At 40.0% G+C, this 104,383-nt stretch overlaps 5 protein-coding genes across 5 annotated transcripts; 3 read left to right on the plus strand and 2 right to left on the minus strand.

Annotated features, from left to right (window-relative positions):
* The first annotated feature begins 1,710 nt into the window (after nucleotides 1-1,710).
* Nucleotides 1,711-62,612, plus strand: LOC135475057 (cyclic nucleotide-gated cation channel beta-3-like). The gene is made up of 19 exons (XM_064754798.1): nucleotides 1,711-1,825; nucleotides 25,762-25,972; nucleotides 29,295-29,452; nucleotides 32,174-32,374; nucleotides 36,374-36,582; nucleotides 36,887-36,937; nucleotides 37,646-37,732; nucleotides 38,916-38,980; nucleotides 41,050-41,172; nucleotides 43,745-43,886; nucleotides 46,473-46,632; nucleotides 50,042-50,139; nucleotides 51,188-51,271; nucleotides 51,940-52,058; nucleotides 52,904-53,050; nucleotides 54,065-54,179; nucleotides 55,734-55,889; nucleotides 58,231-58,462; nucleotides 60,060-62,612. The coding sequence occupies exons 1-19, from the start codon at nucleotides 1,711-1,713 to the stop codon at nucleotides 60,569-60,571; spliced, it is 2,985 nt and encodes a 994-aa protein (XP_064610868.1). The 3' UTR covers nucleotides 60,572-62,612.
* Nucleotides 62,613-67,380: 4,768 nt separating this feature from the next.
* LOC135475001 (glutathione S-transferase A-like) lies at nucleotides 67,381-81,041 on the plus strand. The gene is made up of 6 exons (XM_064754725.1): nucleotides 67,381-67,658; nucleotides 68,505-68,570; nucleotides 77,355-77,435; nucleotides 77,984-78,061; nucleotides 78,832-78,900; nucleotides 79,488-81,041. Exons 1-6 carry the CDS (start codon nucleotides 67,494-67,496, stop codon nucleotides 79,704-79,706), a joined length of 678 nt encoding a protein of 225 aa, XP_064610795.1. The 5' UTR covers nucleotides 67,381-67,493; the 3' UTR covers nucleotides 79,707-81,041.
* LOC135474919 (uncharacterized) lies at nucleotides 71,957-73,755 on the plus strand. Its single transcript, XM_064754609.1, has 3 exons — nucleotides 71,957-72,137; nucleotides 72,345-72,457; nucleotides 73,597-73,755. Exons 1-3 carry the CDS (start codon nucleotides 71,957-71,959, stop codon nucleotides 73,753-73,755), a joined length of 453 nt encoding a protein of 150 aa, XP_064610679.1.
* LOC135475940 (transcription factor Adf-1-like) lies at nucleotides 73,953-75,145 on the minus strand. The gene is made up of 2 exons (XM_064755907.1): nucleotides 74,811-75,145; nucleotides 73,953-74,593 (listed from the first exon to the last, which is right to left on the minus strand). Exons 1-2 carry the CDS (start codon nucleotides 74,970-74,972, stop codon nucleotides 74,399-74,401), a joined length of 357 nt encoding a protein of 118 aa, XP_064611977.1. The 5' UTR covers nucleotides 74,973-75,145; the 3' UTR covers nucleotides 73,953-74,398.
* Nucleotides 81,042-88,303: 7,262 nt separating the features above from the next.
* Nucleotides 88,304-98,078, minus strand: LOC135475423 (exosome complex exonuclease RRP42-like). The gene is made up of 8 exons (XM_064755311.1): nucleotides 98,018-98,078; nucleotides 97,726-97,820; nucleotides 96,792-96,957; nucleotides 95,431-95,501; nucleotides 94,594-94,714; nucleotides 91,626-91,684; nucleotides 89,054-89,150; nucleotides 88,304-88,736 (listed from the first exon to the last, which is right to left on the minus strand). The coding sequence occupies exons 2-8, from the start codon at nucleotides 97,782-97,784 to the stop codon at nucleotides 88,587-88,589; spliced, it is 723 nt and encodes a 240-aa protein (XP_064611381.1). The 5' UTR covers nucleotides 97,785-97,820; nucleotides 98,018-98,078; the 3' UTR covers nucleotides 88,304-88,586.
* Nucleotides 98,079-104,383: the final 6,305 nt, after the last annotated feature.

Consider the following 104,383-nt stretch of genomic DNA (forward strand, 5'->3'; position numbering starts at 1 on the left):
TTACTGTCAAGTGTACATATTGAGGAAAATACTCAGTATACATGTATCTAGTTGGCCTGGCCATCAGGTTTGTATTGAAGTATTGAATTTTTAATGTAGCGGTAATAACACATACAGGGGCATGTTAGCAGGCATGCACTGGGTTGACAAGTGTTCATATTCCTCTTAGTGGATGGCATAACTGTGGTAACACCTGGGACGGCATTGTGCATGAAGTGTGTATACTCTCCAGGGATATGTGATGGCATAATAGACACAGCTAGCACTCTGTTAGCACCCAATGTCTGACAGTTTTCCAGAGCTCATGAACTGTTTGTTACTGCAAACCAACTCCACATCTCGTGGTTTACTGCAAAGGCAGACAAATTACATGCTGGATAACCTGGACATGGGCTAGCAACCATCAGAGTTTATTGATCCACATCTTCATGCTGACCAAGTTTCAGTTCAGATGCAGTAAAAGTCCTCTTTCTCAGATGGCAGAAGCCTATAACCCTGACTGCCAAAATCGCTACAGCTGTGAGTTCATTCTCCATGCACTAACTGGGACATACATGCATTTGAAGGAATACAAGCAGACACCAGTGAAATGATCAATGGGGGAACACAACACATCAGCAAGGGAGATCGTGAAAACGGTTAACGACATCCTGTGGATTTTAAGGCTTTAAACTGTACTGGATTAGAATGAGACAAGCGTCATTTAAGCTGTTATTGATCTTAGTGACATGCTAGCGTGATATTTAATGTTGAAAATCTGCAAGAAACCGCTATGGATAATCTGTTGGCTGACTGCTGTACGATGCGACCATAGCTTGTGTGAAGAAGATGCCCTCATTTCAGCAGGATTGCATTATGTATGCAGCCAATGCCGGAAAAGATTGCTGACAATCCCTTCAGGGAAGAAGTGATGAGATCTTTATCAGTGTGGTATTAAGGAAATTACTTGTATTCAAAATTTCTGTCAAGGAGATGGCTTACTGTGTGTTCCATTGATTTGTGAACGGTAAGTGTGGAGCAGCTTTAGTGAATCAGAACTGGTGACAGAGTGCATGAATGCTGTTGTCAACCATTGTCCTCCTAGGAACAAGTGAAAACTCGTCAAATTTTTTGTCAAGTCTGGTGCACATTGAAGATGGCTTACATATGATGAGCGGTCGGTTTGGACGCTCCAGACTCTTACAGCTTCGCATGTCTGTGATGGTCTGTCAGCCCGTCATGTTATCATACATGTCTTGTCTGATGTGCGCCAATATAAGGCAGGAAAAAAGGTGTGATTTTGTTGGAGGAGGAAATTACTAGCGCGAGTTAATAGCCATAATACTGTGAACTGAAGTGACAGACAACTGATTGGTGTCCCTGCATTTTGGCTTCGCCAGTCAACAAGGTCATCCCGAACTACATGTAGCAGAATAAATTGCTGTACTTAACGAGAGCTTTGCACTGGATCTTGTGTCTACAGGAACTGCGCAGGCCAGTTATTGTGTCAGAGCAGCCATTGTGGGACCTGAGACAGCCATTTTAAACCAGAAAACCAAGCAGATATTGGCAGTTGATCTCATGTTGTTATTCAAGATATGAAGTCTTGTATTACTCTGTAGAATGTTCATGTGTAGTTGGGATTGGTTGTCTCCCCTTACGTGACGGGTGTATGAGCAGCCTGGGTAGGGTAAGGCGATGGTGTATGGGTGCTCGCGCTCTCCCGCGACCATGATTGAGGACCTGTCAGTAGATCTTGACTTCTCGAATGAAGAGGATGATGAGGAATATATACAGCTGCAGGAGATACATCGGGACGAGTCCACCTGTCCACTTCTGCAGCATGGTAAGCTAAGTCTCCTGTCTGATTAACCCATGTACCTGTAATCTCTTCAGCTTACACCTCAATCTCACCTCTGAAACCACTGGCATATTACTCACTTCTTACATATCTGATCCTTTTGTCTCGCATGTGCAGCTGGACTTAAGAAGCCCCTGGTCTCTGACATAGATGTATCTGACCTGTTATGTATGACAATTTTTTCTTGTGACATGTCTCCATGATCTCTTAATACACCTAGGGCTTGTGAAATCTGTATAACGTCAGAAACCTTAATTTGTCTCCAGATGACAATTTGACACTTATGACAGTTAAGTGTACACGTATGTATCTAAGCAGACATGTCTCTCACCTCTGACATTTCTGACCTCTGACCTCTCTGACCTAACATGTCCTACCTCGGACACAACGGACACACGTCAGACGTCAGATATTTCTGACATGCATACAGTATCACACTAGGTTCCTTGTTTCTCGTCACTCCTGGCACAACTGGGGCAGAACTTCACGCAGGAATGCTGTGATATCAGAGGAAGATGTTCAGATCATATATATGTATGTACGGCCAAGATGGGTGCATCATATGCTTATAACATAGATTCCAACTGTCATGTGTAGGCTTGAATTCAAACATAAACTGATTTTAAAAAATGACTTGTTCTTTGACACTCACATTGTTAAATCGCTGAATGTTTACACATTATATATACCAATTGGCACACAAAGTAAAGATCATTCTTTGGCTGTTTGTGTCATTTTGGTATGTTTGGTAAGTTAAAAACAAAACCATAGCCCACTTTATAGAAGATTTCAGATCGGTACATAAGATTGTCAGGAAGCTAATCCATTTAAGTGTTCCATTATGAGTGTTTCACTTATAACAAAACTGGGACATGGTTAGCCTTAAAGCTTTATGAAAAGGAAATTTATGACGCTGGTAGTTGAGCTTTTGGCAAAAACTACATGTACAGATTATCAACTGCAGCCATCAGAGAATGCATTTGCAATTTTGCATTTTCAGATAGCAGCTGTGCTGCAAGGTAGAGTTGAATACCAGTTTTATGTCTTTACATGAAGTCTTTTGAATTGGACATATTGCACAGTGTATGTTAAGTTTTCTGTCACATTATTGACACCAGTACTCATGCAAAAGTTTGCAGACATTTTTGACATTTTTTCTGTGCATGTTCACCTCTGACTTGTGACATGTCTTTGACCAGAGTGACATCTCCGACCATTTGGACAGGCTCTCAGCCGACCTCTGACATCATAAATTTGCCATTTATGCCTTTTAGCCATATGGTTTCAGTTGATATCTTTCATCAGTGATCTCTTTAAACTATATATAAGACTGTGAAGATTGTTTGCATCTGTCTATGGGATTCACATGATTGCATGAAATTGAAGACACAATGGGCACAGCATTGATGAAGGATTTATATATGATAACCAACGATTGCGTTTCATGTGTGCGCCCAAACCCACGTGCGTCTGCTCCAGCTGCCTCACAAACGCTGGTGATATGTTCAGCTTCATCAAGGTTTGCCCAGATTCCCCACCACTTACAGTTGTACAAGCACATGTACCATAAGATAAGTGCTGGATTTTTTTGATGATAACATGCAGTTTTTCAGTTGTTGGTATTGTGGTAACTAGGCGTCAGTCTAGGTGTAACTGGACGCTTAAATAGGCCATGTGACATCTGTTTAGCTTTGCCTATTTCTTATGGAAGGCTTCTGGAATACAGAGCAATCAGTAATAACTTGGAAAATGTATGCTGACCACTTTGTTCACCTAGTGGTAAGAGCATCTGACTCGAAGTCAGGAGACCCTGGGATCAAACCTGGGTTGTGCCGTAAAAAATGGCACTTGTTACAGCTTCACTTTGCAGTCAGCACTGAGAGGTTAGAACAAGGAAACACCACTGGTTGGCTATATGTCAGTATAATGTGACTGTTTGGGGAGATACATAAAGCATTCATGTAATACTCCAGTGGCAGCACGACGGTGGCATGGACTCGCCCTGCCACAAGAAGACACAGTATGTACAAAAACATTGAACAACTCATCATCATCATATGACTGAAAAATTGTTAGGTACACTGTAAAAACCTAAGCATGCATAGATGACATGTATGTCAAAAAAGAGAATGGACACATTTATCTCTTTTGTCATTAAAATATTATCAGTTGCAGAACTGAATCAGCTTTTGGCAAGAATTTCTGTAATATCATGCTATTATTATGGTTACTCAGCAGCAGGATTATTTCAGTGTCTGTCACTGTCATGAGTTTGCTCCACGGAAGTCAAACGTCAACTTTCAAGCTAAAGGTACTGGACAAGGGCTAGTAATAAGCAGCTCTATTTTGCCACCCACTGCAGAAAATGTTTATAAAGGGTGATAATTTTTCAGCTGTTTGGATATTTTTGATTTTACCGTATGAGTTGTCTCCCTTTAGTCTGCACACATTATTGAGCTTATGCTATCAAGCCGACCTAAAATAAAAAATTTTCCCACCTTGCCGATGGACCTAAAGTGTGGAATCTTGTCTCAACAACTTACCTAATGTGTGGAATCTTGTCTCAACAACTTACCTAAAGTGTGGAATCTTGTCTCAACAACTTACCTAAAGTGTGGAATCTTGTCTCAACAACTTACCTAAAGTGTGGAATCTTGTCTCAACAACTTACCTAAAGTGTGGAATCTTGTCTCAACAACTTACCTAAAGTGTGGAATCTTGTCTCAACAACTTACCTAAAGTGTGGAATCTTGTCTCAACAACTTACCTAAAGTGTGGAATCTTGTCTCAACAACTTACCTAAAGTGTGGAATCTTGTCTCAACAACTTACCTAAAGTGTGGAATCTTGTCTCAACAACTTACCTAAAGTGTGGAATCTTGTCTCAACAACTTACCTAAAGTGTGGAATCTTGTCTCAACAACTTACCTAAAGTGTGGAATCTTGTCTCAACAACTTACCTAAAGTGTGGAATTTCATCACATTGTTTTGCAAACTCTTCTAAAGTGTGAATTTGGTGAGGTGGCATGCAAAGCTATTTAAAATGTAGATGTTTTGGGGCTTTAGAAGTATAATTTTATCAGTCGATACAAAATAATGTTCTCAGAATATGCTTGAAAAAACACCCTGCAAACATGTGAAAAGGTTGAAGAATTACATTAAGTTACTTGTAAACATGTGATTTGTGGATGTGAAGAAGTTGTTTGCAAACATTTCTACATGGTGGATCAGTTGATTCCAGCATATCTATAAAACTGTTTTTGCAAACTTATATTGTCAAAAGACATATAGATATAGTCAAGAGACAAGTAAGCGTTCAAAAATTCTAAATGTTCACATGCAAGTTCCTTACAGTCTTCTTAGTTATGGATATGGATATGTGGCTTGCAAACTTCTAAATTGTGGATATGGATATGTGGCTTGCAAACTTCTAAATTATGGATATGGATATGTGGCTTGCAAACTTCTAAATTGTGGATATGGATATGTGGCTTGCAAACTTCTAAATTGTGGATATGGATATGTGGCTTGCAAACTTCTAAATTGTGGATATGGATATGTGATTGCAAACTTCTAAATTGTGGATATGGATATGTGGCTTGCAAACTTCTAAATTGTGGATATGGATATGTGGCTTGCAAACCTATTTAAAATGTATTTTAAATGTTTAAACAAGGTGGAAAATTTCATGCAAAGTATGTAAATAAATGTTTATTGGTTTAACCATACTAATATTTCTACACATATATTTAATATCTTTATTCATTTAAGGTACCTTAGTCAGTTTACAATGAAACTATTCTCTCCCATGGCCTTCACAGAGAAAACAATATATAGGAAACGTGTACTTCAAAATACACAACATATATAAAACAAGATAAAGCATCATGTAGTTTGAAAAGTGAAGGTATATACAAAAGCAACAACACAACCAATAGTGTAGGCCCTGCAACCTTCCCAACCAGCAGGAGAAGCAGGGTAGTGGGAGGCGGCCCATTATCGAACCCTTCCTACCCTCCTGCTGGCTGGTACCCCCTACACACATGTACAGAAAACAAACCAAGTGAGTAGGAGATGGCCTCTTTCCCATCCCCTGTTTGCTTTGAACAATCCACTTGTGTGCAAGAGAATAATACATATAATTATAAAAATAAAAAAAGAAAAAAAAACATGTATGTATACATTTTAGGTTGTAGCAAATCACATTTTGATTCTGAACGAGTGAAGTTAAGAGAGATGGGATGTAATCTAGATGGTTGATACAGTGAATGCATACATGCATACATGTACATTTCAGTTGCAGTTCGCAGATAACTGTAATGTTAGAAGAGTTAGAAGAGCTCTCTTCCTTCATAGAATCCCTAACAATTTAGAAACCTGTTTACACACATTATTGATTTCAGCGTTCCAGGAAAGATGCTCATTAATATAAATACCAAGCAGTTTAGTATTACTGACTCATTCAAGTTTACTTCCATCAAGCATAACAGAGAAAGGGATGTGTTTGATTAACTGCAGCCGTTGCCTGGAGCCCAGTATCATGTTTTTAGATTTTTTGGGATTAATGAATATGTCACACCAGTCTTTAATGCAGTCCATACTACTGTTTATATGGCGCTGAATATCAGACACATTGCTTAAGGAGCAGTATATTGTTGTGTCATCAGCAAAGATGTTAATAGAGTTGGAGCCTTGCGGAACATAGGCCTTAATATCCATGGCATCAAATATTTCTCCTCCAACAACAATCTTTTTTTGTATGTTAGATAGGTAGGACTTGAAGAAAGTAAGAGCAGTTGAGTGAAATTTGTATACTTTAAGATTTTTTAAAGTAATATATCATGATTAACAGTATCAAATGCCTGCTTGAAGTCTACAAGTATGGTTCCAATAACGTCCCCATTTTCTATTGCCCTATGCCAGTGCTCAACCATTTCCAGCAATGCTGTTTCACAAGAGTGTGAGGAGCAAAAACCAGATTGGGTTTCATGCAATAATTTAAAATTTGAGAAATTTAAACTGTTATGAATATGTCATTCAATGATTTTTGAAACAGTGGACAGATATTGGATGATAGTTGTGAACTGTATCCTTTGAACCCCCTTTGTGAAGGGTTAATAACTGTAGCAATTTTCCACATGTCTGGAAAAGAACTGGTCATAAGACATTTGTTTATTAATATGGTCAAAGATTTTGCAATAATGGGGGCAGCTGATGAAAGAAATTTAGCATTGATATTGTCTAGACCACTGGCTTTATTTTTTATCATGGTTTAAAAGGTATTGTAAAACAGAAACATATGAGATATTCGGTATGGAAAAGAAGTTATCATGAGGAACTTTTTCTTCAATTTATTCCCTGAGTTTTTCAAGACTTTGAACAAAAGTATCCTTGTTTATATTATTAATTTCCATCAAATTATGGGCGACATTTGAGAGAAATGTATTGAAGATATGCCTAATTTTAGCTGGATCATTTATTACATTGCCATCCTCATCAGTGATAGCATCAGGCTGGAGACCCTTTTGCATAGGATTACATTTTCTCAACATCTCCCAGATTCTGTTTGGAGAAGATGCATTTTCTTTGAACAATTGTATTGTTCATTTCATATTCCAGTGTTTGTGATTTTCCTTGTGTCCCTTTTGATGTCTTTGTGTCGTTGATGCATAGAATTTAGAATATCTTCTTTAACCCAGGATGGTTTTGAAAGGTATTGGACTCATCTTGATTTCAAGGGGGTATGTTTATTTAGAACTCTTGGAGTAAATTTGACCGTTCATTCACAGCCCGCTTAGGAATTTATTAGGTGATCTATAGTTCCCAGTGCACATCCACTAAGTCCTTGTGGAAAAGATTGTAGTTGAAATCTTTACATGCCCTATACTGAATTGTGACATGTTTATCCTTCATACTGTAGTTAATCTTTGATTTGAGAGTGACACAGACTGGGAAATGATCACTTATGGCTAGGACAAGGACTTGAACGGATACAACTTTCTCAGTGGAGGTCACATATGGATGAGAGTTGATGTGATTCGCGTGGGAGACTTAACAAGTTGAGTCAGATTTAAAGAATCTGTCATGATAGTCCACATTGCATTAGGAGTGATTTAAGTCCACATTAAAAGTACCTAGGATAATTACCAGTAGCTTTTTTATGATATATGTTTTCTAAGTTTGTTTCAGATTCTTTTATCCATCCTGAAAGAGAGTTTGGGAGTCTGTATACATAGCAGGATAAGAATGGCATCGCCTTGGCTGGCTTGATTTCATGCCATAGTACTTCTTAATTACTGTTTTCAAGATCATATTGACGGTTGTAAGGCAGGCAGTCTGATACATATACTGCTATTCCACCACCCCCTTTATTGCTTATTTCAGCATCCAAAATATTTTCTTTAAGAAAAGTCTCAGTGAATGCTATTATTTCTCTTTTTGGTTTAAATAGCAAAACTTTAAATGGATTGAGTTTAGGTATAATGTGGCAAACGTTTAGGGGAGCTAGACGAATTCCTTAAGTTGATAGATTTCAGGAAGGGCCAGGAATTGGAGAACAAACAGGGGACATGTTGATGGGCTTAAGGGGAACATTGTGCTGACATGGGCTTTGTGGGAGAAGAAATGTCTGATCTGAGGTATAGCTGTCCTCAATAAATTATAAAAGGTTAAGATTATGGAAAAAATTTACATTCATGTAACTTGACCTAAAGTGTAAATGTGACAGACATGATGAGATATACCTGTAAGACTTGAGGAAAGCACTACTGCATTATTAAAGCCTTGGGTAGAACATGAGAATAACATATCAACATTTGAAGACATATAGATACAGTTTTCATAATTAGGAGAATTGTCCGTCTCCAAAGGCCTTAAACAGTTTGATTTGGACATTTCACATTTACTTGTCTTATTGTTGTTCTGTATTTCATCACAGTTATCACAAGGTACAACATTTACAATAGAGTTAGTTACCACTGTTTTAGATTCCTTAGCACATATACATATAAGTAATGGAGAGAGGGTTACGGATGTAGAACCACAACCCATCACTTGGTACCTGACAAACCTCTTTGTTTACATATACAAACACAGTAAACCACAACCCATCACTAGGTACCTGACAAACCTCTTTGTTTACATATACAAACACAGTAAACCACAACCCATCACTAGGTACCTGACAAACCTCTTTGTTTACATATACAAACACAGTAAACCACAACCCATCACTAGGCACCTGACAAACCTCTTTGTTTACATATACAAACACAGTAAACCACAACCCATCACTAGGCACCTGACAAACCTCTTTGTTTACATATACAAACACAGTAAACCACAACCCATCACTAGGTACCTGACAAACCTCTTTGTTTACATATACAAACACAGTAAACCACAACCCATCACTAGGTACCTGACAAACCTCTTTGTTTACATATACAAACACAGTAAACCACAACCCATCACTAGGTACCTGACAAACCTCTTTGTTTACATATACAAACACAGTAAACCACAACCCATCACTAGGTACCTGACAAACCTCTTTGTTTACATATACAAACACAGTAAACCACAACCCATCACTAGGTACCTGACAAACCTCTTTGTTTACATATACAAACACAGTAAACCACAACCCATCACTAGGTACCTGACAAACCTCTTTGTTTACATATACAAACACAGTAAACCACAACCCATCACTAGGCACCTGACAAACCTCTTTGTTTACATATACAAACACAGTAAACCACAACCCATCACTAGGCACCTGACAAACCTCTTTGTTTACATATACAAACACAGTAAACCACAACCCATCACTAGGCACCTGACAAACCTCTTTGTTTACATATACAAACACAGTAAACCACAACCCATCACTAGGCACCTGACAAACCTCTTTGTTTACATATACAAACACAGTAAACCACAACCCATCACTAGGCACCTGACAAACCTCTTTGTTTACATATACAAACACAGTAAACCACAACCCATCACTACGTACCTGACAAACCTCCGGACTTATATGCGTAACCACAGGAAACCACAACCCTTCTCGAAATACCGGACAAACCTCCTTGGGCACATATACAACCACAGTAAACCACAACCCTTCTCTAGATACCTGACAAACCTCTTTGTTTACATTAACAAACACAGTAAACCACAACCCTTCTCTAGGTACCTGACAAACCTCCTTGCTTACATATACAACCACAGCAAACCACAACCCTTCTCTAAATACCGGACAAATCTCCTTGCTTACATATAAACCCACAGCAAACCACAACCCTTCTCTAGATACCTGACCAACCTCTTTGCTTACATATACAACCACAATTGAACCAGCAACAGTTGGCCAGGCAACCCAGAGGCAGACTGGCAGCAACAAGAACAAGGCCTGAGCCAAATGAGTCCCTGGATTTGTATAATTGAGCCATCCAGACATTAACTATATTGTATTTCATTGTACTAGTGCAATTGTTTGAATTTTAACTTCAAGCGCATAGTTTGTACATCACCTGACATGAAAGAAGGTTGTAATACAATGATTGACCACATTGGGGAAGTGTAATCATTGATGATCTGTCCAGTGGCTTAAAAGTTACCTCCCCTTGTCCATTATTACTCTGGCCTATGCCAGGTCGAGAAGCCCAGATTACACACTGTTATGATACTCCCTTATATTTTGACAATATCATGATTTGATGTACTGTTCAGGGTGTTAGAATGTAAAGTTAACATCTACATTGTAAATGTGGATCAGAGGTGGTACTGTGTGATATGTTCAGGGTGTTGGAATGTAAAGTTAACATCTACATTGTAAATGTGGATCAGAGGTGACATACTGTGTGATATGTTCAGGGTGTTGGAATGTAAAGTTAACATCTACATTGTAAATGTGGATCAGAGGTGACATACTGTGTGATATGTTCAGGGTGTTGGAATGTAAAGTTAACATCTACATTGTAAATGTGGATCAGAGGTGACATACTGTGTGATATGTTCAGGGTGTTGGAATGTAAAGTTAACATCTACATTGTAAATGTGGATCAGAGGTGACATACTGTGTGATATGTTCAGGGTGTTGGAATGTAAAGTTAACATCTACATTGTAAATGTGGATCAGAGGTGACATACTGTGTGATATGTTCAGGGAGCTCAAGTGTAAAGGTGCATAATGGGACTTTCTGTGTTTTCTGTCAGGGACCATATTTGATTATCAGATATAATATAGTATAATGTTAGATTAGTTTTCAAATCACCTCTGTAGCCATTATTTTGAAACATTCTAAGAGAACTATGAGGGTGTAGAGAAATAGTTTTATGAAGCTTGCATCATTAATGAAACAACCAAATCATTTTTAGCTTCAATTTCGTATTAAGTATATGCATAAATATCCACTGATAAGAGTCAAATTGTTTTGTGGTTGAAAAGGTTGAAAATTTACAGAGATGTTTAAGATTTTGCATGATTTTCCTTCCATTTTTTGTAAAATTTGTAGTGTGTGGGCAGTTAATTCATGAAAATTGATCATCATTGATCTATGATCACCCTAGTGTCCTGTTGGGATGAGAGACTTTGCTGACAGAGAAATGAGCTCTGTGTTTTTGTATTTCCAGGAATTGTAAGTGATCAGGATGTGAATCCATTTAACTTGCAAGAACTCAGCAAGTGGTAGATGTGTGCATGAATTGGTTGAATGCCTTTATTTTCATGTTCCCTTTCCAGGGTAGAGTGTTGTGTAAATGATGTCCCCAAAGGAGTATGTTAGTCTGCAGTTATGTGAAACATTCTACTGTGATCCTAAACATTCATCCTGAGAAAAGACATATTTTTTGTTTATCATTTTACAATTCAATGTCTAACTCATTTAACACATTGAGAAACATAAATAATTTATGCTCTGGGGTTTCTTTGCATGGTTCTTCTTCAATTTCTGAAAATCAATTAGCTGTTGCATTGAAGATGAGGTACTTGCATGATCAAAACTGAAGTCAGTTCGTCTGGTACTTACTGTAGTCTGAGGGAAGTCAGTTCATGTGGTACATACTGTAGTCCGAGGGAAGTCAGTTCATCTGATACGTACTGTAGTCTAAGGGAAGTCAGTTCATCTGATATGTACTGTAGTCTTCTCTCGTACTGTAGTCTGAGAGAAGTCAGTTCATCTGATACGTACCGTAGTCTGAGAGAAGTCAGTTCATCTGATATGTACTGTAGTCTAAGGGTAGTCAATTCATCTGATACGTACCGTAGCCTGAGATAAGTCAGTTCATCTGATACGTACTGTAGTCTAAGGGAAGTCAGTTCATCTGATACGTACCGTAGTCTGAGAGAAGTCAGTTCATCTGATACGTACCGTAGTCTGAGAGAAGTCAGTTCATCTGATACGTACTGTAGTCTGAGAGAAGTCAGTTCATCTGATACGTACCATAGTCTGAGAGAAGTCAGTTCATCTGATACGTACCGTAGTCTGAGAGAAGTCAGTTCATCTGATACGTACTGTAGTCTGAGAGAAGTCAGTTCATCTGATACGTACTGTAGTCTGAGAGAAGTCAGTTCATCTGATACGTACTGTAGTCTGAGAGAAGTCAGTTCATCTGATACATACCGTAGTCTGAGAGAAGTCAGTTCATCTGATACGTACTGTAGTCTGAGAGAAGTCAGTTCATCTGATATGTACTGTAGTCTGAGAGAAGTCAGTTCATCTGATACGTACTGTGTACATGCATATAAACATGGAGCTTAAGTGTTTCTCCTGATCAATTACATGTAATTGTTCTATATGATTGGCAAGGTTGTCTGACTGAGGAGCCTGTCCTGTTTTTCAGGTCTAAGCTCACATATAATTGTTGATTCCTCTCTTTGCAATGACTATCTATGGACAAACTAGTAACACACACTGTACATTAGTCCCCTAACCTTGCCTGGGAAGACCACACTTTTGCTCATCTGCCAGCCAATCACACTGGTAACACACACTGTACATTAGTCCCCTAACCTTGCCTGGGAATACCACACTTTTGCCCACCTGCCAGCCAATCACACTGGTAACACACACTGTACATTAGTCCCCTAACCTTGCCTGGGAATACCACAGTTTTGCCCACCTGCCAGCCAGTCACACTGGTAACACACACTGTACATTAGTCCCCTAACCTTGCCTGGGAATACCACAGTTTTGCTCATCTGCCAGCCAATCACACTGGTAACACACACTGTACAGTAGTCCCCTAACCTTGCCTGGGAATACCACACTTTTGCCCACCTGCCAACCAATCACACTGGTAACACACACTGTACATTAGTCCCCTAACCTTGCCTGGGAAGACCACAGTTTTGCCCACCTGCCAGCCAATCACACTGGTAACACACACTGTACATTAGTCCCCTAACCTTGCCTGGGAAGACCACACTTTTGCCCACCTGCCAGCCAATCACACTGGTAACACACACTGTACATTAGTCCCCTAACCTTGCCTGGGAATACCACACTTTTGCCCATCTGCCAGCCAATCACACTGGTAACACACACTGTACATTAGTCCCCTAACCTTGCCTGGGAATACCACACTTGTGCCCATCTGCCAGCCAATCACACTGGTAACACACACTGTACATTAGTCCCCTAACCTTGCCTGGGAATACCACACTTTTGCCCACCTGCCAACCAATCACACTGGTAACACACACTGTACATTAGTCCCCTAACCTTGCCTGGGAAGACCACACTTTTGTCCATCTGCCAGCCAATCACACTGGTAACACACACTGTACATTAGTCCCCTAACCTTGCCTGGGAATACCACACTTTTGCCCACCTGCCAGCCAATCACACTGGTAACGCACACTGTACATTAGTCCCCTAACCTTGCCTGGGAAGACCACACTTTTGCCCATCTGCCAGCCAATCACACTGGTAACACACACTGTACATTAGTCCCCTAACCTTGCCTGGGAAGACCACACTTTTGCCCACCTGCCAGCCAATCACACTGGTAACACACACTGTACATTAGTCCCCTAACCTTGCCTGGGAAGACCACACTTCTGCCCATCTGCTAGCCAATCACACTGGTAACACACACTGTACATTAGTCCCCTAACCTTGCCTGGGAATACCACAGTTTTGCCCATCTGCCAGCCAATCACACTGGTAACACACACTGTACATTAGTCCCCTAACCTTGCCTGGGAATACCACACTTGTGCCCACCTGCCAGCCAATCACACTGGTAACACACACTGTACGTTTGTCCCCTAACCTTGCCTGGGAATACCACACTTTTGCCCATCTGCCAGCCAATCACACTGGTAACACACACTGTACATTAGTCCCCTAACCTTGCCTGGGAATACCACACTTTTGCCCATCTGCCAGCCAATCACACTGGTAACACACACTGTACATTAGTCCCCTAACCTTGCCTGGGAATACCACACTTTTGCCCATCTGCCAGCCAATCACACTGGTAACACACACTGTACATTAGTCCCCTAACCTTGCCTGGGAATACCACACTTTTGCCCACCTGCCAGCCAATCACACTGGTAACACACACTGTACATTAGTCCCCTAACCTTGCCTGGGAATACCACACTTTTGCCCATCTGCCAGCCAATGACACTGGTAACACACACTGTACATTAGTCCCCTAACCTTGCCTGGGAATACCACACTTTTGCCCACCTGCCAACCAATCACACTGGTAACACACACTGTACATTAGTCCCCTAACCTTGCCTGGGAATACCACACTTTTGCCCACCTGCCAGCCAATCACACTGGTAACACACACTGTACATTAATCCCCTAACCTTGCCTGGGAATACCACACTTTTGCCCATCTGCCAGCCAATCACACTGGTAACACACACTGTACATTAGTCTCCTAACCTTGCCTGGGAATACCACAGTTTTGCCCACCTGCCAGCCAATCACACTGGTAACACACACTGTACATTAGTCCCCTAACCTTGCCTGGGAATACTACAGTTTTGCCCATCTGCCAGCTAATCACACTGGTAACACACACTGTACATTAGTCCCCTAACCTTGCCTGGGAAGACCACACTTTTGCCCATCTGCCAGCCAATCACACTGGTAACACACACTGTACATTAGTCCCCTAACCTTGCCTGGGAATACCACACTTGTGCCCACCTGCCAGCCAATCACACTGGTAACACACACTGTACGTTTGTCCCCTAACCTTGCCTGGGAAGACCACACTTCTGCCCGTCTGCTACCAATCACATTAGTTTCCCACACTTCTTGATCCCATTGAATTGAAGTATTGACAACCCACATAGACCTCAGCATAACAAGTTACAGATCAACTTGGAATTTTGGACCCTTGATGATCAAGTTCAAGTTTCAGACCCTTATGTCCGTTATGGACAAAATGCTGGCATATGTTATCCACTTTTTTTCAAAGCTCTTCATCATATTGAATTGACACATGCCCTCACCGTAAAAGTTACAGATCAGGTTTGAGTTACGGACCCCAAATGCATGCATTATGGACAAAATTATGCCCAGTTTCATCCAGGTTTGGACTTTCAATATTTCCTGAACTTTTTTCAAATGGTTCATTGTGTTGAACTGAAGCTTGGTATATGTACATGTACATTACATGGCCACCCTCACCGTAGCACGTTACGCATCAAATTTGAGTTTCCCAACCCTACATCCAGTTTGGACAAAAATTATGGCTGTTTTGGGTGTGAACAGCTTTTCAATTTTCTTTTTTTTTTCTTCAAAATGGTTCATTGTATTGGATAGAAACTTCAGTACACAGCTACACCATGGCATATAAAGATACACATTTCAGTTGTGGGCTGTTTTGTCCAGTTTCCACAAAATTATCGTTGTTTTTCTTCTGCTATGAACTTCAGAATAGGTATTATTTTGAGGGCTCAAACTTGTAGGAGACAAATTGTTCCAGAAAGCTTGTTCACTACTGAGTCAGTACTGGTCAACTGAGGGTCGAATCCGCGTTGCCTTGGTGCTGGAAAAGGTACCTCATTGGCCAATCACAGTCAGCATCACAAACATTAATTTGTCTTTGTCATTTTACATCGGCAACTCCCAGCCGCCAGTTCCCATGAAGACACATATACCAAATGGTGTCTCACTAAAATTTCATGTTGAAAGTGCCTCCATTAATGCTGTCTGTTGAGAAGATTGGATTGTAAATATGAGAGTTAAGAGTTCGAACTCTTTTATATGTAAAGGTAAAAAAAGTCCTACTGTTCCAAATGACCTGCCAGAAATGTTAGGCCACTACATATACCTTTAGTTGCATTTACAATAACATGGGCAATTGAAAAAAGTTTTACAAAAAATTATTTGGAGTAAATGAATGATGGAAAAAATTGATGAGCTGAGCATTTGTGAACATAATAGAGCTGCAAGTTCCTGAAGGAAAGGTGTATCATTTGTACCTCCAGAACAGACAGATAAGTGGTAAATTAATGTCAGCAAGCTAAAAGTTGACTGACATTTTTGACAATACTTTTGCTACTGTAGGACTTTAAGACTGCGACAACAAAAGAATGCGATATCAAACTACCCTATTGACCAGCATTATTGTATCTCATGTTCAGCTCATGTATTTGTGTTATATATCCTGGTGTATAGATCAAGGTAACGGTTAATTAGTTGGCTAAATCCATGTTATATTAATTGGTTATGTACAATTACAGGTGACCTTATTATTTAACTCTAGTTTCATGTTAACTGTTCATAAACCATTGATTGGAAAAGTTTTCATGAGAAAAGAATGATGACAGTGACATTTGTGTTTTGTCTGTAGAAACTGTTTCTGAAGTTAATGAGAAAAAAAAATAACCTGCCTAACACTGAGATTGTGCAGCCTTTAATAAACTGAGTGTGTGGGTAGAGGCATTGAATGGGGTTGTGGGAGCAGGTGGGTTGTGCTTCAGTAGGGTGACAGATAGACATAAAGATGGATTGTAACACACTAAAGTCAAAGCAGACTGTCATCAGGCATGGCCGGACTGGGGTTACCCTGTGCACCAGTTTATAATACAGACCATCAGACTACATGTATATACAGACATTGTAATTCCGGCTCTTTAAGTGGCCAGTTATCGTCTGTGTGGCGCGGGATTATAGGCCTCAGGGTGGAGGTTACCTGAAACTGATAGCTGTTCGTACCTGTAGATCAATAACTTGTTAACCTGTATTCTCTTCTTCCTCACTGTGTGACGATCAATTATTCCGCTGTGTTAGCTAACACAGAGAATTAATCGAGACAAATTGTAGTCTGTGTACGCAGGTAACCAAGCAAATTGATTTCGGCCTTTGTGTTTGGCTGTAGAAGGTTCCGGAAGTTAGCAATTTCTACCCTTGCATTTTTCTCTCAGACGATATTGTAATTAGTAACCAAGCATTTCTTTGTTGATTTTGCCTTTAGCTTTTCATACCAAACATTTGATGTTAAGCTGTTGATTAATATTTGAGTTCCACAAATTTCAAGAATCTGTCTTGTTATTCAACAAGTTAAGGTACGTGTAGTTATTAACTGACATTAACACTCATTTATAAACAACAAAGATAATTTGTTATCCAAATTAGAGTTGTCCAGTAAATAGTATCCATCATAGCTATCGTAATTGCCTACTTTTAGTTTTCAGTTGCATGCATTTAGTGTATTACAAAAAATAGTGATTGATTGATGTTTAATGCCGTACCGATGCTCAGGAATTTTTCACCTGTGTGATGGTGGTTAGTTTTATGTGTGGAGGAATCCTCCGCACACATGAGGTTACTCTCAGCCTTTCACACATTTTCATATTTGTGACATGTACAGATTTGTATGCCACATTGGTGGAAGTCATGTACTCTTTAACAAATGACCCTACATCTGTATCAGTGTCGACATAGGACAGATTAGTGTTACTACTTCCCCCAGCTACAAACAGTGAGAGCTTGCAATCAAATCTACAAATTCATTGAAAAAGCCTGGATTGAATCGGTCCCAGTGGTTCACTAGGGAGTCACACACCTTTAATACTGAGCTACCATACATACCAATCCCAGTAGTTGAAACGAAATGGAGGTGGTGTTTATACACGTAAATGTTACGATGTATATTGTAAAAATGCTGTTGTTGAATGCTGTTGGAAGACACATTGTTTCATTAAACCCCTTTTTCAGCAAAAGGGAGTGGTTTTAGCGCAAAACAGCATGATAACTGAGAGAAAACTAAGGCATAATGCCAGTCTTTGGTTGGAATTGTTTCTTTTTCCCTCCCGACTTCCCGACCTAACTTTTCCCTTGCTATCAGAACCATGCTGGCTTTAGATGATGTAACCTCTCCATTAGGGGGTTGATTAAATCAGTTATCAGGGTCAGTATTTTATTAGGCTGACCCATTATGGTGCTGCTATGGTTAAAATGCTTTGAAGTACTGTGCATTCAGTGAAAACCAGTTACATGTAGCAGTAAGATTGATGTGTATATGTCACTGAGGACTAACAGTGTAGCTTCCTCAGTGCTAGCTGGGTATGGATTGATTGATTTTTGTTCAGTCAGTTCGGTTATTTTCTGTCGGCGTCATGGAGTGCTGAAAATCCCACTAGTTCTCTGTGATAAGCGACGGTTTTACAGAGCTCTCTCTCTAAGCAGGGTCGATTTTCCTGGTTTTGTGTGATTCCTCTTTTATCTTGTTTGATGGTTGAGGATGGAAAAAGCTTGCAAATTTACATAAGGGTCAGAGTGGGATATAGTGTAGGGCTGTGTCAGGTGGAGAGATGGACCAAAACATCGCCAATAATTGAGTGGAATTTACTTTTAGTTAAATTTAACTACCACAGTTAGGGCAAAAGTTTGTTTCTAGTAATTTCACGTTAAATTGAGCATGAAACCATCAGCACCTGGCTGTATGACGACAGTGGCCATTGTCAGCCCAGTTGCTCTTGAACTTATACCAATACACAGTGCAGAAATACCTAAATGTACCATTCTAACTACAACTGTGTAAATGTACTGGGATAATCGAAGAGGCAGATTTAAATGTTTTCTTCCCTAAACAAATTTGGTGTTTGGTGTTGATGCTACATGAGCTTTTTTACCTAATGTTAATTACTGCACATGTATACGCCCTGAAGCTTAGGATTTTTCAAGTGACACATTTTGTTTGATTCTGATGGATTCATCTACCCCATTGGGCCACCTGAGTTTTTATTGTTTTTTTTTTGGCAAAATGTGATTAATTTCATATCAGAAAAACTCAAATACTGATATCAAAAGTGTCATTAGAAGACATTTATGTGTACTTATGAAAATGCATTTCAAACTTTAGGGTTTAGTAAACCTAAAATGGTACAGATTCTGAGCCTTAAATAACTTTTAAAAGCTAATCATGGGTGTTTCATATTGGCTTAATATGTAATTGTAGGTCACAGATCTGTGAAGAATTATGCTGTCACAGATATACTTAGTTAAAGAAAATTTAAAAAAAAAAAATGTTGAGCTTGCCAACATTTTGATTCATTATAAATACTTCTTTTTATACACAGTTAAAGTGGCAAAGAATCATAAGTGTTATGATGAAAGAAATGTGTCTTTTGGTGGGAATTGATCACCTGATATCTCAGCATCCAACTGACCTTTGACCCTGCCGTGACCGTGCATCTGGGTAGGCAGGTTGAAAGTACATGTAATGGATCTAAGTTGATGTTTTCCTGCTAAGAAACAGGTAGTGTGGCTCATTTTTTTTTTGCAATAAAAATCCAGTTAAATCCAATATTTTTTCCATTTGTTTTTAAAATGAGCGTCATGTTTTCTGTGGTCCGAAATTACATGTAAAATCTCAATTCATAATTTTATTAGTCTTGCATTCACTGTTTTTGTTTGGACATGGAAGGCATTCTCTGTTTCATAATAAAAAGTAAAAAAAAAAAAAATTAGACGGGTGTGTTAAATTCAAATCAAATCCTAGAGTCTAATTACTAGTACCAGTTGTGGAGCAGACTATTCCCACCTTTGGTTGAAAAGAAGTTTATGTCTCCTGTGATGAGAGTGAGGAGCATGAGATAGGAGTTTGCACGAAGGATGGCGCTGAGAACATCTGCCATGTTGCTAATTATTCCTTAGAGATCGAGCTAGGCCAGATTCGGATTTGCAAAGATTCCCATTGTGACCCTGGTTAAGCACAAATCAATCTATTGATCTGTCACTCAGTTGTCCACTTTAAATGTAATCAGGTGATAATTGATTGGTCCCTTAACTTTCTGTTCAGACATGAATTTGTTCAGGTTATTAATTTGGCATCTCCCTCTACGTAGGAGGTTCAGGAAAGGGCTGTCTGTAAACATCCAGCTACGCCTTTCTGTATACATGTACATGTATGTAAATCATGATTCTTAATAAGTATGCTTATACAGGCTACATCCACACGCCCCCTCACAAGCTTCACATTAAACCCCACTCACTCACCCACTCACATGCTTTACATTACACATCATGCACTCTCTCACTCACATGCTTTACATTATACCCCAAGCACTCACCCATTCACATGCTTTACATTAAACCCCAAGCACTCACCCTCTCACATGCTTTACATTAAACCCCAAGCACTCACTCACTCACATGCTTTACTTTAAACATCAAGCACTCACTCACATGCTTTACATTAAACCCCAAGCACTCTCTGTCACATACTTTACATTAAACCCCAAGCACTCTCTCACTCACATGTTTTACATTAAACCTCAAGCACTCGTTCACTCACATGCATTACATGTAGTACTGGCACTACTCATTTGAAACCTGAGCCCATTTTCATCACACATCAAAGATTCCAACACAGCTACATGTACAATAAAAATGTTTTGCTCTGGAAAGTTTAAATTTTTTACATGTACACTTATTCTTTACTGCCAAACAATGTACCAACTACAGTTTGAGTTGTTTCTTGCCCTGAGTTTGGCTTTTAAAGCACTTGAAATTTGTGATTTAATTCTTGAGTTTACTGGAAAACAAAATACCAACCACTTCCAATTTAAGTCTTGAGTTGCTTGATATATAAGCTTTGGGCACATATTGGGTGTGTCTTAAGACTTAAGCCAAAGATTCAAAATCTTTAACTAAATGACTTAATTTGTCTAAGATTTATAATTGGATCAAGTTTCCTTTTTGCATTTCTTTTGGTTGCCAGAGTTTTTGGGTGATAGTAATAATGGGGAGATCCAGAACAAGGGTAAAGTCACACATGCCGAGTACAAAGATCAACAAACAGATAAACTTGCATAAGACCAAAGCTTCAATCAGCTGCTTTTGTACATGGGCCCAACCTCTACTGTATGTAATACCAAGCAGCTGTTTTATTTTATTGAGAGACTATCAAGATTGGCATATAAATATAGCATATAGTGAAGAATGTATGATTCCTAGGTGCTTATATACATGTAGAGAATGTGTGTGAACTGACAGGCTATAGTTGTGATAGCAATCAGATCCAGAGCAAAATCAAGAGCCATTACCTAGAGCACATCATAAATTTCCACTAAAAGCAAATCATTCTTGTCAAAGCAATGACAAGAAGCAATATTGCTTGGAATCTCTTGACTCATCTGTCATATTCTGTGAATTGTTGTTATTGTAAAGTAATTCATTCATCAATTCTCGACTAAACAGTTGTCTGATGATTTCCCTTGTTTACAGAATGGCTGATTCAATAGAAAATAGCATACTGATCAAGGATTAAGCTAGCTGCCAAGGTAACATGGCATTCTGCACAGAGTGAAGTATTGTATCCGGAATATTGTGGACATGGTAATAATGCTGAGCACATCAAATGCCTTCACCTGTTAAAGTATTCAAGAGTGCCTGTTGAGAAGATGTTCTACACAACAAGGGGTGGTAAAACTACCTAGAGAAATGCTCGGATAGCCGACATTATTGATAGCCTGAAATGTGTAGTATGGAAAGAAAAGATATACCTTTGTAACACGAACAGTATTACATATTTACCAGTATATGTAGGTTTGATAGCTCAGGTTTACAATACGGAAGCATGTTTAACATGCACAACAGAGTCAAGGACAATCAAGGTTATTGTGTATTAATACATTTAAATGTATATTTATACACACTGTAACGCCTCAACCTTTTGGCATGTTTGCATGGTGTCTATTCAATATTCTGAAGGCATTCTTCTGTAGAGACTGATAAAATTATACTCCAACCTATGTTGTTTTGCCTTCAAAATCTAATTATAAATATGCATAAATTGACTGAAAGTTGCCCTTCCATTTGCGAAAAGGTAGTGGAATTAGGGTATATACAACGGCCTGTAAGGCGATAATCTGAGAAATAGGCCTGTTGTGTACAGATCAGTTAGAAACTGTAAACAATATGGACTGACAGTAAAATAGGCAGTCAAGTGCTGTGAACTTTAAACTGACAGGTTTTTGGTGAACATTGAGGTCTATTGAACTAGCGGTGTTAGAGAATATCAAAGAATGATACATGTGTGGTTAGGGGAACTTGAGTTAATCGTTCTTGTCATCACTGTGGTATTACACTGCCAGGAGGTGATGAATGTTAGGAACTAATTGTCTCAGTATTTAAAGATGTTAGGGAGAAAATGAAATTTTATCATCTGTCCATCTAGCAATGGTTAGCTAGAGAACCAATGGTACATCGTTAAGTTGCCCAGCTCCCGTGCTCATTCCTTTGTGCCACCCATTTAAAACACCTTTTTGTTGTAAATTAATTTAATATGAAGGACAAATATGAATTTCCGATAAATCACTTTCTGGTTGAGATTGCATGAAGTATGCACAGAGGTTATTTGCACAGTTATGGTAAATGGCACACATGGCCATGGATCCGTAGTCTGCAGAATTTGTGATGCGCATGAAGACTTTTTGGTTTAACTACGGTAATATAGACTGATGCGATTAGGCAAAAGTTAACGGGGAGAAATGACCATCAAAGAGTGAAAAGTAGATCTAACGGAGGTGCACTAATCCTGATAAAGGAGTGCAAATCTGTGCATGCAAAACTCCTGGGTGCCTTTAACCCAGCCAATGCAGTCTCAGCAACATGTCCGATAACGGGTGAAATTTGATTGAGCCAATGCTGAGAGCTGTGTGGCTGTGGCGTCTGGGGAGCTCTGAGCTGCGCACGTTCAATGAGTTGAGCCGTCCGCTCTTCTCTGGCCCAGCCACTTTATAGAAATTAGTTTGATAAATGAGTTAAGCCAGTTGGTTTAACGCGCGGCCTCAGATAGCCGGACTCAGGCTGGTAAGAGTACGTCACCTGGAAGGGATCAGACTGGGGAAAAGCTCGCGGGATGTCAAACTCAGATGTGAGGTGCTTGAATTGCAGCCCTACGTGCTTCATTTTATGTCTGACCAAAAAGCTGGGAAAAAAGTCCACTTTCTTCTGAGGATAGGCATCGGGAGCTTTACGATGCTAGGAGCAAAGTATAATTCCAAAAGCTTATCGGACTTGATTGTTGTTTATAACGTAGGTAAGACATGTATTGACCTTTTAAGTATTCCTTTAAGATAGAGAAAGCCTTCAGCAGATGAATAAGTTTGGTTATGTTAATTACGGTCACAGTGTTCCATGAAATCAGCGAGACAATTTGCATATTAATGACTGTATTCATGCACTCTGTTCAAAAGATGGCTAATTTTATGTAGAGCCGCTTGATTTTAACTGGTTTATTTTAGGACCTGGAAAGCAAATTGAAAGTGCTAAGAAATTGTAGACTATAAGCTAGCAGGCGTTAATCATATTAATGCCGTATAATAGTTACTGGGTATGAAATTCATTGGAAATAATTTAAACTAGATTTATCTTAAGATTTGATGTGATGTTTGGTGCTTCATGATCAAAACTTACATTAATAAGTTATTTAATCTTACACGACTATTCAGCTTTTACATTTCTCTTTTACTTAAGCATTTCCAGATATGGTCTATTCCATTTCTTTGAATAACCTACCGTAATTCTTCAACCTTTTTAACCACCACTTCAACCAATATTCTGAGAGAGAGTTGGGGTGTAGAGAAATAACCTATTCAGTTTTATGATGCATCTGACAATCTCACTCAATTTTCTTGTGGCTAAGTTTGTGGTGGCAATGATTGTTCTCCAGAGTAAACTTTTATTTACCTATTGCATCAGAAGACTTACGACACATGTTTTAACACGTGAAGTATATAATGATGATGTTATCTTGTAGTGGTTGTTGGTTTTATGTATGTATAGGTGGATGTCTCCTTTTTATCACTGAATATTTGTACTCAGAGGTGTGAAGCCGGGGACAAAGATGAAAGTTAAAATATTCATAAAATACCTTGGCTTAATCGTCATTTTACCAATATTTCACTTCAGTGTTATTGTTTTTCAGTATTGAGTAGAATTATTAATGCATTTGAGAGGTAATACATTCTTGTCATTTAGGAAACATGATTACAACATATGATTTATAACTTTTTAAGACCATGTATTTGTAACGTGCAAATTACATTACATGGCTAAGTCCTACATTATCTGCAAATTTGTAACTCTTTGTCACCATAAACTGAGTTCTGTGGTTATAAGTTGGAATGTGATGATAGTAACATTTTGTCTCATTTTAAAAAGGCAAGCATATACATGTAAATGAGTATGGCTTTATTAAAGGAGAAGAAAATTAAAATATCAATCAAATACTATTGAAAAGAGCATGCATTTTCTTGCAGGTGCATGCCACAAAACAAATTCTAATATGTACCTCAAGTTGATAAATTATAAATAAAGTCAGCACCAAAATCTGCTATGGGCCACTCCATTTTGCCTAAGAACTAGTCCTGAAGTCTTCTGTGTTAGGGGGAGAATTGCTGTCAGAAACCGCCAAAGTGAAGTTCGTACATTTCCAATAGAACTCTTCTTCCCAGAAGGCAGTGAACAGTACAGTTTGTTCTCCACTTGACGATCGGGAAACTGGAATGTTGGACATAGGTTCCAAGTTTAGATGAACAAGCCGGCAGTTTTATCGACTCTCATTGGCTGAGAGGCAACACACCCCCAGCATAAATTACAGGGTGTTAAAGATGGAGGACGTCATGGACGCAGCGATTTATGCAAGCTTTGTCATTTTCAGAGTTTGTGTGAATGGCGAGGAAAAATCGCAAAATTATACAGCAGGCACTACCAGATAGATAAAAATGTTCTGTTTTCAGGCCATAGTGTTCATGTTTTTAAGTTTTCTTCTCCTTTAAAAGTAGCAAGCAGTGAAATAAACCAGTTTTAAGAGGGTTTTTTTTTGTTCTTTGCTTATCAAAACTACAGTGTATATGTAAATGATGTATGTAGAACTTGGCACACACTGTTAAAGTTTGTCTATCAACCCGATTAACAATTGTCAGGGAAATGATTTTTTTCTACTTTTTTTCTTCTTTATTAGAATAATGTTTTAATGGATCAATTTGTCCGGAAACACACTAAGAAAGACATGTATATTTTAATATTTTTAAATAGATATTTCATGTTGATAAAATTGTTATGACTTGTGATATAATGTAATATCTGATATTCTATATATAGATGATCAGCAGCTATTTATATTTAATATCTGTAATTAGAATGACTGAATGAATGCTTGGGGATTGATGTCGTACTCTTTTGGGAAGGTCTGGCGGCAATCTGGGGATGGTCATGGTCTCCTCCTGCACCCTACTGGTACATTTTTACAATTATTGTCATATTTATACAGTCACACTTTTGAGAAATATCAGTATGCATTAGAGTATCCCTAGGCTACTACAATTCTGCCATGCAGTGCAGATTGAGTTACTAATGAACAATTTTGGATGTGCATGGTGTACTGTGCACATGTTTATCACTGTTGTCTTCCTGATTTTGGCTTCAGGCACACGCAGGCAAAGCTGGGCATCCATTACTAGTCGTGACTCGCTGTTCTCCGGGAGTAGGTGGAGACTCCGACCTATCCCCAATCCCAGCATCTCGGACACGATCTCTGACCCACGCACGCCGTTGCACAGCCCAAACTTCCGCACAGGAAGCTGGAATGATTCGTTTTTTCCAGAAGGAAACTCTCACCAGGATGACAATCTATCCATGTAAGTTCTTTCTTTCTTTACTAATTGCCACTTTAATAGACTTGCTGTAAGTTTTCTCAAATTGTGGCTGAAAGAAATTTGCATCTCCATCAGGTTATTAAGGCCGGGTTTACATGTACATCAACCTTGAAAATTGGAGCAACTGGATTTTTGGGAACTGCAAGAATCTCTGAGCATCTGAAAGGAAATGGGAACACCCGATAAGGCATTACTTTTAGTCTGTCTGTGCAGACTTTCAATCACAGACAACTGCTGTCTCAGAAGTTGTTCCAAAATGAACTTTCTTCAAATTGAAGCATCTAGTTGTATCCAGATGTGTCAATCTATGCATGCTTGCACCCAGTTAAGCACAGCTTCCACACTTGCACTTCATGCATCACATGCAATAAGTCACATGGCAGTCATGTTGCTACCCCAGAACCAACAGTCGCAGCTAGTCGTAGTCGAGCTTTACATGCACACTGAAACAGGGACTTGTCAGACATTGCTAGATGCTCACAATGGCAAAGTAATTTGAAATGTTTCAACACAAGTGTAATGTGTAGGTTATCTGTCAAGCTGGATCCTTTTTGGTCCTCTACCAGTGTACCGGTGGGGGAACTATAATAAGATCATATATACCTGGTCTGATCTGTTAGTCTTTAAGTCTGTCACGAAACCATGAGTTTTCAACCATCATAGCGGTTTATCATCTTGTATTAGAACTTGTTCCATGCGAGGCTTCGCAGTGGTAAGTCGCAGATGACTTTCAGATGATGAAAATAATGATCGTTTTTCTTCTGTCTTGGATTTTGACAGTTGTGATAATTTGGGGATGGTCATTGATAAACTCTCACATTTTTACAACAAAACTGTTGATTTTCCATTGAAACGTGTGTTCATGCATGGATGAGTTCAGGATTTGATGATTTTTTCCTACAAAATAAAAGCAGGATATACTTGGAAATTACAGAAAGTTTGCTAAATGTTTGTATATAATTTGGCCATTTCTAGATTGAAGACTGTGTAGTTTGTTTATAGATGAGGATGATATTTATTTGCGTATTTGTATTGATTATCTCTATATAGTGTGAGGTTTGCTGATGTATAACTGTTAGGGTGAGGCTTATTTGTGTCATGCTGATGATCAGTGTATAGTGCGAGGTTTGCTGACGTAGAACTTTTAGGGTGAGGCTTACTTGTGTTATACTGATGATCTCTATATAGTGTGAGGTTTGCTGACATATAACTGTTATTGTGAGGCTTACTTGTGTTACACTGATGATCACTGTATAGTTTGAGGTTTGCTGACGTGTTAAGGTGAGACTTACTTGTGTTATACTCATGATCACTGTATACTGTAAGGTTTGCTGACATGTAACCATTAGGGTGAGGCTTACTTGTGTTATACTGATGATCACTGTATAATGTGAGGTTTGCTGACGTATAGCCATTAGGATAGGACTTGTGTTATACTGATTATCTCTGTATAGTGTGAGGTTTGCTGACGTGTTAAGGTGAGGCTTACTTGTGTTATACTGATGATCACTATATAGTGTGAGGTTTGCTGACGTGTTAAGGTGAGGCTTACTTGTGTTATACTGATGATCACTGTATAGTGTGAGGTTTGCTGACGTGTTAAGGTGAGGCTTACTTGTGTTATACTGATGATCACTGTATAGTGTGAGGTTTGCTGACGTGTTAAGGTGAGGCTTACTTGTGTTATACTGATGATCACTGTATAGTGTGAGGTTTGCTGACGTGTGTTAAGGTGAGGCTTACTTGTGTTATACTGATGATCACTGTATAGTGTGAGGTTTGCTGACGTGTTAAGGTGAGGCTTACTTGTGTTATACTGATGATCACTGTATAGTGTGAGGTTTGCTGACGTGTTAAGGTGAGGCTTACTTGTGTTATACTGATGATCACTGTATAGTGTGAGGTTTGCTGACATGTGTTAGGGTGAGGCTTACTTGTGTTATACTGATGATCACTGTATACTGTAAGGTTTGCTGACGTGTGACCATTGGGGTGAGGCTTACTTGTGTTCTACTGATGATCACTGTATAATGTGAGGTTTGCTGACATATAACTGTTAGGATGGGACTTACTTGTGTTATACTGATGATCACTGTATAGTGTGAGGTTTGCTGACATGTGTTAGGGTGAGGCTTACTTGTGTTATACTGATGATCACTGTATACTGTAAGGTTTGCTTGTGTATTTGTGCTGCCATATAACCGTTTGATACATTGAGTATTGCCTATGTATACATATTTATACTGACAGTGGCCTTTCGAAGCTTTTAGTTGAAGATTTCCATGCAGGCCTAGATCTATGTTAATGGCTTTTGGGGTGATATTTAGGTGAATTGCAATGTATCATTAAAATGATAGTGAAACAAAATATGCCATATTTCATCCGTTTTTTTTTTTATTTTTTTATATTATTGTACAAAAGGATTTTAGCATGGTACATTGCTCTTTACATATTGGTAATGAAGGAAATAATAAAATTCCCCAAGAGGTATAACTTACCAGACAATTAAAGTCCCTGTATAAATAACCTGAAGAATTGCCTCTGTGATCTATTCAGTTTAATAAAGAGCTATTCAAGTTAAAAAATGTAATTTGCATTTTAAAATAAGGTTTAATAAAGAGGATCAAGATAATTGGTAGTGCTTTCCTAAATTATAACAGTGTAATTTACATGAATCATTGGTATGAATGCATGAATTCTTATTTTTGCTCTTTTTGCAGGATCATATGGTAACAAAACTTTTTCCGCTTTTTGTATGATGATTATGTCAACGATGTCAAGAACATTTATCGCATGTTCTAGTGATGTCATGGTTAAAGCCGCAACTAGCGTACTTCCAACGATGCCATTTCAGCAAAATTGCATACGTGACTTGAAATCCTAACTCTGCCTTGTTCAGAATTACATCTGGATGTTTACACATCACTGATACAAGTAAACTGTATTTACAAAAACTAACACAGCGAATGAAAATGGACCATAGCTCCTTAATGCACATCCAGTTCTAGCTTTTCCGTGGCAAAAAAGCTTCATATAACAGGTGTTTATCTTGATTTGCCTTAATTAGCCTTATAAAAGGTATCCATCTGTGACTTTCCTGGCAGTCTTTTTTAGAGAACGGCCGCAATTTAATTACCTTGTTTGTGTGTTCCATGTTCTTCTTGGTCAATCAGGCAGCACCTGCCTGGTATTCTGTTTTTTTTTTCTGTGATGAATTGTTGCTGAAACTTAATACAGCCATCGATCATGAAAACAATTAAATGGTTCACTTGTTCATTGTTTTTTTTTTTTTTTTTTTATCCAGTGTCAGCACATCGAACAGCCTATCAAATGTCAGCAGTAACCTGAGTGAAAGGTTTCGTGAGCTGTATCGCGCGTTCTCTAGCCGTACTCAGCGCTTCAAGGAGAAGACAACCCAACCGCCCACTCCCTCTTCCACTTCCAGCTATGACACTAAATCAGGTGGGTCCACAATTTGTGGGTATACTTCTGTTGTCTTTTATGATGATATATGCTGAGAGATAATGGATCTAACTATAAAAGAAGGAATCTCTGTATATATACATGTATTTCTGTCTGTTGTGTATTTCCTGCACAGCTGTTTATCTGGGATGCAGTTCTCACCTGCTGAGCCGGTATATATTGCTTACCCAAAGAAGTACTGTATATTGAGCAAAAACTGCGTGCACAAATTAGGCAAAAATGTCACAAATCTTTTAATTCAAAGGGCATAGGTTTTGACAAGCTGGCATTGTGTACAAATACAGTTATATTTAACTGTTGGATGAATACCACATTTGTATGACGTAGTTCCAGGCATGCTACATGTATTTACACCATGTGATAGATAGGATTTTTTAAACAGGTAGTAGTTAAACAGAACCAGTAGTTAAAATCTAGATTCATTATTTAAATAGGCTTCAGTTGAAATTATTAAATATCTGAATGGAATTTATTAAAACTTATTAACTGTTTTTAAGTTATTGAAAAGTTATATTTGAAATAAGAGCAAAATGAACAGCTGTGCTTTGTGGCAGAGGTTTATGGTCCGTGCAGCTTGATGGTGTAATATTTGCATTTGTGCAATTTGTGCTGTTCTGTAACCTCATCTTGTTGTTGCCTTACTGATTACCATGGTGAACGTTCCATATGCTTGTGGTTACTTGTTTCTGCATGGGTGATTTGCTGTCATTGATATCAGCATATAAACAACAGTAAAACTTCTGCCTAAGATGTAATGGTGATGGACTTACTAAGTATTGATTCAAAGCAGATTCATCATCAATAGCAGCATTCAGGTATTGATGCATTGAAATTACAGCATGGTTTATGTATTATGGGCTATATTGCAGCCTTTAAATACTTGCATGTGCAGGTACCGTACTGCTAGGCTCAGGGTATTTTTTCTTGATCAGGCAGTCAACATCCCATTTTGAGTTTTGAATCAATGAAACCAGAGACCTGCACATTAGCAATTAGGCTTGCTTTCAAATATGTTACGTAATGTTATTTGAGTGCCATTAAACAGTCTGAAAATGGGAAGAGTTTCCCATGCAAAATAATTGTGACCTACGCTTTGCTAGACTATTGTTTGAGCACAGCGATGAAGTGTTACTCATTCATTGTAAAATAATAAGGCTTATTTCAGCTTCGATTAGAGCCCTTATTGCACCGCAGAAGGTATGCCATTCATTTTGTCTTGCTACTCATATGGCACAAAAGCTTTAGCTTGCTCTCAGTTTACCCTAATATATCTTGACCAGTTTTTACCTTCCCAGGTTCACCTTCCGTCAGAACATGCAGTTTACTGTGGACTAACACACATACATGCCTGATTAAAGGCACTTGCCTAATTCAGTTAAAGATGTCAATTCCATGACATTAATGTCTGATCTTGCTTCAGGACAGCACCTTTCCCACCATGCTGTTTTCATATGATCCTTTAGCGACATCATGATCACAGTTAAGCTAATTAGCCTAGTTTGGTTCATAATTTCACCGCTGTGTTCAACAGTTTAATGTACAAAAAGATAAATTATTCTTGTCAAATAAACTTGCAAAAAACTTTTACCATTTTGCAAATCAGCATTTATTCCTTAATAATGTCTTGTGCAAAAATACATATGAAAATTACATTGATTATAGTCATTTTTCTTTGCATGCTTTGAAGTGAGTCAGATTCCAGTAAATTTAGCAGTTTTTCTTAGGTGAACAGTGTGACTTAGAAAGAGTATTGGGGTTTTGTACATACAGTTCAGCTTTTCTCAGGATCTGTGCAAACATATGTACTTTTATACAGGACTGAAGGGTCGATGTTAATTTCCCCTACTTTTTCGCAAATTGAATAATCATGAGAATGTACAAATGAGGTTGAGAAACTTTTGAGAAGCTCTGAGGAGCAGTAATGGTTAGCTACTTTGTTCCACATGATCTGAGAAAGTTGATTATCATTTAGCTGCCCTGCACTCCTGCGATAGTAATTCTGGGTCAATGTGCTCTTGCTGATTTGGAGAGAATATTTATAGAGTTTTGATTTTGGTGAGAGTGGCAATATTTGTTTTATCAGATCTGCCATTGTAAACCAATATCTCATCCAGAAATGTGCTCCAGACAAATTACAAGCTCTTTATGCAGTTGGGGCCGATTCCGATAATTGACGTAAATCGACCGGTAGAATTACTCCATTGGGAAGGCTATTGAAACCACTGATGAAGGAATTATTCAAGGCACGCAATCTGTGGTCTGCGAGAAAATATTTTTACATGAAGATTATGGATATTTTTTTCCTTCAGATTTCTTGAAAATGATCAAAGCAGCAAAAAATGTGTTAATTGTTTGGGAAGTGTCTCTGAGGAATTTAAAGTTTTCTTAGAGTCAAGTAGGATAGAGAGGTTGATCCTGTGGCTGCTGGTGACCGTTGTGTCCAGAAGTTTACTCATTGTTGAATGCTGGTGATAGATCAGAGACTCCATTAGCTCAGAAAACTCCCATTGAGGTTTCACATTACCATTCTTAACCTTATTTTAGGTCTCATGGGAGTGGGATAATGGTTTTGGAAACCTTGAACCAACAGTATGGCCTTACTCTGTCTTATGATCAAGAGCAATTAGGAAGCATATTACGGTGCTGTTATTAGCTCTAGCAAATCATACTGAACATGCGTATTTCTAATTGGATGTGCAGCCATTTCTGCAATGGATGATGATGATGATGGACCCCAGCAGAGACGTCGCCTGGACTCGCTGATTCCCTCGGCCTCGCACAGCGATGACATGTCCGGCTCCGAGAAAAATGCTGACCTTTGGGTGGAGGTCGGTGGCTGTAAGATGAGACTGCCCTCCTGTTGCCGTAGGTTACGATTCCCAACCACGCTGGACCCTCAAGGTCAGTCTGTGACTTATAATGTTATCACTGAAGAATAAATATTTTTTCTCGAGGATTATGTATTTGCAGGTTTCAGATTGATGTATTTCATAAAAGATATATACAAACGTGAAAATTAAACAAAAAAAGTGATTGATAGTTATACACAACAAAAATAAAATGGTGTACTTTAGACCATAGTCTTCATGTATGTAAACTACAGTGCTCACTTCTTCTTCTGCATGTATGTGTACCTTCAGTTTCTTCAGCAACATACTTGTATGTTTATCTCTTTGAATGGTGAATTACAGGTTGGCCAGTTTGTGTGATAAATCCATGATCTATGTAGTCTGTGACACACCCATTGTCCTGGAATTACCAAGACCTTTATCACTACAGGCCAATTTCTGTGACACACCCAGTGTGCTGGTATTACCAAGACCTTTATCTCTAGCAGCCAATTTCTGTGACACACCCATTGTCCTGGAATTTCCAAGATGTCTATCTCTTCCAGCCACTTTCTGTGACACACCCATTGTCCTGGAATTACCAAGACCTTATCTCTACCAGCCAATTTCTGTGACACACCCATTGTACAGTTCATACAGTACCTCTACCAGCAAATTTGTGTGATTTACTCATTGTCCAGGTATTTCTAAGATATACCTTTACTGGCAAATTTGTGTGGTGTACCCATTTTCGGACACTTACAAGACATACCTCTACCAGCAAATTTGTGTGGTATACCCATTGTCCAGGTATTTCCAATACATATTTGTATCAGCAAATTTGCATGTCATATACAGTGTACTTTTTGCCAAGGTATTCATCTTACATATATCTTTGAACGAGCTTCTTTGTCATATCTGTTTTGGTATTGACCATCTTGTTTGCCTTTATTATACCCACCTCAGCAAAGTGAGTTTGTGGTAGGGGACTGGAATCACCCTGTTTGTAGACATGATTTTGTCCATGTATCTCCTCCCAAACTACTTTGCCAATTTCAGTGAAACTTACCATACATTTTTCCTCTCATCTGAACTTGTGCATCCTAAAGTTTAATGGCACTTGGGCTATTATTTTCATAATTACCTCATTTAGAAATTTGCATAATACTGCTTTCCATGTGTCCAGATTTTGTCCATGTATCACCTCCCAATCTACTGCTCCGATTTTCATGAAACTTACCATACACCTTGCCTGTCATTTGAACTTGTGCAGCCTGGCAGCCCAGGACTTTGTGTAATGGTGTTTTTCCATGTATTTAGATTTTGCAACTCTTTTGAAAGTACTGAACCTATTTCCATAAAGCACATATCTTCCCTATCATCTAAACTTGTGCATGCTTAATTTAATTAAGTAATTGATACACTTAACGAATGGCCCATGAAACAGTCTATATGAAGCCTAACTAAGCAGTTTGATGTTCTGCCATTTCTTTTAAGGTTTGCTTGTTTTTTTTTTATTTTTGGAAATGTTGGCGGATGGAAGGTGGGTATTTTGGTCATCCGAATTCTAGTTTCCCCCTTTGTAATAATGTTGACTGAAAATACACAGACCTGAAATGACCCATAAAACAGCTTTAGTTACACATCCAAACTTTCGTGCATGAAGATGGGCCTTACCTTGCAGAACCAACTGGTTGGAGCTTTGTACTGCTCAGTTGATACAGCCTGGTACATGTTGATTAACAACCAGTCAGTTTTTTGCAGTAATACATTTACTGTAGTATTTACGTACCATTTGGTTACAGTTCATTGTTGGATGATTCCAGCCTACTGCAGTAAGTAACTGATTTATTGATACCAGCTGGTAACAGCTTGGTTACATTCAGTTACGGCTTTGTTTTGAACTTGTCGGTATGATATGGTAGTGAACGTCCAGTTATACCCCAGTGTGTTACAACCTGAGGAACTGTCATTGAGGGTGTGCTTGATCCCTCCTTGCAGCATCACTTAGCTCAGTTGGTATAAACCAACCTGTTACCATGTGGTGTGGGTTGGGCAGAGTTTGCCTGTGTAAATAGTGCTACTTCAGACTGAATTATTAAACTTCTTGCCAGTCTGTATATGGGAACATCTGCCAGCAGCCTGTGGATGGTAGTGTGTTTCCCCTGGGCTCTGCATGGTTTCCTCCCACCAAAATGCTGACCCGCTGTTGTATAAATGAAATATTCTTGATTATGATATTAACACCAAGCAGATCAATAAATTAATGAATTATTAAAATCATGTCATGCACACCAAGAAAATGACAGGAAGATTCGGAAAGATCGGTTTGGAAAAAACACCATTAAATTTGATTGCTAGTTTTTCAAGACATTTTGCTTGATGTGATGCTCATGTCAACATGTTGTTATGTAAATACTAGTGATAACAATAATATCTGCTGTTATTTGTTTAATGTCACCCAGTCAAATTTTCAGTTAGACTATTTTTCCTTTAGGTCTTGAAAACAGTATGTAGAGCCGTATTACATGTATATTACCTATAGTATCATGTGTCACAAATATATGACTTTCCTCATGTTTGAACTGGCATAAATTAACACATTTACATTGAAGAGAATATAAATATTAACCATATGTGGTTTTATCAAGATGGCTGATTAAGTGAGACCATATATATGCATACAAAAATATGACATAAATGGCCAAAGAAAGATTGACTCTGTATAAGGACAAATGTGAGTGCTGCAGGGAGGCAGATTTGATATCTAGTCATGCAGTTTTTGCCTCAATATATGACGGATGAAATAATGGGGCAAGTGATCTGTGATCAACGAAAAGCCATATAAAATTTAAAGTGAAGAGTTTAGTTAGCACGCAATTTAAGACATGATATACTTTGTATATACATGGGCTCAATCTGGAAATAAATTATGATTTTAGGAAAGTGATTCACAGATTATTTTGTTTTCTTTTTTTTTTAACCCTTCTTGGATTTGAAAACACAGATACATGTAGGTGTAAAACTGGACATGATCTGGTTCAGTAAGCTGGTATATTTTTATATGTTAGAATCAAAATGGAAACCTTGAGTTAAGGTTTTGACAATTATTGGTAATTGAAACATCTGGCATCTGCTAGCATGATATTTTAATGTGATACTATGAATACTGCCAACCTTATCCTGCACACATACCGGTATATAATGTCAGTGCTAATCAAGGTTGTAAAAGAATTGGATGCTTGCATTGTCTTTGAATGTTAGTCTGACTTACATGTATAGCAGATCCAAAATATATATGTAGAAGCGTGAAGCTAATAGCGGTCACGACCAGTGCTAGTTGGGGTTGTCCATATGCAGATCTGTCATGTATAAGATAGATGGGTGTTCATAACAGTGGTGATTAGTGTTGGGAGTCTGTGATGAATGCTGTCTTGGTCATTCATCAGTAGCCTTCATACAGCTGATCTGTATCTTTGGCACCGCACTGGCACCACAGCTAAGCGATCGGTTTACCAGTTTCTCATAATTGTTGAAATGTACATGTAGATGTGCAGTGTGTGGTTAACACTAGCTGGAGGCCCTTGTTTTCTGTTGGGTTAAATGAGTATGTGCAATTAATGAAGCCCCTTGTGTTAAATAAATCTGTGTGCATTGCGGTGCCCGTTGTGTTACATGAATGTGGGGTATATGTATTGGGCTTTGACTTCGTACTTAAGAATGTTTCAGTCACAGCGACAAGGAAACAGGTGTGTGTTCTTATATTGTGTCTTCTTGTGGCAGGGTGAGTCCTTGCTGCACTGAAGTATTATGCCAAAAGACACCAAACATGACACCCCACTCAGTCACATTACATGTATACTGATGCTGGGCCAACCAGACCCGCCTTTGATCCCAGGCCTCCTGACTTCAAGGCGGACAATCTAACCATTAGACCACTAGAGTGGTCAAGGTCTTGTGGTACATTACAATGTAAAATAATGTGTGCCATATGGCTGCACCCCTGTATTTCATTGATACAACTGTGTCTGGGATATCAAATGTACAGTTTATTTATTTCCGATTGTTTCAGAAACATTGTACGTGTTGTGGTTGTCGATTGTCACTCTGGCATTTTTATACAATGTCTGGTGCATCCCGTTACGTGGCGTCTTTCCCTACCAGACCGATGACAACGTCTACCATTGGCTGACAGTCGACTACATCTGTGACTTCATCTACCTGATTGATATCCTCATCTTCAAAGTTAGAATCCGCTTTACCAACAATGGAATCCTGGAGGTGAGATCACTCTACATTGTACCTTGTAGTACAAACCGTATAAAAAATTCTTTTTAAAATGAATAGAATTGTAAGAATAGAGCAAGACAAGTACTGGTAACATATACATATCATGTCCAAAATTCTAAGGTCTTATACAGTGTCAGTAGTTAAAACTTTCAGCTTAACGTGAATTGGCCATGGTGTACAATGTATAAATCATGGAAAAAAAACTGTGAATGACACCATATACTGATAATATGAATGTTTAAATAACAGAATTATTATCCGTCTACAATTCACCCATTTGTCTTCCCTTCTTCAGACTGACAGAAAATTAACACGAAAACATTACATGGGCAAGTTCATGTTCAGGGTGAGTTAAATTACTTTGTTTCTTCATGTGAGCATTTTTGTAATGTTAGTCTTAGTTATTCCGATAGACTTACACTCTATCTGCATGATTTTATGTGCAAGAATATGGTTATGATTTGAGATTACATCCAGACTCTTTGAAGATTATATACTGAAAAAGATGACAGCAGTATGATGGGCGTACACATGCCCTGGGGGTAGTAGTCACTGAGGGGTCTATATCATTCTCTCTGTACACCACAAGACTGAGCCCCCTACTGAGATTGCTATGGTCAAGTCCGTTCCTCTGCAAGCTTTTTTTTTTGGCTTAATTTCCTCCCACGTAGGCAGAAACAGTAGCCTGCTTATATAATGGCCAGTTACTTCCAGCTGGCTGTTTACATTAAGGCCACAACACTTAAAGTCATTGTTTTGTGGCTGGAATAAGTGATCTTTCGGAAGAGAATATAAAAGAAAACTTAAAAATGATCTAACTGTGGGAAATGTGGACTGGCCCAGCAATACTTTTGTTGAAAACATAGTTACATGATCTGAAGACTTGGAAACCACAAGAAAATAATAAAATAACAAGATTGGGAATTATTTTTATTTCTTGTTTAGATTGTTTAGTATTAGCTCACCTGTGAAATACAAAATAAAATTGATGTTGCTTAAGCTGGCCCCTGAATAATTCAGACAACTTATAAACCTTAATGGCTTTCTTTTACAGATGGATGTATTGAGCTTGTTGCCATTGGACTTCTTCTACTTCTGGGTGGGCTTTAACCCCTGGCTGCGGCTTCCTCGCTTTTTGAAAGTAAGTAGTTGTAGTCATATTCTTATGAACGTATCGGTAGGATGGTAGCATAGGTAGGATGGGAGAATAGGCCGGATGGTAGCATAGGCAGGATGGTAGCATAGGCAAGAGGGTGGAATAGGCAGGATGCGAGAATAGGCAGGATGGGAGAGTAGGCAGGATGGGAGAATAGGCCGGATGGTAGCATAGGCAGGATGGTAGCATAGGCAGGATGGTAGCATAGGCAAGATGGTGGAATAGGCAGGATGGGAGAATAGGCAGGATGGGAGAGTAGGCAGGATGGGAGAGTAGGCAAGATGGGAGAATAGGCAGGATGGTAGCATAGGCAGGATGGTAGCATAGGCAAGATGGTGGAATAGGCAGGATGGGAGAATAGGCAGGATGGGAGAGTAGGCAGGATGGGAGAATAGGCCGGATGGTAGCATAGGCCGGATGGTAGCATAAGCAGGATGGCAGCATAGGCAAGATGGTGGAATAGGCAGGATGGGAGAATAGGCAGGATGGGAGAGTAGGCAGGATGGGAGAGTAGGCAAGATGGGAGAATAGGCAGGATGGTAGCATAGGCAGGATGGTAGCATAGGCAAGAGGGTGGAATAGGCAGGATGCGAGAATAGGCAGGATGGGAGAGCAGGCAGGATGGGAGAATAGGCAGGATGGGAGAGTAGGCAGGATGGGAGAGTAGGCAGGATGGGAGAATGTAAGTCATGTGTGGAAAAGTTTGTCAGTTGAATTAACTTGCCAAAGGTTGATCTCTTACGTCAGAGCCTTACAGGCACTCAAGTTTCCACCCTTACAATTCTGAGTGCGATTGTACAAGTCAGACATTCTTGAGCATGGCATTAAACAACAGTCAAATCAGATTTTGGCTAACTTGTGATAAGTAATTTGCACGGAAATTATAGACCAATTAAATACTGATCAAATTTATTGGGGGGGACCAAAATAATCCAGGAAGCAATTAATCTTTGTTCCTGTTATAAAGAACAAATCAAACAGGAGAAAACTTTCATCAAAGTCCTTATGTCTGTCACTGGCAAGAAAATAATCATCTGCTTTTATTTGCTATAATAAAAGCTCAGATATAAATATCTTCACATCAGTGCCAATACTAATGAGTCATTATTTATATCTTTGAATGTACCTCGATGCACATTTTGGCTCATTTGGTGGTTTTACATTTTAGCTTCAGACCTTTTTGGAATTTTTCGACCGATGTGATCAGAAAGCCAAGTCTGGGCATGTCATCAGGTAAGCACAAACCGCGTGAGCATATTCAAACTACCTTGGTGATCCATGCTGTTGGTTTGCTGGATTAAATAATACATGTACATGTAGGTGATCATTCTTTGTCTAAAAGTGACATTAAACATGTCATGAGTAAGGACCTTGAAAGCCCTTTAAAAATAGTTTGTGGATGCAGTGTTGGTGGTGGTGTGTAGGTTTAACAATAACAGTACTCCTCTAACTCATATAAATTTCAGTATTCCTTGGGGTCAGCATTCCATTTTCTGTAAATTCCCACAAAAATCGATAGACTTTCTACATTAGCCACTTGATCAGGTTACACGGACATATCCCATATGTTAAGTGTACCTTTGATATTACTGTTAGAATGTTAGTTTGAGAGTAGAAGGTCACCTAATCTATCTTAATGTTGCACCCTAAGTGACCCCTGTGTCCACGTGCCGTGCCCTGCCATTATGGTTTGAAGGTGGCTCTTAACAGGCAACAATCTCTCAGACAGCCCAATCAATACGCAGCTTTTAATATTCGCCTGTCGTTTTCCTCAGTGTACAAGGTTAACATCTCTGGCTGTTTATCTACATGTGAATTTATCTACATGCTGTGTGGCAGTATTATTGCTAAAGATTTATCAGGAATGGAAACAACCCTGGAGGAATTTGAGTGGCTGGGATTTGGGTGTTTTAAGTATGTCATTACTTGGAATTTAGAAGAATATGTAGGGTTGCTTTGTGGGGCAATTCAATGGGGCCCTTTTACAATGCATCTTCCGATGTGACATACATGTAGTGAAGACACAAAAAAAAGGAAAGAAACGCAGTGAAATAATTAAAACATTCATTCATACATTCATCATGGTACATGACGGGCTCCTATGACACAAAAGGAAATAACTTTCTTTTTGTTCTTTTGACTTCTCTTCAACTGGGTTGAATCTTAAGTTTGATCATATGAATGGGAATTTCCTTGGTTGGTAGTTTGATCAATTCAGCATGTCAAACAAACCATAAAAGCTCCTGTCGATACTTACCACTGGTCATGATGAAGTCGACTGCCAGACATATTCATAAATTGGTTGATTGAACTTGTTTGGTCTGTAGTGTTTCTTGTTTAATAGAAGGAGGCATTCAGTGTCTGACTTGACAATGGCATAGACTGGCTGTTCCTGATTTCCAGTATAAACTCATTCCACTTTGAATTTTGAGATTGCGTTGACTTTGGGTTGTTGTTCACTAGCAGCTAGACTAAAGTGTTGATGTGGGCCTGTAGTGGTTTCTACACCTGGCACTTGTCTGGTTTTTATACACTGTCACTTCATGTCCTGAAATTCTTCAACCCTTTTGCATGTTTCCAAGGTGTTTATTGAAGCGTATTCTGAAGGCAGTATTGGGTGTAGACTGACAAAATTATACTTTTTGTGAAACCCTAAAATTGATTAATCCAACCATTGTAGTTTTGTCTCAAAAATAAAATTTAAAAATGCACAAATTGCACTGAAACTTGCTCCTTCATATGCAAAAAGGTTGAGGAAATATGGGTCTATTACCCTCACACCATTTAAAGAGAAATAACTTCATGTATTGCAGTAATACATGTACATGTACATAAATATGTTAAGCTGATTCTCGACGTGGTGTTTTGGGGCGTTATTTTAGATAATTTAAATTTGGCTAGGTTAATCTTTTTGATAAACTGTTAATTTCACACCAAACAAGATACAAAGTTCCCATGAGTTCTTGAAATCCTTGAAAGTATATGAATATTTTCAAAAACTGTCATTGAAAATAAGTTTTACTTTTGGAGAAGTCCGTGGAAGAGATTGGTTTGTAAATGTTAAAAATCATACTGCATTGATTATATCTGAAATACAGTGATAATCAGCCTACAGAAATAATATCCATCAACCTCCACATAAAGGTTTGTACTTTTATCTGAATTGTCCTTGAATGTACTGTAAAACAAAGGATATTATATGTTTGAAAAATATTATCAGATTTGTGACTTGCAGATATATCAGATTGATTGCAGTATTTGGTGTTGAAGTCTGACAGTTGTTTAATTGCCTTCCATTGCAGAGTGGTAAAAACAATGACATACATGCTCTACCTGATTCACATAGAAACTTGTGGCTATTATGCTGTGTCCAAGTATCAGGGCATCGCCTCCAACCGCTGGGTATACAACGGAGAGGGAATTGCGTAAGTTAAAAAACATCATATGGTATCATGTGATTGCATGGTGACACTACCAAGTCAATAATTTAGATGTGGTCTGTACAGTTTGCCATGTAATGCCTATCTGTCATCATGTGATGGTGTTATGCATTTAGTTATACTGAAGAATTGCTGTGTAACAGATGGTTGCTGTGGATGGGTGAGGGGAATGGGGACGGGCCAGCAGAGGACATTGGGACCCAGGGATTCAGGACTGATTCAGTTTCTGATTAACACTGATGGTGGAAATACATTATACTCATGTTTTATCAGCATGCTTCCTTCGTGCTCTGCTCAGTTCATTAAATCATAAATATTAAGCTTTATTAAATAGTGTATTTCAAATAAAGTTTGGTATGTAAAACTTTCAGAAAGTAAAATGATACCAACTCAAGTTTCTCTAACAAGAAATTAATCAAACTTTAAGAGAAGGTCTTAATTGGCTCTACATGGTAGATGAATCAATCAAACTTCACAAGGTCTTAATTGGCCCTGCATGGTAGGTGAATCAATCAAACTTCACAAGAAGGTCTTAATTGGCCCTGCATGGCAGATGAATCAGTCAAACTTTACAAGAAGGTCTTAATTGGCTCTGCATGGTAGATGAATCAGTCAAACTTCGCAAGGTCTTCATTGGCTCTACATAGTAGATGATTCAGTCAAACTTTACAAGAAGGTCTTAATTGGTTCTGCATGGTAGATGAATCAATCAAACTTCACAAAAAGGTCTTAATTTGCTCTGCATTGTAGATGAATCAATGAAACTTCACAAGAAGGTCTTAATTGCCTCTGCATAGTAGATGAATTAGTCAAACCTCACAAGGTCTTAATTTGCTCTGCATGGTAGATGAATCAATCAAACTTCACAAGAAGGTCTTAATTGGCTCTACATTGTAGATGAATCAATCAAACTTCACAAGAAGGTCTTAATTGGCTCTACATGGTAGATGAATCAATCAAACTTCACAAGAAGGTCTTAATTGGCTCTGCATGGGAGGTGAATCAATCAAACTTCACAAGAAGGTCTTAATTGGCTCTACATGGTAGATGAATCAATTAAACTTCACAAGAAGGTCTTAATTGGCTCTACATAGTAGATGAATCAATCAAACTTCACAAGAAGGTCTTAATTGGCTCTACATGGTAGATGAATCAATCAAACTTCACAAGAAGGTCTTAATTGGCTCTGCATGGGAGGTGAATCAATCAAACTTCACAAGAAGGTCTTAATTGGCTCTACATGGTAGATGAATCAATCAAACTTCACAAGAAGGTCTTAATTGGCTCTGCATGGTATATGAATCAATCAAACTTCACAAGAAGGTCTTAATTGGCTCTACATAGTAGATGAATCAATCAAACTTCACAAGAAGATCTTAATTGGCTCTACATGGTAGATGAATCAATCAAACTTCACAAGAAGGTCTTAATTGGCTCTACATGGTGGATGAATCAATCAAACTTCACAAGAAGGTCTTAACTGGCTCTGCATGGTAGATGAATCAGTCAAACTTCACAAGGTCTTAATTGGCTCTGCATAGTAGATGAATCAATCAAACTTCACAAGAAGGTCTTAATTGGCTCTACATGGTAGATGAATCAATCAAACTTCACAAGAAGGTCTTAATTGGCACTACATGGTAGATGAATCAATCAAACTTCATAAGAAGGTCTTAATTGGCTCTGCATGGTAGGTGAATCAATCAAACTTCACAAGCTCTTAATTGGCTCTGCATAGTAGATGAATCAATCAAACTTCACAAGAAGGTCTTAATTGGCTCTACATGGTAGATTAATCAATCAAACTTCACAAGAAGGTCTTAATTGACTCTACATGGTAGATGAATCAATCAAACTTCACAGGAAGATCTTAATTGGCTCTACATGGTAGATGAATCAATCAAACTTCACAAGAAGGTCTTAATTGGCTCTACATGGTAGGTGAATCAATCAAACTTCACAAGGTCTTAATTGGCTCTGCATAGTAGATGAATCAATTAAACTTCACAAGAAGATCTTAATTGGCTCTACATAGTAGATGAATCAATCAAACTTCACAAGAAGGTCTTAATTGGCTCTACATGGTAGATGAATCAATCAAACTTCACAAGAAGGTCTTAATTGGCTCTACATGGTAGATGAATCAATCAAACTTCACAAGAAGGTCTTAATTGACTCTACATTGTAGATGAATCAATCAAACTTCACAAGAAGGTCTTAATTGGCTCTACATTGTAGGTGAATCAGTCAAAATGTGTCACTTGAAAACGATAAACTTTACATGGAATACACAGTAAATAGTTAAAATGTTTTGTTGTCCATGTATCTGTCATTCTGTTACCACAAAATCATAGTGAAAATGAATCTACTTTTAACATTTTGTGACCTTGATGTCTGCTGCTTATTCAGTTATATGTGAAGTAGGAACTACTTGTGTTGTGTGACAATATCTTACAAAGTTATGCCTCTGTATTCAAACGAGGCTTAAGTACCAAAATTAGCCTTCTTTAGATGTATAATGTTTTATTGGCAGTGCTGCGTGATTGTGACATTTCAGGTACATCCGCTGTTTTTACCTGGCTACGAAGACGGCCACCTCTATTGGGAACAACCCTAAACCCACTAATATTCTGGAATACGGCTTCATGACACTCTACTGGCTCTCGGGTGTCTTTGTCTTTGCTCTGTTGATTGGTCAGGTAAGGTCTGGTGAACATGGCAGTCTTTCTTAACTCATATGACAATGGTCAGGTTTTTTATTCTTGTTGCTGCCTCGGTGGACTATCAGCACTGAGAGTTTAGAGGAAGAAAACAGGATAAGTTGGCCCCGAGTGTCAGTATAATGTGACTAGGTGGGATGAGTGTCAGTGTAATGTTACTGGGTGGGATGGCACGTCTGGTGTCTTGTCATAATACTTGAGTGGCATCAACATCAATTTTCAAAAACACTTCCACACTAGGCACGGCATTACATTGTTACTTGTCATGACCAGCTTTGTATAGTTGCGATATTGGACACACCTCCACCATACTATATGTCAACTCAGAGGTGAGTGCCACCTGCTCCGTTAGCATCCTAGCAGTAGGATGATAGCAGTAGGAATCCATTGTGGGTCATGGTAAATGACCTGAAATTTCACCCTAAAATTGCAGTTTAGAAACAAATGCATGTAATAAAATATTGCTTTTGGTGCTAAAACTTACATTTTTCTAGAAGGATATCACCCAGTGCCTTGCATGTAAACCTTAAAACACGTTTTCAAGATCAGTTCAGCTCTCAGTTATCCATGCAGTTTGGGCAAAATTTAGGTCATTTCATGGTTTCACATTGATATGATATTCTCAAAAGCTGGAGACTGATCATTAAAGTGTAGAGTATATCCACAATCTCCCTATATAATCTGTCACCAAAGAAAAGGGCATACACTAATTCCTCAGTTTTGTCACGTATAAATGAGTAACTTTCAGTGTGAGTTATGCACTCTTTTAATTAGATTTTGGAGAAAAAAATACATTGATTGTGTCAGCCAGTTTCAGGGCTTCACAAAAAGCAGTTTTTCAGTCTACACAGAATAATGCTCTCAAAATATGCTTGAATAGACATCTTACAAATGTGCGAAAAGGTTGAAGAATTACAGTGTTCTTAAAATTCTTTTTAAGTGCCTACATTTATATCAAATAATCTTACTGATTATAATTTCTGACAGTGAAGTAAGTGTCAGTCCTGTGAATTCACTCCCAGTTAGATTGCTTGACAGTTTTCAACATACATGATGACGATCGAGTCTTGCTTCCAGAATAGACATGTAGCTGACATGTAGCTGACACGGTGTTTCAGGCAATTGCTACAGAAGTACATATAGTCAATCAGTCATCCATCCAGTCGTAAATTTAAAAAAATCTGTAAAATCCAGATATTTATGGGGTAGGAGATATGAATAGGGGGCTATAGACTATGCCAAAATTATGTGAGTTTTCTTATCTTTATGAAAAACTATGAAAATAGAGGCCTCTTTCAGGCCTTGAACACTTCTATGAGCCAGCCTTTTAAAAGCAGACTAGAAAGCTACCTGTAAGATTTTATCCAATAAGTACCATATACTATAACCATTATGTGGACGCCACTTTCTTCGGTCGTCAATTTCATGTCCACGTTGAATTTGATATATTTTTAGGTACATTAATTATTTACTCTTGGTATTCACCTGTGGGGAGATATTTCCATTTGGTCTGTCTCGTATTGACTTCCTAATCCAGTATAGCTAGCTTAAGTGACTTCTGATTCCTCCCAAAATTTTCACTGTTAAAAGTATGCGGTTGCACCTGAGGGGACTGTTACATTGTATGGTATGTCACCAAGGATATGTGTTATATCAGGCAGGGGACCTCCTGCTACTGTTACCTGTGAAGTCCTGTCAGCTTATTGATTCATGCTGTATAGTGAAAATAGAAACAAACAATAGGAATGGTTATTGCTCTGGCATTGGCCATTGCCGTCACCATCACCACCACTGGCCATAGGAGATATATGGTGGATGTTGATAAAATGAAATTCAGTTGAAAAGTACTGTAAATGGCCTAGAATTTTAACTATGACTAACATTGCATGTTTTGCCAGATTCTAAGAACTCTAGTGATGTTCGACTGGTGTTTTAGGTTTGTTTGGAATTTAGGATGATACGATAATAAAAAAATGCAAGTTTCAACACAGTATGACATTTATTGAATTGGTCTGTAACTACATTTGGGGCAAAAATTGAGGTCATTTCCAGTAAAACTAAAAACTGCTTTCTAATAATTAATGTGATGAGTGGTTCCAGTCTTTGAAACTGTGAAAGATTTTACTAAGTAAAGAAAATTACACTTGTATCAAATTTTTTGTCCCTCATAAACCAGACCAATGTCATATGAGTTAAAAATAGGTAAAATACCACTGCATTGAGGTTGAAGTTTTCACTTGCGTCAATACTCTCTTAGTGGAATCAGCCAATGACCTGGGCAACTTTACTGGACAAGGTGTGTGTCAATTGAATGAGGATTTTGCTGGTCTTACTTTAAGTCATCAGAGATAAATCCTATCATATTACATTACAGATTTTTTTTATGTCAGGATCGTGTTTAGATTTGATCAACAATAAATTCATTGCCTCTGGTGAAAGGCTTTTGTTCATGTTTATTGTTAAATTCTACTTGCATAGTGTCAACAAAACCAGGTACAGATTGTGTAGAAATAAGAAATCAAGATGACTACATCAGTAATGCTTGTGAAATGCTTGTTTTTCTAGATCCGCGACATATTTGAAGCTGCAGGCCATATCAAGTCTAACTTCCGTAAAAAGATGGACATCACCATGTGGTACATGAAATCGATTAATCTGCCCGAGTCTATCCAGGACCGTGTCCGGCTCTGGTTTAACTATAACTGGGAACAGCAAAAAACACTGGGTAAGCTTAAAGTGTCAGAGAGAGAAATCTTTGACTTGGACATGATGGGAGCCATGGAAACAGGGCTTAAGGCATTAGTAATTAATGAATATTGCCATAAGATCCCCAGTGACTGCTGTTTTTTTGTTGGTCTGTGATAGAAGCCTGTCATACAAGTTTAATGGGCCTACATACACTACAATCTACCACCATCTTGAATTTGCCTCACACTTCCTTAAGTTAAGTCTAGACTCTACATGTGCTTAGTTCTCCCTCAAAAAACCTTGTGTAAGTGAAAAATTATAAAATAAAGAAGCAAATTCTTGTACATACTGTATTTCACCTAAGTTTGTCTTTTTTGAAGTGGCACATTTTGCTTGATTCTGAATAGATTCTTCCCTTTGTGTAGGGCTGCTATGTGTTTTTTTGTGTAGTTTGATTTTTTGCTTATCAGAAATACTTAGGTGTTGCCATAAACAATATTACTGTATGTCCTTTATGTGCTTCTGAAAGAACATTTTTGCATACCACACACTATGGGAAACACTGTAACAAAAAACAAAACAAAAACAACAAAACATTTCCTTTATTCCACCTAAAGTTTGTGAAACTGTGAAAAAAAGAAACCTTATATAATCAAACTGCCCAAAAACTATTAAGTGACCCTATAAGGTGGATCGATCATTCAGAATCGAGAAAAATATATCACTTCAGAAAAAAAATATGAAACTTTAGGTGAAAGAACAGCATTACTGTATTCATCAAGTTTGTCCATGGGACTCAGGAATTAAATTGTTTGCAGCAGGTGCTTTAATTAGTTGGGTGGAGACATTCAGTCATTTTCTAAAATCTGTGTTAAAGAAAAAAAAATGATGTAAGGCTCATCACATGAACAGCTGAAAGGTATGTGCAAAAATATGTTCATGTATTTTGTTAAATTTTGTAAACTGCATTCAGATGTTTAAATTTTATGGTGGGCTTTTTGAACATAAATATGTAGATGTTGTTTTGTTACTCAGAGTTTTCAACTTTTATGGCCTTTCTGTTGGTGCTAATATTCATTTTTATGCAGTCATTTCCTTGAAATTGTCTGATTGCTTCAACCTTGCACCTTGCAAATCCCTTGCATACCCATGGATCACACTTTGCAGTGTTTTAAGTAAATGTATCATTTGTTCATCAGGTATTTTTGCATTTGTTACATTTCATGAACTGTAACTACAAGCTGTTGCGGGGCAAGAAAGCACACAAACAGTTGTTATGACAAGGTCTTTGTACATGGAAATTTGGTTTTGCTGATCTTCTGATTTTATAGCGGCCTCTATCGATTTTGTCATTTCATCTGTCATTGTCTTGGAAAAAATAATTTAATTATCCTGTGTGTAATCAAACCTCTCTAACCTGTAATTTGGTGCGTGTAATGCTGTGTGTGGGCCATATTATGTTCCAAGGATGCAATTATGTAGAATGAAGCAAATGTCAAATTTTAAATGGATGGACAGGTAAAAAAACTGCCCTAGTTCTGGCATACATTCCACCTGATTCTAGACATTCATGTTTTTATTTGTTGCAAGGAATTATTGCTGTGCTTTGGATTTGAGATGTGACTCAAAAAAGTTGGGTCAGTCTGATGTTTAATGCATTGCAAAGTTGTTTGCATCTGAGAGTTTTGTCCCTTAGTTGTTTAAATATTGCATAGGTTTCTTGGTATCTGGGTCACTAAAATTTGCCTTACTGTTTATGTAGTAATTTCACTCAGGACACTCTCCAAAAAGCTTAAAATTATACTGTCTAATAATTGTTGACCAAAATGACACATTCATTAATGTTTTTCAGTGCAATATATCCAAAAATAATTGTATCACGCTAATCATTGTCTCAAGGTAAATGAGCCAGGATCAAGATACTATCATTCTGTCACTGTTACAACTTGATTAGATAATAATACCTCACAGATTTAAAAAATAAAAACAGTATTCTGTAATGAGCTTTTATATGCCCCCGCCAGTAGACGACTTGTTTTATGTTGTAGTGAGTTTGTTAGTCTGTCCGTATTAGTGCTGTAACTCCAACAGTTTTCAACATAGAGTTTTAAATTTTGGTGTTTACATAGATACACAGAAGATGATGTGTCACAGCTTACATTTGTTCGTTTTCACAGTTGTCATGGTAACCGGGTAGCTGTTTTCCTTATATATACTATATAAATAGAAATGATTTCATGTCCAGGCTACAACTTCAACTGTGTTCCGCATAAAGTTTTCAGTTGTGGTGGACAGATTTGTCCACTTGTGCAGTTGCCATGGTAACCACATACCTATCATCAACACCCATGAAGATTCACACTTCACGGTTAGACTCACCACAATGCTGCTGGTATTATTTTATACATTTTAAGCAGATGCATGTGTTGGGGAGTATGTTGTGTTCACCTGAACTCTTGTTGTCATGTTAGTGATAGGGAATACAATCAAACACCCAATGACATGAATGAATGCTCTCTTCTCATTTGAAAATAATGTCTCTTTGCTGTTTACCTTTAGTTAAATGTAGTGGTACATCTTTTTGTTAATTCTGATTTAATTGCTACATTGATACCTATTTTTTATTATTGATTGGTTGACATTTATTCACGGTACTCATGAATTATTCACTCATATGCAGATATGCGAAGTCAAGTTCATCAGTGGAGGAAACCTTAAATTAGTCACTCACCCTCACCCCGAGAAAATGAACCACCTTTGCCAGGTTCATGAAAAACCTCATGTCAAAGCTTGAGCTACAAACAACATTTGGCTGCATGTGCCAGTGAAGACTTTTTTTCTTATTTGATCAGTATTTTATGTCGTACTCAAGAGACAGACAGAGACCCCCATTGGTTAGAGGCTTCTGGATCAATGCGCTCAGCTAGCGCGCTAACCGAGCCACAGAGGCCCCAGATTTTTTCTGTCACAAATTGTAAACAATTGATTGGAAATGCATCTTACATCCTATAAGAATACTTCTCTCAGAATACTTGTATATTTTCAAAACTCTCAGAGAACATTTCATAGAAAGTGAAAAGTAGAACTCAGCATGAGACAAATGCCAAAACATTTTAGAACAGGTATTCTGTAGACCAATTAAACCATTTGAAATTTTGTTTGTTCAACAGAGCACTTAACATACAGCACTTTTTGAGGTGATAGTTAGGTGTACATGTAGTAGACACAATTGTAAAACAATTGGAGAAATTTTTTGTTGAAAAAAAATTTTTAGATGACATGACAAAATGTTCCATAACTGGGCCCCACATATACACATGTTCGAAAAATTAAATAAATTTGAAAATATTGCCCAAATACATGTGTAACAGATGTGCAGCATGGTAATGCATCAATTGTCTTTCTGATTGCTTTGGACATTAGGCTTTATGTTCTTTTGTTTCCAGATGAGAAATCCCTTCTGGAATCTTTACCATTAAAGCTACAGACGGATCTGGCCATCAACGTTCATTATGCAACTTTGAGCAAAGTCCAGCTTTTTCAGGTAAATTTCAAGTGTAAAGCAAAAAAGAGTTGAAAGTTTGCTGTAATGTGACAGTTGGAGTGACCATAGTAGTGTTGTAAAGAATACCTAATAATATGTCTTGTGATCATCGTATTTTTTTCTGGACTGCATGCATCCCCTAGATCTCAGCCAAGCTAAAGTTTGGCCTTTTATATTTTTTATGCCCCTGTTGGTCCATCAGAAATTTGGCGCAAACTTTTTGGATCAGTGAGAAGCCCTAAACTTTGGCAAGAAAACTGGCTTCGAATTGTTGTTTTTAACTTACCAGCATCTGGCCATTTGTCAGTTTGTCCATCCAGTGTTTAGTTTGTACGTGATATCTTGGCTCACATGTTTTGGATGGGTGAAAATTTGGTCTGTAAACACCTTGGCATAAAACTTTGTTTGGAATTGATTTTTGCTGGCCTGTCCATGCCCAACAATTAATCCATTCAAGCCTCGGTTGGTATAACTTCCTCTTGTAATATCTTCCACCCAAAAAACCAACATCTGCCCCACTGCATTTTCTTCTCACCATAATTCTGACTGCCGTTGTATAAGTGAAATGATTGTGTACGGCGTAAAACACCAATCAAATAAATTAAATCAAAAACCAACAACTGTATAAAACTAAAAGTGTTAAGGACATAAGCACACTTTAGAAAGCTGGATTGTTATTCAACCCTTATCTTGTTTGTTATTTAGCCTACATGTATATGTTATGTCCTTGTCTTTATTGTTATTTAACCCATATCTTGATTGTTTATTTACCTTATACCTTGATATGTTACTTAAGCCATGTCTTGATTGTCAATTAACCCATATCTTGATTGTTTATTTAACTTATACCTTGATATGTTACTTAAGCCATGTCTTGATTGTTTATTTAACTCATACCTTGATCTGTTATTTAAGCCATGTCTTAATATTTAGGCTGTATCTTGATTGTTTATTTAACTTATACTTTGATCATTATTTAAGCCATGCCTTGATTGTTATTTAAGCAATATCTCAATTGTTTACATTTAACCTCCTCTGTTTTGGACAGGACTGTGACAAGAATCTGCTCTATGATCTTGTACTGAAGCTAAAACCAGTCTTGTGTTTACCTGGAGATTACATCTGTAAAAAGGTATGTTAATCTACATGTAAAATATATGGTGATTAAACAGTAATCGTAGAATGCTGAGATGCCCTCACTGACTCATTCAGTTGCTTAAAATCTTGTTCTTGATGAAGCGGATTGGAAGACCCATAATCAGTGAAGTTTCTGGCTCAAATCCAACTCTCGCCCCAGATTCAAGTCCGGAGGTTTGCCAAGCAGAGGGTTAACCATTGTGGTTTTACCCCGATTTCCTCCAGCAATAAATCTGAGAGCTTTTGTAAGAGTGAAAAATTCTTTATTATGACATTAACCACCAATCAGATAAATACATAAATCAGTCACAGACCTAGAGTCTTTATACTGATCATCAGAAGACTTTATAATGCCTTTTTATATTTTGTTATGTATTATGTTGTGTTCGGACGGCCTATAATGTTCATGTCAGCACATGTTTGTAGACATCATGTACTGTCAAAATGCACTTTCAAAGGTAAGCACATAAAGGCCTTTAACTGAATAAACTGATACTTTTAATATCAACACTTAAGTTTTGCTGATAAGATAAGAAACTCTTCAGTGGCCATATAAGGTGCAAGAATCAATCAGAATCAAGTAAAACGTGTCGTATGAACAATGCTTTTTGACAGGAGTTTAATTGCGTGGGGTAATGTAGTGTTTGTTTCATTTTTCTGCAGGGGGAGGTTGGAAAGGAAATGTACATTGTAAGTAAAGGTCAAGTTGAAGTGGTTGCTGGCAAGTATGGGGAAATTGTCCTGGCCACACTGTATGAGGGTTCAGTGTTTGGGGAAATAAGGTGAGTTGTGGGTGTCACATACCAGGTCATTGGTGTGTACAATGTTCTGTGTAAAAAGTATGGGGAAATTGTCCTGGCCACACTGTATGAGGGTTCAGGGTTTGGGGAAATAAGGTGAGTTGTGGATGTCACATACCAGGTCATTGGTGTGTACAATGTTCTGTGTAAAAAGTATGGTGAAATTGTCCTGGCCACACTGTATGAGGGTTTGGTGTTTGGGGAAATAAGGTGAGTTGTGGATGTCACATACCAGGCCATTGGTGTGTACAATGTTCTGTGTAAAAGTATGGGGAAATTGTCCGGGCCACACTGTATGAGGGTTCTGTGTTTGGGGAAATAAGGTGAGTTGTGGATGTCACATACCAGGTCATTGGTGTGTACAATGTTCTGTGTAAAAAGTATGGGGAAATTGTCCTGGCCACACTGTATGAGGGTTCAGCGTTTGGGGAAATAAGGTGAGTTGTGGATGTCACATACCAGGTCTTTGGTGTGTACAATATTTTGTCCTGGCCACACTGTATGAGGGTTCAGTGATTGTTGGAAATAAGGTGAGTTGTGGATGTCACATACCAGGTCTTTGGTGTGTACAATATTCTGTCCTGGCCACACTGTATGAGGGTTCAGTGATAGTTTTTAAATAAAGTGAGTTGTGGATGTGATAAACCAGATTATGAACATACTGTATAAAGAAAAGTATGGGGAATAAAATTCTTTAGTGTGCACTCAAGCTTGATAAAGGGTAAATACCTATATTTACCTATATTTATGCCTACTTGTGTAGGCATATCTTACCATTTGGACACACATCCACATAAACTTCTCTGTTTTCACCTTTGACTTTTCAGCTTACTGGCGTTGTCAGGAGGGAACCGGCGAACAGCGGACGTGCGGTGTAAAGGCTTCACCAACCTGTTCATCCTGAACAAGGTGGACTTTGAGGGTGCCATGAGGGACTACCCTGATGCCCAGAAGCTGCTCAAGAAAAGAGCCAAGTAAGTGAGGTGGAAAGGGGGAGGGACAAGCTTATCTAGGTTTCATAAATTCATATTTTGAGCTGAAAAACACTGGGATATTCTGGGTTACAAAAAGGAATTAGCCAGGCATAGAATTTGTCACATTTCCAGCTGCAATGGGAAAGGAAAAGTATAATTGGGTTTGTTCCCAGTTTGTATCAAAAGGAAAGCAGACTGAAGGAAAATCTGGCACATCCACAATGTACATGCATAGAGAAGAAAAACAGGAGTAGAATGTCGCACTGTGCCAGTTACAGAAGGAATGCAGAAGCAGAATTTGGCATATTCCCACTGACAAATAATAAACAACAAAAGTGGAAAATAGTACATTCCATTTTATGAACAAGTAAACAAGTACCATTTCACACATTCCTAATTAACAAGGAATGCAAATATAAAAAAAAAAATTACATCCCCAAAAGTACCAACATGAAATGTGAAGAATAATGTACAAATTTACATTTTGCTTATTAAAATCATGACATTTTTGTGCAAATGAATACTTTGACTGGTCAGAAAACTCCATTGTGAACCTAATGTTCATTTTTTATGTCGTGAGATTGTAAAAGATAGTCAGGTAATATTTAAAATTAGACCTGCACGATTGTCCACAATGTATATTACAATTTCATAATCTGTATGGCCAAGCTTTATTGCAGTTACTAAAGACAGTCTAAAACCTAGTTTCATTTTTAAATCAAAGATAAATTCCTCCAGAAACAAGCTTAGGCCATCCTTAAAAAATGCTTTGTAGGTGGAGGGTCGGTTTTGTTTTTTCATTCTGTGTGACTATTAAGAAAGATACAGATTTTACTCGTGTAAATTCCAGATTCCATCAATAGTTCAATATAAACATTATTAGTAGGGTAATTGTATTGCAGGGTCAGGTAGTAATCCCCAACAAACCTATTTTTAATGAGTGAGCAGTGCTTTCATTAAATCCATACAAATGTAAGTGTCGTTTTTAACTCGTTTTGTTTCTTGTGCGGACAGAAAACTTCTCAGTGAAAATGCAGCCAAAATGGAGCAGAAGGACACGAAAATGGAGGCAGAGGAGATTATCCATAGTCCTAAGGGAACCCCCAAGATGGTGAAGACTGTGATACAGGTAAATCTACACGGTTCTATACACCTGGTTCTATACACCTGGTTCTATACACCTGGTTCTATACACCTGGTTCTATACACCTGGTTCTATACACAAGGTATTGTGTTCTGTATTCTGAGTTTTCTGTATTTTGTGTTATTCAGTGTAAATGTACTGTATTGTGAACAGACTGGTTCTGTGTATCATTTCCTTGTTACACATCCTGTGTATTGTGAATGTGCCAAATGCTTATGTTATGTTAAACATCCTGAGTGTATTGTGGATGTGCCATATGCTTATGTTATGTTAAACATCCTGAGTGTATTGTGGATGTGCCATATGCTTATGTTATGTTAAACATCCTGAGTGTATTGTGGATGTGCCATATGCTTATGTTAAGTTAAACAGCCTGAGTGTATTGTGGATGTGCCATATGCTTATGTTATGTTAAACATCCTGAGTGTATTGTGGATGTGCCATATGCTTATGTTATGTTAAACATCCTGAGTGTATTGTGAATGTGCCATATGCTTGTGTTATGTTAAACATCCTGAGTGTATTGTGAATGTGCTATATGCTTGTGTTATGTTTAACATCCTGAGTGTATTGTGAATGTGCCATATGCTTGTGTTATGTTTAACATCCTGAGTGTATTGTGAATGTGCCATATGCTTGTGTTATGTTAAACAGCCTGAGTGTATTGTGAATGTGTCATATGCTTGTGTTATGTTAAACAGCCTGAGTGTATTGTGGATGTGCCATATGCATGTGTAATGTTAAACATCCTGAGTGTATTGTGAATGTGCCATATGCTTGTGTTATGTTAAACAGCCTGAGTGTATTGTGAATGTGCCATATGCTTTTGTTATGTTAAACGTCCTGAGTGTATTGTGAATGTGCCATATGCTTGTGTTATGTTAAACAGCCTGAGTGTATTGTGAATGTGCCCTATGCTTGTGTTATGTTAAACACCCTGAGTGTATTGTGAATGTGCCATATGCTTGTGTTATGTTAAACAGCCTGAGTGTATTGTGAATGTGCCATATGCTTGTGTTAAGTTAAACATCCTGAGCGTATTGTGAATGTGCCATATGCCTATGTTAAGTTAAACAGCCTGAGTGTATTGTGGATGTGCCATATGCTTGTGTTATGTTAAACAGCCTGAGTGTATGTGCCATATGCTTGTGCTATGTTAAACATCCTGAGTGTATTGTGGATGTGCCAAATGCTTGTGTTAGTTTAAACAGCCAGAGTGTATTGTGAATGTGCCATATACTTGTGTTATGCAGTGTAGAAAGTTTTGTGTTGTGAATATCCGAGACTTTTACGTGAACAAGTGATGATGTGAAATCTTCTCTTTCCTGAATGATCCAGTCTCATTGTGTTATTACATTCATCTTTAATGTTCTGCGCTGTCAAAAATCTGTTTCTTTTTTGTGAGCTGTTTAATTTTCTGCATTTTGAACAATTTTAATCTTAAATGCTCTGTGTGGTGAATAGACTGCCGTTTTGTGCTATTTAGTTTTCAGTATATAGAATAATCCAGTGTTCTATCTTCTTTACATTTACACGTAGGTTATGAATCCTGAATCCAGTGTAATCCAGCAGATTGGCTCATACAAGTCAGTGTCTTCCAACATGGATACAGTGGTGGATGACAAGGGGGAGAAAGAGAGAGAGAATAGACGACGTAGGGAGAGGAGGAGTGCTTCTGAGGATATGGGATCACAGGTGAGCTTGGGGTAGGGAGAGGAGGAGAACCACTGAGGATATGGGGTCACAGGTGAGCTTGGGGCAGGGAGAGGAGGAGAACCACTGAGGATATGGGATCACAGGTGAGCTTGGGGGAGGGAGAGGAGGAGAACCACTGAGGATATGGGGTCACAGGTGAGCTTGGGGTAGGCAGAGGAGGAGAACCACTGAGGATATGGGGTCACAGGTGAAGGTGGGGCAGAGGAGAGGGGGAGAGCCTCTGAGGATATGGGGTCACAGGTGAGCTTGGGGTAGGGAGAGGAGGAGTGCTTCTGAAGATATGGGGTCACAGGTGAACTTGGGGTAGGGAGAGGAGGAGTGCTTCTGAGGATATGGGGTCACAGGTGAGCTTGGGGTAGGGAGAGGAGGAGAACCACTGAGAATATGAGGTCACAGGTGAGCTTGGGGTAGGGAGAGGAGGAGAACCACTGAGGATATGGGATCACAGGTGAGCTTGGGGTAGGGAGAGGAGGAGAACTACTGAGGATATGGGGTCACAGGTGAACTTGGGGTAGGGAGAGGAGGAGTGCTTCTGAAGATATGGGGTCACAGGTGAGCTTGGGGTAGGGAGAGGAGGAGAACCACTGAGGATATGGGATCACAGGTGAGCTTGGGGGAGGGAGAGGAGGAGAACCACTGAGGATATGGGGTCACAGATGAGCTTGGGGTAGTCAGAGGAGGAGAACCACTGAGGATATGGGGTCACAGGTGAAGGTGGGGCAGAGTAGAGGGGGAGAGCCTCTGAGGATATGGGATCACAGGTGAAGGTGGGGGAGGGGAGAGGGGGAGAGCCTCTGAGGATATGGGATCACAGGTGAGCTTGTGGTAGGGAGAGGAGGAGAACCACTGAGGATATGGGGTCACAGGTGAAGGTGGGGCAAAGGAGAGGAGGAGAGCCTCTGAGGATATGGGATCACAGGTGAAGGTGGGGGAGGGGAGAGGGGGAGAGCCTCTGAGGATATGGGATCACAGGTGAGCTTGGGGTAGGGAGAGGAGGAGAACCACTGAGGATATGGGGTCACAGGTGAAGGTGGGGCAGAGGAGAGGAGGAGAGCCTCTGAGGATATGGGATCACAGGTGAAGGTGGGGGAGGGGAGAGGGGGAGAGCCTCTGAGGATATGGGATCACAGGTGAGCTTGGGGTAGGGAGAGGAGGAGAACCACTGAGGATATGGGGTCACAGGTGAAGGTGGGGCAGAGGACAGGGGGAGAGCCTCTGAGGATATGGGATCACAGGTGAAGGTGGGGGAGGGGAGAGGAAGAGAGCTTCTGATGATATGGGGTCACAGGTAGGGAGAGGGGAGGAGGAGAGCCTCTGAGGATATGGGATCATGGGTGGGGCAGAGGAGAGGCGGAGAGCTAAAGGATATGGAGTCACAGGTGAAGGTTGGGGAGGGGAGAGGAGAGCCTGTGGGGATATGGGATCATGGGTGGGGCAGAGGAGAAGAGGAGATCCTCTGAGGATATGGGATCATGGGTGGGGCAGAGGAGAGGAGAGCCTCTGAGGATATGGGGTCACAGGTGAAGGTTGGGGAGGGTATCTCAACTGACAACTCAAAGTGAACTCAGAGCACCTTTCTGAGATTTTAGGTCAGTGATACAGTGCATATTTTTCCACATTGATATATGTATTAATAAAATGCAATTTTTGTCGTTTACCCTAAGCCAGTTTTGGCCAAGGATGTTGTAGGGGCACTGCCCATCCGTCTCTCAGTCTGTCTGTCCATATCCTTGTGAATGCTTTATCTCTAGAAAGGTTTAGCCCAGGTTCACCAAACTTACACCTTGGCTTGAGGAGGAACCCTGTTGATTTTCAGCGATAACCTTTTTCTTCAAGGTCATAGGGGTCGTTTAACTTAAAAGGCTTGTAAACGCCCGATCTCAAGATCAGTTTAGCCCAAGTTCACCAAACTTACACCACACATACAGTTTGCCCTATTGATTTTCAGCAACCTTGACCATTTTCTTCAAGGTCATAAGGTTCATTTAGGTTAAATTTTATGGAAGAGGCTGCTATGATGGTCTGAAAAAATTAAAATAGTTGTTTTCCCAAAAAGGTATTCTCTTGTTTCCTGGTTCACAATTTTCTAAATGCCACTCAGAGAAGATCTACACAATATTGCAAACCACCTTTAAGCTCGATCTGTTCATTACATTGTACATGCGCTCAACGCTAAAGGCTTTTAAGTGCATTGCACAGGAATTTTTGCTGGGGTAGGGGATGAAAGTACGTGTACTGCTATGGCTCAAATCAAAAATGAAAGCTCTTGTTACATTCAGAACAGTCAACTAATATACAAATAACTGTTTACCTCCCTTAGTTCTCCCTGTCCGATATTCCCGATGACAATGGTGGTGATAGTCTGGATGAAGAAGAGGACGAAATTCTTGTCGTGGAGAAATATGAAAGGGAGCTTAAGGAGAGCGAGGTCGTTGATAGCGGCAACCAAGGCTCTGTGGCAACAGGAAGGAACTCAGCAGTGGATGATCCAATTGTTCGCAAGAAAGTGAACCTTGAAGACATGTGTGATTCAAAAGGCAGTGTAGATTCAGGTACTGGTACTTTGTATACAGTGAAGGAAAAAGTGTAGTAAAATTCTCGAACCTGTCGGTGTCGCATAAAATGCATAAGAGATCTGCAGAGTAAAAAGGACGTTCATAATAAGTCACTTCCGGACCCAAGCCTGACATACAGTATTTTGTAGAAATTAAATCCATATTTACAAACGTTTCATGGCCTCAACAACCTAAAATCATGTAAAAACATTTTTGTAATCTAGGACAGGAAATTTTCAAGAGGGTTATTTTAATGGTCCCATAAGTGCTGCACGCAGTATTGTTATAATAATAAAATAATTGGTTGATATAAGGGATTATCACAATTTCTTTAGATGTTTGGACACCAGTGTGTAAGTTCTTGGTTCAGCCAAAGCCTCCGATAGGGAATTTTCAACATTCCTGTAAATGGCTGGATACCCAAGTCGTTCGTTCAGTCCGCACCACAGAACAGGAATTTTCAACATTCTTGTGAGTGGCCGGATACCCAAGCTGTTGGTTCAGCTCCCACCCTGAAAAGGAGCACCTGCTCCAGCTGAAGCCCCCTACATCAGATGCGCCCCACAGGGGCTTCACAAGTGCTTCCAACAGGCTTAGAGCGCTTCTTTCGAAGGCCCAGCGCTTATAAAGCACTTTCCATGCACTTCATTTGATAATTTTAAAATGCAGAAAACCATACTCCCTTTAAAATGTTGGGGCCCACTACCTGGACTCAGCAGTGTGGACATGAAAGCAATAGAGTACAGTTAGGGTACAACTTCTCTGCAAACAAGCAGTCACTGTACATGGGTTTGAAACTTGTCATGTACGTTTCATGATGGGGACTTACACCATATTTTAAAGAAATCTGAACAAAAAAGTTCCAGAGCTTGAAGACAAAAGTGGTAATGAAAGGAATGGAAATTCAAAACCTAAACAGTATCCCAGAGGTGGGTCATGTGCGCTCCACAGGGGTTTCATGTGCACACCACAGGGGCTTCATGTGCGCTTGACAGAGAGGCTTCCTGTGCATTCCAGAGAGGCTGCCAGGGACCTCCAGAGGGGCTTTCAGGGCGCTTCTACTGAAGTGCTGTTGAAGCGGGTACTTCATAGGTACTCGATTAGTGCTTCACATGGGAGCTTCAGAAGCACTTGACAGATACTTCAGAACTTTTGGAGCTGGGAGTCCACAGCACAGCACAGGAATTTTCAACATTCCTGTAAATGGCTGGATGTCCCAGTTGTCGATTCAGTCCTAGCCTTGGGAAGGGCATATTAAAGTAAATGGTAAACAAGCTGCCATCTTATAATCAATCATTCAATAGACCTTTCCGAACTGTCAATCAAGAACATGCATTTGACCAATCATAATTAATATTGTTCCAACTAGGTCAACAGGATGTCCAACACATTGGTTACAAATGTTCAATTGTTTTATGATGTGACAATTGCTTTCACCGACAATGGAATGAAAAGTAACATCACATGAAGGGGTGATGGGGCATTGGATGTGGTGCATTCATCAATCACAAAGGATCCACCAGAGACTGTACCCATGTATACTTACTTTTACCAGATTGTTATCAGAATCCTATTGATGTTGTTATTTTGTCAGGTGTCCAGAGTTCAAAGACAGGAAGTGCCAGTCAGAGTACAAAGTCCATGAGCAACAAAAACAGCAAAGAGTCCCTAAACTCTGAGATTGTGGAGATCAGTCAAGATGAGAAAATAACTGACGAGAAAAACTCACCTCCAGTGGACATTCCTCAGAAGAAGTCCAGCAACATTATTATCCCCCACAGAGAAGATTCCATCAGAGAGTCCAGTGGTAAAAGTATACGCAGCTCCCGAAGCGTGCGGAGTGCAGGGTCCGTGCAAGACCTGGGTCACAGTAGGGCAAAGCTGATTGCTAATGGTGGCACGAAGCGCTTCCATCGGGGAATGTACGCCCCGTCCTCGCCAGAACTGCACAACATTCCTCCCGAGAACCAGGTTACATGTGCTGTGGAGATTCATCGGGAGAAGAGTGTTACGCCCCTCTCTATGTTCGGGGATGACATGGTTATTGGCCGTATTGGCAGTATGGCCTCCATCAACTCCAAGACAACGGATGAAACGCCATGTTGAGTGCACTCATCAGCATCCACAGTATATAGACTCTAACTCTGAGGCTACGTGTACCAATTTGAACGTTTGTGATGAGAATCACTACAGCATAAAACACAAATATTGAAGAATTAAGTCATTTTATTTTTAGTATTTCAACATATTTTATGCTGCCATCAGAAGTAATAAGAACGTTGCATGTGTTGCTAATTCGTAGTGGAACTACTTAATCACCAGAGCAATGATATGAAGTCCACGACAACCAGTGATATGATGTGTTAAGGGATTACAAATTGTCACCAGCGAGTGCATGTCCGTAAGGTGGGAGCTTCGTGGTATTTCTTCCAGTTACATGATGAATATTCCCTTCCAGTATAGATCAGTATTTATGCCAGTAGAAATTTGCAGTGCAATGTTGCAGGGTGAGATGGACTATAAATTGGCACTTTTTCAGTTTTAGGTGTGCATCACTTTTGTAACATGCTAATGTGTGTCTGCATTTGTAAATAATCTATTACACAATTGCTGTATAGGGTTGTAAATCGAATGGAGATTAAATTGAATGCATATGGAGGCATATCACAATTTTTTTATTGTTCAAGGGCAAAGTGCAATGTTTTATGATGAGATATGTTTTACAAACACAGGTGAATTTGAAATCTTTAACTGAAGGCATATTTATTTTGCTGAATGTTGACGTCTTCATTTTGTCTGGCTATGCTATTTTGTGTTCCTTTTGAAATGATCATGCTTGCAGGAAATCAAACAATATCAATATTTTGATGGGAAAATAAGCCACCAAAAATAGCTTCTTTCTTTACAAATCTCTCAATTTAACAATTCGTTTATTTCCATTTTTATTCCAAAGAAAAGATTTTCGCAGAATCTGGAAAATGTAGTTACACGTATGATGGCTGCATTGCTTGATACATTAACTGTGATTTATCTTCTATGATCTCAGCATTAATTATTTGAGAGATACATATATCTTGACATGCATTTTTTTGCAGGCGATGTGTGTAAAACCTGTTTTATACATGGGCATGTAAATATGGGCCAAAAAATTGCTGCATGGGCAACAGACTTGCTCAAAGAATACAAGTTCATCCTGGCTTACTTTATACTGTTCTACCATTGTCTGCAATCTAAAAATTAATCTGTTAAGTTTTACTTAATATTATGTTAATTGATGTCTTCTAGGTGATGCTAGAATACATTAATTTATTACATACATGTGATATCATGTTGTGAGCAACACAGTACTCTATTTTGAAAGATTTTGTTAGGATGACATTTACAGGTGTTACATTGTAGTGTTTGGCAGTGGCAGATAATATATTCTGCCATCGCCCTGAAAGCGTAATAGTCAGTCAATTAGCAAATTAGTTTTTTTTTGTGTGTTACTAGTCATGATTAGACGGGCATAATTAACCCTATTGGCATTGTGCGGGCGAGCCTTTGATTACAGGTGCTGGGTTTATAGAGAGTCTGTAAGATAGCGTTATAGATATGGTTGGGCCTGTTCAGTTGTCTTAGTGTGTTGTCCGCTCCCTGTTTTGGCAAATGGAATGTCAGTATTTTGCTCCATCTTATCTATGCCATTTTGGAGTGTGCTGCAATTAGATATTCCCAGACCCTCTCGGTTTATGAAATAGATATAATACACCTGTATAAAGCCAGATAAGCATCAGACATGTTCTGAAATGCTTTGTAGTGGAACATTTTAAGTATACAGTTATCTGTGTTTGTTAGCAGATGGTGTATCCAATGAGTATGTAAAAAGCTGAATATTGACAAAAGCAAATTTGCATGTCCTTGGAAACATCATTTATCATATTGTTAATTCTATAAACTAGTTACTTATTTAGTTTGGATGCATGAAATTCAATCTGAATTCAATGACATTATATGTCTGCCAGTGTGATAAAACCACATTACATGTATATCTTGCTAACTTATGGATTAAATTAAGTTGCATATGTATAATATATCGAGTGATGATGAGAAACATGTTTAAGTGCATGAAATGTTACATTTCATATGGTTAAAATTGTTGAATAAATATGGCTACAGTTGTCAGATGTTCATTTTGTTCATGATACTCTGTTGGTAAATACTCACATGTTAACATATATCTCACACAGGATGCATTTCAACTGATGAAATTTTGATCGGATTGGTGGCTAGAACAGGGGCCTATTCCACAAAGCCAAACTTGAAGTACAAGCTTGGGTTGTGTATGCCTGGACATGTGCAGACCTACATGTATAAACAGGTATGGGCCTACGTCATAACATGTATATACAGGTATGGGCCTACATCGTAACATGTATAAACAGCTATTGGCCTACATTGCAACATGTATAAACTAGTATGGGCCTACATCGTAACATGTATAAACAGGTATGGGCCTACATCGTAACATGTATAAACAGGTATGGGCCTACATCATAACATGTATAAACAGGTATGGGCCTACATCGTAACATGTATAAACAGGTATTGGCCTACATCGCAACATGTATAAACAGGTATGGGCCTACATCGTAACGTGTATAAACAGGTATGGGCCTACATCGTAACATGTATAAACAGGTATGGGCCTACATCATAACATGTATAAACAGGTATGGGCCTACATCATAACATGTATAAACAGGCATGGGCCTACATCATAACATGTATAAACAGGTATGGGCCTACATCGTAACATGTATAAACAGGTATGGGCCTACATCATAACATGTATAAACAGTTATGGGCCTACATCGTAACATGCATAAACAGGTATGGGCCTACATCATAACATGTATAAACAGGTATGGGCCTACATCGTAACATGTATAAACAGGTATGGGCCTACATCATAACATGTATAAACAGTTATGGGCCTACATCGTGACATGTATAAACAGGTATGGGCCTACATCATAACATGTATAAACAGTTATGGGCCTACATCGTAACATGCATAAACAGGTATGGGCCTACATCGTAACATGTATAAACAGGTATGGGCCTACATCATAACCTGTATAAACAGGTATGGGCCTACATCATAACATGTATAAACAGGTATGGGCCTACATCATAACATGCATGTACATGTATGGGCCTACATCATAACATGCATGTACATGTATGGGTGAAGATCAACCTATACATGAAAGTTAGAATGGTTAGAAACAGTATGCAGGTGAATTGTCATGTATAGACAGATGAAAGAATATGTACCACAGAAGAATTAAACACATGGGAGTTTAATTGTGCGCAGTTGGCTGCCTGTGTACATTTCATGCACAGGTGGGTTCCAGTGTACTGTTAATTTACACGTGGCAGGCTGTTTAAGTTGATTTAGAGGTGGCACTGAGCCTGTGTAAAGTAAATCTACAGCTGGCAGCCTGTGTACAGTTGATGTACAGGTGGTACCCTGTGTACAGTTGACGTACAGGTGGCAGCCTCTGTACAGTTCACTTACAGGTGGCAGCCTCTGTACAGTTCACTTACAGGTGGCACTGAGCCTGTGTACATTTCATGCACAGGTGGGTTCCAGTGTACTACTAATCTACCGGTGGCTGCCTGTTTAAATTGATCCACAGGTGGCACTGAGCCTATGTACAGTAGATGTACATCTGGCAGCCTGTGTACAGTTGATGCACAGGTGGCACTGAGCCTGTGTACAGTAGATCTACAGGCAGAAGCCTGTGTACAATTGATCTACAGGTGGTAACCTCTGAACAGTTGATGTACAGGTGGCAGCTGGTGTACAGTTGACCTACAGGTGGCACTGAGCCTGTGTACAGTAGATCAAAAGGCAGCTAGTCTGTGACCAGTTGATCTTCAGGTGGCACTGAGCCTGTGTAGGCCTACAGTAGATCTACAGGCAGCTAGTCTGTGTACAGTTGACCTACAGGTGGCACTGAGCCTGTGTACAGTAGATCTACAGGCAGCTAGTGTGTGTACAGTTGATGTACAGGTGGCACTGAGCCTGTGTACAGTAGATCTACAGGCAGCTAGTGTGTGTACTGTTGATGTACAGGTGGCGCTGAGCCTGTGTACAGTAGATCTACAGGCAGAAGCCTGTGTACAGTTGATCTACAGGTGGCAGCCTGTTTAAGTTGATCTTCAGGTGGTAGCCTATGTACAGTTGATGTACAGGTGGCTACCTGTGTACAGTTGATGTACAGGTGGCAGCCTGTGTACAGTTGACCTACAGGTGACATTGTCCATGTGGACAGTAGATCTACAGGCAGCTAGCCTGTGTACAGTTGACCTACAGGGGACAGTCAGCCTGTGTACAGTAGATCAACAGGTAGCTAATCTTTGTACAGTTGATCTTCAGGCGGCAGCCCATGTACAGTAGATTTACAGATAACTAGTCTGTGTACAGTTGATCTTCAGGTTGCAGCCTGTGTACAGTTGATGTACAGGTGGCAGCCTGTGCACAGTAGATCTACTAGCAACTAGTCGGTGTACAGTTGATCTACAGACAGCTAGTTGGTGTACAGTTGATGTACATATGTGAAAAAGTGTACATTTGGGGCACAGATGGCAGCCTGTGTACAGTAGATATATACAGACAGCAGTTAGCCTGTGTGGGGCCTTTGTACAGGTGAAAGCAGTTGTGCAGGTGGGAGCCTGTAGGTTAGAGCTGTTGTACAGGTGGGAGCCTTTGTACAGGCGGAACCTTTGTACAGGTGGAAGCCTTTGTACAGGTGGAAGCCTTTGTGCATATGGGAGCCTTTGTTTTGGGTGGAAACCTTTGTGCAGGTGGGAACCTGTGTAGAGGTGGAAGCCTCTGTACAGGTGGAAGCCTTTGTGCATATGGGAGCCTTTGTTTTGGGTGGAAACCTTTGTGCAGGTGGGAACCTGTGTAGAGGTGGAAGCCTCTGTACAGGTGGAAGCCTTTGTGCAGGTGGGAGCCTGTGTACAGGTGGAAGCCTTTGCACAGGTGGGAGCCTGTTTACAGGTGGAAGCCTTTGTACAGGTGGGAGCCTATGTACTGGTGGGAGCCTGTGTACAGGTGGGAGCCTGTGTACAGGTGGAAGCCTTTGTGCAGGTGGGAGCCTGTGTACAGGTGGGAGTCTTTGTGGGTGACATCCTCTAATTCATCATATAAATGAATAATTTTTGAGGAACAATTTATTTGATTGGTGTTTCACCAATATTTCCCTTATACGACGGCGGCCAGCATTATGGTGGGAAATAAAAAAACAAATAAATAAATTAATACACAGAGATGGAGGCCTATATACGCAAAGATTTGTAAACCGGTGCTCGGGGCTTTTGTACAGACTTAAAAGCTACTTCGACTCGTTTTGAAATGTTGAATGCATGGGCTTGACGCGAGAGACGAGTCAGGGTTCTCTTAACTCACACGTTTCTAAAACTCTCTCCAGGTGTGGGTCAGTATCGTTCCGAGACTTGGGTTGTATGCCAGTGGTTCAGTGGCTAGGAAGAACAAGAAAACGATACGTTTCGGAGACTAATGTTATTGTCTATAACGAAAGGTAGTGTACCTTGTGGTAAAATCTGATTTAATCAAAATCTCACAATGTTTTATGCACATTTTATATCTCAATCTGTTTGTCAAACGTCAGCATTTAAATAGAGGCGTTGTAAACTCTACTCTTTGATATATGACTTGCATAATGGCTTAACATAAATAATACCACAATATTGCTGAATGACTACGGTACCAACAATCTTATCAATGTTTAAACTTTACGTGATGACCACAACACATCACAAATGTCACACTGACACGACATCTCAACGTTAAGAAACGTGTCCAAGTACACAAACACAAGTTTACTCAACAAAGTTTAGTAAAAATGAATATAAATTCTACAAGATGAAAACATAAACATGTGGAGGCGTATATGTATTGCCTCAATGGTAGATTACGAGGTGGAGGCAAACACTTACATGTATGTACCGGTAGTCAACATGTATGCGTACATGTGGAGATCAATGTACTGTAAGTGTGCTTTTCACTGTGTAGGGGACATGGGTATGTAATGTAGGCACAAGCATCCCACACAAATAGAGAGCCTGGGAACCTATATAGGTCTAATTACATGTACATATGTGGTAAGAACAAGGAGCTATTTACTGGACTATATCTGTCACCCATTACCATGCCCTAGAAGCAGTTTAGAATAAAATGTAACACATTTCTCGACAAAACAGTAAAATAATACATGTATAAACAAATAGACTGACGTGCGAGAATACCACATTTAGAGTAGCAACAAAGTACATATAAATATGGCACAAGAGCAACACTGTAACGTAGCCTATACACCTCCGTCTGCGTGTCACTTCATGAAAAAATAAATAAATAAAAAAATTGGAGTCTATGAATGATACAGTCTTTTATAATGACATATATTCCGGCTCATAGTTATGGTATTAATGACATACATGCATCACTATTAAGAAGAAAAAAAAGACCATACAGAAATACAACCTATTACAGGTTCCAGCTCATTATAAGTTAATTGTGAGCAAACCAAGGAAGAGATATTACAACAGCTCCGGTTTGAAGAAATGACATGCGAAAGGAAATTTTAGCGTTTTTGTGGAAGTTTAAGTATGTGCACGCTGTATAGCGGATGAATTTTATACTAAACCTTGACCTTAACCTAGCCGGAATACAAGCATATTGTATTTTGTATATTTTCCCGCCACGATTATGTTTACTCAAGCGAATGGGTTAGTAGGGGCGTCAGTCTCAATTTACAGCGTCGTTGTGATATTGCGGGTATGTGAAACTGCAACCTTACACCCCTTGTCTAGGTCAGGCTGGTCTAGCCTACATAAATGACTGTCTGGCGTGCCTCAGCAGTGCCGTGACACCCAGACGCCGGGATTTAAACGACAATAGAAGAGGCAGTTTTAACATTTCATAGAAAATTTGTGAAAGGAGCACGTTTTGAGAATGGCAAACGGTATGATGCTTTACTGGGTCTCCGGCAGCGCTCCATGCTGGCGAGTGATGTTGGTTTTGCGGGAGAAAGGCCTGGAGTACAAGGACAAGATGGTGTCGTTTGAGAAGAAGGAGCATAAGAGTGAGGAAATCTTGCAGATCAACCCTCGTGGGCAGGTTGGTATGTTAAAACGTAAACCGGGATGGGGAGTGAATATCTCTTATGTCGGCTTCTTGAAAGTTCTAATTCATATATCGAAGTACATGTATACAGCTAGGCCTACGTGTATGTAGTCCACAGTCCCAGTAGTCCACAATAAATAAGCATAGTAACTTGATTTCAATATTTCGACCTTAATTAAGATAGCTTAAGGACAAATGTTAATTAAAGTGATAGTAGAAATATTGATATTGTTAAAATGAATTCCTTTGTAGTTTATGTTGTGTTCAAAAGTTGGTTGAATTTTGCTGAGATTGTACTGCAAAATCGGATCCATACTGTTTTCACTTTCGTTTTTGTTTACAGATTACAAAATTTTGTTGGGGGATATGTCTTTTAACCTCTTTGTTAATTATTAAAAGACTACTTTAGCATAGTTGCAGAATGTAACTCTCTGTATCGATCAGCACGAAGTGTTTGTGGAATTACGGGATATAACTGCTTCTACATGTAATGGGTCGGATCGACGGTAAGCCACATTTAGCACATCTTCACTTGTGCATTAAGTCTTCCCAAGCGTAAATCAACTGAGTGGTCCCCAGAATCAGTTAACCTGTTATGAGTATCGCCGAACCAAAAATGATGACTAGGGAAGATCTAATGTGCGTGTAAAGATGCGGTTAATGTGGCTTACTGCCGATCCGCCACATTAGAAGCAGTTATTCCCCGTAGCTCTCCCAACATTCCGCAGTTAAATTTAGCACAGAATGATTCCTTGATTATGATATTAAGGAATTGGAAAGTAGTGACATTTAGACATTACCTGATTGTGTGAAGGATATGTTAACATTTTGATATTTCAGATACCTACCTTTAAACATGGGAACATTATTATCAACGAGTCCATGGCCATATGTGAATATCTGGAGGTTTGTACATGTACATTTCATTCCTATAAAATTAGTCTACGTCATCATTTAAAGTACCATATGCCACATATTCTTAATAACCAAACTTGTTTTGACGCTGAGATGAAGACTTTTGAAATATAATTCCCTATAAATCTGTGAGTAATTTAAGCTGTTTATGGGACATATTGTTGACGGCGAAAAAAATTGTGCTGCTATTTTAAATGTCAACTACGTAAAGTTGAAACTTCCAGATGAAGTACGGACATGTATTGGGCTTTGAGTGGACAGTCAAAAAGTTTTGTTTTGGACAATCCAAAAGTTCCATTTATCTGGGTTCTCCCTTCGACCATCAACCACAGATGCTTAAATCCTGTCCGTAAGCCATATATATGCCATATACCAGCCTCTTACATATATAAGAAGTAAAGGTATGAAACAACTTTCAACTGGCACAATGCAATAGCTGCGAAATTCAAGAAACCGTAAGTATTTCCAAATCAGTTGTATTCTGTCCCAGTGACACTTATGTGCTAATTGAGCCTATAGGAGATCGGTTGTGTCCATGCGCCATCTTGCTTAGACTAGAAATTTGTTTCTATTGGGGTTATCTCCTTTTACAAGGATTATCTCCTTTTACAAGGAAGATCTAATGTGCGTGTAGAGATGTACAAGGAGATAATTATTATTTGTTATTATTTGTTATTATTTATTCAACTTTACAAGGGAGATAGCACCGTACAAGGGAGATAACCCATAGGGGTAAACTTATTATAGAGTAAGATGGTACTTGGACATCACCAATGTCTTATTGGCTCATTTAGCATATGTAAGTGCCACTGGGATAAAATACAATTTATTTAGAAATACTAATAGCGGATTCGAGCAGATAATATTTCCAGGTATGGAAACGAGTAGAAAGGTTAGAGGTGGAAGGCATTATTTCTTAATGTCGGAGACATTGCATGATGCCAGTCAAAAGTCATTTCATACCTTTACGTATGGCATATTCGGACTGGTTTTGAGCACCTGTGCATCAACTCACTCAAATTGCTATATTTAGAAACATGGCTGAAGTTTGACTTTTTTGACTGGGTTACCTCCCCTTGTAGTGTAAATGACAGATGTCCAGTAAACTTCAATTGTCAGACATGGCATTGTTTTGTAATTATGCAGCCTACCTCGTATAACAGTTCTGCTGTACAGATCGAAGGGTACTTTATAGTACATGTGCATATATTAATAAAAGGTAAGGTCGTATTTGGTTACAATTCGCTTTCAGTCTGTAATATTGTTGCCACGAAAGAAGGTTGCATTGTGGGAATCTTTGTGCCATGGTACCTCATTTGCGTGCTATCTCATAGGGCAGAAAGTTTAGACCAGTGACAGACTTCCCTTTCTAATAATTGACCCAGCACTGTGTTTTGGGACGACTGTTGAAATCATTCGGATTTTAAGGGGTTCACGCAGGTACTTCTGGGACAGTTGTTGTTTTCATTCAGATTATTATTAGTTATTTGATTTTGTGTGCCACCTACAGCCAAGGCCGCTTGACCGATTTTTTTCCATTTCTTTGTAACTCTTTGAGATATTGTCAAAAAACTAAAATTTCACTGACCTGTAACTCGAGAACTATGGGAGCTACAAATGTGAAAGAGCCCAAGGCATGCTCTTTCCACAGCTTGCCAATGAATTTGAGCTGCGATCAGTTGTTTTCTCACTAGAAACAATTAAGTGACAACACTGTTTTTTGTTACAAATAGATGTTAATCCTATTGCTTTAACATGGAGTTAAATGGGAACTGGACTAGGCTTGTGGTATTTGATTTAATGTTTTCTGCTGCACTGTTTGTGATTTCCCAAAAGGGTTGTGTGATTACATACAGCTATGCTATCTTCTATTTGATAGCATAGAAAGTGAAACTGCTTTGCATTTCTAGTTATTATTGTTTTTTTTTTCCTTTTCTTAAAAGCTTAAAGAGTTGTAAAAGGAAAAGTTTTGTTGTTGGATTGCATGTTGAAATTTGTTGATTTTAGGAACAATGTTACGAGGCAGATTTTGGCTGTTTTGGGTTAAGTTTCGCCTTCTGACATGGCAACCATCTTGGATTTTGATCAAAACCTTTAAAAATCTTCTTCACAAGAATCAACGAAAGGATTCTTTTGACATTTGAGGTACTTGTAGAGAGTAAAAGTGTCCAATTTTGAGAATGTTTTCATGTATTCTGCTGCATTTGGCAACACTGATTTCGGTTTATGCTTTCTGATTTTGCCTATCTTTATAACTTTTTGAGATATGGTCAAAAAACTTTTTAAACTTTCAAAACATAGTTTTGAGAACTAAAAGCTAGAAATGGGAAACTTGCACCAGACTGTAGCTCAAGACATGTAGTTTCTGCTGATGACCATGGATTTGAGCTACGATCAATAGTTTTCTCGCTAGGAATGTTCAAATGACACTATCCTACTTCACAAATAGAAATGTAAGCCTGTGCATTTAACGTAGACTTCAGAGGCAACCACCAGGCTAGCCAGACACCCAGACACCCGTCCAACTGGACGGGCAATCCAGCCAAAAGGGGTATTTTTGACGGGCAAAATTTTTGAATCAACATTTTTTTTTTACGGCAAGTCCCAGCCCTCAGACCAGTACACTGTTTCAAAGTGTATTAACATTATATGTATGTATACTAGATTGTGAATATTTTTCTAACATGTAAGTTTTCAAAGTGCATTCATATATGTATTCAGATGACAGAAATGATGTTTGACATGCACTACTGTGTCACTGTGCCAAAAGTTAATGTCTCAACATAGATATGTGACTGATAGTACATGTTTTTGAATTGTTTCTTGTTTTGTTTTGTTTTTTATATTTTACAAAGTTTATTTCTACCTAGTATGACTTAGCTGCTCAAATCGTATGGTGATTGGTGCCACTACTCTTTTTAGTGAGTGACAGTCACAGATTCAGTGATGATAATTTTGCCTGTTCTCAGTCTCAGTTGTAAGGCCGGCCTCACACCGTCAAGTTTACTAGAGCCAGAATGTTGCGCAAGAAATTTAGCGGACCGTCACACGTGAGGCAATTTTCTTGCCAAGATTATTGCAGAAAGACGTAGACGACTTTCTTGCAGACCTCTTGCGGAAGAAAATTGAAACCCCCCTCACACGACACTTGTTGCAATATTTGCTGCAAGATATCAGCAACTGAGTTGGGCTGTCATTGAATTGTGTTGTCACAGTGAAAGGAAATGGCTCGGTTCCAAACCGTTACAGGAATAAATCGGAAAAGAAGGGCTGCCGCGGTTATTGTTTTGTTGGAGCTGATGAAAAAAAGAAAACGCCGATGGTGGGTACGACCGTGGATCGCCAGACGGACATCACTAGGTGCATATAATGCTCTCATGGCAGAATTGATGATTGAGGACCCACAGCAGCTGCGGGAATTTCTGAGGATGAGGCATGGGGACTTTCAAGTTATCCTTGATATGATTGAGGCAGAAATTACCCGCAAAGACACGGTCATGAGGAAAGCTATCCCAGCTAAGGAACGTCTTGCCCTCACACTCCGATTTTTAGCTACAGGTGAGTAATTACCATTGAACAAAACGATGTATTTATGTATTTATTTATTCAACATTCACTGTAGTTGTAAACATACTGGAGACAGTTGCTAAAGAGATGTTGACAAGGATTTATAGCGAAACCAAAAATAACAACTACTATAGTCACTACTTAATAATATTCGATTTTAGTATCGAGTAAAACTGTTCAAAGACATTTTTTCTTCAGGTGATTCATACGAGAGTTTGGCGTACTTGTTTCGTATTCCTGCAAACACGATCTCTGGGATTGTTCCTGTCGTTTGCAAAGCCATCTACAAGGCCCTGAAGGATGGCATCAAGGTAATGTATGCACTTGTTGCAGTAACACAATTTACAAAGAGGGATAGGCGTTGTATCCCGCACCAGCACAAGAGTTCGGAGCAATGCCAGAATAGGTGGCATATTGGTTTTGGTCAGTAACAATATTCTGCATGGTCGTGCTTGAGGCATGTGATTGGCTAAATGAAGGCGACGGCGTGTCAGCCCTCCAGGAAAGAGGTGACGAATTACCACTGTACTGCTGTTCATCCAGTTCCTGAGCTCTCAAAATTGTCATAGTAATATCTCGTTTGGCTCTGTTTCGAATATGTTCTCCACGAATAGCTCGAAGCTCCGTCGAAACGTACTGACCGAAAATATCAAGAGCGTCCGCTGGCGGCTCTTCAAGCACTTTTACAGCCTGAGCCAACAGGTCCTTGTTGGGTTCACGCCGGGCTTTCTTTGTTGTCGGAGCGGTGCTGGCCATTTCGATGGTTTCGTCACTTCTGTCAGGGAGAGTTTCGGAAAATCCAATCTTGAAAAAAAAAATAAACATTGCAGTTTTTTTCACCATGCAGCTTTAAAGAGACTATACCTCAGATTTGTGGTAAAAAATCGATCAGCGCTAATCACATTGGGGCTCCCCTAGCTACAAGACGCCCTGTTACATGGGGCTATCTACTAACCCTCTACGGCACTAGTTGTGGCACCGTTTTACTCTAAGAGCAATATTCAAAAAAACAAAAATTAGATAATTCGGGTCGAATTATCTAATTTGGCAAACTCTATTAGCGTTTTTGAACGGGAAATCGTACAACAACAAACGTGGTATTTTCTGAAAGTTAAATGATTTGAGCTATCTTAGAAATAGAGCGAAAGCCCGATTTGATTAGCGCTGATCGATTTTTTACCACAAATCTGAGGTATAGTCTCTTTAAAAACAGCATAATATATATGTGATTATACAAACAACATCAAACTGTTCATTTAAGCTGGACGTACATATTAATATTAAATGACTGTATCAAAACAACGGTGGGCTCGATGTACCCCCATTCAAAGAGTATAATAAATTATTTCTGATAAACCCATGTGAGCTAGTCTAGTGAAGTAACAATCTGACAATGATTGACCACCATACAATAATAGAATTTACATCGTAATCTATTTTGTACTTTCAGTTTCCGCGTTCTGCAGTGGAGTGGGAAGTCGTTGCTGAAGCGTACAAAAAATTATGTCATTTCCCCCATTGCATCGGCGCACTTGATGGTAAACACGTGGTCCTGAAAGCTCCGGCCAAAAGAGTCAATGTTTCAACTATAAGGGCACACATAGTATAGTTCTGCTCGCACTTGTTGATGCCAAATACAGATTCATGTTCGTGGATATAGGCTGTAATGGGCGAGTATCAGATGGTGGTTTTTTTTCGGCAACTCAACTTTTCACGGGTCTAAAAGAGAAGGCGCTGTCACTTCCTGATCCTTCACCACTTCCAGGTCGAACAAAACCTGTGCCTTATGTGGTTGTAGCTGACGATGCATTTGCACTTCAAGAAAATATAATGAAGCCTTATCCATTCCGAACAAGGGACATTGTCAGTCGGGTATTTAACTACAGGCTTAGTCGGGCACGACGGATGGTCGAAAGTACATTCGGTATACTGGCAACTCGATTCCGCGTTTTGCTGAAGCCCATCAATTTGAACCCAGACAAGGCTCAATTAGTTGTGCAAGCAGTCGTCGCCCTTCACAACTTCCTAATGAAGGAACCGAACGAAGCGTATACACCCCCTGGTACAATTGACCTTGAAGACCGAGACGGAAATATGATGCCTGGTTCCTGGCGCGCAGATTTCAACCCCCAAGGGACGCTTCTGGGACTTCGCCATCAAGGCAGTAACCACCATGCGACATCCGCGAGAGAGATTCAACGCGAGTTTGGAGAGTATTTCATGACTCCTATTGGTGAAGTGTCCTGGCAGTATCAACATGCGTAAAGTGGACCTACCTCTGAGGAAGATCCTTGCCGTTTTTTCATCCCCGCGCCGACAAACGACAACGCCTCCATGTACTGCCACTTACTCTTCTTTACAACACCCTCGGACCCGGACTTCCTTTTTTCTTCGGCCTTAACCTCAGCGGCATACTGAGTCCTCAGCGTGTGGAACTTCTTTTCCACCTGGAAAGAAAGACATGCATGTGTACAGTCAAGAGTGATTTTAAAGTCAGATTATTTTTGTTGGCGCTTAGTCTTCAGTGTCAGTGATAGTGTCAGTGACCAGGGATGAATTGCCAGGGAGTATTTTTTACAAAAACGCTGTACAGTTATGTTGATGTAGCATCTCATCTTTGACTACACAAATGTATGTTAATAAAAAAAAATTCAAATGTCTCACCTCGCATTGTTCCTTGTTTAAAGCTTCCGCCACTTGTTTCCACGAGTCAGATTTTTTCACCCGGTCTCTATATTCGTCTACCAATACATTCCACAGTGTCGGTCGTTCCTCCACCTCACAAATCAACTGCTTTATCTCCTCGGTTGACCACTGACCAGGCATAATTCACCTCTTTTATCTGGAATGAAATTGGGATCGACTGAACTTGACATATGCGAACATGTGTTTTTTCATGTACTATAAACTTGCTGGATAATAGGACCATGCTCTATTCCCAGCAACATTGCCTCAAGTCGTCGCAAGATCTCGAAAAGAGCCCTCACACGGCGCAAGAACGGGTAGTGTGCAATATTGCTACACATTGCTGGACATATTGAGCAAGTCTCTTGCGGGGGACATCACACGTACCAGAATATTGCTGCAATAGTTTCATCAATATTCTTGCTCAAGTAAACTTGATCGTGTGAGGCCGGCCTAAGAGCTATATATACTGTATTCTGATTTGGTTCCGTTGCATTTTAATGTGAAGTAGTGTAACTGTGAGTGACATGCACCTGCTGTGCTAAAATTACCATGCATTTTGATTGTTTTCCTTTTATATGTCTTTTAGTGTATTTTATTGTTCACAGTTTATTTATTTCTACCTGCTGATTCACAGCATTCTCACTTGGACTGTCAGAACTGCTGCGCCAAATTGCCATTGTTTTCCTTGCATCTCTATTGAATTGTGTATTTTACAGTTCAGTTTGTTTTTCTACCTCCTGTTTCACACTTGGTTGTCCAAAGCATAACAGATTGTAACCTTACATAGTTTAATATAAAATTTATGTACTTTTTTTAGTGATTCGCACTCAGTGTCAGTCATTGGTGGGAAAAGTGTGATATATTGGGTGCCCCTAAAAACAGTCAATTTCTGGGGTCCAATAGTAATACATTATTTCCAGTGATATAATGGCAATTAAAGCTATTAAAAGGTCTTGATTTTGAATGATACAGTGGCGATAAAATGTCTCCGGCGGCAGACCCCCTGCTTATTTACGGCGGCCCCCAAACCCCCTGCCTTTTTGGACGCCCTATTGTCAGATCCTGGCTAATGCCCTGGAGGCAACTGTATTACTATACATGTGCTGCAGGTAACTTGCCACATAGGTCTGCCGTCTGTCACTCAAACCGAGAAATGAACAACTCTCCCCACTCTCCACAGCTATCAATGGTTAATTTTGAATGTTTGCAAGTAAACCAGCCTTGTTGCAATGCATCATGGGTAATTCTTAACAATCCGACGACATTCCGCCCAAACCCTGTACTATCACTAATATAAGTCTAAAGCCATGGCCAAATATACCAACAGTTTCTATCCACAGATGTACCTTGAGTCATGACTAGCCCCCAAAAATGTAACTCTTATTAGGGCAAATTCAACTGTTAAAGAAGTATTTCCTTTTCCAGTTTCTTCTCAGGTCTGGACAGGCTTTAGGATGCCGCACAGAAAAGTAACTACAAAACCATATGCCAGGGCTTTGGACTGGAGATCTTTCTTAAACAAAACAACACACAACACTGAATATTTCCTGTCAGCTACATGAACTCTGTCCTCGCCTGCCGTCAAACCTGACCTGAGCCCCGGGAAACCAGATGGGACATGAGACACCATATGTTGAGTGACCTAAAACATACATAATTCACCAGGTGTGGTGATCGCAAAGGCTTAATACAGGCAAGACGTTGTGGTGGGCTTCAGCACTCTGAACACATTGTTTATGATGTCTCATAGTGTGGGGTTCAGGCAAAGTTGATTATTTTTCTTTTTTGTCTGGCTTTTTCTCCATGTTGTCTATTTTTGTAAATACTGTTACAGTTTGTACATGCAACTTGAATTTGTTGAATTGTCCGTTGTCTATGTTTTTCGGCAATTAAATGGAGCTGTTTGTCGTCCTGTGTTAGCAGACAGATGTTTGCCAAAGCTTAACATTTTCTGATCATGGCATATTAGTTTATCACATTATTTTGATGGTGTTTTCTTACTTGACATTCAATTGAGCCTTGATGGCCACCGGTATCGCTGTAAGGAATGTAACAGCTTTAATTCTTGTGATCAAGATTTTTCGGAAAACACAGGCCCAAGCTGTTTAGTTAGGAGTCAGATGCAATTTATTTTTGTATTTAGATGAACCAACTCAAAAATCCTGAATTTCTTTCTGCAATATGTCTTTTTGAACCAGTGTCTTCAACTTCAACTAATGCATAATTCTGGTGGAAGTGCCAAAACTATTGAGATCAAATACTGAAGTGTACTTGGGACAAATTCTGCTGTTCACCTGCTGGGTCGACCTAAAGACAGACAGACAGACAGACCAGAAGACATGTTTTAAGAGGGGTTAGCTACATATATATCACCAAGGATTCAGGCAGGTTACAAAAGAGCACTACACAAGCCATTTTTCTTTGGCTGACTCCTGAATCTAATTTGATATTTAGTTTTTAATACTCAGTTCTTAATACTCTCACAGGCTACATCTTTATTTTTTGTTCTTGCTGCCACAGGCTACTTTTAAGGGACAGGGCTCAACTCTCATCCCTGACTCTCCAGAGGAGCGAGGCTTGGTGCTACAGAGAGCCTTCGAGGTAGGGGTTTGCCTCAGATTTCTCATAGCAAGTACTGCATCATTTATCTGAAAGATTAATACAGGACTCAGAGCACGAATCATATATATCATATATGATCATATATATAGCAGTGTTTTTTTTTGCCTCACAAAAGTATTTTGAGGGAGCATCTGTAGTTGTTACTTTGTGCATCCATGCATCCATCAAAAGTACAAATTGTATGTTGAAAGCATAACTCGGAAGTCTTGGTAAGAACAGTTTTTATTATTGGCTACAATGTACTTGTACATAGGGATGGAACATTCAGCATTCATCCAACACTAGCAGCGTTTTGTTGAAGTCCAGCTCATGCTGACTTCCTCTCCAGCCGTACGTGGGAAGGTCTGGCGGCAACCTGCAGATGGTTGTGGGTTTCCATCCATCATAATGCTGGTTGCTGTCATGTTAGTTAAATATTCTTGAGTGCGGTGTAAAACACCAATCAAACAAGTAAAGAACAGTGTTTTGCATTACATGATGCATGTTTCCATTGCCTTACTACGACCATGTTTGCTGACTTGTTGCAGGCACTGAACGTCCATACTAACTGCATAGCAGAGGTGGTGGTGTACCAGTTGAGAACCAAAGAAGAGGACAAAAAAGAGGTAGGGATGGAAATGTGTGAAACTTTACAGGCTTGTCAGGAAAACATTCAGGTGTTTCCAGAGTTGGAGAATATTGTGGCAGTGGAAATTACCGCCCTGTCCCATTCCGTTTTTTGAGCAAAGTGAATCTTTGACCACTCTATCTATTTATGTACATGTATAAATGTGCACTAGGGATGCAGTTAACACAAGTTAAAAAAGGACATAAGAACATAAATATGGGTTGACCATCAACGTGCACAAAACGTTTTTAAAGATACGAGCAGGAAACTTTGAATTCATGTATTCCAACGAAAAAAACTATGAGAAAACAAGTAAATGTATTGTTGGACATCGGTGTGTAGAACAGGTGATTTCTTTTAATTTAAAAATACACAGGTGTGTAATATTTTATTTATTTATTTGATTCATGTTTTACACCATACTGAAGATTATGTCACTTAATTATACGATGACAGCCGGCATTTTTGTGGGAGGAAATTGGGCAGAGAAGACCCACGGCCATTCGCTGGTTGCTGGCAGACCTCATTCTAACAAGTTTTAATGGATGCTCATGTAAAACTGATGTTTCTGGAAATTCTTTGCTTTTGTACCATTTGTGAGAAAGAAAACTAATTTAAAGTATTTCAGTATTTTCTGTGGTCTAACTTCTATTTGAGGCACAAAATGTTGTTTTTTATCACACTTGAGCCAAATTGCTGTGATTGGGATGTTTTGAACGTACATATAGGCCGCATAATAATGTGTGGTTTTTGATTTAATCTTATCAGGAGGATATCAGAAAGAGAGAGGAAACTTTGAGGAAAGAGGTGCAGCTGTGGGAGGGCTACTTTGTAAAGGTATGTATTCATGGACTAGTAGTTCTCTTGATGTCACAAATGTAGTGCTGTAAAAAAGGGTTTTTATAGTAAACACTGTAACTAATTAGCACCTGTATATATAAAAATCTCACGGAATACCATTTATGTTATTTGGAGTAAAGCGGTTGGGTCACTGGACAAAGATCTGGTCATGTGGGTGGAAACTTGTGAAACCTTTTACAATTATGTGGTGATGCCTCGTCTTAAGATAAGGTTAAGACACATATTATCCAGATAAAACATATTCATCATCACAAAAGGGTATTTGTGGAGACAGGACTTTATTGATTTTCATGCAGTTTTAGGGTTATCCTTTATATTCAATTTCAATACAATACATTATGGTAAGTTGGTCCATGAAGGTTGGTAAGCTGTTCGGGATAGACCTGATATGTTTCATAGAACATGTTTGGTAGGAAATTTACAGATGTTTCAAAGGTTTGGAGAGATCAGGCTAAAATAAGGATTAATTGACTTATCTTATAGTGTCCTGTTAAGTTTAGGAACATGCATGCAAGCCTGCTCCATGCATCAGATATAAATTCTCTTAATGTCATTTATTACAGATGGGTGACAAATCATTTGTTGCTGGGAAAACATTCTCCATGGCTGACTGTGTCTTTTTCCCACTGTTCGCCTTCCTGGTGCGGATGGGCCTGGACTTGAAGCGCTATCCTCAGCTGGCGAAATACTACAACATGGTCTCAGAAAGACCCTCAGTTAAATCAACATGGCCACCACATTGGAAGGATTCAGAAAACAAGACGATGCTTCAGAACATCTAAAATAAGTCCTGTATGTCATTTAACCTCTCCACATCCACTACCTTGGCACCAATCTAACATACATGTATATCCAGCCTATGGAAAGTTGTTCCTACCTATAATAATTCAGGTCCAAGCTGTGTAGTTCATTATTCATTCTTCCCTTAATTGCAATAAAGATATTTGATCAAACTAAATATGTAGTAGAGCATAATAGTCAAGCGCAGCACAGTGACTCAGGAGCCTCTCCCTAAAGCATCTGCTGTTTTCGTCTCAACTTGTTCATGGGGAGGTCCACCAGCAAGCTGGGGATGGTTGTGGGTTTCCACTGACCACCATCATATAAGTGAAATATAATTACTGCTTCGAATGATGAGATGAAATGAACATAGTCTAAAAACCACATGTTAGCCAGTATGCTCTGGCAGGGATGGATCTTGGCTGAACATGAATAGTAATGAACTATCACATTATTCAGAGTCTAAAAGCCTGGACACTTCGAGTAACTTTTCCAGACCTGGAAAGGTAGGGGTTTTGTGCTCAAAGCTATTTAAAGACCAGCAGAAGCAACCGGAGTTTGGTGACTTTCTGTGGAGAAATTTGTTTCCAATTTTGATAAACTTCCTGGATGCACTTTGTTTGTGTATACTGAAGTTCAGCTATTGAGATCTGAAAATGAGTCGGTCTTGCATGACTTTTAGGTCTGTGTAAAAACTAGTTGTTGGTATTGCGAAATGATCAGAAAAATTTGGGACTGCTACAGGATAGTCTCCTGCCACTTGTCAGATTGTTTGAGGAACTTAACATTCTGTTAGATTCTTTGATTTTCAGAACAGCCTCAACAAGATGAGAAGTACAAGCATGTACATGTATACCAGGGTTATTACAGGGCCTTGAAAAACCTTGGTAAAGACTGGAATTTGAAAGTTACTTTTCCAGGCCTTTTAAAATTTGGAAAAAATCCTGAAAATCAGGGGTTTTTGTCCTTCGGCTTGGAAAACCTTTCCAATTGAGACTACAGATTTACTGGAAAATGTGAATTTCCACCTAGGAAAAGCTTAGAAATTTGAAATTTTCAAAGCGTATGAAGCCTGGTACACATGTGTGTATTGAATGGAGAGGAGTGAAGTGCGTGCCTTGAATGTGAACTGTGAAGATGGATCAAGGATGGCACTCTTTTCTCATATCTTGCCAGCTCCATGTCATTCCTGGAGTGGCAATAGCGACAACACAACTAATTTTTAACCATCATAAAATAATCACCAATATACACACATTGCAAACTGTTTACTTAAATAACTGGTTTGAATCACATCCATCACTGTTGTGAATACATGTATATTAAAGTTGACTGAAAACACTAAACAAAAGATGTCTTGGTGTTTTTTTTTTCATACAGTCTATTCTGGAAATACTGTAGTTGTCGACAGAGCCTTCAACAATGAAGGCAGGTGATCAAATCCAGCACCATCCGTGTCGATTACAGAGTTCTTTGTGGGTTTCTCAGCAGACCTTGTTCCTTTCTTATTGACCCAGATTACTTTGAATCAAGCTGACTGCACCTTTGTGTACTTTTGACGAGAATGTTGAAGTGAACATAAAGTCAGTCACTAAAGTGGAATTAATCAATAAAGTAATATTCCAGAAATGTTCTAAAAATATTTTTAAAATTCTACATCACTTGTTACCAAAACAAATAGCAAACAATCATCAGTCCTTAGCCTCTCAAATGCCGTAATTCTGATGATGCCATTTTGCAATGTTATGGCTATCTAGAGTGACGTCACAAAACCTAGGCGCTCTACCGTACCATTGGTATAAACAATAAGAAAATACAAAGAATATATCCAACCAAAGAGTATCAGCTCTGCTCTATGTTCAAAGGGCCTATGTTTCTTTCAGCTTCGTGCTCAGTCTGGGCGATGTTCGTGGACACAAGCGTCGTGCTATAGCTGTCCCGCTCTCTCTCGTCCTACATGAGTGTTGGCTAGCTGGCTGTGCCGACATCAGGGAATTCACTGAACAAGCAGGACCTTGACTGATAACAGACCCTTTCATTCAGATTTTGGGAGCATATCTTGGTAATAAATCTGACTTTGCTAAGAAAAAATAATGCAAAGTGACAACATTTTTCTTCAAGCAATGACAGTCCTGCATTGTGACACGGGCAGCCGTTCTCAGATCCCTGCTCATAAATGTGTGGTTCAAAATGCATCAAGTTAACACTTGAACTAAACGTAAAATCCAACTGATCGATACCTGTCTATCCACAATACGAAACACAATACAACAATCAAGACCCGACGTGACTGGCAATTATCACGTAACGCTTTCAGCACTAACGCTTAGCTGAGTTCATCAGCGCATGGCTACTTGCAGTGAATTGCCAGTCAGTGCAATGTCCCAAGTGCTGAACTTAATCTTCTCGGCTTTCTGAAACTTTTCTAGAATGTTTTACACATTTTTCTTTCTAATATATTTTTTTCTATGTACTGGTATTGATAGTGGCAGACTTTATGTTCACTTGAAAGTTATTTGATTTGTATTTCACACGGAGAACTACCGGCCCCGATAGCACAGTTGGTAGAGCTTCGCTTAGGGAGCGGTAGATCCAGTGTCAATCCTGGGTCGAGTGACACCTGGCCTCGGACCCCCATTACTTTTCCATAAGCGACAATGTTAACGTCTAGCACTGTAGCTCAGTCCCAAACATTCCGTGGCCAATAAGCTTTGGTGCATACCTGGCCCAGCCTGTGAGAAAGAAGCCATAAAAATCTTGACATAGGTTGACCGTCAAAATCTGGACCTTTCCATGCAGGCAGCTGGGAGGCGTGCCTAGCAACGCCAAGGGGACGTCACTCGCAGCCTCATCACTACCTCACACCTTGTGTCCTCTCGCCCAGAGTTTCAAACTTTCATCAATAAAGCTCATACCTCCTCAAAGTTTAGACAGTTTCCAGCATTTTAATACCAAGCATGCACCTGTGCACCAAAAATGGACGCCTGGGAGCAAAAAAAGACTTTATACCCTAAAATTCACAGAACTACAATCGTCCCTACCGAAAAACGGAAGTTGTAATGGGGGTCTGTGTCCTATCACACCAGCCACCTTTTTTCAAAATCAATAATTTTTGCACCACACAATTCCTGACACTTCTGAACCTCACAGGCAAAATTAGGGCTTGATACATGCAGAAACTTTGGAGTTGAATGAATTCAAGTTGGGGTACCCCCATCTTGGACATGTGTCTTTTTTTCAGGGTGAAAAAACTCTGAAGGGTAAACTTTGAAGCTTTGCAGTGCATATACCGTTCAAGATATCTCCATCAGGTCAACTGTTTTGGAAAGACAAGATGTTTATCTGCAAGAAAAGTTAAAAAAATCACATTGACAGAGCACTTTAGACTTTTCAAAAGCAACCATTTAGAGAAATATACATTTTTAAGAAGACTTTTCTACTCAGAGCAGCTTTAAATATGAAAGTTACAAACCAAAAGTGTCAAAGCATACATCAAAATATAGGCAATTTATCTGACAATTAAATGTCAAAATATAAGACATTTACTTCAGCAACTATGTGAAAAAAATTGACTGACAGTGTGGTAGGGGGTATCAAAGCGGATTGTCACGATTTCGGAACAATCATTTGTGACCAAAATCAAAGCAAGAATAATGCCTCAAGGTGATGAAGACCTACTCACAGGCACTTTTTTAGTGGACAGGACTTAAGAAAAGACTAGTATCCCAGTTCCCCACTGAATAGCATGATGAAACCCTTTAAAAGACCACCCAGCCAGGCATCCCCCCCCCCCCTGCCCTCCTCCCCCATGACTGCTGATTGGCTGACCACCTCACCATGCAAAAACCTCCCTGCACCATTGCTGTTGTCTCACAGCAGGTTATTACTCTACACAGTCACATCAAAGGGTGTCACATTGGCATCTACAACATATAAACAGAGAGGAAAAATATGAATTTAACATTTCCAATCAGGCAGCCACCAAGTACACCTATATTGGTCAGTCTGACAGTTAACAAGGCAAACAATCTACCCCAAAACACCATGAAGGGAGACAGAAAGAGGAAACAGTCTAGATTTCAAGCTGGAAAGGCCCAGGATCGCTCAAATAACCTGTCAGCAGTTACAGACATGCTGAATCCTCTGCCTGGGTGTTCCTTGATGGACACAGATTTCCAGCCCAATCAGGAGGCTGTAAGAACACACCAGCCTGACACAAAGAGAATACAGCGGCCAAGACGGTGCAAGGTAGATTCCACGGCTGGATCAGACAGAGATACCCATGAGCGGGAATGGGCTGCTGAAGGAATGCGACTCATAGACATACAGAAAATGGTGTGTATATGGAACAAAGTTATGCTTGAGCACAGTGAGACCAAGGACCACTGTCCACTGCCCAGGTTAGAGATAGCTGCAGAGAAAAAGTGGGGTTTAGCCTGGGCGTTCAGTTTTAAGTGCTGTGACTGTGACTATGTATCTGGCTTCCACAAATTCTACAAAGAGGTAGAATGCAACAGACCTGGCCAAAAAGCTGCAGCGGTGAACCGAGCTCTTCAAGTAGGCCTCCAGGACACACCAATGGGGAACACCCGAGCCAGACTCCTATTTGCAGCGATGGACGTGCCGCCTGCCACTCGTAGGAACATGCATCGCACTGCAAACCATGTCGCATCTGCAATCGCAAAGCTGAACAGAGAGGATATGGCAAATAAGGTGGAAGAGGTAAAGGCATACAAAAGGCAAAGAGGAGAGGATGACAGCACAATAGATCTGGCCACAGACACTCGCTACAACAGCATTACCATAACCAGTCCCAAGAAACCGGGCCAGAATGCTTCACAAGCCATTTCCCTGGCAGTGGAGACATCAACAGACAAGCAATACATTGTCTCCGCAGCACTGAAGAATAAATTGTGTTGGACTGGGTCCTGGCTGAGAGGAAAAGGCTTCCAAGTAAAGTGCCCTGGAGGACACGAGGAGTGCACAGCGAACACAAACCCACATGCCCCCTGGTCCGAGTATAATATGGGGAACGAGATTGGCGAGGGATTGGCGAGGCAAGGTGTTTTAGCCAAGCACGTAACCACGGACGGCGACTCCAGGTCAGCCAAGGGAGTGGAGGACGGCATCCGACTGGTCGAGCCACTGTGGGAGGTCGAACGGTTAGCAGACCCCACGCACCTTGGTAGATCCCAGTTCAAGAAATGTAACCAGGCTAAGTTCAGCGATGCCATGTTTGAAGGACAGGGCCGAACGAGGGAAGCCAGGAAGAAAGCACAGAAGGTGTTGAGTCAGGATGTTAAGGCCAGGTGTAGCTTGATATTTTCTCAACTTATGTCTGAGCACATTGGTGACATAAGGAAAATAAAAGCTTACCTACCCAGGGTTGTGGATGCAACGGTCAGGTGTTACGGTGGGGACTGTTCCAAATGCCGCAGGAACAGTGTGGTTTGCTCCGGAGGGGAAACCAGCAGCTGGTGGGAGAGATCCCTGTTTTTATCCGCCAGTAAACTCTGCCCTTTCAACATGGATGACAACGACAGGAAACTATTGACCGAAGTACTGCACATGAGGTTGAGCGAGACAGCCGTCACCAGTCTCCGGATGAACACCAGCACTCAAAAGTGCGAAGCTGTCAACAGATCACTCAGCGTCTCCTTGCCCAAGAATGTAAACTACAGCAGAAATATGGAGGGAAGGGCGGCGTCCACAATCCACAGACTTAACAATGGCCAGGACAAGTCCACGGCTGCCCAAACTCCAAGCTGTCGGCGCCAGTATTTCACCTAGGAGCGAGAAAACAGTACAACAGATTGAAAGGGTGAACCAGTACCACAAGGTTTATAAGAAGCGACAGACAGTTAAGGGGAGATCACTCCGCAATACAGCCAGAAACTCCGAGAGCACATTGAGTACAGGCTTTCAAATCCAGAAGAGAAAACTGACTATGCCAAGGGACAACTGGACAACACCCCAACAGATCACACATACGCTAGATATTTGTAACCGCCAGTTTTGTATAAAATTTGTCACTGCTGTTGTCGCTTGTGAAAGAAATTAAAAAATGATGACAGAAATTGAGCAAAATCTGAAACACATCTGTTATTTATTATTTTAATGAGGGGAAACCAACCTGCTCAGTCTTAAATGCAGCATGCACCTTGCATACTGCCCATGGCCGAGACAGCGCCCTACGTTGCAGCAGCGCTGCCTGTTATTGTTAACACAATGCGGTTCCAAGTTTGTGTGGTCCACATTTACACAGCGTGTGTTGTGGCACAATCAAGCTTGGGATCTAAATGTGACAGCCCCTGTCTGGCCATATAAACAAGTCTACTGATGTATTTCTTCTTCATCGATGTGTGACGGGGTCTTTGTAGGAGGCAAGGCCATATCGACCATCTCTCGTCAATGGTCCAGTCCACACTCGACAGGCTCCGTTTTTCGTTATAAACACTGAAACTTTCAATTTTTGCAGCAATTTCTGCTCTGAACGTCTCCATTTTCAAGCGTAGGAATACTAGAACGTTGCATGTTGTTCATTTCAGGATGCCTATACACATGTTACCCTACACTGAACAGCATTTTACCGATTTTTCATCAAAATGGATATTTTCAAAAAATAAATAGCCCCAAGAAGCTATAAAACGGCTCAATCAATGCAAAACACATCACACATACCCACCAAAAATTATCAGGCTGCTGCGAAATCTAAGCGCATAGTGACATTTTTCACATTTTGGTGACTTCGTCAGTACAGGCCTCGGACCCCCATTACTTTTCCATAAGCGACAATGTTAACGTCTAGCACTGTAGCTCAGTCCCAAACATTCCGTGGCCAATAAGCTTTGGTGCATACCTGGCCCAGCCTGTGAGAAAGAAGCCATAAAAATCTTGACATAGGTTGACCGTCAAAATCATGGACCTTTCCATGCCGGCAGCTGGGAGGCGTGCCTAGCAACGCCAAGGGGACGTCACTCGCAGCCTCATCACTACCTCACACCTTGTGTCCTCTCGCCCAGAGTTTCAAACTTTCATCAATAAAGCTCATACCTCCTCAAAGTTTAGACAGTTTTCCAGCATTTTAATACCAAGCATGCACCTGTGCACCAAAAATGGACGCCTGGGAGCAAAAAAAGACTTTATACCCTAAAATTCACAGAACTACAATCGTCCTACCGAAAAACGGAAGTTGTAATGGGGGTCTGTGTCCACCTAAGACTTTAAAAGAGGAAGTTGTAACTTCCTCCCTCGGCGTTCAGCATGAAGGGTATAGTGCAACAACTGGTTGACCCGTATCCGTATAATGGCTCGGGCAGGGCGCCTTACTTGCCTTCGGTAAGTCGTCTCCGTGAAGCAGCACTAGATAAAAGAGCAGTGGAAATCCCTCCTGCAACAAGGTGGCACATTACATGCACTCTAAATTGTTAAGTATTACTTGACACCCCAAGCACTCACACAGAGAACTTTTCATGACACATAGGGATTCTGATTATGGATGAAAGAAACCGGAATAATATAATGCCTTTACCAAGTACAAGTACCAGAAAATCTTGTGACTTTTAGCTGCATGAGGATTGCAGCATGCAATTTTCCTTAGTGGGGTCGGAAGTTGGAGGTGACATGACCACCCTTTCGCGTCAAACAAAATGGTCGCCCAATGTCACAGCATTGTGGGAAAGGTCACTTTTTGCCACTTCGCTAGCGACCAGTAAGGCGTAGATGTACTAAATAACATCACGAAAATTCTGCAGAAGAATACTCAGAATATCTGGAAAGCTGGAAATTATACATATCCAAGGGATACAAGATCGCTGACAGCGATTCAAAAATATGCATTTTCTTATGCAATAACGTTGGGAGGACCGTTTTCTTCACTCACGCTGCTTTTTAATAAGATCACGTGGTCTCCAGCTTTCGATCCGTCTTACAGAATCACTGGACCCAATCGACAATGCCTTAGGCAAGAGTTCCTGGTTGATTCTCACGATCATGTTGAACAGGGACGGTGCCGGAGTAAATCATGCTACAAGTAGGTACCAAATACCTCACAGTTTAAGGTTACAGCTTTACTAGCGAAAGCCTGAATACAAGCCTTCCAACTTATTGACCAATCTGCTCAGCAATGAACGACCAAACCTGTGAGGGTAGCTCAGCCAGGTTGAGGATGGGAGAACTGTCCAGAGTAATTGTTTCGGGTAGAAGTAGCTGCATTTCAAAACGGTGATATCCTTGGACAGGGGCAAATTGGTTTCGGCAAGATCAGGAGCTCTGCAGGGAATCTGTACATTTGCTCAGGTCTGTTGGTGTGACAATAAGCTGTCAACGATGCTTGTGTGGCCATGTCTAAAGATTGTATAAGATCATCTGAAGTCTTCCATCAACATGACATACAAATGCACTTTAATTGTGGAAAAGTTTGAACATGCCAAAGGTGGGTGGTTTACCTGGTTTTCATCACCTATCAAACAGACTGCCGTCATACAAGTGAAAATTCTTGATTATGACATTCAACAACAATCAATAAAATAAAATGACAACTACAATCAAGTCACAAAGTCCATTTTATTGTACATGTCTTCGACATGACTAATATGGGGCAAATTGTCTGAAGAATGAATGAATGAATGATTAGCAGTATTTAGTCATTAGACAAAGAAGTTTATAACTGCTTTTGGAGTAAATTGAACTGTTAGAACTACCCTTACATTCTCATTCATTAGCGGGGGCATGGAATCACTGCCTTTAAATTCTGATTGCTATTGGCATGTCAAATGATCCCTGCATCTTGTCTTGCTGTTAGTCTGGCATTTTCATCCCCTCCAACAAGCATGTCCATGACGGGCCAACACACGAATTCATGGCATTTCACTGGCCCATCATCATAGGGCAATTGTTTTCCAAGTCTCCTTACATAAAATGTCTAGTCCTATGCTGACAAATGTCGGGTGTTTCTTGCTGCCTAGATTCTCTTCGTCTTTCAAAACTTCCAATAATCTCTTGTTTAATGCCTGTCCAACCCGCTTTCCAGACTGTGAACATATAAAAGTGATAAAAGGTACAAAGGGTTTATAAAGAGAATGGAAACTCATACCAGCGTTTTATGTTAAATGTGTGTCACAACTTAAAATTCCAAACAAAATAAAATTGATGACAGCATTGGTTTGGTGTGTTGTTTACCTTCACTTCAAAGTTAATAAGGTCTGAGGTTATAGTACGTAAACGTTTTGACTACAGTCGTTAATAACACTTCGCATGTGTGGAAAAGTGTACATGCAACATCATAAGAAAAGTTAGAAAAAGTGGTTTATAAAGTTCTGTGAAAGTAGAAGTAATATCCTACATATACCTCCATCATATCCAAGACACTATCAGGGTGTAGGCTTCCTGATCCTTCCTTCTTTAGGGCTGTCACTGTACCTTTGTCTGTTATTCCCATTATAACTCTGCAAAACAAGTCATGACAGTTTCTTTCAATGTTAACATGTTAATTTACTCTTTAATTATGATTACTAAAAGTATGGTTTTAAGGAAAATGAAGAAAAATATGCCCCCAAAAAGTAGGGGGAAAATTCAATTCATTTTGAGACATTTTTTATATTTCTAAACAACCGCTCTATTTTATGCATATTTTCCATCAATGATCGGAAATGACGTCATCAAGGAAGATACGGGGAATGAGGGATCAGCTTAATTAGCACCCCCGATTCGAGCTCCGTCAACTACAAAGCTGTTTTGACTATCACCAATGACATAACGACGGCAGACTACTTACTTTCCAGACTGATGGCTGGGGATTTATGAAAACTGTAGTTTAAACCCATTTTATGTCCCAAGGAGTAAGCTGAGAAGCTTTATTGCACTTGCATATCTTAGGACACATCATATACCATGTATTAAGAGAATAAAACCCAAGCTTTTCATAAAACCTTTCATACGTGTATACAAAAGTAGTCTGGTCCATGAGTGGAGACTTGAGCAATAGCCTATATTTTACTGGTCACTGGGTCTGTGTGCCTCTATAGTAACGGCACTTTAGATTACTTGGAAAGAGATATTTACTCACATTTAGGCACAACAACTCATTTACCACCTACAGGTATATCAGGGAGGAGACATAATTTTTAGCACCAGACTGAATCAGCTGTCGTAAAGCCGGGCGTATATTGACCTTGCGTTTGGCAGCAACTGGGTTTTTGGCAACTGGAAGCAGCGAGCACCATACAACCGGATGCTGGTTTGACCTGATCTACGTGGGCTTGCGGTCACTGACAACTGCTGACTCCGTGGCTGCTCGGAGTTGAACATGTTCTACTTTTCTGTAATTCAAAGCATCCACTTGTACCCAGTTCAATCAATCTACGCGTCCTTGCGCCCATGGTCACAGTTGCTCCCAGTGCATGCATGAGTTCCACTATGAATAATGGCGGCCACTGAGTGGACCCATGAGGCGAAAAATAAGCTCATCCATTTGTGGAGGCAGCCCGTGATTGTACAACACCTCTTGCTAGGCACAGACAAAGCATATGATGCACATGGGTTGTGTAAGGAGGGAGAAGGCTATAATTAGAACAAATTATTAAATTTGTCTATCCTTTCATTAAATGGGGGTATCAAGTGAAAAGTAGGAATAAAAGGACAAGGAAATTTTTCCAACAATCTTAAATTTCAAAAGAAAAGACAAAGGTACATTAGACATTATATCAAATACATCCACGCATCATGTACAAGGGTCCCACCATCATGAATAGGTCACATGACTATCATGTTGCTATAAGTGTCTGCTCACAGTTGCCACCAGTCGTAGTCTGAATCTGATCAGACACAGCCAGTGCTCATGATCATAAGGTTTTGTCAAACTTTTCGACATAAGTGTTGCGCTTAGGTTGACTGTGTTGAGTTGTACCCAGCTGTTTATGATCGCAAGTCAATCTACGCCCTACTTAAATGAAATATTCTTGAGTACAGTGTAAGACACCAATCAAATAAATAAATAAATAAAAGGCTAGAAATATGCAGAATCTAAGTAAGATTCCAAATCTCATTTCAAGACTTTTTTATATATTCTTGTGACATTGACTAAAATGAATCATAAGACTACGGCTCTGCTTTTAGGACCATTGTGAAGCAGCTGAAGCACATCGCCAATTCTTCCTAGCTGCTTAACATCCTCTCGTTTTATATCTACACTGAACATTAACGTACATGTAGTACAACACCCGTATCTACAGCGTCTACACTGAACATGAATGCACATGTAGTACCACACCTATATCTGCAGTTTCTACACTGAACATGAACATACATGTAGTACCACACCTATATCTGCAGTTTCTACACTGAACATGAATGTACATGTAGTACAACACCTATATCTGCAGTTTCTACACTGAACATGAATGTACATGTAGTACAACACCTGTATCTGCAGTTTCCACACTGAACATGAATGTACATGTAGTACCACACCTATATCTGAAGATTCTACACTGAACATGAATGTACATGTAGTACAACACCTATATCTGAAGATTCTACACTGAACATGAATGTACATGTAGTACAACACCTATATCTGCAGTTTCTACACTGAACATGAATGTACATGTAGTACCACACCTATATCTGTTAACATGGAAATATAACAGCTATTTTTACATCCACCATAGATGTCTGTTTTTGCAACTGCAAAAAAAAAAGCACAAAAACCATTATTGGATCTGAATGACATGACCTCTGTCTTGATTTTAAGGTGTTCTCCTTCTTTTCTAGTGAATGTAGTGAACTGTCAAGTAACACATGCATACCACTGCATGCTACCTCCAACCAAAACATTGATTGCTGCTATCACAGTGAGAACTTTCTCAGTGCAGTGATGAACTCCAATTCAATCCTATGTACTTATTGATTCCATCACATACCTGGCCAGACAGCACGACTCTTCCTTCTGACTGGCATCTACCAAATGGCAGTTCCCAATCTGAAGAAAGAAAATAAATATCAGTTAAACGTTCAACAAAACATTTACTAATTCAAATGCATTTACAGCTGAATTTATATGACAATGTTCTGAAGAATTTAGGGGTACTAAGTAGCAAACAAACCACCTGACTCTGCAGTCAAATCAGCAAGGGCTGGATTTGAACCAAAGATAATGGTTTATATAAACCACAGTCAGAACAAAGGTTTAGCAAATTTATCAACAAAATTACACACAAGGGTTAAAACTTTACAGGTTTACTAGTTAACATCATCTTTGTAATTCATTCTTTGAAGTACTTCAACATGAGAACAAATATAACTGTCCATTTAAATTCATTGAGCTTTGGGCCGTGAGAAGATTTAAGTTTTTAACTTGATTACATGAATATGCATCACAGTTTATACTTTACGCCATGTCTTGAAGTTTGGCTATGCTTGTTTGCAATACCTTGTGACCTCTGTTTAAAATATGAATGAAAGATTATGGTCTAATGCCAATTTGCTCCGCTTAAAATAGAACATACCTGCAACAACAATTGCATAAAAGTTAATCCACATACATATAGTATTCCAAAACTGAAATTTTGCATTGTATGTAACAAACATTTACTATGAATGTTTGTGTAAAGTAAACTTCAGATCAATGTTGTCCTTTTTTATTAACCTACTTCTGCTCTATCTCAAGTTTACAAAGAGTGAAGCACATTATCTTCACATGTAACATCTGTGATTTGAAGGAAAAGGTCATGAGAAAATGAGAAAAAAAAACCAATCAATCAGCAGCTAGTAAAGGCAAGCTTAAACATAGCTCTGAGGCGCTTTCCACAGCTGGTTGCTCCTAGCCAATTAGGGATAACTTACTTGAGGCGAGATGATTGCACTGCATTTTGCAGGAGAACACTGGGCACCTTACCTTACTGTGTGTGATGAGGGCAAGGGAGGAGATGACACTGGGCACCTTACCTTACTGTGTGTGATGAGGGCAAGGGAGGAGATGACACTGGGCACCTTACCTTACTGTGTGTGATGAGGGCAGGGGAGGAGACGACACTGGGCACCTTACCTTACTGTGTGTGATGAGGGCAAGGGAGGAGGCGACACTGGGCACCTCACCTTACTGTGTGTGATGAGGGCAAGGGAGGAGACGACACTGGGCACCTTACCTTACTGTGTGTGATGAGGGCAAGGGAGGAGACGACACTGGGCACCTTACCTTACTGTGTGTGATGAGGGCAAGGGAGGAGGCGACACTGGGCACCTTACCTTACTGTGTGTGATGAGGGCAAGGGAGGAGGCGACACTGGGCACCTTACCTTACTGTGTGTGATGAGGGCAAGGGAGGAGACGACACTTGGCACCTTACCTTACTGTGTGTGATGAGGGCAAGGGAGGAGACGACACTGGGCACCCTACCTTACTGTGTGTGATGAGGGCAAGGGAGGAGGCGACACTGGGCACCTTACCTTACTGTGTGTGATGAGGGCAAGGGAGGAGACGACACTCGGCACCTTACCTTACTGTGTGATGAGGGCAAGGGAGGAGACGACACTGGGCACCCTACCTTACTGTGTGTGATGAGGGCAAGGGAGGAGGCGACACTTGGCACCTTACCTTACTGTGTGTGATGAGGGCAAGGGAGGAGGCGCCACTGTGCACCTTACCTTACTGTGTGTGATGAGGGCAGGGGAGGAGACGACACTGGGCACCTTACCTTACTGAATGTGATGAAAACAGGACAGAAGACAACACTGGGCACCTTACCTTACTGAGTGTGATGAGAACAGAGAGGAGACGACACTGGGTACCTTACCTTACTGAGTGTGACGAGAACAGGAGAGTAGACAACACTGGGCACCTTGCCGTACTGAGTGTGATGAGAACAGGACAGAAGACAACACTGGACACCTTACTTTACTGAATGTGATGAGAATAGGGGAGGAGATAACACTGGGCACCTTGCCTTACTGAGTGTGATGAGGACAGGGGAGGAGACAACACTGGGCACCTTACCTTACTGAGTGTGATGAGAACAGGACAGAAGACAACACTGGACACCTTACTTTACTGAGTGTGATGAGAATAGGGGAGGAGATAACACTGGGCACCTTGCCTTACTGAGTGTGATGAGGACAGGGGAGGAGACAACACTGGACACCCTACCTTACTGTGTGTGATGAGGGCAAGGGAGGAGGCGACACTGGGCACCTTACCTTACTGTGTGTGATGAGGGCAAGGGAGGAGACGACACTCGGCACCTTACCTTACTGTGTGATGAGGGCAAGGGAGGAGACGACACTGGGCACCCTACCTTACTGTGTGTGATGAGGGCAAGGGAGGAGGCGACACTTGGCACCTTACCTTACTGTGTGTGATGAGGGCAAGGGAGGAGGCGCCACTGTGCACCTTACCTTACTGTGTGTGATGAGGGCAGGGGAGGAGACGACACTGGGCACCTTACCTTACTGAATGTGATGAAAACAGGACAGAAGACAACACTGGGCACCTTACCTTACTGAGTGTGATGAGAACAGAGAGGAGACGACACTGGGCACCTTACCTTACTGAGTGTGACGAGAACAGGAGAGTAGACAACACTGGGCACCTTGCCGTACTGAGTGTGATGAGAACAGGACAGAAGACAACACTGGACACCTTACTTTACTGAATGTGATGAGAATAGGGGAGGAGATAACACTGGGCACCTTGCCTTACTGAGTGTGATGAGGACAGGGGAGGAGACAACACTGGGCACCTTACCTTACTGAGTGTGATGAGAACAGGACAGAAGACAACACTGGACACCTTACTTTACTGAGTGTGATGAGAATAGGGGAGGAGATAACACTGGGCACCTTGCCTTACTGAGTGTGATGAGGACAGGGGAGGAGACAACACTGGACACCTTACCTTACTGAGTGTGATGAGAACAGGGGAGGAGACAACATTCAGACGTTTGACATCGTATGGATCATCAGAGATCTCCAGCTCTGTGTGCCCTTCTTCCTCAGATACAGTCACATTAGGGATTCTGAAAGTGATGTTTTTTGAATTACAAAAGAAAAGTGTTTTCATAATTTAAAAATACAGGAAAGGACAGCACAAAAATGAAGCTGGATCAGCAGATAGGCCATTCAAAACTGACCCTCAAAATACATGTGCTCATTTTCTTACACTTTCTGTTTTAACTGAATTAATGGAGGTCAAATATTCAAATGGTAGGCTTTATGGACCATACTGCCAGTGGTAAGTACACACACTCTTCAGTATTTCACATCACTGTATTTGCATTATATTCATCTACAGGTGAATTCTGAAGAACATCAAAGTAATCTTTTATTCATGGGTAATAACTATTCAAACATTAAAAGGTGTGTTTATAGACAAAACACTTCTGATTATTTATTTATTTATTTGTCTGGTGTTTTATGCCATACTCAAGAGTATTTCACTTATAAGACGGCGGCTAGCATTATGGTGGATGGAAACCGGGCAGAGCCGGGGGGAAACCCACGACCATCCGCAGGTTGCTAGCAGAAACACTTCTGATGATGTGATAAACACCACCTATATGGTTCAAAAAGCCCACCATATAATTCAAAAATTTAATGCAAATTACAAAAAAAAAACTGAAAAATAAAACAATGATATATTTTTACACATTGTTTAGTCCATCTGATGAGCTTAATTTGATTTTTTAGCTTTCCTTCTCTTTAAATGATGGAGTATGCGGTATCCTTTACTTACTTAGTGTTATATAAGGCAGCTTTTACGGCTATTGAAACTGCGTCAAAGAGATTCCCACCACATTCCAGTAACTATCACAAACAGAAACACAAAACATGTACAGTAACAATCTTAAGCCCCGTCCAGACTATCTAATATCCTTCAACTTTTGTCCACTCATCAGCAAGTTCAATGCTGTTGAGGTAAGTTGGGTGTCCTATGTATACTACAAATCAAATAGGTCAACACTGTCCAACACTGGTGTTGTATGTTGATCAATGTCGAGCTGTGTTCCAAACTTTCGATAAATTGGAGGGAAATTTCCACCTTTCTCTCCAATGCACAATGAGAGACACAATGACCTGCACCTGGAAGAATTGTGTCATTGGTTTATCGTTTGTGCTTATTACCATAGCCATACTCCTGTATCAATGAAACTGTCTCCTCTCTCTTTCACCTTTGGCACTGCCATTTTGCCCAGGTCAATTGCCTTAAGACGGTCACGTTATTTCTACATGCCCGCTGATTGGCTACACTCACTCAACCTGACTCAACTTGTTGACAACAAATACACGTGCACATTTCCAATTTAACAAAGTTGGATGGTGTTTAATGTTGTTTAACAGAGTTGAAGAACCTGTCCAAACTACTGAACATGGCTCAACTTGTTCACTCAACTTCAACTTGTCTCTTGTTGGGTCACCAAAAGTTGAGTGATGTTGGGTTGTCTAGACGTGGTTTAAACTAACAATAATCAATCTACAACAGCAATGTATATGTGATACTACTTGTGATAAGTGTAGTTCAAAACAAATATACATTGCAATGGCAATACATATTTATTTATTTATCTATTTGACTGTTGTTTAACCCCATACTCTAGAATTTTCCACTTTCATGACGGCAGTCAGTTTTATGGGTTGGAGAAAATGCAGTGCCTGGATAAACCACCACCCTTTGGTAAGTTACTACCAAACTTTTCCAATGTGTGACATACATGACATTGGAGGAAGGCAAGGCATGGTCTTCAACAAACATTAGATTACGTCAATGCCCACAAGAGTATCGTCAACTTCTTATTGTCCATGTTGTCACCAAGGTCCCACAAGCAGTGAGACTGGGAAAATCTGAAAATTCCCTGTGTAAGGCTGGTTTGAACACACACCTTGTGTTCCTAGAGACTGAAAGTTAAGCACTAACCATAAGACCAGCAATAGTCCGCTAATGTTCATAAATATACGAAGGTGACATAATATATTAAATCAAGAATCAAGTCTTTGGGTACATGATGAGCAGGTTTCATACTTCCATCATAAGAATGACATGAATTTACTCACGACAAAAGATTTTTAACACTCAGATGTAATAGTTGCATGGCATACCACGATATCCACGTTCAGGACCCAACACCGCTGCCCTGGAATAATCACTAAAGAGTTCAGGTCTAAGCTTGTGGCTGTGTCATACGCTCGTGCTAGCGTGTTGCTGATTTCTGTGGCTAATTCTTCCCCACCTCGGCCTTCAAACTCGGGAGTGGCATTTGCTGAGCTATTAAAATAAAGGATATTCATTTATATCAGAATCAGGCACTGCAGAGGGAGCCTTTGTAGCGCGGTCATCAGCATGCTAGTGCAGCACAATGACTCAGAACCTGGTCACCAATGCAGTTGCTGTGAGCTCAAGTCCACCTCATGACCTAACCATCGCAGAGCAAAATGCTTTAACCACTTGATCTTGACCCAATACCACACTAAAGTGATAATGACTGCTTAAAGAAATAACTAAATTATGATATATTGAATTTTTGGGAAAGTGTGAAGTACGAGGTAGCTTGAACATAAAGAATTTTCACAAATTTGGAAAGTCTTCCACATGCCACATTTAAATGTGTAATCAATTTTCATTTAGAAGCCTGGGGCCTCCGTGGGTCAGTATGTTAGCACACAACCCGGGAGCCTCTCACCAATGCGGTCACTGTGAGTTCAAGTCCAGGTCATGCTGGCTTCCTCTCCAGCCATATGTGGGAAGGTGTGCCCGCAATCTGCAGATGGCCATGGGTTTCCAGCGGGCGCTGTCCGGTTTCCACCCACCATAATGCTGGTTGCCGTTGTATAAGTGAAATATTCTTGAGTACAGCGTAAAACACCAATCAAATAAATAAATACATTTATTTAGAAGCCAGTCTGTGTGATTATAACACAGCTTTCCACTGGCATGAAATTCATGTGAGGTGAAATCATGTCGGATGGATTTCACCAGTCCATCAGTGAGATTTAAAATTACATGAACTTTATCTGGTTTGGTCTCACTACTCACCAGTCCACAAAGAATTCCAGCCGGCCCTGATTAGGCCTATCAGCAGTGGGCTGACCCATGTCAGCTTTTACCCCCACCAAAATGTCTGTGTTAGCCTGGTTAGGAAAAATCGACAGTAGAATACATCACAGAAATCACCACTCCAGCAGCCTTACAAAATTGTTACAACACAACATCAAGCTCATTTAACCAGAGATCAATTTCTTCATTCTATGCTACTTCAGCAGTATGTTGTACTGCTCCAAAGACGGGCCCCAAGAGAGTGAGATTTGTGATTCAGGTATTTTCTCACAAAATAAAGGAAAAGTTGCAGACTGGACAGCAACACTACTGTACTAGTCAAAAGCTAGATGGGAGCTATTTGTTGCACTTTTGTGTCTAGAGTTACCTCCCTTTGACAGTGTTTTCAGTGGTCTGGTTTACTTGGCATGATCTGACAAATTAAGATTTGAAATGATTTTCTGTGAGCAAAGAACAGATGTTTGGTTTCAGGAATATGAATTGTTTTTCTTTTTTGGAAGAATAATGCAAATAATTTCATATTTACAGATAACTATATTTGTCATATAACTTAGTCATATTAAAATTTGGCATAGTTTTTCCAGTACAACTGCATACACATAACTGCTCCTTGCACTATCAGAATTTTTCTATATGTTTTGTCAGTTTCTTGGTTTCATGTGATTTAAAGTCACTATTTCATCATACCTTAACAATGTCTATCAGCAACAGTAGGAGACAATCTGAATGCCTAGAAATGTTTAGGGCTATATCACTGTACTGAGGACTGAGCGGACCTTCCAGTGTACTTGAGGGGACCCACCAGTGTACCTGAGGGCACCCAACAAATTACCTGAGGGCACCCACCAATGTACCTGAGGAGACCCATCAATCAACCTGAGGACACCCGTCAGTTTAGCTCAGGTTACTCACCAGGCTACCTGAGGGGTTCCATCAGTCAGCCGGAGGACACCCATCAGTCAACCTGAGGAAACCTGTCAGTCTAGCTCAAGGTACCCACCAGCCTACCTGATGGCACCCATCAGTTTAGCTCAGGGTACCCACCAGCCTACCTGAGGACACCCATTAGTTTAGCTCAGGGTACCCACCAGCCTACCTGAGGGGTTCCATCAGTCAACCGGAGGACACCCATCAGTCAACCTGAGGAAACCCGTCAGTTTAGCTCAGGGTACCCACCAGGCTACTTGAGGGGTTCCATCAGTCAACCGGAGGATACCGTCAGTCAACCTGAGGAAACCCGTCAGTTTAGCTCAGGGTACCCACCAGGCTACTTGAGGGGTTTCATCAGTCAACCGGAGGACACCCATCAGTCAACCTGAGGAAACCCGTCAGTTTAGCTCAGGGTACCCACCAGGCTACTTGAGGGGTTTCATCAGTCAACCGGAGGACACCCATCAGGCAACCTGAGGACACCCGCCAGTCTAGCTCAGGGTACCCACCAGCCTACCTGAGGACACCCACCAGGCTACCTGAGGACACCCATCAGTCTAGCTCAGGGTACCCACCAGCCTACCTGAGGACACCCACCAGCCTATGATGTGTTAAGGGATTACAAATTGTCACCAGCGAGTGCGTGTCCGTAAGGTGGGAGCTTCGTGGTATTTCTTCCAGTTACATGATGAACATTTCCTTCCAGTATAGATCAGTATTTATGCCAGTAGAAATTTGCAGTGCAATGTTGCAGGGTGAGATGGACTATAAATTGGCACTTTTTCAGTTTTGGGTGTGCATCACTTTTGTAACATGCTAATGTGTGTCTGCATTTGTAAATAATCTATTACACAATTGCTGTATAGGGGTGTAAATCGAATGGAGATTAAACTGAATGCGTTCTGCTTGTGCTGTGATGTGAAATGTAGCCTTCTTTATGCAGCCACCCGTAAATCAGTGCAATTATCTGAAAAATCTCAGAAATGAGTAATTATGGGTTAACGTCACCTACACATGGAGGCATATCACAATTTTTTTTATTGTTCAAGGGCAAAGTGCAATATGTTATGATGAGATATGTTTTACAAACACAGGTGAATTTGAAATCTTTAACTGAAGGCATATTTATTTTGCTGTTTTTCTTCATATTTATCTCCATTTTGTCTGGCTATGCTATTTTGTATTCCTTTTGAGATGATCATGCAAGCAGGAAATCAAACAATATCAATGTTTTGTTTCATGACATTGATGGAAAAATAAGCCACCAAAAATGGCTTCTTTCTTTACAAAACTCTCAATTTAACAATTCGTTTATTTCTATTATTATTCCAAAGAAAAGATTTTCGCAGAATCTGGAAAATGTAATTACACGTATGATGGCTGCATTGCTTGATACATTAACTGTGATTTCTCTGCTGTGATCTCAGCATTAATTATTTGAGAGATACATACATCTTGACATGCATTTTTTTGCAGGCGATGTGTGTAAAACCTGTCTTATACATGGGCATGTAAATATGGGCCAAAAAATTGCTGCATTGGCAACAGACTTGCTCAAAGAATACAAGTTCATCCTGGCTTACTTTATACTGTTCTACCATTGTCTGCACTCTAAAAGTTAATCTGTTAAGTTTTACTTAATATTATGTTAACTGATGTCTTCTAGGTGATGTTTATACAGGCCTACACCATAACATGTATAAACAGGTATGGGCCTACATCATAACATGTATAAACAGGTATGAGCCTACATCGTAACACGTATAGACAGGTATGGGCCTACATCGTAACATGCATAAACAGGTATGGGCCTACATCATAACATGTATAAACAGGTATGGGCCTACATCGTAACATGTATAAACACATATGGGCCTACATCGTAACATGTATGTACATGTATGGGCCTACATCGTAACATTTATAAACAGGTATGGGCCTACATCATAACATGTATAAACAGGTATGGGCCTACATCATAACCTGTATAAACAGGTATGGGCCTACATCATAACATGCATGTACATGTATGGGCCTACATCATAACATGCATGTACATGTATGGGCCTACATCATAACATGCATGTACATGTATGAGTGAAGATCAACCTATACATGAAAGTTAGAATGGTTAGAAACAGTATGCAGGTGAATCGTCATGTATAGACAGATGAAAGAATATGTACCACAGAAGAATTAAACACATGGGAGTTTAATTGTGTGCAGTTGGCTGCCTGTGTACATTTCATGCACAGGTGGGTTCCAGTGTACCGTTAATTTACACGTGGCAGGCTGTTTAAGTTGATCTAGAGGTGGCACTGAGCCTGTGTAAAGTAAATCCACAGCTGGCAGCCTGTGTACAGTTCACTTACAGGTGGCAGCCTGTGTACAGTTCACTTACAGGTGGCACTGAGCCTGTGTACATTTCATGCACAGGTGGGTTCCAGTGTACTACTAATCTACAGGTGGCTGCCTGTTTAAATTGATCCACAGGTGGCTCTGAGCCTATGTACATTAGATGTACATCTGGCAGCCTGTGTACAGTTGATGTACAGGTGGCACTGAGCCTGTGTACAGTAGATCTACAGGTGGTAACCTCTGTACAGTTGATGTACAGGTGGTAACCTCTGTACAGTTGATGTACAGGTGGCAACTGGTGTACAGTTGACCTACAGGTGGCACTGAGCCCGTGTACAGTAGATCTACAGGCAGCTAGTCTGTGTACAGTTGATCTTCAGGTGGCACTGAGCCTGTGTACAGTAGATCTACAGGCAGCTAGTGTGTGTACAGTTGATGTACAGGTGGGACTGAGCCTGTGTACAGTAGATCTACAGGCAGCTAGTGTGTGTACAGTTGATGTACAGGTGGCGCTGAGCCTGTGTACAGTAGATCTACAGGCAGAAGCCTGTGTACAGTTGATCTACAGGTGGCAGCCTGTTTAAGTTGATCTTCAGGTGGTAGCCTGTGTACAGTTGATGTACAGGTGACTACCTGTGTACAGTTGATGTACAGGTGGCAGCCTGTGTACAGTGGATGTACAGGTGACAGCCTGTGTACAGTTGACCTACAGGTGGCAGCCTGTGTACAGTTGACCTACAGGTGACATTGTCCATGTGGACAGTAGATCTACAGGCAGCTAGTTTGTGTACAGTTAATCTCCAGGTGGCACTGAGCCTGTGTACAGTAGATCTACAGGCAGCTAGTCTGTGTACAGTTGATGTACAGGTGGCACTGAGCCTGTGTACAGTAGATCTACAGGCAGCTAGTGTGTGTACAGTTGATGTACAGGTGGCGCTGAGCCTGTGTACAGTAGATCAACAGGCAGAAGCCTGTGTACAGTTGATCTACAGGTGGCAGCCTGTTTAAGTTGATCTTCATGTGGTAGCCTGTGTACAGTTGATGTACAGGTGACTACCTGTGTACAGTTGATGTACAGGTGGCAGCCTGTGTACAGTAGATCTACAGGCAGCTAGTGTGTGTACAGTTGATGTACAGGTGGCGCTGAGCCTGTGTACAGTAGATCTACAGGCAGAAGCCTGTGTACAGTTGATGTATAGGTGGCAGCCTGTTTAAGTTGATCTTCAGGTGGTAGCCTGTGTACAGTTGATGTACAGGTGGCTACCTGTGTACAGTTGATGTACAGGTGGCAGCCTGTGTACAGTGGATGTACAGGTGGCAGCCTGTGTACAGTTGATCTACAGGTGACATTGTCCATGTGGACAGTAGATCTACAGGCAGCTAGTTTGTGTACAGTTAATCTCCAGGTGGCAGTCTGTGTACAGTTGATGTACAGGTGGCAGCCTGTGTACAGTTGATCTTCAGGTGGCACTGAGCCTGTGTACAGTAGAGCTACAGGCAGCTAATCTGCGTACAGTTGACCTACAGGGGACAGTCAGCCTGTGTACAGTAGATCAACAGGTAGCTAATCTTTGTACAGTTGATCTTCAGGCGGCAGCCCATGTACAGTAGATCCACAGATAACACAGGTCTGTGTACAGTTGATCTTCAGGTGCAGCCTGTGTACAGTTGATGTACAGGTGGCAGCCTGTGTACAGTAGATCTACTAGCAGCTAGTCGGTGTACAGTTGATCTACAGGCAGCTAGTTGGTGTACAGTTGATGTACATATGTGAAAAAGTGTACATTTGGGGCACAGATGGCAGCCTGTGTACAGTAGATATATACAGACAGCAGTAAGCCTGTGTGGGGCCTTTGTACAGGTGGAACCTTTGTACAGGTGAAAGCATTTGTGCAGTTGGGAGCCTGTAGGTGAGAGCCGTTGTACAGGTGGGAGCCTTTGTACAGGCGGAAGTCTGTGTACAGGTGGAAGCCTTTGTACAGGTGGACACCTCTGTCCAGGTGGAAGCCTTTGTGCATATGGGAGTCTTTGTTTTGGGTGGAAACCTTTGCGCAGGTGGGAGCCTGTGTAGAGGTGGAAGCCTCTGTACAGGTGGAAGCCTTTGCACAGGTGGGAGCCTGTGTACAGATGGAAGCCTTTGTGCAGGTGGGAGCCTGTGTACAGGTGGGAGTCTTTGTAGGTGACATCCTCTAATCCATCATATAAATGAATAATTTTTGAGGAACAATTTATTTGATTGGTGTTTTACGCCGTACTCAAGAATATTTCCCTTATACGACGGCGGCCAGCATTATGGTGGGAAATAAATAAACAAATAAATAAATACACAGAGATGGAGGCCTATATACGCAAAGATCTGTAAACCGGTGCTCGGGGCTTTTGTACAGACTTAAAAGCTACTTCGACTCGTTTTAAAATGTTGAATGCATGGGCTTGACGCGAGAGGCGAGTCAGGGTTCTCTTAACTCACACCTTTCTAAAACTCTCTCCAGGTGTGGGTCAGTATCGTTCCGAGACTTGGGTTGTATGCCAGTGGTTCATTGGCTACAAAGAACAAGAAAACGATGTTATTGTCTATAACGAAAGGTAGTGTACCTTGTGGTAAAATCTGATTTAATCAAAATCTCACAATGTTTTATGCACATTTTATATCTCAATCAGTTTGTCAAACGTCAGCATTTAAATAGAGATGTTGTAAACTCTACTCTTTGATATATGACTTGCATAATGGCTTAACATAAATAATACCACGATATTGCTGAATGACTACGGTACCAACAATCTTATCAATGTTTAAACTTTACGTGATGACCACAACACATCACAAATGTCACACTGACACGACATCTCAACGTTAAGAAACGTGTCAAAGTATACAAACACAAGTTTAATCAACAAAGTTTAGTTAAAATGAATATAAATTCTACAAGATGAAAACATAAACATGTGGAGGCGTATATGTATTGCCTCAATGGTAGATTACGAGGTGGAGGCGAACACTTACATGTATGTACCGGTAGTCAACATGTATGCGTACATGTGGAGATCAATGTACTGTAAGTGTGCATTTCACTGTGTAGGGGACATGGGTATGTACTGTAGGCACAAGCATCCCACACAGATAGAGAGCCTGGGAACCTATATAGGTCTAATTACATGTACGTATGTGGTAAGAACAAGGAGCTATTTACTGGACTATATCTGTCACCCATTATGATGCCCTAGACGCAGTTTAGAATAAAAAGTAACACATTTCTCGACAAAACAGTAAAATAATACATGTATAAACAAACAGAGTGATGTGCGAGAATACCACATTTAGTGTAGCAACAAAGTACATATAAATATG

This window comes from Liolophura sinensis, chromosome 9, assembly GCF_032854445.1.
Source record: "Liolophura sinensis isolate JHLJ2023 chromosome 9, CUHK_Ljap_v2, whole genome shotgun sequence".
NCBI classification, from domain to species: domain Eukaryota; kingdom Metazoa; phylum Mollusca; class Polyplacophora; order Chitonida; family Chitonidae; genus Liolophura; species Liolophura sinensis.

Bases quoted from the DNA above. Each gene is read 5' to 3' on its own strand.
- LOC135474919 (XM_064754609.1), top strand. From the start codon at position 71,957: ATGGCAGAATTGATGATTGAGGACCCACAGCAGCTGCGGGAATTTCTG. The intron at 72,138-72,344 runs GTGAGTAATTAC...TTTTTTCTTCAG, and splicing joins ACTCCGATTTTTAGCTACAG to GTGATTCATACGAGAGTTTG. The intron at 72,458-73,596 runs GTAATGTATGCA...TTGTACTTTCAG, and splicing joins CCCTGAAGGATGGCATCAAG to TTTCCGCGTTCTGCAGTGGA.
- LOC135475001 (XM_064754725.1), top strand. From the start codon at position 67,494: ATGGCAAACGGTATGATGCTTTACTGGGTCTCCGGCAGCGCTCCATGC. The intron at 67,659-68,504 runs GTTGGTATGTTA...TTGATATTTCAG, and splicing joins AGATCAACCCTCGTGGGCAG to ATACCTACCTTTAAACATGG. The intron at 77,436-77,983 runs GTAGGGGTTTGC...GACTTGTTGCAG, and splicing joins TGCTACAGAGAGCCTTCGAG to GCACTGAACGTCCATACTAA.
- LOC135475940 (XM_064755907.1), bottom strand. From the start codon at position 74,972: ATGCCTGGTCAGTGGTCAACCGAGGAGATAAAGCAGTTGATTTGTGAG. The intron at 74,594-74,810 runs GTGAGACATTTG...CTTTCTTTCCAG, and splicing joins TAAACAAGGAACAATGCGAG to GTGGAAAAGAAGTTCCACAC.
- LOC135475057 (XM_064754798.1), top strand. From the start codon at position 1,711: ATGATTGAGGACCTGTCAGTAGATCTTGACTTCTCGAATGAAGAGGAT. The intron at 1,826-25,761 runs GTAAGCTAAGTC...TTTTGGCTTCAG, and splicing joins CTGTCCACTTCTGCAGCATG to GCACACGCAGGCAAAGCTGG. The intron at 29,453-32,173 runs GTGGGTCCACAA...TTGGATGTGCAG, and splicing joins CAGCTATGACACTAAATCAG to CCATTTCTGCAATGGATGAT.
- LOC135475423 (XM_064755311.1), bottom strand. From the start codon at position 97,784: ATGGGTCAGCCCACTGCTGATAGGCCTAATCAGGGCCGGCTGGAATTC. The intron at 96,958-97,725 runs GTGAGTAGTGAG...TTATTTTAATAG, and splicing joins CTGGAATTCTTTGTGGACTG to CTCAGCAAATGCCACTCCCG. The intron at 94,715-95,430 runs GTAAGTAAAGGA...CATCACTTTCAG, and splicing joins GCTGCCTTATATAACACTAA to AATCCCTAATGTGACTGTAT.